This window comes from Chanos chanos, chromosome 8 (assembly GCF_902362185.1).
Source record: "Chanos chanos chromosome 8, fChaCha1.1, whole genome shotgun sequence".
Classification (NCBI taxonomy): Eukaryota; Metazoa; Chordata; class Actinopteri; order Gonorynchiformes; family Chanidae; genus Chanos; species Chanos chanos.
Genome location: NC_044502.1, coordinates 27,449,002 through 27,593,180, shown reverse-complemented (window position 1 = coordinate 27,593,180; position 144,179 = coordinate 27,449,002). Strand labels below are relative to the sequence as shown.

The 144,179-nt window shown below is 39.6% G+C and overlaps 6 protein-coding genes and 2 pseudogenes across 6 annotated transcripts; 2 read left to right on the top strand and 6 right to left on the bottom strand.

Annotated features, from left to right (window-relative positions):
• The first annotated feature begins 16,986 nt into the window (after positions 1–16,986).
• LOC115819534 (globoside alpha-1,3-N-acetylgalactosaminyltransferase 1-like) lies at positions 16,987–19,054 on the top strand. Its single transcript, XM_030783043.1, has 4 exons — positions 16,987–17,039; positions 17,199–17,231; positions 17,697–17,831; positions 18,364–19,054. The coding sequence occupies exons 1-4, from the start codon at positions 16,987–16,989 to the stop codon at positions 19,052–19,054; spliced, it is 912 nt and encodes a 303-aa protein (XP_030638903.1).
• Positions 19,055–27,549: 8,495 nt separating this feature from the next.
• Positions 27,550–29,294, bottom strand: LOC115819533 (histo-blood group ABO system transferase-like; annotated as a pseudogene).
• Positions 29,295–42,684: 13,390 nt separating this feature from the next.
• Positions 42,685–49,940, bottom strand: LOC115819532 (globoside alpha-1,3-N-acetylgalactosaminyltransferase 1-like). The gene is made up of 4 exons (XM_030783041.1): positions 49,905–49,940; positions 48,088–48,120; positions 45,578–45,753; positions 42,685–43,378 (listed from the first exon to the last, which is right to left on the bottom strand). The coding sequence occupies exons 1-4, from the start codon at positions 49,938–49,940 to the stop codon at positions 42,685–42,687; spliced, it is 939 nt and encodes a 312-aa protein (XP_030638901.1).
• Positions 49,941–57,258: 7,318 nt separating this feature from the next.
• On the bottom strand, positions 57,259–58,984 carry LOC115819531 (globoside alpha-1,3-N-acetylgalactosaminyltransferase 1-like; annotated as a pseudogene).
• Positions 58,985–60,591: 1,607 nt separating this feature from the next.
• LOC115819530 (putative nuclease HARBI1) lies at positions 60,592–61,890 on the top strand. The gene is given in 5 exon segments (XM_030783040.1): positions 60,592–60,881; positions 60,883–61,019; positions 61,131–61,243; positions 61,323–61,434; positions 61,511–61,890. Coding segments are annotated over 5 exon segments (1,032 nt in total).
• A 25,738-nt stretch (positions 61,891–87,628) lies between these two features.
• LOC115819529 (globoside alpha-1,3-N-acetylgalactosaminyltransferase 1-like) lies at positions 87,629–102,611 on the bottom strand. Its single transcript, XM_030783039.1, has 5 exons — positions 102,589–102,611; positions 102,142–102,198; positions 102,000–102,032; positions 101,371–101,505; positions 87,629–88,346 (listed from the first exon to the last, which is right to left on the bottom strand). Exons 1-5 carry the CDS (start codon positions 102,609–102,611, stop codon positions 87,629–87,631), a joined length of 966 nt encoding a protein of 321 aa, XP_030638899.1.
• Positions 102,612–111,001: 8,390 nt separating this feature from the next.
• Positions 111,002–113,189, bottom strand: LOC115819146 (globoside alpha-1,3-N-acetylgalactosaminyltransferase 1-like). The gene is made up of 4 exons (XM_030782698.1): positions 113,143–113,189; positions 112,871–112,903; positions 112,461–112,595; positions 111,002–111,692 (listed from the first exon to the last, which is right to left on the bottom strand). The coding sequence occupies exons 1-4, from the start codon at positions 113,157–113,159 to the stop codon at positions 111,002–111,004; spliced, it is 876 nt and encodes a 291-aa protein (XP_030638558.1). The 5' UTR covers positions 113,160–113,189.
• Positions 113,190–124,887: 11,698 nt separating this feature from the next.
• On the bottom strand, positions 124,888–141,433 carry LOC115817995 (cGMP-dependent 3',5'-cyclic phosphodiesterase). The gene is made up of 29 exons (XM_030781194.1): positions 141,266–141,433; positions 138,296–138,385; positions 137,913–138,004; positions 137,602–137,711; positions 136,007–136,056; positions 135,543–135,602; positions 135,233–135,374; positions 135,097–135,149; positions 134,935–135,009; positions 134,657–134,698; positions 134,370–134,438; positions 133,446–133,576; positions 133,145–133,256; positions 132,956–132,995; positions 132,715–132,778; positions 132,463–132,544; positions 132,199–132,373; positions 131,612–131,724; positions 131,088–131,165; positions 130,626–130,748; positions 130,385–130,455; positions 130,008–130,130; positions 129,777–129,864; positions 129,613–129,660; positions 129,444–129,518; positions 127,870–127,969; positions 127,592–127,743; positions 126,533–126,639; positions 124,888–125,465 (listed from the first exon to the last, which is right to left on the bottom strand). Exons 1-29 carry the CDS (start codon positions 141,368–141,370, stop codon positions 125,294–125,296), a joined length of 2,742 nt encoding a protein of 913 aa, XP_030637054.1. The 5' UTR covers positions 141,371–141,433; the 3' UTR covers positions 124,888–125,293.
• Positions 141,434–144,179: the final 2,746 nt, after the last annotated feature.

Genomic DNA, 144,179 nt, shown 5'->3' with positions numbered 1-144,179 from the left:
CTTCTTGCCTTCTATTCTCCTTAGTTCTGTGCTCAGTCTTGAGTTGTCACCTGTGTGCAGTTCCTGGCTGAGCTTTGTTGTAAGCTCTGTTTTCTCTTTTTTTGCTTTCTTGGAAATTTTGCTTTTCTTGAATTACCTGTTGTTGACCTCCTGTTGGCCTGTTTTTGGATCATGACTCTGCCTGCCTTTTTTTTTTTTTTTTTACATGTCTGCTACATCTCTGCCTACTGTTTTTTTAACGTCTTACCTGGATTGTTTTCTGATTTTGCTTACCTACTGTTTTTTGGACTTGTTTGCTTGATATTACTGCCTGCTGTTTTTTTGACCTCTTGCGTGGACTGAACTCTGATTTTGCCTGATTCTTTGGATATTTCTGTCTTGATTGACCAAGTAAAAGAGACACTTAATCTGAACTCTTCCTGCCTCGGTCTCTGCATTTGGGTTTAACACACAGTTTGTGGCACAAGGGTAAGACTCTGGGTTTCCAAACTGGAGCTCTGGGTTCAATTCCCACATCAGCTGTTACAGAGCCTACTTCAGTGGAAAAGACCCACAACGAATCCAGTATTTTCAGGGAGGGATACCACCAACAATTGATTACCGTACTCATTTGATGTGGTGACATGAGTTGCATGTTTAACTGAGTGTCAAATGCAGACCTGGGTAGGGCAGCATAATTAAAAAGGGAAGTTCTGGGGTGAAAGGCTGCCTGAGACACCATCAACTCACCAGTCCACTATGAGCTAATAGTGATTGTGTGCGATGAAAGGATTCACCAAAAGAACTGGTTTACCACAAGAATTCTGTACCACTGACGCACTGTCAGCTCTCCTTGGCTGTGTGGTTGAATGAAGAAAAATATTTGGCTTACTTAACTGATGAGACCAAACAATCATTTCTGTAACAGATATGCCTGGAACCTGTTCAATGAGGAATAAAACAAGTGAAGCGAACATCACTGTTGATGGTAACATTTTTTAACAATTAAAGAAGGAGCAACAGAGAAACCAGCAAAGTTAAGTGTATGATGGGTTACTTCTACCTATTTCTGTTGTCTTCTAAGCAGTGTAAGAGAAAATCTGAAGTCTCCTTTTTAGAATGTGTTAAGTTTCTAAGAACACAGACTTTAGGCATGATCAATCTTTCCAATCTTTATTACATGCCAACAGTACTCGAGTCCGGACTCGGAGACGTTTTTTCTAGAAAAACGGGCATTGGTTCAATTAATTCAAAATCCATCTACAACGGGCATTGACATTGTCAGCCTGGTAATCAGTTGTGTGCCTGCCAAAACACATCTCCACATGCTCTGCATGCGATGCATCAACGCTCATCATTTTCACAGGAGATATATTGTCTCTAGCATCACACAAGTTATAAACAGGGAAGTAAGTGGTCTCGAAGAAAATTCTTTTTTTTTCTGACTCAGTCTTGACTCCGTCCAGTGGTGTAGCCAGAAATTTATTTTCAGGCGGGCTTCGGCCAAAGTGAGCGGGCACGACTTTCACTTATGGTCCATGACTAGCCTACACATTCTTTATAGCCTACTGCTGAACTGAACGACAGGTCAGACACTCTGTATCGCAACTGTAGCGTACTCAATAACCAAGCCAGTCTAATCTTCCGTTCTTTGTTTGCACTGAAACAGAATATGTAGTAAACCACAAAATACACATATTTCCGTTGAAGTTGTCTTAGTTTTGAACCCAAAGCTGTTCACATAAGGTGACTTTACATCCTCTTTTTCCCGGACATGTCCTCTTTTTCAGACCTAAAAAATGCGTCCAGCCGGGATTTCTTCATAGCCAAAAATGTCCGGAACTTGGCTTTTGCTTTCCACAGTCGCCATTCATTGTGTGTGCATTTGCATTGCTCTGAACTTTTTCTTTAAGTCCAGCCCTCTTGCAAGCCACCAATGGACGGTCATGTATACTATCATGCCATAAACATTGGTTAAACTGCATTTCATTCATTACCATTAACACTGCAGCAACAGCCAAGAGACCAAGAGAAAGCTGTCACGCCACCAAAACTGGACTGGAAAGAAATAATTATTAAAGACTAGCCAGCTATGTATTGAGGCAGTTAAGTACAGATGCAGTTTCACATTGCATTGTCAACCATCAGCCTTACATGTGCAACGACAGGAACCAAAAGTGACACACACTTAAATTTCCCCGTCACAAGACTCAGGCTGTTACTTAGCAGACTGCAAAACCCCATCTGAAATCTTACATGGCAAGTAAACGACTCATCTAAAAAAGATGCAGCACTATAAAACCACAAACTGTAAACGGCTCGAATATTTTGCATTTGCACAGGATGAAAATGTACACTGGCGGTGCAATGTATTTTGTTGATTTGTGAAATCGGAATGACCAACACAGATTACTTGATTGTAAAGCACAATTTCTTTGTAATTCCATCTAAAGTTGGCCACTGTAGTGGCTGAGAATATGTTCCTGTTCCGCTGCTGCTTTGAAGGCTCCAGCTCTGCAGCTAGGGTGTCTGTGTTTTGACAGTTTTGATTGCATCAAATTAGAAGTTGCGAGGTTACAATGTTGCGTACGCCATGACACCCCGGTAACGCTACTGCCTTTAGGCTTTCTGTTTCTGTCTCAAACTGCAGGATAATTGAGCATTTAGCTGCCAGAATTAAGAAGATTTGCCCCGGGGGAGGATTCCCCCAGACCCTCAGGTCTGGATTTACCCCGTATATTTGTGCAAACTACAAACTGGGAAACATTTACATTCACACCGAGTTTCATGTATGTATATACTGCTAATCATTACTACGCATTATAATATTCATTTCTAAACACTGTTAACCATGGTAGATATCCGGAAATATTACTTTAAACATACAAACGAACATCTGAGCAACACTGCAAATCTACCGCTAACTGAAAACAACTTCGGAGGGCTATCCCCGCTTTACTCGGCAGTAAATGATAATTAACATGGATAAAAATGATAAAAGCTTACATCACACAGTAATGAAGGACATGGTAAACAAATTCATTTACTTCACAGTCACAAATGCACACAGGGAAAGGAGTTATAATTCACTAATTATACAACTGTAAACTTAATGGCTTCTCACTATCGCCATTTTTAGTGTCCAGTTCTAACTTGTTTTTCTCCCCGTTATCTCGCTGTCGTACACTGAGCTCTGATTGGCTAATTGTGAATAAAATGTGAACCCAGTGAAAGATGGAGAGTTCATCATAAAACACAATGCCATTTAGGTTTCCAATGTGCTTGTACAGACAGGCATGCATTCTTATGTTGCAGACACTCAAGCCTGTGGACTTGGACCTTGTCAGAGTACCACGAACTTCAGGTGTCATCTGACAAAGACTTTGTTGAGACATGTCCCCCCCCCCCAATACATAGAACTATATCTACCTGCCATATCAACGAGACTGCATACTAGAAGCGAGCTAGGTCATCGCTGCAGCGCTAACATAGATATTCTGAGAGCCAAACGTCCCGCTTCCGTTGCCCCAGGTGCAGACTGGTCTTACATTACTCTTAACGATTTTGCACAAACCAGAAAAAAGTGTGGCAATATGCCTGTGAAACTATATATTCACAGTATCATGAATGAGTTGTGGTTTATTTGGTAACATTTCGTAGTGTGACTGATTTTGCTAATTGCATAAGTACTGTACAAAGTTAGAGGTGCGCTATTTGATGGATTCTCCCGCTCCACCTTGGTCGCCTGACCTGAGGTCAACCGAACCCCGCCCCCCTCCCCATCTCGTTCTTCTGAGTGGGAGACCTTCCAAGGGAATAGCCTACCAGATCACAAAGTATGGGGCACCCACTCCGACAGAGTTAATTGACCCAAACGGTGACATGATATCACTGCCGTGACGTGCAAATGAGTGATAGAAAACTGATCATGCAGGTGTCGCCATTCTGATGTATTTTATTTTATGTTATTTTTATTTATTTATTTATTTATTTTTGCGGGGCCCTCCCCGTGCTGCCCGTGTCGCCCATGACTAAATCCGCCCCTGATATCAATCATATAGCTAAGGTGAAGAAGGGCAAGAGCATTAGGGGATTTAACAAGTAACAGAAGAAATTTGAAATCAGTTTTACCTACAGAGATATTTGAGTGTAAGTAAAATGTGAAAAATACCACAGAATACTAAATATTACAGAATGAACAGCATGGGTGTGATTTGTGGAGAGATGGAAGCTAGTCAAACTTATAAAATGTGAACCCAGTGTATTATAGTGTTCACAGGCTGAATAGACATATGTAGTAAATGAAGCATGTAATTCAGCGCCAACCAAACTTCACTGATAGCCTCTTTGAAAATTGTAAGATACGTGGGAGCAAGCCTATCTTCACAGTAAACAGTCTTTAGACTGAATTTGCTGGAATTTGATAATATTGTTGTATTTTTCATATACCAACATGTAAAGGGTGGGGTGAAACGAGTGCATTTATGCTAATCAGTAATAACAGACTGCAAAAGCCCATCTGAAATCTTACTTGGTAAGTAAACAACTCATCTAAAAAGGATAGCAACAACAACAACAACCACAAAGTTTTAAAGACTGAATAACAACCACGAGCCTTGATTTGCTGATTGTTAAAAAGTTATGATGCAAGACATGTACTCAAAGGCAACACCTTGAATATTTTGCATTTTCACAGAATATAAATGTTTAGTGCACTGTAACTGGTGTTTCATGTCTGGCATGTACTTGGTGGAATCTGCCACATGACAGATTACCTTTTCAGTTGGAACTATATATTTGTTCCCTGTGTTTTGAGTGAAACAAGTGAACACAAGTCCGCAGTGACTGAAGAAGAGAATGCAAATGATTACTCCATAATTGGGTAATCTGATCTGTTTCGTTCAGATTTCAGGATATCTTCCTACATTATTATGCTTTAGTTCAAAATATGATAGAGTTCCCTAGAAAACCATGCTATTTCCAAGTTGCAAAACATACTTGAAACAGCTTTAAAGACTACTTTCTGGATGAAGACAGTAAACTGTGTTCCTGACTCTCAAAGCATCTTCCATCACACATAAAATAGGTGTTGTTAAGTGGTGTGCACAAACTCTTCCAGGGGCAGGGGTGAAGAAAAAAAAAAACAGTACCACCTTGAAATAGAGGTCTTTGGTGCAGTGCAAAAAATAAACTACAATAGTAAGTAATACAGCTATTACTAAAACATCAATAGAATGACAATGAAAAAAGGTATCGAGTAAAATGCAAAATTTATTCATTCAGTCCCTTTTTAAAGTTATATGTTTTTGTGCTTCATCTAAAAGTTTGTAACAGAGCTCTGACTACGCTCATACCTAAATCACATCCCTATACTGTGGCCTTTAATTTAGAGAGAATATTGCTGGTGGCAAGTAATACACAATTATAATAATTATTCTGTTTATTTGACAAAGGACACATGCTCTAAATACAGAATTCACACTCTCCACTGGTATGAAGACTGTTGCTGATCCATGTTCAGAGTTAAGGGGTTTACTCAAGTCAGATAATTCAGGGTTAAGCAGAGTAGGGTTAAGCAGAGTATACTCGCTCCAGTCTCCGGTGTGAGTCTGAGGTGCTTGTTATCTATGGCAGTCAAGGGCAAAGGCCTTGTGTAGCATGGGTATCTTTGCACGAGAAATTGTTTTCTCTAGTCTTGGTAACATCGTGTAGAAGAGTGTCTTCTCTCCTCTTCCTGCCTGCCTCAACTGTATCATCTCTGTGCTTCAATAAAGAGGACTAAGACCAAAAACCATCTCTGCGCCTTTTTATTACTTTACCAACAAATGCAAATCCCCAACACTACATTTGTTTTACTTTCCTTTGCCTGCCTGCGAAACTTGTTTTTGTGAGTCCTTGTATTTGTTCTTAGTAAATTATTTATTGTGCGGTGATGCGTTGATCTGTCAAATGTAGCCCAGACAACCAGGATGTGCCACCTGCATCCAGCCAACTCTCTGATTAGTCACAGCTCTGGACACACTCCACCTCACTCTATTATTACTGGTGCCTGTTGTTTATTTACTCTGCCCTGCATAAATGGGGTTCTCTTTCAGTCACCTTTGATTAAGTCAGGTCTGACGCAATACCTCTTTGTGATCTGCCATACCATGCCATTCAAAGCCTTAGTTCCAAGGAAAATTTGCTTGTATCTTCCCTTGTATAAGGGTTCCTGGTGTCTGATTACAGTGACTGCCTTTCCTCAGAATCTGCATTTATCAAGATCCTGCCTGTTTTACCCCACGCCGGTTTTGGGTTATCATTTTGAATTATCTGACTTGAGTAAACCCCTTAACTCTGCACATGGATCAGCAACAGTCTTCATACCAGTGGAGAGTGTGAATTCTGTATTTAGAGCATGTGTCCTTTGTCAAATAAACAGAATAATTATTATAATTGTGTATTACTTGCCGCCAGCAATATTCTCTCTAAATTAAAGGCCACAGTATAGGGATGTGATTTAGGTATTAGGCAGCCGTGGTCTAGAGGTTAGAGAACCCATTCAATTCCCAGGACCAACGTCCACGGCTGTGTGCCCTTGGGCAAGGCACTTAATCCCAATACCCCCTGGGTGCAAGGAATGCTGCCCACTGCTCCTGCATCTAGTGTGTGTGTTCACTACCAGTGTGTTGGATGGGTTAAATGCAGAGGACAAATTCACTGCTTACTGTTCACAGTGTGTGTGTGCAATCACAGAGATTTACATCACATTTACACTTTATTTCCATTTGTGTGATTTATTATTTGGTTCTGTGAATGGGAGGATGTGTAAATATATGGATATGAGCATATGGGGATGTGTATGTGTCATACGTGCATGTAGGCATGCGAACATATGCGTGTGAGGTCTCTTTTGCACGTGTGAGATTTGTGTATGTCTCTTCTAATCTTAATAGGCTATGCCTATTATTACAATTTACTTGACAGCATTTTCGAAATTGCTGTTGGATGAATTAATGAAAACAATAATGTAGTTAACTTAGAACAATTTTCTGATCAGGTGAAAAAAAGGTAGCTTCTAAGGCTTCTAAGGTAGCACAACCTACTTCCGGTAGTATTTTTCAATAGGGTAGCAAAGATTGGTAGATATAACTTATCGGTTTACATAGGACATTTCGATAAAGGAGGAAGAATCATCAGAACAAACGAATAGCCTACCTCAAGTACGAACTTCTGTTCTTGGGAGTTCGGACTTAATAAATTAAGCTCAGGGGCCCACACTTTTTGCGAAATGCATTCTGGGAAACTTGACCATGTTTCTGTGTGTGCTGTGGTTACTGCATCCTTTTAAACATGTAACCGTTATTTTTCCATTGGTCATAATGCGCTGCATTTTAGAATATTGTTGCATTAAAAGTAACAAGAAATAAATCTATATGAGATGAAAATACACTGTAAAAATGTTCGTGAAATTAACAGTGAAGTGCTGTAAAAGTATGACATCAAAAAAATAAAAATAAAAAATAAATAGAAAAATAATGAAGCGTTTAATTTACAGTTTGCTATAGTAAAGTACTGAACATAACTGTTAATTTTAAAGTAAGAATATGTTGACAGAATCACATTTCTCTGTGGAATTTATAGATTACTGTAGTTTAAACACAGAAAAACTCACTCACTCATTATCTAAGCCGCTTATCCTAATTACAGTCGTGGGGGGTGCTGGAGCCTATCCCAGTGCTCATAGGGCAAATGGCGGGGAAACACCCTGGACAGGTCACTGGCTCATCACAGGGCAGACACACAGATAAACACACTCACACACATTCATACCTAGGAGCAATTTAGTGTCTCCAATTTGCCTAACCTGCATGTCTTTGGACTGTGGGAGGAAACTGGAGCCCCCAGAGAAATTCCACGCAGACATGGGGAGAACACCCTGGCAGCCCGGCTGGGAATCGAACCGCTTGCTGTTAGGCAACAGCACTACCCACTGCGCCATCGTGCTGCCCCACAGAAAAACTGCAATACAAGACCAGAACAACACAGTTAAACTTACAACATGACGGTGTTAAAATAATGTTTTTTGTCAGGTAAGATTTTTTTATACAGAAAGAAACCGTATTATATTTTACAAATTTATGTTACAGCTTACAGATAAGAATATATACAAATAGGCCTACAGCAATATCATGTTAATATGAGGGCTTAAAAAAAGCAGGTGATGTGTCTGTCTAGAATTGAGTAGGCCTATATTTCAGTCGGCTAAAGCTATGATAGTAGTAGTGTAACCTGCATTGTGTAGACAAGCACAGTCCTGCACTGGACTCGAATGCACTCCCAGACACCTGAAGAAACGTGCTAGTGACAGAAGCTAGCACCCATGGGTTTTAGCCTCCTTGCTAGCACACAGCCTCCCATGTCCAGGGCTAGAGTCTGGTGCTGGGCTGTGCTCATGACTGACACGCCTGATTCTACTGATCAATTAATCATCAAGCCCTTGATTTATTCAAGTAACTGTGATAATAAAGAGTTAAAACAAAGAGGTGCAGCACAGGGGGTCCTCAAGCCTGAAGTTGAGAACTGGTCTACACAAGGTAGGTTACACCTGCACTTTCCTGTAGGCTGTTGGTTTAAATTGTAATTTTTAGTAAATTACAAGTTTTAAACTGTAAAATGCACAGGTTGTTCTGTAAAGTTGTTTACATTTTTATTGTATTTTTGTACAGAATTAGTCTGGCAATAACAGCTGCCAATTTTTCCATAAAAACAACGGATTTTTTTCTTTCAATGTAGGTGTCTGGACATTAAATGTGGCGAACCACAACCTAAGCGTAACAAAACTTGGGTGTCACAGCATAGAGCAAAGTTGAGTTTTTGCTCAAAAACTACCTGGCTGGCCACTACACAGCAGCTGCTCTCACAGTAGTCCACTATTAATACTGAAGAGTACTTTAACCAGTTGGAGGGAAAAATAACGGTTGTATTTCGAGAGTTTTACTCGGAATTTCGCCTTTGTCCTCGAAATTTCGACTTTAATTTCGAGGTTAATAAATTCACAATCGAATTTCGAGAATAAAATCGAAATGTCGATATTGAAGTCGGCATTTCGAGAACAACAGACGAATTTCGAGTTAAATTTATTTGTTATAGTTCTCTGCAGGCAAGTTCAGGCATGAAATATTAACCGAAACGAAGTTCTGGCAATCCCACGTAATACTTTACTGTTTGGGTAGGATTCACTGGTTGTTATAAGCAATTTGCTTTCTTAATTTTCCAGACCCGAGAAAACAGTTTAAAAAGGGCAAATTGTTTTATTAAGGCTGTATTACGCATTTAATCAGCATAGTTTGAGAGCAAAGGCTAGGTCTTGTTCAAATTTTTATGGTCTTTATAATTGATTTTTAACAGGATGTGAAAGAACAATTATTAAAATTGGGTTTTGATTTTTTTGGTTGCCCACTAAGTCTGTTATTACACAATTTCAGTGTACCAAATATTAGTTTGGTAACGTTTTAACTTGGTCTTTAAGAAAATGAACTCGTTTGTTTGAACACGTTTGGAACAGGTCTAGTGGGTTTTTTTTGGCTAGTGCATTTCTCATTTCTGTTTCCTGTTAAGATTAATTAACATGTATACAATATATATTGTCTAGAACTGGAATTGCACGGAACAAGGTGTGTTGCAATCCTTTTTGCAGAGTAACCAGTATTTCTCAGTAGAATTCAGTTTTCCCATGACGCCACACACTTTTCATAAATTGCCCTTTGCTTTCCCCACTCATCTGACAGTTAGAATCTGAATTTTTTACTGGACACCGATATGAATACCCAGTGGCGGTTCTAGCTTTTATGGCTCCCCTCCTTCAGCGCTCCCCACCCCCACCCCCAGTCAACGACAACTGCGTGTCTATCACCCCCCCCCCCCCAACAGGAAAAATTAAGCACCATCCTGCGCTAACTGTAATTTATTCAGACTGTTGGAGCAACACATGTAATCATAACATTTAACAGTGTATACATTTAAAAATATATACAAAAATAACACTCATATCAAAAAGAAGACAAATATCCATTTGTGTTGATTTGGCACTCGAGCATCAATACATTATCCATCCCCCAACACTGTCAGCTAAGAGTCAAGACTAAACCAATTCACCTTGGTGGTGTCCAGACCAGCGGCGCCGGAACGAGTTTAAAAGTGGGAGAGGGGGGCAAGAACAAGGGGTAAACCCAGAGCTGTAGGAGGGTCTGGGGGCGTCCACCCCAGGGAAAATCTTCTTAATTCTGGCAGCTAAATGTACAGTTTTCCCTCAATTTGAGACAGAAACGGAAAGCCAAAACCAGCAGCGTTACCAGGGTGTCATAGTGTACGCTACATTGCAACCTCGCAACTTCTAATTTGATGCAATCAAAACTGTCAAAACACAGACACCCTAGCTGCAGAGCTGGAGCCTTCAAAGCAGCAGCGGGACAGGAACATATTCTCAGCCACTAGAGTAGCCGACTTTAGATGGAATTACAAAGAAATTATAATCTGTGTTGTTCATTCCGATTTCACAAAGTGTACGCTTCGCCCTTCTTCTTAAACATTATCATGCTACATACCTTGCGAGCTAGACATAGGATTGCCTGGTGGTACGGGGTGCCATCATAACCGGGAGTCAAACATTAATCCTGAGATATTGTGGCTGGCTATGAGCTCCCTCGCTTATTCTCTTCCAGAGTTTATATGGATCAGCTAAAGAAAGTAAGGTGCCCCCCCCCCCTAAAAAAAGGAAACCATAGAAATATATCTACCTGACATATCAGCGAGACTGTATACTAGAAGCGAGCTCGGTTACAGGTGCAGTGCTAACTTCTCTCTCCGTCTTTTGGCATAACATAGACGGTGTTGATTAACAAAGATATTCTGAGAGCCAAACGTCCCGCTTCCGTTGCCCCAGGTGCAGACTGGTCTTATATTACTCTTAACGATTTTGCACAAACCGGAAAAAAGTGTGGCAATATGCCTGTGAAACTATATATTCACAGTATTATGAATGAGTTGTGGTTTATTTGGTAACATTTCGTAGTGTGACTGATTTTGCTAATTGCATTAGTACTGCACAAAGTTAGAGATGCGCTATTTGATAGATTCTCCCGCTCCACCTTGGTCGCCAGTGGGGAGACTTGAGGTCAACCGAACCCCGCCCCCCTCCCCATCTTGTACTTCTGAGTGGGAGACCTTCCAAGGGAATAGCCTACCAGATCACAAAGTATGGGGCACCCACTCCGACAGAGTTAATTGACCCAAACCGTGACATGATATCACTGCCGTGATGTGCAAATGAGTGATAGAAAACTGATCACGCAAGTTATTATAATATAATTATTTATTCTTTCTTTCTTTCTTTCTTTCTTTCTTTCTTTCTTTCTTTATTTTTTTGCGGGTACCCCGTGCCGCCCCTGCCAAGATGCCGCCCTGGGCGGCTGCCTATGTCGCCCATGCTTAAATCCGCCCCGGTGAATACTCCTCATCCAACCTGTAGAACCCTGTCATAGAGTCTGTGTGGTCTCTCATTGGTCCGCTCACCTGTTGCTATGTGAGGAGATGTCTCCTTTGGACGTCACCCCCAGCGTGATGCGTTGTACGACTGGACAGATAGATTTTATGATTACGTTGCTCTTTAGCTGCTACACGCGTAAACACATCCCAAACTGGCAAATCGTTCTGTTAGTGACAAAACGTTCTGCTACATAGTTCTCGGGGAGCAAAAATGCGTGATATACATCTCTTTCTTCTGGTGCTCACTGGAGTTGTTTTGTTTGGGTATGTAGGGCTTTTTATTTGTCAATGCACACAAATGTACAACCTGCTAACTTGGATGATGCATTTGGCTTTTCCATAAGTCTATTAATCACGGTTTTGTAAGTGGTAACGATACTTCTTCGCGTACATTAATATTAAAAATTAAATTAGTGTTATTTTTAATTGTTTTGTAGTTAATTTCAAATGAGATATGTGTTAACAGCCTCATGCCATCAAAGGGGAACCAGCTATTTCATGGAATGATAAAAATATATTTGCATGTTAAATAAAGTAAATAAATATTATGGGAAATATTATTGAGCTTGGCAAAAATTAAATGAATGAACTCGCGGTACTTCTCTGCTGACGGAGGGGACCTTTGTGGAACCTGAAGGATAGAAATATTAAACGGGACTCATATGTGATCTCTAAATGTCTTGTTTGTGAAAGGACCATAAAACAAATAATTTGACAACACACTTTCCATTTTACAATCAAGCATTCTATCACTAATACTTTTAATATTAATCCCTCTAATTACTCATTGTCCTTTTTTTCTCTTTTTCAAAGGATTGTCTACATTGGCATCACTTCTGAAAGATTTAAGTAAGTGTTAGCACTCCCTCTTGTTGTTACACGAGGGAAAATGCTTTTCAAATGGAATTATGCAACTTGATAATTGTGTACAATTGTGTTCAATTATGTGATAACTGTGCGTCCCATTCAAACATACCACAAGACAATCCTACAGACTTACACTGAGATCTGGGGTTTATAAACAATTCTATGCAAGAGCGTTTAAGATTCATCAGTCATTTTATTAGCATTTTATTAGTGGTTATAATATGTATAAAGCCTGCCTCAGAATTTGAGCAGGAACGTTGTTACTTAGGGTTCTAATGATAAAATAATTAGAGTGCAACAGAGTCAAAAGTAGTGAATGAGTAAATGCTTTGAAAATGACTTTGGAAACAAAGTCACGGTATTATGTTCATATACATTTTTTTACTTTTACTTATGTTTTTTTTCCTTAAAATGCAAGGTGAAAATAATACAGGTGTGGGATTTAGGTCGCTGAATATTAAAAGGAAAAACGCCACTCCCCCCCCCACCCCCACCCCCACCCCCCCACCCCCCAAACCATATAGCACCATATAAAGCCATAGCCACATGAATGAATTCATGAATGACTTCATCAGTTACATGCCCTTCAGGTTTGGCAGGAAATGTTAGCTATGTTCTTCCTTCAGCTGCCAAAGTCACTTATAAATAGACTAATGCAGTTTCACAACACTGACCTGAGCTGACATTCTTGTTAAAAAATTAGGGAGGCACCCTAAAAGTGGAAAGCCATAGACAGAGACAGACAGAAAAAAACAACTGATCGCAAATGGCATGATATTATATATTATATACACTGAATATGACTGCTTTCAGCTGGAGTTCTGACAATAAAGAACAATCATTAGCACTGACCCAGTGCCCCCAAAATTTACAACTACATTAAAATATATATATATATATATATATATATTTCATTTAGTTTGTTAAATTTCATAGACAGGCTATCAATGATTACCAGTAGGCTTAAAAGCATTGCATTGGTCAACTGGCCCTGCACATATTACATGTAACGTGGTACACCATCTTGGACAGTGATCCATTGTAATACCAAGAAGGTCAAATTTAATCAAACACATTATTTTAAACTGGCACAACATTCATTTCATTTCAGTTCATTTCATTTTGTTTCATGATTTTTCAATCGTGTTTCAGTCTTTAATTGCTTTATGATTGAAGCTCTCAGTTTATTTCTGGATATCTGCAGGTATCAGAAAATTAAATTAAATGCTTTTTAAGACCTTTTAAATGCCACTTTGATCCACTGGTTACACTATTAAGGCTAGGCAAAAGCTAAATTTAGTAATCAGACCATCTTGCTGGATGAAACCTCCACTGCTTAAGTATTTTACCAATGGAAGAGCCACTATAGCAGTTCAAAGGAATTAAAACACAGTGGTGTGGGAACAAAGCACTAGACAGAATAAAATGACTGACCAGATATGTTCGTTAGCATAAATGTGAGCAAGAAAGCATGGTGTAACGACAGAATGTGAAATACCTGTGGGAGAGCTGAAATCAAAGGCTTTTCATAACTTAATTGTACACAATAGTGTAAGTTATGAAGTTAGTGTTCTATTAGTGGTTATAATATGGTTGAACCACTCCTTAGATTTTGACCAGTGACATTCTAAGGAGTTTTATATGGGAGGCATAGAATGGTAAAACAATTAAAGCATAACAGAGTCAAAAATAATGAATGAAAAAAATGCATTTAAATGACTTGGAATGGAAGTAAAGTCAGAATATTATGAGCATACTCATTTTTTCTTTTATTTGCATTTTCTTTTCCTTTGATACATGGTAAAAAATAAGACATTTGTAGGATTTAGGTGGATGAATATTAAAAGGAAAAGTGCAAAAGCAGAACAAACAACAACAACAACAACAAAAAACAAAAACAGAAACAAACAAAAAATACCCAACAACAACAGCCCCCCCCTCCCCCCAAAAACCAAAACCATATAAAGCTATAGGCACAGAGATGAATATTCTTCAGTTACAGTTAGATGCCCCTCAGGTTTGGCAGGTAATGTCAGCTGTGCTCTTTCTTCAACTGTCACTGTAACTCATGATCTAACTGATCTAATCTGATGCTGTTGTTAAAAATGTGAAACTAGCAGCCAGTAGTATGTGGCAGTAAAAAAGTGGTCACAAATGATCAAAGTAGAAATTTGATCTAAACTGATAACTTTTGTCCTTGACATAAACTGGTAATGTTTTATGGATTCTCTTCTGGCTTGTGAACTGGAAACAGAAGAGGAAGAAAGCTCCCCTTTAAATCTAACATTAGATTCAATTTGTTCCCGTTAATCCGCCTTGGTTAACAATTAAACTAACGATTTGCAGAATAACTGACGCCAATCACGTAAACAGGGTAAATGATTACCAGTGTTACTTCTTGACAGTTTTATTTCTCTTTACTGAACTGTGTTGTAATGTGGATAATTGTACTTTTCGTTCTCTGCCCAATGTCAGGGAATATTCATGTCAAATGCGCTCGTCTGATTTGCAAGATTCTGCCGATTAGCTAAATGCTTTGGAAACACTGTGGTCTTGTCTGAAGCTTATGTGCTATAGCGAAAGCTACGACGTGAAATTGTTTAACAAGGATGGCAATTATTTGAATACCTGTTGGAAAACAAATCCCTCAAAGTGTTTTACATTGTAGCTTTGTTGTGTTACGTAATACGAATTTTTAAAAACGGAAGTTATTTAAATCGATATCAATCTCTGAGAACAAACTTCAGCTAATTTGCAAAAAAACAGTAACTCTATCATTTACTCTGTTTACGCGATTGGTGTTAATTATCCAGCAAATCGATAGTTTCATTGCTAATCAACGCGGATGAACGGGAACAGGTTGAAATAAATGATAGATTTAAAGGGGAGGTTTGCTCCTCCTCTGTTTCCAGTTCACCAGCCGCCACTGATTATATATGTATATATATATATATATATATATATATATGTGTGTGTGTGTGTGTGTGTGTGTATATGTATATTTATCAGTGGCGGCTAATGAGTTGGAAACAAAGGAAGAACAAATTCACTCGAAAGCTCCAAAGCATTTTGCGTAGATTTTTGTTCCCGTTAGAAACAATTGGTTCTAACAAGGAAATTATTGAAGACCTCTTGGAATCGTATTTCGCACTGCCACTGTCATACAGAAGCCGGCAGTGCTGGAAGTACTTATTTTTATCACTCAGTGTGTCTGCTTTTAAATTCATTGACAACATCTGAGAGCAATAAAGTGAAGTGGGGAATTAAGTCCACTTGCTTCCTTGTCTTACTGAAGACGTTTGAATCCCGTGTAAAATAAAATTAATTCAAGTAGAATACACAAAGCGAAACAAAACAAAACAGTAAAAGGGATTAAGGGAAATTACAACGACTGGTTTAAATACAGGAATGAAGAGAATGGTGAAATCATGACGAACGAGCCATATTATCGCTGCTTGGCGACTGCAGCCAGATCACTTTCAATCATTTTCCGTAACTGAGAAAATAAAGAACTTGTGCAATAAACTTGTGAACCTACACAAAATCTATGATGTACCTACGCAAATATTATAAAAACATCGACATGAGAGGCATTTGCAATGAGGTGGAAATGATTTTAATTTATATTTTTTCAGAACATCTCTTGTAACAATTGCACAGTTACTGCACATAATTCTTTCGTGAACATTAATGTAACATTAATGAATATTAATTGTGCGCTCTCCTCCATAGCTTTTTCAGCTTTGACGAGCAGTCCTGCTCCAGGTAAGCACTCAATGCCTGATAATGCCTGATATGTCGGGGTTTAAAAACTGTGTAAAAATGTGGAGTGCAAATGACAGTCACCCTACACAGGGGTTTACATACTGCCGTTCCTGTGACTGGTTTGACGAGTTCACAGTCACATGACCTTAGTCTTGGACGTGTTCACAGTGAGAACAACCGCTGTCTAACTGAGGACTCTATATTAGATACGGTTTTATTCTTCTTTATAATAAAAGCAGATAATTTTCTTTAAAAGCAGACTTTGTGCATCATTATAAGAGACATAACTTCGTGACTGGAAATATCAACTTCGGAAAACTTATTAAAATCCAACAAGAGTGCACTTCAGTCAAAAGTAAAGTCTTTACTCATGTGCCTCTGAATCCTAACACAATATGGATAAAAACATTTAGGGGTAGAGTTTAGCCCCTCCCAAACTGGGTGTGGCCAAACGAAGAATCCAATTGCACTAATAGTCTTAATACTCAAAGCAGTTAGTCAGTTTTGCTTTTGAACCCTAGTGACTATTACTGACAGGGGAGTGAATCAGTTAGATGCACCTTCCTAATGAAACACAAACAAATACATTTCCTTGGACTTCTGGCCAGAGACCCCCAAGGGTAGCTGAGCAGTCATTGCACTTAAGTTCTGTCTCTGTCTCATCAATCCAGCATTTTTGTGCAATGGGAGTGCCAGCATCTGGAATACAGGGAATCATTGTTAACAACATATCTGTTTAGTTCTTTGTTGTGGCTTTTGTACATGCAAGTTTGCTATTGTGGTTATGCTGTCATTTTAAATGGAGCTAAGTTCTGTCTCTCTGTTAATATTCCAAGATTTTTCAGCAATATGAAAACAAACATCCTGGACACCAAAGAGAGGGATATGCTTGTACCAAAAGGGTGTGTACTTCTGGAATAATGCATACAAAATTGAATTTAATCATTTAATTAAATTAATTTAAGTCATTTTTATAACAATCCAAACATGATATGTTTCTTGAGAATAATAATCCATGTTGATTCACTGATGACACAGTATGTTTTTTTTTCTTTGTTAAGCTTTTTGTACAAGCAGCCCAGCACCCTGGGGGGGTAAGAGACACATTCACAGCCACGATTTGTTACTTTCAGACATATTGTCTTTTTGATCAGTTCCATCAACAAAATAAAAATAACTATTTTATTCTAACATATGTCAGACCAAAGTGAAGTTAACAGCTTTGGTTGAAAACAGCCTTATGTATTTTGTTTAAAAAATGCAGTAGAAAATAGCATTGTGAAGAGAGGATGAACATATATGGATAAAGATGCTTGCGCTACTTTTTTTCCCTCTTGTTTAATGAATTTAAACTAAAATGATGCTGTAATGTAAACATTGTTAAACTATTTTGTTTGCATATGTTTGAAATAACTAGCTAGTGTTATTAATATTATGCAACCTTTTTTTTTTCATTTGATCAAAGTATGAATCATTTTTGAGGCCCCTATTCCAATAGGAGGCATCCTTGTTCAGAGACGTCTGCACTGGACCAATACGTGGGTGTTTTTGTTTTACAGTCGAACTGATGTTTCTACGGTCACCCCCTGGCTGGCGCCCATTGTGTGGGAGGGCACCTTCGAGCCTACACTCCTAAACACAATTTATAAACAACAGAACCTCACCATCTCCACGACAGTGTTTGCGGTGGGAAAGTGCGTTTGTACCTTCAAGTCATCATAGAGAAACTCTAAATCCTCATCACCTTATGTTTTCAATATTTGTTTGATAGAATTGTTGGTCAGTGGTTTTTGTCATGCAGTTTGCTCATACATGTTAAAAATTGGAGACAGGTGAGTTGTGCCGTGTCTGGTCCAGACTAGAATAGGTCCAGCATGGATTCTGTACCTCAAATACTTCAGGTGTCGATCAACTTGCGGCAAATCAATGAAAAAAAAAAATCAGAGATTTCTCTCCTTTTACTTAAAATATTGTGTTGGTGCAGAAAAAAAATGTGTTTGCACTCGCTTTTTTGGGAATTGGCTCCATACCATTTATGAGATTATTCCAAGGGCCTGAAATTAAAAAATAGAATATAAAACTATGGCCTTAAAGTATCAATATCTTATTCCATCTTTTTTTTACTTAATTTCTGTGAGTTTCTTCTTCCTTTTGTTCTTTTCTTTTTGTCCCATTTCCTAACCTTCTGACCACTTGTCTCATTTCCGCTCTCTCTTTCTGTCATAGGTATGTGCGTTTTTTAAAGGACTTCCTGGAGAGTGCAGAAAAGCACTACTTTCTGGGGTTCTGTGTGCACTACTACGTCTTCACTGACCAGCCAGAGGCAATTCCTGCTGTAACTTTGGCTCCAAACCGTACCCTGACACCTGTAAAGATTCCGAGATCAAATCGCTGGCAGGAGATCACATTACGTCGCATGGAGAGGTTGCAGGAGATCATTAAGAGCCGCTTAATCTTTGAGGCTGACTACATCTTTAGCCTTGATGTCGACACCAAATTCTATGGTCCCTGGGGCCCAGAGACCTTGGGCCAGCTGGTTGCAGTGCTGCATCCAGGTTACTACACCACAGGCCGTCAGCATTTTCCATATGAACGGCGTCCACAGTCACAGGCTTACATCCCTGCAGGAGAGGGTGACTATTACTATGGTGGAGCTGTGATTGGTGGTCATTTGGAGGATGTATATCGGCTGGCACGTAAATGCAAGGAGCAACTGGACATTGATGCCTCCAAGTCTATAGAGGCAGCATGGCAAGAGGAGAGTCACCTGAACAAATACTTCCTCTACAATAAGCCGACCAAGGTGCTGTCTGCAGAATACCTGTGGCAAGACTTCAAGCCCAAAACTAAAGAAGTCAAAGTCATACGCTTTTCCCAGGTTATCAAAAATTATGCTGAAGTCCGTCCCAATCCCTAACCTTGAGACCTGTAGTGTAAGAAGTCTGATTGGCCTCTGAGTGACAGACCTCAAGAAAACAAATTCCCTCAAATCAATGTTACTTACTTAACTTTGCTTACTATACTTTAATTAAAACTGGATGGTGTGAATTGATTAGGTTGGAGAGGTAGATAATGTTTTGCAGCAAAAATGAATGTTGTATGAATAAAGAACATATATTACATGATGGGGTAATGGGTTTCTACTGGTATTTAATGTCATTTAATCTTTGCGGTTAAATGAATTTGATAAGGCAGTATCAAACGATCCTTTCTAAAATACAAATGGAATGGAAATGTCAATAAAAAAATAAAAGGACAGAGTCCATCCAAAAAATTAGGCATTTAGCCAATTTTCGCCTCCTTCTCTGTCTCTGTTGCTTCAAGGTACAAAGTTGGGTACTGATTAGAGCAAAGGCAAATGGCTTTTTCTCAGGAGATTAAATGACCATGGAAAGGAAAGAAAAGGCTGACCCATGTCAAATCTCAAGGTACATGAGGTTCAAACAGTGAAAACAAAGGGATCTTCCTCTTTTACCCTTGTGCTACCACATTCATGCTCAGTCAATGAAGCTGCAGAGTTGTTACAACATGAATATATGCAGAACATTTTGGTTCAAACAGGTCCAGAATATACAAGCAGAACCTAGAGTTGTCTCTCCCCACAAAACAAAGAATGTAAATCAAAAATGAGGGGATGTCTGATGTAAGTATTCAGAAGCAGCAGAATGGGACGAGTTGCATGAAACAATAGCTATTATTATGCAAATATTTGTTATAATCCAAGTTTGCATGTTTTGGAGGAAATTGGTGCAAGGGATATGTCATAATGGGGACAGTACAGCAAAATGAAACAGCAAAAAAAAAACAACAACAAAGAAAAACAAAAAACAAAAACAAAAATCAAATAATGCTTTGATTTTAGCATATGTACCCTAAAGGATTTTTTCTCCTGAAAAGAAACAAACTGACCTTTCTGGTGAAAAATGAAATTCACTTTTCTTATTTAGCCTAAATCAGAAGTCAGAACCACATTCAGATGGCCATGTTTACATTACAGGACCACTTGAATTACACCTGGATTAGTTTAACAAGGACATACGGTTTTACTACGGGTTTGCCATCAGTCTTCATAAAGACCCACATCTGTTGGTCCGCTATGTGGGTTTGGACAGCATTTTAAAAAGGTAAAACTTTAGGGGGTTCAGGGGGAAAAGTGCACACAGTCACACGTGAACGCTACAGTGCAGGGCATTAACACAGTCACACTAATAACTTCACAGCATTTAAGAATTAGACAAACTCATATATTATAATCTCAGACTTTGCTAATCCTTGTATTGAATAAAAATAGTAGACACTGATGAAAAGTGAAAGCTATTGATGAAAATTGTATTACATGTGATGCAAGCAGCATTTATACCTGAAAACGAATAGTCTCAGCTGGCAGAGGTGGTTAAAGTATTAAGATTATTGCTTAGACATAATCACAACACTGAAAGTGGCCTTGAAAAATGTTAGATGGCCTCAAAAGTTAACATAACATTGGCTACCTTGGCTATATAACATCATACCAGCTTGCTGAAAAAAGATAACCTATGCTTGGCAATGACAAGAAAAGTTACATTCCCCTCATATTTCTAATTAAGTAGCTAGCTAGGTGAGATTCTCATTCTTTGAAGTATAATGTTAGTAAGCCAGCAAGCATTACCTATCTAAATCAGAAAATTAAACCAAGAACTGTGCCTTGAAACAAGTCTTATGGTGAATTCCTAAAAAACGCTCATTAATCTTCCACAATAAACAAAATGATCACAGCTGAAGACAAAGATAAACTTGTCTTTGTTGTGGTCAACAGAGATAACCCAAACGCAGGACACAGACTCAGTGTTAGGATAAATGAGATTAGGTTTATTGTAGGATTTGGAAATGGAGATGAATGGAGGTCGGGATGTCAGCAGGCAAGACGGCGAGCACAAGGGAGTAACGGCTGGCAATACTGACTGAGCAGGTGAGTGAAGACAGAGCTGAATGCTGTAGAGCTGACTGGGTTGATGGGTTGCAGGTGTGCATGCTGAACGGCAATCTGGAGAGTGAGAGGAGTGCCATGCCCACACGCAGACACACACACACACACACACACACACACGCACACACACACACGCACACGCGCGCGCACACACACACGGAAACAACAGGGGGAGCACAGGAGACACAGGGGAGAGACATGGCTGAAACATGGCTGCGACTGTGACAGTCTTCTGATGAAGGTCAGTGAGGTCCTTCTGCAGTAAAATCTGGTGTGGGTTCAGTAGCCTACAGTATGCAGTGATATTGCAGTGCCCTTTCTGACAGCCACCAAGACGCAAAAGATCTGTCTGTGCCAAACAAGACAGAGAAATTTTGACTTCCTAATGTACCAATTAAAGAAGTAATGAGCGTTACAACTTGAAATGTGTTGCAGTAAAATAAACATAATTATATTAGTTTGATGTGAACATTTGGATGTACTCTGAAATCTTAAAAAAATATTGATACAAAGTACAAATACCCAGATATATCACTTAGGCGCAGTGCCTGGTAATCCACAACCTTGGTTGGATGACATACAGTGAGGCTTCACCCAAGTCCGATCCTTCAAGTGTATTGGGACATCCACTGTGCATGTAACTGTCTCATAATATTACGCTGCATTTCTTTTGGAATAGGCCAGTATGGGCCATGCATGGTAAATTTGAAGCATACATGGTAAATTTCCATTCACATTAAAAATATAATTAGCAGAGAAGACAACAAAAAAGTGATTGGACCATTATATTTGCTGGAGAACTTCTTTTGGTGAATGTTACGCCCACAAGGTGAGTGCAACAATAAATGAGGGGGGAGAGAATGCGGATCAGGCTTAACAAACAAAATTTATTTAATCAGTTCAAAAGAAAACGAATGTGAGCCATCAGGGATTCCAAAAGAAGTTCAATAAACGAAACCACGTCAGTCTGACCGGCCACCTCCGAAATTAACGTCCACCCTGGCAACCTAAAACGAACAAAAAGAAAGGAGAGGAGGGGCAGGGAGAGGTGGAGGGGCAGAGCTTTTAAACCCGGGTACAACTGCGCGCCGGTGTACCCAACTGGGCTGATTGCCTCCTGCTACACCACCAGCATGCCTACCAGGGAACACACAAAAAAGATAACCAAAACCACGGCCTGGGGGAAAAGGGGCAAAGCCCAGAGGGCCGTGACAGTGAACCATGTAGATAACACTGAAACCAGGTCATGACATTATGGCTTATGAAAAAAGGGAGACACATGACATTCATGCATGCATTTTCTTGACTTAGAAAAAGAAAATTTGTGTAACTGATTAATCTATAAGTATTCCAAGCTGGGTTATGATTCAGTGTTTTAAGATTTGTCAGTTTTACACCACAGGTAAATGCACAGTATAAATACTTTCTTTTAATGTTTCCAGACCCATAATTTCATAAGAATTTAAATGTTTTCTGTTTATAGTGTTTGAAAAAACTAGCCTCGAGAGAAAAAAAACAATATAAGACACTAACTAATGAATGTTTTTTGTAGGCTATCAAACACAGTAAGGTGGGTACCTCACCATGATAGATAAAAACATCACCCAATTCATTAAATTCTCATTAAACCAGTAGATTTCGTCAGATTATGACTTTCTTCAATGACATCAATAGCTTTTGCACTTACAGTCCATTTTATAGACATTTATAAACATTTTTCATAATTTGATTTCAGACCAGATATTATGGCAAAGAGGTCTGAGGTCCAATTGCTCAGTGAACATGGTCAAAGAAGGTGCTTGTGGGATAAGATGAAAAGGAGTGTCATTGAACAGATTGACACTTTGGGTTCAACATTGTGTTTCCTTATTTCTTTAATTTCTATATCACATCCACATCCAGTCTTGGGATTCTGTAAAAGTCAAAGGCATTCTTTCTCAGGGGTCCTTCTGTTTCACCACAAGTGCCATACACCACTTTTTTTTTGGTACATCGAAGGTGCGGGTTGCCTCCTTTGTCATTTTTGATACTTCTGTGGCTGTAAATCCGAGCTGTGCTCCATCTTTTGGTTCCTTCTACATATAGGCATGAGAAGAAAAAATCAACATAAGTGAGTAATTCTGCCTTTGTGTGTATTATTGTAACATTCTCAATCTGATATGGTATAGGCATGTGCTTGATTTGTTGCGTTATCACTTAGTCCCCCGCTTTTCCATGGTCTGAACTATTGCTATGCCCAGTCTCTTTCAGGAGTACACCCACCCATCTTGGGCGGCCTTGGTGGTGTCCAAGTTGAGATCAGTTTTCTAAAAGCCTCCCTCCTCTGTGGTAGTCAACCAACATGCAGATTAATGACATTAACTGTAGTCATTTGACATTGTTATGCATAAACCTCACAGCACAAAACTGGGGATTTCAGGAATGATTCAACTGAAGCCAGTGATCATGCATGCACACACACGCACACACGCACACACACACACACACACTCACTCACATACAGTCTTTCATTAAACCGGACTGGACCTGACCCTGCCTTGTGTCTTGACTGACACTCCAGTGTGAGCTCCAGCACCTGCACCGACACCAGCCTGCCCACCGTCCCACCTGCTGCATATCAAGCATATCATGTCATTTGAAACTCCAGTCCCTTTTTACACTGACCCAAACTTCCCTAAAGGACATGCAGCAGGACCCCTTTTCCTCATCTCAGCTTTTTTGGGTTAGGCAATTGAGGAAAAAAATAATGAAGGTTCTGCTTCAAGCAGGGAAATGGTTTGCCCCCCATTAAAAACAGCAGTATTGATATCTCAACTGCCTTCTCTTTCCTTTTGTTCAACGATTTGGCTGTGCAATCAGGTTTTGTCTATTGGAAGAGTAAGCAGCAAAACCAACTTTTGACAAAGTGACACAGTCATAGAGTTTAAAAAAAGAGATCGGTTAAAGATACTGTTAATTATGGGAGACCATGGTTACACTCCTCTCTTGGTTGGCATTTGACCAGCCAGCTTACTCACTGATATGTTGATTTACTGAATAAGAGAAATAAAGAATTCATTGATGCAAGGCATATTTATAGAGATAAAAATCATTGCATATAATGCATATAGTGATCCTATTCAGAACACGTGCCACTTTTAAACCAATTGTGTTTCCTCCTTGTGGTGCTGAGAACAAGTACATTTAGTTGAGCATCTCCTAGCATGTACATCTCCTAGCACTCATTATTTGCTGAGCTTTGTGTTTTGCACCCGATGTTTGCGTATATACTTGGACTCACAATGGAACCTTAACAATAAGACTACATGGGAATCTCTGTCTACAACTCCATGCTAAAAGCAAGCACAGAAATTGTAGTGGCTTCAGATACTAAGGTGAAATTAAAGCCAAGTAAGACTTCTGAAGTTAAATAGACTTTCACACGTAGTGTAAACCACTTTATTCAGTCTTACCTGATCAAACTTTAACCCGTGGTACCGGAATGTAATTACATTATTGGTTTGTGTTATACAATATTAAAAAACAAAACAAAAAAACAAAACAAACAAACAAAAAACAACTAGGTGCTGAGCCAATAACGTTATAATCTACTAGCGATGTAATAACTTATTACATTATTGGTAAAAATGTTATTACGTTACTGGCTCACAATTTTATTACATTATTAGCCAGTTAATATATTTTGGCTTTATTACATTACGTTTTATTAGATTTTGGCTGTTATTAGATTATTGGTTGCTGATCATTTTTTGCCTCTGCACCAAGTCAGCAATGCAGTTACCTGGCCACATTGTTGTAAGTTGTAATATTGTTGTTCATCATTTATTTGTTATACACTACACCAAGCTAGTAGTGTAACAACCTGACTATAGTAGTGTAACAACCTGACTATAACATGAGAAGTTGTTACATTATTGGTCATTATTACATTTTGGGCCTTTACAGTGGTTTCATTAACCTGTTCCAAAATCCAAAGAAGACTGCATTTTAGCAAACATTTTCCCAGTGAGATTAGATCTGGTCAAAGAAGTTCTTGGTGGCCGTCTCAAGGATTTGTAGCAGTCCATCCTCAGTCTGAGTTTGAAAAATCAATAGAATTTTTGATACAATAAAAACAGCAAACCATTTTGGACTCCAGTTTGGCTTAAAAGTTTGGACTAGCAGGCGGAATCCAGCATGCACTAATCAGAAACAGGTAAACACTCTGATCTGTACTGTGTACTGTGTACTCCTGTGCTCTTGCACTTGCCTGGCTGCCCTTGTGTGCATGTGAGGAAACACTTGACACATAACTTTTTTAACTTTTGCTCAGTGGCACCAGTGCTTTAATAATGGCCAAAAAGCTAGATGGTTGTTAAGCTTTTTTTAATTACTCAGACAAACTGATCTGTGATCAGTTAATAAGGAGTTGTAAAAGGTACTCACATCTTTGTAGTTCCTGAAGAAGGGACACATTTCAACAATCTTCACAGTCCCTTCCTCCTCTCCAAGTGAACCTGAGTGTGTAAAGGTTCTCCTTAACTAGAACTTGAGATTCAAGAAATGAGACAGGTCATCTTGGTTCGGTCTAGGTTTCTTCCACATCCACTGAAGGGTTTAGTAGTGACTTGCACATTCCTGGACTCATGGTCTGGCACTTATTCACATGAAAGCAAAGACGACTCTCCAACTTACTGGTGCTGTCATCAGTGCCCAGCTCTAGAGTGGTGTCCTCTGGGAGGTCAAGGATCACAGTTGATGCCCTCAAGTCAGCATCATGGTCAGTGTCTTGGTCAGTCAGTTTTGACTCTAGTTGACACACCTTTGGACAAGCAGTCTCTGCCAGTTGGCTGATCAGCTTCTGAAGTAACTTGAGATTCTGCAGTTCTTCATCAGTTGATGGAGGGTTGTTTTCCTGTGTCATGAAATGAACATTGTGACTGTTTTTCATGAGAGAACACTGAAAGACTGTAGAGTAGATACAGTGCTGGATATTGAAGACAACTAGAAGCTAACAATCTGACATCAACTACATTCAGTTTTATTGTATTTGTGAAAAGTAAGTGTCAAAAGATATATCTGATGTAATTGATGCATTTGAACTTTCTCAACATCTCTTCAGGGCACTAGAGGGATGTTTTGAGTCTCACTGTCAGCATAGTCACCCAGTGTTTTGTGCTGGTGTCCTGGAACCTTGTCAACAGCTGCTCAGGGGAGTAGGGGGTGCTTTGAGTCTTAGTAGTCGCTGGTTTTTTTGCATTGTGCAACCTCATCAGGATGGTCAGTGAATCTTTTGAGCCTGAACGAATGATTGCTCTGAGGACTTCAGCGGTTCGGCAGTACATCAGGTCAGAACACATACAGTAGTCACAGGTCACCATAGTCGATGATGTCACTGACCTGGTGTGGTGAGATGGCCAGTGGGAGGTGCTTGGAATTTCTTATCATCTCAGCCATTGGCTAGTTGTCATCATGAGCATACCGCTGACATGGTTTTGTGATGGGCCACTTCATGAACAGACCATGCTGCTAACATCGATTGGAGGGGTAGTTAGCAGTCAATGAGTGTACATGTTTGCAAAGTGGAGTGAACACATCTTTTAGACTAGTTAGACTAATACTAACCGCAATGACTACTGTCATTCATTCATTCATTCATTCATTCATTCATTCATGCTAACCACAAGGCTGAAATCAGATGTTTTAGTCTTTTAGTCTTTAAACACTAGTGTCTGGAATAAGGGAAGACTTGAGGCAGATTTTTTACAGACATTTCCCTGGTATCAAATGAAAATAAATAACCCAAATCAAGATTTTATAATCAAGATTTGCTAGTAAAAGTGGCTAATCAAGACAATGCAAGTGACATTTTCTTAATTAAATCAAAGGGTCTTGCATAGTTCACGTTAGATGACACTTTTATACCAAAAACAAGTACACCTGGAAATATAAGCTTATCACACAGTTCCTTAGATCTACATTGTTGCAATGTGCATTGTAATATTGGGGGAACTAACCAGTTAATCGTGGAATTACAATCATGTTGACTTTAAAAAAAAAAAACAGTTTCATAACCTGAATCATTATAAAATTAAAGTTTCACATTAATTTGCTGTATTATTTTTAAAAAGCTGAATACTGAAAAGGGTGCTTTTTTTATTTAGAACATTATATCAACAAAAACAAGCCACAGTTGTTAAATGAGGCAAGTACTGTCACTTTTGACAAACAAAGTTATAACTGCATTGGCATTATGACTGAGCCCTGAGAAAAAGACACTGTTCATAAATACTTTGCAGAAAGACTCAAGCTTAATTGGGTTTCATCACCCAGTTTTAAGTATTACATTTTAGATTTGAGGAATAAGAATAGCAATTTGAGAGAGTTTATCCCTTGATGTGACCATCACACTGATTCTGTGACTCGAAGGCTGTTCCACTGAGAGTCAGGTATCTTATTCCTTAAATTTAGGGATTAGGATGGACTGCGGCATTGTTTTTGATGACCTGAGTGAAATGGATGATTTTTATCTCTTGAAGTTTGGAATGGACATCTTGCCACAGGTACTCTGGAGACAGCACCTTGGTCGGCTTATTGTAGAGGAAGTATCTGTTCAGGTGACTCTCCTCTTGCCATAGTGTCTCTATAGACTTGGAGGCATCAATGTTCAGTTCCTTAAATGTCTTTGCCAACCGATATACATCCTCCAAATGACCACCAATTACAGCTCAACTATAATAATAGTCGCCTTCTTCTACACGGATGTAAGCCTGTGACTCCGGACAGCGCTCATATGGAAAATACTGACGGTTTGCTTTATAGAAGCCTGGATGCAGTGTGGCAACCAGTTGGCTGAGGGATTCTGCTCCCCAGTGACCATGGAACTTGCTGTCAACGTCAAGGCTAAAGATGTAGTCAGCCTCAAAGATCAAGCGGCCCTGAATGATCTCCTGCAGCCTGTCCATGCGATGGAATATGAACTCATGTCAGCGATTGGAGTGATTGGTTTGGGGTAGGAGTTGCCTCTGGTTGGTCGATGAAGATGTAATAGTGCACATGGAACCCCAGAAAGTAGTGCTTTTCTGCAGTCCTAATTTTCCTTTAGAAAATTAACATACCTACAATAGAAAGAGAGAATTGAGAAGGACATTTAAAGTAATAATTACAAAAAAGATGTTTTTGTTGGACCTCTGAAGCCTGTGAGATTCTACTCTATTTGAGTAGCACTTTGTGATTATCTAATAATATGTAGAATTTTGAGGCTTTTCTAAATGTCAGTTTTTGGCATTTCTCTAGTAAGATTTCACTGATAATAAAGCTAACCTAGGTATTCTTTAGTTGTTCCTTGAACATCTGTGTGTAGTTTTCCATCCAAAAATGAGGTGTGAGACTATTTGTGCAGATGGTTAAGGACAGATGACATTATTACAGTTGGTTGAAGAGACTGGATACATGCGCAGGTTGTTTTCAGTTTATTTAAATCAAACATAGAACAAAAGAGTGCAAGGAACTTACAGGATCGCAGATTCAGGATTGAAAACAAGCAGACAGACAAACCAACGCAGCATAAGACAAAGCAATTCCATACAAAGAACCAAGGCAAAAACTAGGAGTATTTATACAGAACTTAACAAGACTAAACTAAGACACAGGTGGGACTAATCATTAAGCTGAGAGGTGAACTAAGGAACCCAGGAAATAACACAGATCTTAGTCAAAACTAGCCACTAGAGGGGAAAAGAGAGGACCAGGGTGTGATGCACATCCTCTACAAGTTTTTTTTAAAGTTTTTATTTTCATGTTAAATGGATCCAGGCAGTCACACCATCAAAATCTATCTAATGTTTTAGATAAAACTACACCATAGAGTTGGCTGTGGATTTATAGCCTTTCAAGCAGCATTAACAGCAGCTGTTAAAGGACACATTGTTATTTTATTCATGAATGAGGTAATTTATCAGTGGAGCTCTGTGAGGAGGAACTAATTGAGGCACACTGATGAGGATGCCGGAGGAAAAACTGGGCCAGCAAATATCAAGCTAATCTTTTATGTTGGAGCAGTGCATGTGCACTGTACAGTATGATGATCTGTAATTGAAGATAGATTAGCAAATTTGATAGATGGAGCAGCATTGACTGCATTTTGCCCGTCATGTTTGTTTTGGTGTCTCAAGCACAAACTTTCGCCAGTGTCCTGGCAACCATACGTCATCGTCTCTGAAACTCTATGTTTTCCCTGTCCACATTACAACATGAACCCAGTGTTTTCAAATTTATGCACCTCAGAGAGCATTTTGGTAAAGTATAGTTTTGGGTGGTGGAAAATGCTGTTTTAGTGTGGACAGAGGGGGTAAACAGAGAAATAATTATGTGTTTTCAAACTCACCCAGGTTAGTGTGGGCAGGGCAAGCACCTCCAGAAGCATCATGCCAAAGAACACGACGAGCTCAGCCAAACAAAGAAAGGGGACGATTCGAAGAAGCATTAACTTTGTGAGGTGCATTGCAAAGACGTGAGAAACTTCCCTAGTGTGAAAGCAACAAAAATAACAGAAAAGGTCCTCGAATTCAGTTGCTGGTGCACAATTATTTATTATTTTAATAATAAATAACAGTTCAATAAATTTATATATATATACATATATATATATATTTGTTACATTTTGTTTTACAAAGTTAGGAAAGCAATGTTTAAGTCAAGCCTGGTGTTGCCTTACACATAAAAGAATGATCCCAGCGTCTTCCACACAGTGAGGCATATGGCTTATTAATTAAACACCGGTATCGGATCGGTACTCAGTATTGGCTGATACCCAAAGCCCAGGTATTGGTATCGGTATCAGACTGAAAAATTCGGATCGGTTCATCCCTATTTGAAACATGGCTCCTACGTGGTGTAACGATCTCCTGGCGGCACTGCACGTTCAGGATTGTGGGCAGGAAGGCCCGTTCCTGCTCCACTCCACTGAACTGTCAAGGTGGTGTTTGGAGAAGACACAGGGCGGCACATAGTTGTGCAGAATGAACTGACAGAGACACGAACTTGGGCCAGCTTAGCAATGGCTCTTTATTTGGGGCACGGATGGATAGGGAAACTACCGTAGTAATGTCTCCTTCCCACACACACACAACCTGCCTGCTGCAGGGTTCTCATGCTGTTCACTCACATGCACACCACATCATCATGCTCGTTACAGTGGGCTATTAGATATTACTTAGATTAGCTTAATAACCCTCATCATCCTCTATTTGTAAAATAATGCTTTAGGTAACCTAAACTAAAGGGGCGCCAGAAACAACCAAAAAGACTGTTGGTTTTAATGTGCAGATTTTGCATTTTTCAAGCTTAATGTCAAAATTCACTCCCCCTTTTATTAAAAGAAAACAACAACAACAACAAGAAATGTTCTCAGCTTTACTCTTGTCTTAAGTTTTTGGACATGGTACTGTTTAATCATGGTGCTAAACATGTAGATTCTCATGAAATATGTTACATTATTTTTTCTGTATCCTCATACCTGTTAATTCTAGTATATGTATCCTGGTATGTACACCTTTGAATTTTCTCTGCTACCAATGCTGTGAGTTCAAGGCCAAGGTGAAAACACGCCCACTATGCTGGGGGAGGGGTATATAAATTGTTAGAATTGTTTAAAATTAGGACAGAAGCCTCTATATAAACTGTACTCAGAACAGGAGGCATGCTAGGAGAGAGTTATCAGTGAGGAGTAACACCATAGTATGCTGTTGACAGAATTGCATTAGTAAAGCTTTTTCTTTTCAGTGAAAGACATCTGAGCCCCATTCATCTGCACAATCCAACAGTACTCAAACGTAAAAGTGCAACATACCCAGTTAAAACAATTCTGACGACCACCAAAATGAAGAGGTGTATATTACGCATTTTTGATCTAGCAGAAAGTGTTGTGTTTTGGGTTGCAGTAATGAAAGTAGTAGCTGAAGAGTAGTGTTACAGTAGAGCCTACTTCTTATTGCCACAAACTTAAGATACTGGATGCATGTGTTGATGACTCAGCCTTTTTGCATACAGCAGCATGCAAACTCAGCCTTTTTGCATACAGCAATACAAAGGAAACAAAAGAGGCTTAAACTAACAAAAGACTTCTCAGAACTTAGACACAAAAATGAAAAACTCAGACATCAAAATAACGACAATACAGTACCACGCAAGCTAACATAACAAAACCAGATGTATTTATACAAACAGAACAGGACTAGATAAACCAGAACAGACGCAACAAATGAGCAACAGGTAACTGGGTGAACCAAGGAATCTAGGAAATAACTAAAAACCTAACAAAGATGTCCAGCAGAGAGGGAGAGAGAGAACCAGGGTGTGACAGTACCACTGCCTCTACAGCACAGCTCCCGTCATGCGACAGACCACCTTGGACAAAAAAGGAACAAAACAGGCTCTGGAGGTGGAGCAGGTGACAGAACTGGGAGGTCAGAAGGCTCTGGAGGTGAATCAGGAGACTGGACAGGTGATCAAGAGGTTCTGGAGGTGGAGCTTCTAGTGCTGCTGTACACACTGGGGCTGCAACTCAGCACCCGAGGCAGCAGGGACAGGAGCTGAGACCAGCACTGGCACAGGAGCCTCTGAAATGACCAGAAAAGGAGCAAGACCAGGCAGGTACCGCTTCTGTTTCAACAGGAGCTGGGACTAGAGACCCAGTGGCATGCAGAGCCTCTGCGGTCACTGGATCCGGCACAAGCGTGCCAGGAAGTATCTAAAAACATAACATAAAGATGCCCATCAGAGGGTGAGAGAGAATACAAGCACCCGCTTCAGTATAGCTTTTACCCTAATGTTCAATGACATGGGTGTTGCCTCCGAACTGAGGACATAAGTGATCTTATCACACAGCAGTAAAGAGAAACAACCAATCAGAGACTTTAGACGCTCTACATCCATGGTTTTGCTAACCCAGACTCAGGCTGGTTTAAGATTAAACATTCTTGTTTTACAAGAGAAAATCAGCTTTTTATGAGATGAGGGCAGAAGGCAATTGATCAAAGTTATTAAAGTGAACAAGAACAGGGTTATACTCAGGTACACAACATGGGCTAGAGCTGCACTAAATATTTAGGAGATCCAAACTGTGTAAGAGTACATCATAACAATGAACATTACATCTTACATATCTTACATATACAAACATTACAACATTACATATCATTTTTAGGGCCTTGCTAATTTGAATAATTCACATTAAAATTCACTGGTGATTGATTGCATTTGAAATGGGTAAAGTAGAAACAGAGAGAAACATCAAGAATACAAGAAGGCACTCGGAGAGCGCAGAGCTCCGCCAAAGGCCAAATGCCCTATCTTGCAATGTTAACAACAGTGAAAAATAATTTGTGGATCCACCCCGTGACTCATATCCGCTCCCAAATTTAATGAGTTCTTCCTTAGCCCACGCTACACCCCTCTAACATGTTTCATGAAAAGCGGCCTGGTATTTTTTTTCCGTAATCCCATTGACATCCAGACAGACAGACAGACGAGCAAACAAACCATACCGAAAACATAACCTCCGTCCAGGTAGTAAGAGAAAACCCATTGTAGGAATACTAACTGTGTATGACATTCAGTCAAAGTTTGATTTGACTGGAGTGGAACCCAAGGGCCTTACAATTCGACTAACCCAGGAACGGAGTTCGTGAGGATAGCCGGCAAGCTAACTATTTTTCGTGCTGATTGAGGAGAGTGTAATTTGGGTGGTAAGGAACTCATCCGACGAGGGACTACTTCACTACAACAGACAGAAATTGTTTAGCTGTCGCCTCGGAGGTACCCTTTTTTGGTACAGAGTACCCAGTCTTAGGCTGTGTCCGAAATGGCATGCTAGTGTACTGCATACTGCATACTGGCCCAGTATACACTGTGTACTGCACACTATTCCACACGCTAGTAGCATTTATGAGAACTTTTGTAGTGTACTACACGTTTGCTATCGGTTGGGCTATCTGTTGTTAAAGTCGAACAACATATGACTACCACAAATATCTATCAAAAGTAGCACTATAAGAAAGCGTATGAATACTTATTACACCAAAATATGCAACTTATACATTTATATTCGGAACTGCAGCTGGAGTTGAACTTGAAGCCGGTTCTGTTGCTACCCGCCATGCTTTTTTAATTTTTTGATAGTTGGAAATCACTGCGCTGCTTCATGGGATGCAGTACCCAACGAAGTGAGCTCTGGTTGTATACTGCAAATTTTCGCCAGAGTAGTACATCATCCGGGTAACTGTCGTGTACTGCAAAATGTACTGCATACTACTTACTACTTTTCCGTCAAGATCAGTATGCGAGTAGTATGTAGTATGCCATTTCAGACACAGCCCTAGTCTTTTCGCTTTGAGCTCCAACGTAGCAAATTTGTGAATTTGAATTGAATTGAAATCCCAGCAGAATAAAAGTTTTTTCTACTTATTTTTCCCAATCTCTTTTCCTTTTGTTGGAGTTTTTGTTTTGGTTTGGGAATGTAAATATTGTTGAGTTGTCTGGGTGATATATTAAAACATATATATTATAAACAAATGTTTGTGGCTGTTCATGTGAAAACTTACATTTGCCAGTAGTGGTATGTTCTTTTCTATGGTTTGTCGCCTTTAAGCTAATTTTAGCTGTGCCTTATAAATACTGTTTAATTTTTCACAATACACTTTGCATTAGCACAATAGATTTAAATATAATTCAGGACCTGTGGAATAGATTTAACTGTATTCTAAGACTGCACTCAATTGAACATGTCAGATGTCCCTCCCACCTGTAAATTCCCCTATGTCTATAGAATAACGAGCCATTACATCGATGGGAGGGCTACAAATTTGTATCACTAGGGGTAAAATGTGGCTGAGAAACCTAGGACTGCACAAAAAATAATGTTAAATGTAATTGTGTCTCTTCCATACCTCCTAAAAAACCTTGTCCCCCTCACACTAATCATGTGTCATCTCCCTATTCCTGTTCAAGTTTCCTCTTGCAATCTCCGCAGGTGGCGTCCAAAGCATCCTCGCGGACGCAACCTGTCTAACCTCATCCATCCACCACGCTCTGCTAACACTGCTACTGGCATTTCAGGTGGTCTCTGGAACTGCCAATCGGCGGTACAGAAGGCCGACTTCATCTCCGCCCAAACCTCCTTGATGTCCCTGCACTTTCTGGCCCTCACCGAGACGTGGATCACACCGGAGAACACGGCCACTCCCGCTGCCCTCTCCACGGCCTTTTCCTTCTCCCACACTCCCAGACCCTCGGGAAGGGGTGGGGGAACTGGCTTCCTGATCTCCCCCTTGTGGAGATTCCAAGCAACATCTCTCCCTTCTATCTCCCCAACATCGTTTGAATTTAATGCTGTTTCTGTTTATTCCCCTTATAAACTACATATGACTGTTCTCTACTGCCCCCCAGGCCCTCTGCAGTCATTCCTAGATGAACTTGACATCCTCCTCAGCACCTTCCCTGAAGATGGCACTCCCATCCTGCTGCTAGGAGACTTCAACCTACCGAATTCTACTCAATCTGACAGCCTACTCTCCCTCCTTCAGTCCTTTGACTTTACCCTCGTGGAGTCCACTGCAACACACAAAGGCGGTAATCAACTGGACCTGGTCTTCACAAGAGGCTGCCTAGTTCCTGATCTCACGGTCACACCGCTTCAAACCTCAGATCACTTCTTCATGTCCTTCTCTCTCTCGATCTCTCCCTCCCTGAAATCCTCAGCACCCAAGCTACCAGTCGCAGCTAGACGTAACCTTCGTACTCTCTCCTCTAGTGCCTTCTCTTCCATGGTCTGCTCCTCTCTCCCATCTGTAGGAGCCTTCTCACTTCTCCCCGTGGAAGAGAAGTCCTCTACGGTCCTCTCTGCGCTGGCCTCCACCCTGGACACCCTCTGCCCCCCAGTCACCAAACCGGCCCGCCTCTCCGCTCCCAGTCCCTGGTTGACTGATAGTATCCGTGCCGACAGAACCAAACTTCGCGCAGCTGAACGGAGATGGCGGAAATCGAGATCCTCCAATGACCTGTCCCACTACCACTCTCTTCTTTCTTCTTTCTCCTCTACCCTGTCCGCTGCCAAATCTGACTTTTTCCACTCTAGGATGAACTCTGCCTCCTCCAACACCTGCAAACTCTTCTCCACCTTCTCCTCCCTCCTTTCTCCTCCTCCTCCTCCTCCTCCCTCATCCCTATCTGCTGATGACTTTGTCTCCTTCTTCGAGAAGAAGATCAATCAGATCTGCCACTCCTTCACCCCTTCCCCTCCCACCTCGGATCCTGCATCCCCCCCCCCCATCTTCTCCTCCTTCTCCCCTCTATCTGACGCTGAAGCTCTCTTACTTATCAAATCCCATCGTCCTACTACCTGTCCTCTTGATCCCATCCCCTCCCCTCTCTTTCAGGCCATCTCGGACGACATTCTGCCCTTCATCTCGTCCTTGATCAACAGCTCCCTATCTACTGGTACGGTTCCTTCTGCCCTGAAGAGAGCACGGGTCAAGCCACTGCTCAAGAAGCCCAGCCAAGACCCTGCTGATGTCAGTAGCTACTGCCCAGTCTCTCTCCTACCGTTTCTCTCCAAAACCTTGGAACGTGCAGTATATAACCAACTCTCACCATATCTTCTACAGCACAATCTCCTGGATCAAAATCAATCCGGATTCAAAGCCGGCCACTCCACCGAGACGGCCCTCCTTGCTGTCACGGAGGAGCTCCACTTGGCCAGAGCAAAGTCTCTCAGCTCTGTCCTCATACTCCTAGACCTCTCCGCAGCATTCGACACGGTCAACCACTAGATCCTCCTCTCATCCCTTGCTGGGCTGGGCTTCGCGGGTTCTGCACTCGCATGGTTCAAGTCCTATCTGTCTGACCGTTCCTACCAGGTCTCTTGGAGGGAATCGGTCTCCTCCACCCGCACTCTACACACAGGTGTCCCACAAGGGTCAGTACTTGGCCCACTTCTCTTCTCCCTCTACACCAGATCACTTGGCCAGGTTATCTCCACCCATGGCCTCTCTTACCACTGCTACGCTGATGACACACAGCTGTTCTTCTCCTTCCCCCCCTCTGACTCCCAGGTTCAACCTCGCATCCCAGCCTGCCTAGCTGACATTGCCTCCTGGATGTCTGCTAACCATCTCAAACTTAACCCGGAGAAAACGGAGCTCCTGTTTTCTCCTGCTAAGAACTCCCCAGCGATCGACACTACAATCACCATCGAGGGATCTGCGGTGTTTCCCACCTCAGCAGCCAAAAACCTTGGCGTAACCCTTGACAACCAGCTGACATACTCCGGGCACATCGCAGCAGTCACACGATCCTGCAGATTCGCCCTATACAACATCAGGAGAATCTGCCCTTTCCTCACGCAACAGGCAACCCAGCTCCTGGTCCAAGCGCTTGTCATCTCCCGCCTGGACTACTGCAACGTTCTACTGGCTGGCTTGCCGGCCTGCGCCATCAGGCCGCTCCAGCTCGTGCAGAACGCCGCTGCACGCCTGGTATTCAACCTCCCTAAGCACTCTCATGTCACTCCACTGCTTACTGCACTCCACTGGCTTCCGGTAGCAGCCCGCATCCAGTTCAAGACACTGGTGCTGGCCTACCAGGCCACAAGAGGCTCTGCCCCATCATACCTTCAGTCTCTTATAACGCCTTACACCCCAACTAGCACCCTCCGCTCCACGTCCTCCGGACAACTGACGGTCCCCTCACTCCGGGAACCCGGCAGCCGCTCCTCCCGACCACGCCTCTTCTCCGCCATTGCCCCGAGGTGGTGGAACGACCTCCCCTAGGCAGTCAAGACTGCAGAGTCTCTTACCATCTTCCGCAGGAAACTGAAAACCCACCTCTTTAGAACACACCTGTCCCCCAATGCCTAACCTCCCTTCCCTAGAGAAAAAAAAACAAACAAAAAAAAACCTTTGTCTTGTATTTCTGTTTGTAAAAGTATTCCAGGGGCGCAATGCGAAAGGGCAATTTGACGCTCAGTCTTATTATGATCTCTGTTGAAGGTATTAGAAATCCGACTGATGCACCAATTGTAAGTCGCTTTGGTAAAAAGCGTCTGCCAAATAACTAAATTGTAAATTGTAAATTGTAAATTGTAATTCTTGCTGCAACATAACTCACCCCATGAGTAATTGTATACAGGTATTCAATCCTTAATAGAGCACAAACATATTTACAGATTTCAGCTACGTTCAGATCAATTACAAGACAAGTAAAATGTATATGGAAAACTTATCCAAGAAAAGATATCCATGTAACAGCAGTGGGTTTTTGCCAGGGGCGGCACTGCTTTCAGTTACTTTGATCTGGGGATAGTTCTCCCCCAACCACCACATGTCCCAGGCAATGCACATTCACCTGAAATAAAGAACCCAGGATTAAACCAACCCAGTACCAGGTCTAAATGCTGAAGATGGGCCTCAAAACTGGGTGAAAGGACAAATATGTCATTCAGATACATCAGGAGAGTTTCAAAATCCTAGTCCCTAAACCCCAACAGGTTTTAACCAGTCGCTGAAATGAACCCAGACAATGACAAAGACCCACCAGCATCTTTTAAAATTAGAACAGGCCCCTAGAGGTCGTAAATGCAGTCATCTCCTTGTCAGCTGGATGTACAGCAACCTGCCATGAGCTAAATCCAGAGAAGAGAAAAACAGGACTTTTTCAAACAAGAAAGAGATTCCTCAGTATGAAGGAGAGGATAGCTATATTCAATACAAATCCAAACAAAGGCCTTTCCTTTTTTTTAATGAGGGTTACAGGAGCGGCTCAAGAGCTGTGGCTTTCACTGATGATCTCTCTATCCCTGACTTCCTGATATGGTTTAGGTGGATTCCAGCTGTGCCAGCTTCTAACTGGTATGGCATCCCCAGTATATATTACATGTCAAATCTGTATAGACACAGTCCTCCTCATGTCACTAAAAACACCTCTTTATGCTTGAATAACAACCTGCTGAACTTTTCAGGTTGTTCTGTACTAAATTTTCCAGGATCAAGGGGTATGTCTACAGGCCAAGAGACATGAGTCTTGACCTCCTCCTTAATCTCATAGTGACTTTCCTCTGCATCCACTGTGCAATCACCAGTTGGTCTCAATTTCAAGTTCCTTTCTATACCTCTGACAATAGCTGCATATCAAACATTGATGTTTGAATGCTCAACCAAATTCTCCTGAAAATCCATATTCTGATCATTTTGCTCCCCACCCAGTGTCAGAGTCTGTGGATCCTCCATCATGAAAGGAGAGATTAGTGTCACTTCCGTTCCTTACGCTGGAGATTTTTGCTATATTTGTGGAACTGGGTCCCTCTTGTGGTAACTCTGTAGCCTGCTGCCTTTGCTGTGACATCCGATCTGTGCCGAGTGTCCTTGTTTTCAGAACAAAACAACAACTACATGTCCAGCATACACATATAGAAAGTTCATTCTAAATATTTTTGGAGAAAAAATATTAAAATAGAATAAATAACTGTTAAAAGAATTAACATGCAACTTTTTAAAAATAAATGTACAGACTGGTTCCACGCACAATGTATATCCCTTTTAAAGGTATGTTGCTAAGCAGTTGTTAACATTGTTCAGGCACAGGAACAACTGTTCACTGGATCACTTCAAACACTTCCAGTGTGACAGTGTGAGAAGGAACATTCTCAGGATTCACAGTCTCAGGAAGCCATGTTCAGGAACCTTGATGGGTGATATGTCTTGCTTGAGAGCTCAAGGGAATGGAGAAAGTATCATAAGGTCAGTCATCAGGACCAGAAGAGTCAACTGTCACTTTAGAAGGGGTAAAGGAACATAGTTCCACATCCAAAGGGACAACATATTAATGACTCCTTAATGTGACTGCTTAATCTGAATGTTCTGTATTTCGGTTAACATTTGTGAGATTTGCTGTATTGCTGTATTTCTCTTGTGGCTTAAAGTGGTTAATGTGTCTAACTGAGTATGGGCAATTTATTGGGGCAAATATCAAACAAAGTTTGTGATAGGTCAAGCTCATCAGCTAAAGATAAAATGATATTTCTAGACACTGGTGTAACAGGTTGTCAGACCTGCTTCCAGCCAATCCTCTGAGGCACGCCCACGCTCTGAGTCTCCTGAGTTTTAGCACACCTGCAGCAAATTCACTTAATCGCCACTTGGGGGATTTAAGGACTGCAATTACAGGCACCTCTTTGTGAGGTATTGAGCTTGCGCTGCTGACTGTCTCTTTGATGATTGTATCTGTTATTCTGTTCCAGTGTTTTGACGTATTTGCCTGCCTTTTTGACCCTGCTCTTTGTCTTGCGATTTTGGATTGTTTGTACGGATTCCTGTTTGCTCTCCATTTGGTTTTGGCCCTGGCTTGTGTTTATGACCGTTCCTGAGGATTCTGATTTGGATTTGTTGAACTGATTTATTAAAGTACCAAGAGCTCTGCACTTGGGTCCTCTGTCGCCTTCATTACTCAGGTCCTGGAAGGGAGGACTGTTACAGATAGTGAACCTGTTAAAACAGGGGAAAACAGTGAGTGGAAAGAGAGGACGTGACTTGACTTTCTCAGGCGTTCTCCTTCTCTTTATTGAGCGTTAAAATATAGAAAATCATCTCATTCTCACAAACACACACACACACATATGTAAATGTATTATACAGTCTTTAAAGATTAATAAAGAAATTACTAATATCGTACACAGTGACACAGTCTTAACTGATTGGTTTAACGTACCGTGTTAGAACACAATTAAATTACAAGGACACCTTTCCATATTAACCTTCTATTTCAAAACAATACAAACAAAGATTCTTGAACAAAAGCCAACTCTGCTGTTGCTCCATGTTAAATTGCATAGCAATGCTTCTCTCACAAAAATATGCACTAGTCCAGAGCACAGGACCTTCTTCCTGTATTTACTTTCTTGCTCCCGGCCCAGAAACATCGAACCAATAAGTGGAGTGAACGTACTTACGAGGTTTAGTCCACTGTAAGAAATAATGCTGTTTCAACTTAAAAAAATAAGTTACCTTGCTGCCTTATGTTTTTGAGTTAACTTGACAATAAAATTCATTTTGAATGAACTTAACTTTAAGTGGTGTAAACACATATCTCTTTGTCTGGTCAACAAAGTTCAGCAAGTTGTACAACAAAGGTAAGTTAGTTAACTTGACTGAGATATTTGATGTTTCAACATAAGCAAATTCGTTACCTCGATGCCTTAAAATTTTGATTAGTATAACTATAACCATTGTGTTGAGTTAACTTAAAAGATTTCACTGAGCCAGCTTTATTTCTTTCCCATTTTTATTACTTTCCAATAGTGCCACTGCCATGCATGTATTCTGTCAGTCATAAATATCCCCGCTCATTAAACTGTTGTGGATTAAAACGCACCACATGCATGGATGGCCATAGATGTTGTGGCAGAACGAAGTTCAACTTCAATTTGAGGCTTCCTTCCAACACGAGATACACGACCGAACTGAAGTGTATTTTCAACCCTGATCTCGCGATAGGTGGTAATACAGTGCATGTAATGTGTAATGTACTTGTTTCAACATGCAATTTTTAGTTGAAACAACAATTCTGCTTGTTCCTTAAATTTACAACGAAGTTGAGGCAATGAAAACTTCCTTGTTGTCAGGACAATTTCATCGAATTTAGTTATATCAACCAAAAAAAACCAGAGTTGAACTAATTAAATCTCAAAATTATTTTTTGAAGTGTAGTGATGCATTTTGGTTTGCCTGGATTTTTCTCTGTGTGAAAACAAACTGAACCAAGGTGAAAACGGTCCAAGATTACAAACTCATCAACTGATTCGGTCCAGAGCAAATGAACTGTAGGTGTGAAAACGCCCTTAGATGTGTCCTAAGAAACTTTTCAGCACTAAACTGATCAAGAGTTTGCCAGTCTAAGCTGGACAGTTTAAGAAGGAGGGCAAAGAGTTTGTTGCTAGAGGTTTGCTCCAGAAATTGGAAATTTTGCTCCATTGCTCTGATCTGTGAGAAGCTGGAGTTCATATCTGCACTAACATGCTTCTGAAATACATAGGTATGGACAATGCACCTTACAAGAAGCAACAATGAACGAATGTAGCATATGCAGGCTTTGGAGATGTTTCAATCAAAAGAAAAAGGTATAGATGAGTGAGTGTATGTGTGAAACTATTTGCACAGCTGTGCAGGGGAAAACATGTGTGAATCTGTGAGGCTACGTGTTAGCATCTGTCTTCCAAATTGTGTTAGCACGTGTATGAACATGTGGGTTTGTGATTATGTCTTTTCACATGGAATTCATGTGGGGGTCACCGTGTGTTAGGAGAAGAAATGCCAAGCACTCAACTAACACCTATCTAAATGAATCAATGCTTGCAGTCTAGGGAAATACAAGAACTAATAGTTAAGACCAGTCCCCTAACCTACTACCACCTTACGTGTTGCGTATAATATGTAAGTATGATTGTCTATATATGTGTGAGTGTTTACCTAAAGAGATGCTTGAAGGACTACGCAGCCAAACCTGGGAATTGCAGGTGATATCTCCAAACGGCTGTTCCAAGGCGCCATGATGTTTGTCGCAGCAGCAAGCCCATGTGAGCAAGCCCACAGGTGAGCAAAATACTGCAAGAACTTCAACAAAACAAAATCGTTCGCCCAGAGTGAAGGGCAGCAGCCCATCACAAAGCATGATTCTTACAGGGAATAGTGCTGCTACTTTTCTAATACAAAGAAATTGTATGTGGGTATTTCCTATTCACACACAGCACATGGGGCTAATTGCTCTACGGTGACTGCATCATTGTTCATTAATGTGTGATAGTCGTGAGGTAGCCCACACATCAAAAGTTCCACTTTTTTGTGTGTGTCAAATGATATGCAGTGGTATGTAGGTCATCTGATTAATTAGAAATGAAATTTCATTTACCAGAAGTTATCAAATTGTAAAACATCAACATTTGGGCTTGGATTTTCTTGTTGAAACTGAAATTGAGCAAAGTTCTGGTTCTCAGATCTACAAAGTTTATGCAATGCAAGAATTATTTACAGTGCTTAATAAGCTGTTTTTTCTATTTTTATTGAAGGGTCTACAGTACAGTAAAAGAAACAGTTCTTTTCAAGTGGGTTATTTATACACGTTAACTCAAGACTTAAATGATTTCACACTCTACCTGTACATTCTGGCCCTGTTCAAGCAACATTTTTTCCCCATGCTCCAGCAACCTCTTCATCCATTTCTGCAGCTGTACTGACCAAGTTTGAATGTGGCTACCACACTTTGTTTTTCTTTGTGCCTCAGCAAGACAACAGAACAAAACTTAAATGGAACAGGGTTCTCTCCAAACCCCAAGGCGAAAGAAAGTTGAATGTTGAATCAATAGCACTTTTTCAATGTTGAAAAACTCACCAAATATCATGTTGAGTCAGCATTATTTAACATTACATTTTCAAACTAGAAGAGCTAACCAAATATCTATTCTAGTTCAGTGCTGATCCATCAACACTTTTGATCATACTTCAATGGTGGATCAGTTCCCCCTTGCTATCTGGGATCTTACTCTGTGGCATTCAGGATTAGGGATTAGGCCGGACTGCGGCATTGTTTTTGATGACCTGAGTGAAACGGATGATTTTTACCTCTTGAGGTTTGAAAAATTGGACATCTTGCCAGAGGTACTCTGGAGACAGCACCTTGGTCGGCTTATTGTAGAGGAAGTATTTGTTCAGGTGACTCTCCTCTTGCCATGCTGCCTCTATAGACTTGGAGGCATCAATGTCCAGTTGATCCTTACAGGTCTTTGCCAACCGATATACATCCTCCAAATGACCACCAATTACAGCTCCACCATAATAATAGTCACCCTCTCCTGCAGGGATGTAAGCCTGTGACTGTGGACGCCGTTCATATGGAAAATACTGACGGTTTGCTTTATAGAAGCCTGGATGCAGCGCTCCAACCAGCTGGCCAAGGGACTCTGCTCCCCAGTGACCATGGAACTTGCTGTCAACGTCAAGGCTGAAGATGTAGTCAGCCTCAAAGATTAAGCGGTTCTTAATGATCTCCTGCAGCCTCTCCATGCGACGTAATGTGATCTCCTGCCAGCGACTGGAGCCTGGAATCTTTATAGGTGTCAGGGTACGGTTTGGAGCCAAAGTTACAGCAGGAATTGCCTCTGGCTGGTCAGTGAAGATGTAGTAGTGCACACGGAACCCCAGAAAGTAGTGCTTTTCTGCAGTCTGCAGGAAGTCCCTTAGAAAACGCACATACCTACAGTAGAAAAAGGGAGTGGACAAAGTGTGAGAAAGGATGGAGCAAAGATAAGGAGAGAGAAATAGAAGGACAGAAAATGATGGAAGGGGAAAAAGAAAAGGATGGAGAAACACAGGGGACTGTGAAAGGACTGGGTGAAAGAGATCGAGCAAGATTTCTTTATATTAAGTTAGTAGTTCTGAATTTTTTAAATCTCAGACCTTTTGTATGATCTCATGAAAGCTATGGACCTCCTCTGTGGGGCCCCATTTGTAAAAAGTTGCACCTTCTGTTTTCCTGCTCAGTTATTGCACATTTAGCACTGCCAAATGTGAAAAAGGCACTACAATTTCCAACGGTCACTTTTTTAAACATTTAGAGAGAAATGTTAAATGTAAACATAAATGTTAAATGTTAAATCTAAATGTAGGATTTGAAAACTAAATATATAGCAAATTTGCTAATTTTCCACGCCCCCTCAGCTTTTCGCATGGATAAGGGTGGTCTCAGCCATATCGACCAAAGCTGTGAACACGAGAAATAGGCTCAAAATGATAGGGCAGCTGCCACGCCAGAGAACGGATAAATTTGTTTTAACATGAAACGTTTCACATGATAGCAAGATAAATAGTGTATTGTTATAACAAGAAAGGTTTCTTGTTATAACGTGATATGTATGTCATAATGCCGTGAAAATATCTTGTTAGCCTAGAACGTGAAAATATCTTGTTAAAACGTGAAAAACAGCTCATCTCCTTATAACGTGAAGCTTTTCATGTTAAAACGTGATAACTTGTACTGTTATAACATGAAATGTTTCACATTATAAGGAGATAAGCTGGTCACGGGCAGAGGTGGACTCCCCATGATATGTATTCAGAGGGTCGGACTCATTCGTTCTTCTGTACAGCCCCATGCATTTTAAAATCCTTCTTAGTGTAGGCTTACTTATTACAATATCATCCACTGTGCTCAATAACAGCAGAATCTCGCCATGTCTCAACCCAAGCGTGAAGCAGAACTTAATCAAATCGTGTAAATGAGCCATATTCCTGTTTATCCGTTCTCTGCACACCGTTCTCTCAATCAAACACGAGTTTCTCCTTATGGCCTTACAATATAAATTCTCTTATTAAAACGTGAAAAACAAATTGTTGTCGCAATAAACTTGTTACGTTATAACGTGATTCTGATCCATTTCTCTTTTTCTGGCGTGGCAGCTGCCCTACCATTTTGAGGTTGTTTCTTGTGTTCACAGCGATATGGCTGAGACCACTCTTCTCCATTCGAAAAACTGAGAGGGCGCGGTAAATTAACATATTTACTATACATTTTTTTTCAGATCCTACATTTACATTTAACATTTAACATTTACATTTAACATTAACATTTGCATTTGACATTTACATTTATATTTAACATTTACATTTCATTTTTACATTTAACATTTATATTGATACAATATATTACTTTATAATTTTGTTGTAATGCAGATCATTATTCTTGGAAAAGGAATTACAATATGCATTTACATGCATTTCTCTTAAATATTTTAAAAAAAAGTGACAGTTGAAAATTGTAGTGTAGTGCAACCCCTCCCTACAAAAGTGAATGAAAATAAAACATTATCTTCAAAAAAAGACAAGTTTTTAAGTAATAATTACAAAAAAAAAAAAAAATTGTTGGTGGACCCCAGAATTCTTTGAGGCTCCAAACCTCTACTTTACATTCTCTGTTACTAAAGACCTGCAGGAGAAAGAAATCCACAGGCCAGTTGGTCAAAAACAGGCAGCAAACAACCCCACATAGACTTCTTTACACACACTGTCCCAGGGAAGCCCTCCCAGCTCTCCCTCTCAAACATGTCTAATACAACCCCAGACATTTCAAACTAGGCATCCTATCATGAACATTATCTGACAGGACTGCCAAAGTAAAGTCCCATTCACAGTGTTGCACCATAAGCCTGGAGATTTTCAAATTTTGTCTAACAGATGTGGTTTCCCTGTCAAGATTCCCACTAACGTCAGTAATCGTCCCTCCTCCTTAGGGAGAAGAGAAAACAGAGAGGGTTGTATAAGAACGTAAAGATTTTTCATGTCAAAAACCGCTTGTCAAACATTTGTGCAGGTATAGGAAATAACAAGAGAGGGAAATAGACAGAACGAGGGGAGATGGATAACAGTTTCTTTTTGACGAGTTAAGATACTAACTCACTTTCCCACGGCAAACACTGTGGTGGCAATGGTGAGGTTCTGTTGTTTGTATATTGTGTCGATGAGTGTGGGCTCAAAGGTGCCCTCCCACACTATTGGTGCCAACCAGGGAGTCACCGTAGCAACGTCAGTTCGACTGTAAAACACAACCACCCATGTATTATATTGCAAAAGCTTCTGAACAAGCACATCTATTGTTCCCTAAAAACTCATTCATAATTTGAAAATGATAAAAAAAAAGTATATGAGAGCTAAGTTGCAATTCACACAGACATGTGAAAAGATATTTGAGAGTTTCAGATCCATAAAACAAACTATTCTCAGATATAAGACTATTCTCAGTTATAAATTAACATACAAAATAAGTTGTACTCCAAAAGTGCCTAATGTTTACCTCATTTTGGTCTAATATTTTTAGTGTAAAATGCATATATACTGAATTCATCTTCTGCTTTCCCTTTCAATATTAATCTTTTATAATAAATATACAATCTCTTACTGTGTGCTGTTTACAATACTATTTAATTTTATTTAAAAAAACGAAATGTACTCATCATGTTTGAATGTTATTTGGCATAAGCATCTTTTTACTGATCTTGCCCTAAATTTTGACAGCTGCATCATCTCTCAAAACTCTTCAGCTAAAAACTTTGGTGCGATTTTTGACTCTAATCTCTTGCTAGTCACTCATATCAAAAACACAACCAAAACTGCCTTTTATCACCACTGTAATATCGCTAGAATTAGGCCCTTTCTAAGTACGGCTGATGCAGAAACCATTGTTCACGCATTTGTCACGTCTCGTCTCGATTACTTCAATGTTCTGTACTCTGGCCTGCCTTCCTCTATTACCAAAGTCTTCAGCTGGTCCAGAATACTGCTGCCAGAATTCTGTCCAGAACAAGGAAGTTTAATCACATTACACCTGTCCTGGCTTCCCTCCATTGGCTCCCAAATGAACATATAAAATTATACATGGGCTTGCGCCTTCCTACCTGTCTAATTTAATTACACACTATAACCCACCTCGCACTCTGCGCTCTCAAGATTCTGGACTATTAGTCGTTCTAAGAGTTAAAAAGAAGTCCACTGGCAACAGAGCCTTTTCCTACCGCTCTCCCTTCCTCTGGAATGGTTTACCTACAGAAGTTAGGGAGGCAAACTCTCCATACCTTTAAAACCAGATAGAAGACTTCCCTATTTTCTTGAATTTATGGATAATATAATTTTGATTTGACTTTGTTATAAACATGTAAAGCCCTTTGAGACTATAAACAGTGATATTGAGCTCTAAATAAACGTATTATTATTATTATTATTATTATTATTATTATTATTATTATTATTATTATAAGTGACTCCTTCACCCTTTGTTGTGCTTGTTATTCCACAGTCATGAAAACTGTAATCATTTTTCATGACAGAGAAAGGACTCAGGACCAAGAGAAATAACAGCTCAACAGACCATGACAGGAAACATGATTGGTCGAATTTTTATAGATGAGTGTATTGGTTTGGTTCACTTCACCCTCTTTCTACTCAAATGATGTCACTGGTGGTCAGAACCACATGATTGCTTAGAGGGTGAAGACCACTGTGTGTTTCGTAAGCATCATTTGGCCACATCCTGTTTAATGTCTATCTATAATTTTCTATAGTTTTTGCTCACACTCTGAAAATATTTTTAGGAAAACAAACACCACTCCATGAATAACAATTCCTCTTTTGATTAAATGACAGTTTGGGGAATATTTGATCCATTTTTTATGGGAAAATATCAATATTTTGCATGGTCGCAATTCAGTTCTTTGTCCACTTGAGTCTTTTATTTGTCCTCTCATAGGTTGTCTTCACTTTCATCATGATCTTACAGATAGAAATTTCATTAAAAAAATGTTACAGACAAGGTCATGTGACAAACATACTACAGTTAAGGTAATGCTTCAGGTTTATCTTGTAACATGACTATTTGAGTAGAATTTTTGGTTATCAAATAATATGTAGAATTCTGAGGTTTTTCTAAGTGTAATTATTTGACATTTCTTTCTGAAGATTTTGTTGATAATAAAGATGAACTAGTTATTCATCAGTGGTTCTTTGAACCTCTGTGTGTATATTTCTATCCAAAAATGAGGTGCGAGACACTGTTTCTATTAGAAATTATTTCTATTAGCTATTTCCATTAGAAATGGTCAGGGCCAGATGACATGTCCTCTGCAACCAAAAGATCATTCTATAGGGGGGTTTCAACACCAAAATGATGGAGTTATTACAAGAACTTATATTTGCATGGAAGGTTCTTTTTTTCTTTTTATGTAAGTCACAATGTCACAATGTTAAAATCTGTCTAATGCACTAGACAATGCTTCACGATACAGTTGTGGATTTATGGCCTTTCTAACAGCATTAAGAGCAGCAGTGAAGAGACACTTTGTGAACATATTCAAGACTGAAGCTCTTGACCCCCTCCTTACTCATATCAGAGAATGTGAAGTACCATTGAGTACTTACCTGAGACAGGGCACTCCTGTGAATGTGATCCAGCTGCAAAAGAGATCAAACCATGAACTGCACTCCAGGACACTGGCTTTTCAGCAATAGTTACAGCGGTTGTGATGGAGCATTTTGATATTAACGTTATATCTCAAATGTGATATAGTTAGAGATGTGGAGTCCACTTAGCAAATGACTCTCAAATCAGTGTACTTGTGATTATATTTGTGCAGGTGCAGCTTAAACTGTGTAGATGCATTAGTACATAGCAGTAATGTATAATCTTGATGCAGAAAAATCTTAGTGATTTGATTACAGCTGTTGTAAAATATACATGGATAATCTGCCTTGCTCCTTTATATTGTAGTTTTGTCAGTTGTAGCGACTTTCCTCATTTTCTTTGATTTTTAAATATTCTCTTGCATTTAGATGCATATGTAGCATTCATTTAAAATATGAATTAAGGCAAAGATGCATTTTAAACTGAATTTAATTTGGTAAAGTGTCATTGTTGTAGAGAGATGTTTATAGTCAGTATTTTAATTACAAATTTAGTAAACTGAAAATGTTTATCATAAATCAAACACCAAAAAACACACACACACACACACACACACAAGAACCCCCTCAAATTGCAGCAGAAAAGCCATTTTCATTTTGGCATGTTCCACGGACAAAAACGAACTAACAAGAATTCAAAGTTCCATCTTTTTTTTTTAAAACCCTTTCCGCACAAAATGAAAAGATGACCAGTTTTAACCATGACAAAATTTATTCCATACCACAAAAGACCACAAAAATCTTTTTGAAACATGGCTCCTTCAGAGGCTATTAGATATTGCTTAGATTAGCTTAATAAACCTCACTGACTTACTTATTATCTAAGCCGCTTATTCTAATTAGGATCGGAGGTGCTGGAGCCTATTCCATCATTCAAGCGAAAGGCGGGGAAACACCCTGGACAGGTCACCAGTCCATCACAGGGCAGACATCAATCTCTATTCGTAAAATAATGCTTTAGGTAACCTGCTTTCAACTAATGGGCTGCCAGAAACAACCAAAGAAAGAGTTGGTTTGGTGCAAATTTTGCATCATAAAGTGTACTCAGGACAAAAGACACACTGGGAGAAGTAATTTCGGAGAGAAAAAGGTAATGTGCCTGGTTTGTCTTTGACCCTGACTTGTTTACAGAAACACGTAATGGCTGCTTTTGCATGTCCACATCTGGTCAAGTACAGGGTGAGGGATACATCTCGCCGTTAACAAAAAATTTGGATAGCACATCTAAAGGATCAGCCCATGAGGAACCATGTCATCGAAGTATACTTCACAGTTTGACGTGTTTGCAAGAACTGAGTTCAATGATCCCTGAAATGTTGCCGGAGCACACTGAGGGCTGAACAGTAGAATCATGTACTGTAAGAAATTATCAGCAGTCATGAATCTGTATTCATGCTTCAGCGCAGAAGTAAGCTGTTCCATCAGGGCTTGGCACTAACATACAGAGAGAGCTCCAAAGGCCTAAACTTGGGATTGTAAAAGCATTATCCACTAGGTACTAACCCTTTTTCTGCATCATATCTTATTTGCAGGATTAACTTGCAAGTGAGGTAATGGTAAGCCAGTTGTTTAGTAGCAGGGTGACCACCAAAATCTATGTCATGATGCATAACCATGGTTAGAGTGAGAATGTCAAAAAAGATTTCATCAGGTCAAATACAGACAAACGGGACAGGAATACATCTACATTCTTTAGAAGTTTGCAATTTTGCAGGCAGTCACAGGATAAGGGAGTAGAATGCAACAAAATGTGATAAAAAATTGTTCACGTTTACCTGTAACAAATGTCTGAATTTGTCTGAAAATGTCATTGTGTATCTCCATAGTTGGGTTATACAATGTATATATCTGAAAACCTCTCGCTTTCTGTTAGACATTTTATGTGTCACCTGCTAGCATCTTTTAGATTTCATTAGATAGTTGAATAATTATTCTAAAATGTCATTCAACTGACTCAGGGAAAAGACTTTTTAAAAGAATGACTTTTAGAACAATGAAAGGGAAGCCAAGCACTGAGAGTAGGCAACAGTGAAGCATGAAACGGTTCAGATCTTGTGCAGATCTTTCGACTGATGGAGTCTGTGACGGATCAACTCTCCGTCACGTATGGACTGTTTGCAGGCACGAACTGTTCATATCCATTCACCGCACAAACATACATATTCACCACACAACATGGACTGAGTTAAAGTTAAATATTTATTGATTGTTGTTATTGTGATTTTGTCGTGTGTGTGATGTCCAATGTCTTTGTTGATTGATCTGTAAATAAGAGAGAAAGAGACTAACGTTAGCGTTCTATATCATTCCATATCATTTCCGATTAAGTTGGCCAACAAATCCATTCGCATATTCCATTATCCTCCGTTTACCATTAAAAGTGCTACGTTAGGTTATGTTGTCTATGTGTAAATGTTGATTGATTGTTAAGTGTAAGAGGTTCACTTACCTGTGCGATGTTTCCTGGAGGTGAGGTTGCGGCAGTGACGTCAAAGAAACCGGCACGTCACAGCCTCAGCTATTTTAAAACAAAAGTCCCGCGAACTCCACAGGAGGTCCGCGGGCGTCACATCCTGTTTTTTAACTATAAAAGCCCTCCATTTTGTTTTAGACGGGGTGGGATGTTGTTGGTTGGTTGTTTGTTGTGGTTATTGGAGTGTGATAGAGAAAAATTATTGAAGAATTTATGTCTTGTTTGTTTTCTACTGTGAATAGTGTAAATAGTGTAAATACGTTTTGGTTTGTTTTTTTTTCTTTCATTTTTTTTCACATTTATTATTGGCACAAAAATAAATTCACTGGGTGTTCGTCACAAAATCACAATCTTGACTCCTGCTGCCTCCTTGCCTAAGACGGCTCCGTCACAGAGTCTTATATAGGGTATCCTGGAAAGCTAATCAATAAAGCTACCATTTCTCTGTTTTCTCCAGAAGGCAACTGAATATTTTTATTTCTATTTATTTTTCTTTTCTTTTTTTTTTTTTTATAAAAATGATTTATTTTTTGTTTGATCTTTATTTATGTCTGCCAAACTGTCTCATGATAGGTTTCACTGGGATTTTGCATATCGACTTCAATGTCCAGTGAAAACACCTTACACCTCCCTCATTGTAATAAGTGGAAATGCTGACATAAACTTAGCGCCTAAAACTTTAGGACATGAAGTTGAAGTAGGCAAACAGTCAGTCTGCACATCTGACTTTAGGGTACAGACAAGCAGACAGCATTTCTATTAGACTATAATACTAAGAATATATTGCTAATATAATCAGCAAATTGATATGATTATTAAATATATAAACCAGAGTATATATTTCCAGATTTTCCCATTGATTTGGATAGTTGTACTAAAATTAAGATGGTCTTTCTAATGGACAAATTTAGCATTGGTAATATAATGAAGTAGCTAACATAACCTTGCCTAACTTTATTATGTATCCTACTGTTTGTCTTGCTAGCTTTGTACTGTTTACAAGAATGTGTTTCCAAACTGAGAAGGGAAAAGTACACTATATAGTAACACTGATGACATGAAGTCCAACTACTATTTGTGAAATTTATGCCCAGGGCTCCTACAGCTAAAAAACAAAAAACAAAAAAAGACTGGTCCAGGATATATCTGTTAAAAAGCATGGTGTAGTCTGCAAGTGTGAATGGTGTTTGTGTGTCTCTTTCTTTCTTACTGCAGAATGCTTGATTTTATTATATTTTTAATGAATGGCATTGAAAGGAGAGTGAGCTACGTCATCACTACACATTTTCAGTGTGAACTAATCCATTATTTAATGTAAGGAAACAGTAGCCTACAATTAATGGGAGTAAACCTGTGCTGTAAGTAATTAACAGAGGTGAACACAGTGGGATGAAAAAATATAACATTGTTTTACCATTGGAACCAATGCCAGTTAAGCACAAATCATGCGATGTGTCACTGGATTATAATGTGATGGCCACACATCTCGTAGTTGGTAATTTGGAACAGACTATTAGCTATACTAAGGAAGCCTTGTAAGGTATAAATACCAACTTGAACATAGAATTAAAATCAACCCCAACATGTAATTCTGGCTTTACACATTAAACGGTTGCTATGACAGTTAATCATTTACAGAACACAGATGTAAAAAGGTTGAGGCATAGTTTTTATATGGACTCCTTCGACCTTAACAAAAAAATGATTAAAAACACTTATTCGATTCAATACCCACACGAAAGTTTGTGGTTAACAGATCAACTAATAACAGAATGTGTGTGATCACTGTCAGCAATTATTTACTTGTACATCAAACAAATAAAAAGTGCTCCATACCTGATTAAAACAATTCCTGTGACCACCAGGATGAAGAGCTGTATTTTGCGCATTTTTGTGAAGCAGAGCCCTTTAGTGAAAGTAATGAAAGTAATAGCTGAAAAGCAGTGTCGCAATAGAACTTATTTCTCACTTCAGTGTAGCTTTTTCCGCAATATTCAGTGACATGGGTGTTGCCTCCCACCTGAGGACAGAAGCCACCTTATGACACAGTAAAGTGAACCACCCAATCAGAGACCTTAGATACTTTACATCCGTAGTTCTGCAAACACACAGACTGGGGCTGGTTTAAGATTAAACACTCTTGTTTTCAGGGTTCATTATGAAATGAGGGCACAAAGCAAGAGGATGATCAAAATAATTCAAGTGAACAAGAGCTGGGCCATACTCAGGAACATGATATGGACCAGAGCTGGACTAAATATACAGGTGAGCTATACACAGCCATAGCAATTAATCTTAAATCATACGTGGCACCTTGGCGCGCGTGTGTGTGTGTGTTGCCAGTTTTTTTCATTTTACATTTGTTTTAATTAGCAGACATAAAACAATGGTGCAAACATCCTTTCCATCGATCTCTGTACCTTCACTGACTGAGTTTAAATGTGGTTGCAGTACTTTCTGTTTTCTCTGTGTCTCAGAAAGATAACAGGTAAAACTTGAAACTAAGCAAGTTGTTTTCCAATCCATTTCGGTTTTTCCATCAAACCCTTCACCCCAATCAGTGCCTAATTTTCACACCCATTACCCCAGCACAGAGATGGAGAAACTGATAATAATGTCCTCATACGTTGTTGCTGATGTGTACTATGTAGTTAGGCCTACGATGGTTGTGTCTGTACTGAACATATACAGACTTTTTTTCTTGTCATTATTCTTTAAACAATACAGTATAACAACTATTTACATAGCATTTACATTGTATTAGGTATTATAAGTAATCTAGAGATGATTTAAAGTATATGGGAGGATGCGTGTCAGTTATATGCAAATACTACGCTATTTTATATAAGGGGCTTGAGCATCCATGGATTTTGGTAGCCTATCCGTGGGGGGTCCTGGAACCAATCCCCCACGGATACCGAGGGATGACTGTACTAGTAAGTAGTTGAATTCAGGAAAATGACCTCATGTCTGTGTCAGGATGACATGCACATTTTATGTTTCAAAGGATGAAAAAAACATGATTGCTGTAAGGGGTTTTTGGTAACTTTTTTTTTTTTTTTTGGTGTGACACTGTTTCATGTGTAGTCTTATCTATCCATCTCTATGTTTGTAATAGAAGGACTGGCTTAATCCTGTAGCTAGATCAGAAATGTTACTCAAACTTCTCAGTTTCTGAATGGGGTTTTATTCAGCACAAACTCAGCACCAATAATCCGTGAGCAGTAAGAATTTCACTAATGTATTTTTTGTTTAAATCAGCTCTAAATATATACTTTTCAAATCCTATTTTCAGAGGTGCTGTGATATTAAAAGAACACATTATAAACCTTTCTGGCCAAGGCTTTTGAGCTTTGAACCTTGTAAACATAGGTGTTGGCTACACATAGGTGATTAAAGCATTCAGAAATTTCATGTGGTTTGACTACTAAAGTGTTATAACTTTGGAGTGATACTAGCACGACACAGTATTACGCCACAGGAGCCTGAAATAGTGATGACGCATAAAATAATTTGTCAGTGAGAGGGCTACTCTGAACATCAGTGCATTACAGATAACAGAAGGGAGCGAAGACTGGTACAAGAAGGTACATTGGTTAGAATGAAAAACTTAAATTACATTGTCGAACTTTAGCTTACGGGTATTTAGTATGTTGACTTTGCTGGCTGCAATATGTTTGACATGATACGTTTTTACAATCTGTTGCGCCGACGGAGAAGTTATAGCCAAGCTGCGCTTTATGACAGAAGTTTTAGCTGTAGAAAGCGATATGATGTGCTCTGCCTGTGCAGAGTTGATGGAGGTACACCAATTCACTCAACTCTGAACATGTGTGTACCGTGAAACACTTTAGGCCGTGTTCACAAGTAACGTCTTTTTTTGATGAAAAACACTGGCTAGAGTATTTTCAGGTTTATTGTTTATTGTTTATAGGATCCCTGTTAGCCAGGCTGTACAGCCTCGCTATTCTTCCTGGGGTCCAAAAAGTAAAAAAAAAAAAAAAAAGACGCTGGCAGTGTTTGTTCCAAAAACAAGTTGAGAGCTGAAATCACCACCATTAAGACGCTTCCTGCACTGTACATCACTCTGAGACTTCTGTGGAACTCCTGAAACTGATGTTTCTACAGTAGACACTGAATTTAGACAGTCAGGTTTAGAGGCCTAAGAACAGTAAGTGAGCAGGTCAGTGACTACAGATAACAGCACTGCATATTCTTCTTTCTTTTGTTTCCTTATTGAGATCAGAGGGAAAAACAGGTTTACAAACATTACAAATAAGCTGTTTTCACATACGAACTACAGGCTACGTCCGCAGAATCAGGTTCGGACATTGTCCGTAGTTGCCCTTTCACACATGTAGGACGCAACAGGAGACTCTCCGTGTTGGACGCATTCTCATCTACTTGAAATGTTCTGTTTGGTTTAGGCGATGGAAAGTGTTGCCAGATGGGTAATGTTTAAGCAACATGCCAGAGGCTTAAAATGATCGTATTTTGAGGTAAATTACCCTACACGAGTCGTAACCAATAGAACAAATAGACGTAAATGTATTATTTCAGAAATCACGTATTTATTGAGATGCATGACTTTTTGACACCGCCTACAAATCTAGCCACATTGTTCAAAAATAAACTTCGCCTCTCCCCCGTCCTCATCTTCCTGCTCAGCCCTCATTTTCTTTACTTTTATCCACATGATGACAGAAAGAGCAAGAGCACAGTTCTCAAACACCGAGAGAAACATGGTTTGCTTCACTTAGTAAAGTGTAATACACAAGTGCACTCTTGTTAAGCTCTTAAACAGCCTTTTGGACCAAAGCCTACTGACTTATTCAGTTGAATTGATTGATTGCCTCAATTCAAAAGTCAAAGTCACAATGTTTACTGTCATATGCACAGTTAAAACAAGTTTCCCCGTACAATGAAATTCTTACTTTGCCTTCCACTCTGAAATAAACAACAGGTATAAAAAAGGAGAGATAAAGGAAAACAATAAAAATAAATAAAAATATCCAAAGAGCACTATGTACAATATGTTCAATTGCCTGTGTGAGAGTGCTGCGCTTATCAATAAAGAATATCCTTCTATTCATTCAATGATAGTGATTCACTTTAACCAGGTAGGTCATTGAGGACCCGTAGTGTATAAACTCGTTCCAACGGAAAGGCAAATTAAACATCCATTCAGTATGTTCATTACACACAGCTACCTAGCTAGCTACAGAAATGTTCTGGTTGACCAACTAACATTAGCAAGCCCTCCTCACCAGTGATAATAGCATTGGTCGTGTTACTGCTGTAACCATGTGAATAATGAATGAAAGACTCAGACTCGAAGACCCGTAGTTATGAGTCGTGAACGAATCACTCATTCCTACACTGAGCCTTCGCAGTGGCCATGTGACAAGTGAACGAGAGACTCAGGACCCAAAAGACCCATTCGTGAATGAAGGTGAGCCTGAGTGGCGGACATGCGCAGCCTAGGGCAAAAATGAACAAATTACTCACTTAGACAGCTTGTTACAAAAGAAGTCATACAAAAGATTAGCTCAAAATGAACGAATCATTCACGCACGACACATCACTAATATTATAACGATAACTACATTGCAGTGAGTAAATGTAGTACTGGCCCATAAGTTACTGCATTCAATATAAAACACCTAAAATTTCTGATTTGTAAAGAGGATTTGATTAATGATTAACCACATTCATGCTTGTGAGTTCATCATCACAACAAGCATGATTGGCTGGAAAGGGTTTGAGAAGAGATGCGTACAAAGACATAGGATGAATATTTTACTATCCTGATGGTGTCAGGAAATGAATTAAAATGAGATTGCCTATCCCAAGACTGATTTACAGCTACCAGTACTACTAATACGCCCGCCTTGTTCGCTGTGCATTCTCCGGACAATAATCATCTCTATTCACACATGGACTCAATCGAACAAACAGCAGGCTTTGTACTAGGGAGCTGGTAAAGTAAAGTCCATTAAATGTCTGATGGGACTGATTCGGACATTTGCGTTCTCACATACAGCTCCTCCGGGTAGAGTCTAGATACATTTTTGGTTGCAGTGAAAGGGGCTATACAGATATGTGTGTGGTTAATGCCTCAGTTGTTTGAACATACAGGTTTATCCCATAACCATTCTATAGGTCATCTGGATGAGGGAGCTGGTCTAGCTCTGCCTGAGTGAGTTGTTAGTAGACAGTCAGCTGTCTGGCATCTCAGCTTCAGTGTTACAACAATGATTAACCAACCATGTGTAACAGTTCCTGTTCTTCAAGGGGAAATTTGCAATGTTTGGCAGCTATTGTCAAATACCACAAAAGCACGGATACCGGCCAAACAGCACCCCAAGAAGCACAACAGCACATTGGAGAGATATTGCAATATCTACATGTAGACAAATTCATTTGGATATTTCCATTCCATTTTCACCTAATATGTTAGCAAGTCTTTGTTTTCATCATGACTGGAGGGATGCATGCAGCTCATTTCTTCAGAGAAAGGCCCCATCCACCTCGATCTGTTGAAACCATTCAGTTTTAAGAGAAAGATAAAAACATTGATTTGAGAGAGTTTCTCTCTTGAGGTCACCTTTATTGAGTCTGTCACTCACAGGCTACTTACTCTGTGGTTCTTGAGGTTAGGGATTAGGCTGGACTTTGGTGGAGTTTTTGATGATCTGGGAGAAGCATATGACTTTGACTTCTTTAGTTTTGGGCTTGAAGTCTTGCCACAGGTATTCTGCAGATAGCACCTTAGTTGGCTTATTGTAGAGGAAGTATTTGTTCAAGTGACTCTCCTCTTGCCATGCTGCCTCTGTAGACTTGGAGGCATCAATGTCCATTTGCTCCTTACATGTCTCTGCCAACCGATATACATCCTCCAAATGACCACCAATTACAGCTCCACCATAGTAATAGTCACCCTCTCCTGCAGGGATGTAAGCCTGTGACTGTGGACGCCGTTCATATGGAAAATACTGACAGTTTGCTTTATAGAAGCCTGGATGCAGCGCTCCAACCAGCTGGCCAAGAGACTCTGCTCCCCAGTGACCATGGAACTTGCTGTCAACGTCAAGGCTAAAGATGTAGTCAGCCTCAAAGATTAAGTGGCTCTTAATGATCTCCTGCAGCCTCTCCATGCGATGCAGTTGTGATCTCCTGTCAGCGTTTGATGTAGTAGTGCACACGGAACACCAGAAAGTAGGTTTTGTTTCTATTTTCACCATGATCATACAGTTGAAGTTTCCTTAAAAATGTAACAAACAAGGTTGTATGAAAAACTACTACAGTTAAGGATATGGCTTGGGTTTTGGGATAATAACTTTGTCTCTTACAACATGACTATTTGAGTAGAACTTTGTGATTAAGTAATATATAGAGTTTTGAGGTTTTTCTAAACGTGAATATTTGGCACTTTAATAAGATTTGGTTGATAATAAAGTTGAACCAGGTATTCTTCAGTTGTTCTTTAAACCTCTGTGTGTAGTTTTCCATCCAAAAATGAGGTCTGAGTGAGGTGTGAGGTTTTTATTTTAACGTTAAATGGATCAAGGCAGTCACAGCATCTAATGTTTTAGATAAGGCTACACCATAGAGTTGGCTGTGGATTTATAGCCTTTCAAGCAGCATTAACAGCAGCTGTTAAAGGACACATTGTCAACATATTCATGAATGAGGTAATTTATCAGTTTAAAAAAATAAATTTAGCAAGACAGCTAGGGAAATTTTACACTGTTTTTGACCTCTTACTCATATCAGAGAATGTGAAGTACCATTGAGTACTTACCTGAGACAGGGCACACCTGTGAATGTGATCCAGCTGCAAAAGAGATCAAATCATGAACTGCACTCCAGGACACTGGCTATTCAGCAATAGTTACAGCGGTTGCGATGGAGCATTTTGATACTAATGTCATATCTCAAATGTGATACAGTTAGAGATGTGGAGTCTACTTGATAGCAAATCACTCTGTATCAGTGTACTTTGTGCTGTAATTATATTTGTGCAGGTGCAGCTTAAACGGTGTAGATGCATTAGTACATAGTAGTCATTTATTATCTAGTATGGCGTTATTTTGCTGTCTTTATTATGAGAGCACACACAGAATATAAATGAGCACAGGGACGGGAATCGAGCGTGTGAAAAAACAGAAACTGAGGGGTGAAAAATAGTGTTGTAGCAAATGAAGCTGGTATCATGAGCGTACACAAGTTGTGACTGAGCACAGACATGAGGGTTGCATCGACGTCTCCATTTGCTCGCTCTCACTTTAATTTGAGTGCTCGCTCGAGCTCTCAACTGTTCACTCTCTCTTTCAAATTCTCCTCGCTCTCAATGTATTTTTCCAACCAGAAATAGGTCATGCATTAAGGTTTGACTACACGATCGCCCAGAGTGTATCGTGTGTATATCATTTCTTAAGATCGCCCTGTGCGTCTTAAGAAATGACATGTCAGAAGTGCAACCTCACCAGGAGCAGCTTTTTATTTTTATATGGTTATTTATTTTTTATTTTACTGAACACACATCAATAATAATAATAATAATAATAATAATAAAAATAATAACTTTATACAGCACTTCTCCAAACAAAGTTACATACTGTCACAGCCTGCACATTGTTTTGGACTTTTGTTTTGAAATGTCTTGTGCTCCTGTACGGAACAGGAGCCCCCGCCCCTCACCTGATTCTGTTTATTCTATTTATTAACCTCATTTTACCCGTTAAGTTCCACCAATCATGTTTCCCCAGTTTGGTTCTCCTTTTGTATTTAAGCCCTTCTGTTTGACTTGTCCTTTGTATATTGTTGTTTGTGTTCATTTGAAGACACTGTTTGGCTGTACCGTTTGTATCCAGTTTTGGTTCCTGTTTGCACCTGTTTATTTGTTTACTTTTTGTAAGTAAAGTCCTCCTTTTTTGTTATCACACCCAATGTGTCTTGAGTTTGGGTCCTGCTCCACTGCACACCTGCCACATATGATGTGCCTTACAAGGATTAAAACATTTCAAGATTTGAGGCAAATTAAGATAATAAATTCCAATCAGGCAATTATAATAATAACAACAAAAAGGAATAAAAAAAATAAAAAATGACAACAGCAGTACTAAAAAAGGTAAGACATGTAGAAAATAAATAATAAATAAATAATAGCTTAGTGAAATAAAATAGAAAAAAAAATGACAACAGTACTAATAAAACAGGTAAGATATGTTGGAAATAAAACGCTGTATTAGAATTAATAAAAGGCTTTCTTAAAAAGATACCTTTTAAGAAGGGATTTTAAAAATGACACCAATCCTGCAAGCCTCAGATTCTCGAGCAGGCAGTTCCATAGCTGCGAGGCCCTGACCGTAAAAGCCCAGTCACCTCTAGTCTTGATCTGGGACTTAGGAACAGCCAGCAGAGCCCTGCCTGAGGACCTGAGGCTAAGCACTGGCTCGTAAGGGAGCAGTAATTCAGAAACTGGGAGCTAGACCATCAAGTACTTTAAAAGTGATCAGTAAAATCTTAAAATCAGTTCTTAAACTTACTGGTAACCAGTGAAGGGAGGCTAAAACAGGGCTGATGTAATCTTGTCTTCTAGTGTTTGTGAGAAGTCTAGCAGCTGCGTATTGTACCAGCTGAGGACGTGAGGTAGTCTTTTGGCTTAAACCTGAGTACAAACTATTGCAGTAATCTAACCGAGATGAGATAAAAGCATGGATGACCTTCTCCAGATCAGGCCGAGAGAGAAAAGACCTGGGGGGTATTTCAGGAAGTGGGTTACTGAAAACTCTGAGTTTGTTAACCCTGAGATGAAGGAAACTCTGGGTTTTCCGTTCCTGAAAGCGGGGTAACTCAAACTCTGGCTCAGTTACCGTAGTAACTGACTCTGTGAACCTAACCTGCTCACTGGCAGGTTTTCTTCAACAAACCCTGAGTTTCTCCCTAGCTCCTCCCTCCGACTGAACCTGAAGCAGCTGAGAAAAATGGCGTGTCCTTTCATCGCAAACCCTATCGACGTTGAAGCCCAAATTATTCGCCTTGCCTTACATCGGGAGAGGATTTTGAGACCCCGGTTAGATGTACTTTCTTTTCCTGAGGAGTACCTCATCGAGCGTTACCGTTTTTCGTTACAGTCTATAATTTATTTGAACAGTATTCTCCGGCCTTACATATGTAATATTACACACCGTGGACATGCTCTCACATCAGAACAAATTCTTTGTGTTGCTCTTTGTTTTTTTGCAAACGGGAGTTTTCTTTATAACATTAATAACAGAGCATATTAGCAAAGCAACAGTTTGTAGAGCCGTGAGAAAAGTGTCCCTCGCACTTAAACAACTACTACACATTTTTGTTGTGTTTCCTGGGCACAAACCTGTAAGGACTATCAAAGAGTTCCACAGGATTGCAGGTGACTGATGTAGAAATCATTCAGTTTATGAGAATATTTTAAATGATATTTTATTCATGATATTCTGCTGCGAGCTCAGCCTGGGATCAGTAGTTAGTTTTTATGTTGTAGGGTTTCCAAATGTCATCGGCTGCATCGATGGCACACACATCCCCATCACTGCTCCTTCAGTTAATGAGGGAGACTATGTGAATAGGAAGTCAATCCACAGCATTAATGTGCAGGTACACTGACTACTGTCTTACAAAGACTATACATCACAATATACTGCAACTAATATCCCTCATTCTCTGCACTGTCAAGATCATATGTGATGCGGCACACTTCATCACCAATGTTGAAGCCAAGTGGCCCGGCTCTGTCCATGACTCACGAATGTATCGTGAGTGTACACTGAGCAACAGATTTGCTAATGGTAAGTAAAGCTTCCTACAAATATCATTCCATTTCTTCCTATTTTAACACCCTCAATGTATCCACTATAATTACAGGAGAGTTTGATGGCCACCTACTTGGTGACAGAGGGTACCCCTGCCAGCCCTCTCTGTTGACCCCTTACCCTGACCCTGAGCTGGGCCCTCAACAATGTTTCAATGTGGCCCACTGCAGAACTAGAGCCCGGGTAGAGATGACAATAGGCATGCTCAAAGCCCGGTTCCAGTGTCTGCGTAAACTCAGGGTAAACCCAGAGAGGGCGTGTGACATTATTGTGGCATGTGTTGTTCTCCATAATATTGCCACAATTAGAGGAGAGCAACACCCTGCCGTACAAATAGATGACCCTGAGGAAGACCACCCTATCCTCCCTCCCGATGTCCCGGATGGAAGAGCCATCAAAGACGTAATTTACCACAATCGTTTTGCAGATTAAAAGACCACCACCCCCAGCAACTAAATAAAAAAAAAAAAAAGACACATTTCATTTGGTCTTCTTTATTTCCTACAAATGTAAAAGCAACACTTACTATATTAAGATGTATACCTCTGAAGGCCTCTCTGAATCCCTCTCTGTGGCAGCAGACAATGTGTTCATCATCATCATCATCATCATCCTGTGACAAATAGCATTCTGTCTAAGAATACTTCAAAGTGCTATATTTGGTAAAATCTCTGGAGTATTGAGTACGCACCACTGCAGGGAGTTCTCTAGTGGCAGGAGGCTCAACAAGACTGATGACACCATCAGTGACTGTTGGGAGAAAGGGAAAACCCCAAAAAGCAATATATGTATGTAAACATACACCGATTATATATATATATATATATATATATATATATATATATATATATATATATACACACACACACATATATATATATACACACACACACACATATATATATATACACACACACACACACACACACACACACACATATATATATATATATATATATATATATATATATATATATATATACACACACACACACACACACACACACACACACACACTAACATCTTATGTAGGCACTTATGTCCTGGGGGGTAACTGGCTCAGATGAACTCCCTCCAGGGATGCCTTAAGCCACTGGTCGCCCAGTGTTATGACTCAGGGCCAGCTCCTCTGCCTCTGTCAGAGGTCGTGTTGGTGGCCCTCCACCTGTTTTGCGGGCCTCTGCCTTCTTTCTGTTAGCTGAATAGAACACATTAATCTGCTAACCAGGATATTAAGCGACAAAGCATTTAGGTGTCTTAAAACAGCATACTGTTGGGGGTTAAAGCCATTCAAAGTTGAAATAACCACCGAATAACATTTACTTTGTTTCATATGTGAAATATGATTTAAACCAAGATGAGGTACAATCATGAGCCTATAGGCCTAAGCAAAATATGTCTTACCTGTTTGAAGTATGTTTTTATATTTCATTTTCAACTGCTGCCAAGTCCGTTTTGTGCCCATGGGATTGCACCTAAATGAAAATAGAACTTTATTCAATAACATTCCACCACTTTCACCTGTAATATTAAAGGAAAGTGTAGTTAAATGTTAAATGAATAGACTACCGCCTTCAAACTTACACATTGAGTCATGCAGCAATTGTCTCCCAAGCTAGTTGTCGCTCCCTTGCCGCCGTGTTGGTTTTTTTCTGAAAATGTGCTCATATTCAGTATAAGTGCGCATCACAATTTCGAGCTCCATTGGGGTGAAGTACGATGATCTTTTTTTCTCACCAGTTGCCATAGTGAATCACAGTATTGGAGCTCCATTGATGACGGCTTTTTATAGTCGTCATGCACGCGCTTAACTCGGGGTGAACATACTTAGAGTTGATTAAACTAACTCAGATCAGCCGTTCTGGAACCGAAAACTCGGAGTTCCCCATCTCAGGGTTCATCAATTCAGAGTTCAGGATTAAACTCAGAGTTTGTTAAACCCGCTTCCTGAAATACCCCCCTGATCTTTGAGATGTAACTGATAAAAACATACAAAAACTCAGAGACTATATACATAATACAATGTAAGCATTATCAACATAAATAAAAAAATATGGGGGATAAACAGTCATTCTTACATCACTAGGCATAGATAAGAACAAACCAGAAAAACAAAACAAAACAAAAAAAAAAGAGGACCAAAGACTTCAAAAATAAGGGGCATAACTCAGAACAACATGGAACAAGATATATCCCCACAAATCTTTCTTGCTATTTTACTAGAGTACATTTTTTAGTGATGAGAAAAATAATTTTCTCATCTCTGTAATAACCAAAGGAGGGTTTGCTATTTCTCCACTTACTACAATGAATATGATATTTACCTATTATAATGATCATAGTAATAGCTGCAGCTTCACCATAGAGTTAGCAGAAAATGTGACTTTTCAGTATTTCAAATAGTGTATGTTCAGGGATACACACAGTGAATGTGACACATGCATTTTGTTTTCAAGTTTACTGCCTCATTAAAAGGGCTAAAACTGCAATTTTAAAGAGGCATTGAAGAGTATTTGCCTAAAACTACCAAGCCAGGTAACTAGCTAACAGCCAGCAGACATGCAAACCAGCAACAGCAGCAGTTTTCCAGCTAGTTTATGAACTGACGTATTTCACTACTGTATATATACATACGTATATACATACATATTTATACACACACACACACACATATATATATATATATATGTATTAATGAATGTAGGCTAGCATACTACCATATTATGTCACTAATATTTCTTGGTGAGGTTGCACTTCTGACATTTCTTAAGACGCCATTTCTTAAGACGCAGTGCATGTCGATACACACACTGGGCGATCGTGTAGTCAAGCCTTAATGCATGACCTATTTCCGGTTGGAAAAATACATCGAGGGCGAGGAGAATTTGAAAGCTCGGGCGAGCGCTCAAATTAAAGTGAGAGCAAGCCAACGTAGACGTCTATGCAACCCTCATGTCTGTGCTTAATCACAACTTGTCTACGCTTGTGAAACCGGCTTTATTCGCCACAACATTATTTTTCAGCCCTCAGTTTCTGTTTTTACACGCTCGATTCCTGTCACTGCAGTCGTTTATATTCTGTGTGCGCTCTCATAATAAAGACAGCAAAATAATGCCATAATCTTGAAGCATAAAAGTATTAGTGATTTGATTACAGTTGTCATAAAATATACATGGGTAACCTGCCTTGGTCTTTTTTTATTGTAGTTTTATCAGTTGTAGTGACTTTCTCCATTTCCTCACGTTATGCACTCACCTAAACTCAAATTGCAATTGAAAAGCCATCCTCATTTTGACGTTCCAAAATCAACTAACAAGAATTCAACTAAAATGAACTATGTTTCAATGTGCAAATTTTGCATTATTCAAGCTTAATGTCAAAATTCAATCTATTAAAAAGAACGACGACAACAAAATGACAACAAAAATGTTCTCAGCTTTATTGTCTTAAGTTTTTGTATGGGGTACTATTTAAACATGGTACTTACATGTAGATTGTCAAGAAATATGTTGCATTGTTTTTTCTGTATCCCTATACCTGTTAATTCTTTTATATGCATTCTGACATGTACACTTATGAATTTTCTCTTACTTTCTGCTACCAATGCTGTGTGTTCAAGGCCATGGTGAAAACACACCCACTATGCTGAGAGTGGGGTATGTAAATTGTTAGAATTGTTTAAAATTAGGACAGAAGCCTTTGTATAAAGTGTACTCAGAACTGGAGGCACGCTAGGAGACAGTTAATATCAGTGAGAAGTAACATCAGATAGATCAAGTTAACGTCTGAGAGGAGAAACATTATACCATGGTATGCTGTTGACAGGATTGAATTGGTAAAGATTTTTCTTTTCAGTGAAAGATGTCTCAGCCCCATTCATTGACACAATCCATCATTACTTAAACGCAAAAGTGCTACATACTAGGGCTGTCATGATATCAGATTTTCACTACACGATTATCGTAGCCTAAAGAATTCACCATAACGATATTATTGTGACATCTATAGAAAATTTGAACAAAGTAATTATAATGATACTATCAGTCAAATTCATCCTTAAATTTGTTTATTGTGTGTTTGTCTCTTTTTGGCAAATGAATTACACTCAAAATACAAGTGTAGTGAGGTGGAGAGTCTGTAACCATAACTGCGCAAAAGCGTACGAAAAGAACAATTACACTACTTATTGGACAGTGAAAAGGCAACCAGATGAACTGATAATCAAAATAAACAAAAGATCCCCAAGGCCTAACACCTGACATCAATACAATGTCAACTGAAACAAAGCAGCGACCCGAGGTGATGTAATGTACTGTTAAACCAATGTAATGGAACTGTCTTAATGTGTTTCACTTTTAACAATACTATTTGTTTTTTAGTTATTAATGTGATTGCTGAATGTGCATAGCCTGATGACTGTCAGCAAAGCTCCTGATCTGCTGGGTAAACAACCTCACGGAACCAGCGCGTCACTGTCTGTGGCTGAGAATCACTGGTTCTTTGCAAAAGGTACAGAGCTTTTAATAGGAATATTTGCTCGCGTTTTAAGTATGATGATTGTTGAATGCTGTTTGTTTGATCGCTCCACTCATTTTTGTTTATTCCTGTATTTAAATGCTTATTTTCCCATTGAAATTGAATGGGGAAAGTTTTAGGTCTCTAGCACTATGAGGGATTGCACACAGCAGTAGTCAATAGCTGGATTCAGTGGTCTTTTGCTCCATGACTACACTTCAGCTGGAGACAGTTAAGATTCGATGATGCTGCAGCGCTATCACATTCATATCTCTAGTTTATGATGTTATCATATGTGTATTAATAACACAATATCAATATTTCATTTTTTAAATATCACCATTATCGTCAATACTGGTATATCGTGGCACCCCTTCTACATACCCAGTTAAAACAATTCTGACGACCACCAAAATGAAGAGGTGTATATTATGCATTTTTGATCTAGCAGAAAGTGTTGTGTTTTGGGTTGCAGTAATGAAAGTAGTAGCTGAAGAGTAGTGTTACAGTAGAGCCTACTTCTCACTGCCACAAACTTGAGATACTGGATGCATGTGTTGATAACTCAGCCTTTTTGCACACAGCAGTTTGCAAACTCAGCCTTTTTGCATACAGCAATACAAAGGAAACAAAAGAGGCTTAAACTAACAAAGGACTTCTCAGAACTTAGACACAAAAATGAAAAACTCAGACATCAAAATAACGACAACACAATACCACACAAGCTAACATAATAAAACCAGATGTAATTAGCCTGTTAGCCTGTGTCTCCTCCTGGGAGGTACAGACCTCTTAACTACAACAGGGTATTAGGGCCACATTGAGGGGAAAAACAACTCTGAGATTTTGAGAATAAGGTCGTAATATTATGTGGATAAAGTCATAATTTTACGAGAACACATAATATTACGAGCATAAAGTCGCAATTTTAGGCTACGTGTTATTTTAGAGGGGAAATATCAGAAGAGCAGACTGCTGCCTGCGTTAAAATGAGGAACGTGGAGGATCTTGTAAGTTATATTTTAATATAGTTTTTACAAATAACAAAATACTTAGTCTTTTGGCACATCAGCACCACATTTATAATAAGTATCAGGACTTTGTGTGTGGCACGGCATGACATCTGAGACAAACAGCAGTTGCTAGAAGGCTCAGGCTGCCTTTGTCTGACCTCTCACCCGTTTTGTTGGTTGCTGATAATTTATTTTCCTAAAAATTATGGTTTTTTTCCCTTGAAATTTTACAGTTTTATTCTCGTAATATTATGATTTTTATTCCTCGTAAAATTGCATCTTCATTTTCATAATTTTACGACTTTATTCTTGAAATATTATGACTTTATTCTTATTAAATTACTACTTTATTTTCATAATATTATGACTTTTCTCATAACGACTTCATTCTGGTAATATTACAACCTTATTCTGCAATTTTTTTTCCTCAATCTGGCTCCACTCCATCATATGTAACACCACATTGGTTTTTTTAGTGCTGCTGTACACTGGGACTGGCACCTCAGCAGCAGCTGGAACAAGGGCCTCCGAAGCAGCAGGGACAGGAGCTGGAACCCGGCACTGGCACAGGAGCCTCCAACACGACAGGAACAGGAGCAGGATCAGGATGCCCAGAGCTGGGTACAGCTTCTGTTTCAACAGGAGCTGGAACTAGAGACCCAGTGGCATGCAAAGCCTCTGCGGTCACTGGATCCGGCACAAGCATCCCAGGAAGTATCTAAAAGCATAACATAAAGATGCCCATCAGAGAGTGAAAGAGAAAGCCAAGGCATAACACTCAGTTCAGTGTAGCCTTTACCCTAATGTTCAATGACATGGGTGTTGCCTCATGACTGAGGACAGGAATGATCTTATCACACAGCAGTAAAGTGAACCAACCTTAGAAGTGGTTCTGCTAACCCAGACTCAGGCTGGTTTAAAATTAAACATTCTTGTTTTACAAGAGAAAATCAGCTTTTTATGAGATGAGGGCAGAAGGCAATAGGATGATCAAAGTCATTAAAGTGAACAAGAACAGGGTTATACTCAGGTACACAATATGGGCTAGAGCTGCACTAAATATTTAGGAGATCCAAACTGTGTAAGGGGCAATACCAATTCATGTCCAATCATATTTCAGTGAGGTACCTTAGGCATTCACAGAGACAAATGTTTAAAAAAGTCTACCAAATTAAGAACACAAAGGAAAATAAAAACAGAATTAGGCCTGCACGATAAGAGGAAAATCTGTGATGTGTGATAACATTGTACAATATTGCTATGACGATATGACTGGCAACAAATAAACAAATATTAAAGTGTGCATATTAGTTATACAGTTCCTATGTCTTTGTGTTTTAACAGGTACGCTGCTAACATAGACCCCAAACACTGAATAACCTATGCCCGCTGAATAAAGAAATTAAATAAATTATATCATATGACGGAGTATTAGGGCCACATTGATGAAAAAAAATTCAGAGATTTCAAAGTAATATAACGAGAAAAATGTCATAATATTAAGAGAATAAAGTAGTAATTTTAGGCTAGGGTAGAGCGGTGTTATTTTAGAGCGGAAATATCAGAAGAGCAGCCTGTCGCCTGCGTCAAAATGAGGAACGTGGGGCACGTGAAATTATACTTTAGTATAGGTTTCACAAATAACAAAATACTTAGTCTTTTGGCACATCAGCACCACATTATCATAAGTATCAGAACTTTGAAAAGATTGTGCAAGTAACTGTGATTATGCAACAGTGCAAGAAACAAACAGCAGTTGCTGTCCTCTGACTGTCCTCTCACCCATTTTGTTGGTTGCTGGTAATATGTTTTCCTAAAAATTATGCTTTTTTATCATGTTATACAGCAATTTCAACAATCCCTAAAAACAGTGAGGGTTTGCTTGAAATAGTTGTAATGCAGTTGTATAAACACACACAGACAGCCAATCAGGAGCACCGGGACATTTCCCGGCGGCCTGAGGGTCTTTTTGGCCTGCCGTGAACAGTCAACTTGACCAGTGATAATATAGCAAGCAGGACTGAGTTGACGGACCTCTCAGAATCCATGCATCAGGTACGACTCTCACTCCCGCCACAGTGTCAAAAACGTCTCTCACCAACGCACATAGCAACCATCTACCTGGTAAAATGGACAGTCGTCATGGTCAGAAGAAAAGGGAAGGTGGAGCAGAGAGGGAGAGAATAAAAAAGAGAAAATCCCCTGCCACAGAAGCAGCTGAATGCTGCAAACTAAGCAACATGCTTGCCAGTAAGGGACCAGGTCAGTCAAAAACACTAGCTGAAACACACACACACGACATACCCAGCAGGGTTAGCTAAGTAGCTAATAACAGTGTGACACAACGGCCCGCAGGCTACAGAGTATGCACGCCGTATGTGTTTGTGGAGGAATTATATCATAGCAAGGAGTGCAACATAACGATCACTTAAGCAATATCACACAAGAGGGAGTGCTGATATACTGAATACTACGGCTGTGGTTCTCATTTAGTTAAGTTGAATTCACATGAATCAAGTTCGTGTTGGTGCAATCAACAATTGCATTGGAACATCTGTGAAGAGAAGTGAAACATAATAATAAAACATACCAGTGCTGTTATACTCGATATCAGCACTCATGGAATGCCTCTTGTCCAGTCAAATTACTTGGTCTGAACTGTTGTATAAACAGTTGTATATGACATCGACGGCAATATGTTTCAACTAGTAAAAAATATTATACCTAGACTATGGACTTGCCAGCACTCTGTCATGCTACATAAGTTAAGGAAAGTACACACGTTGTACAGCGAAACAGGCTACAGTAATGTAACTAAAATACATCCTTGAATGTAACACTGTAGCCTGTGTGACACAGGCAATGACAAAGATCATTAGCGCCATCTGCAGGTACACTGTAACACCACAAGTTATTACAATAATATATTAGCGTGGACTTCTGATACACTAATGATAGTTAGTATGATAGTCATTTCACCTATTTTCTGATCTTTAAATTTGGCTTATGTTGCTTTTTCTTGTCTCATCCATACTGTGTTATTTTAAATTGTTGTCTTTTTTATTGTTGTTTTTGTGTGGACCCAGGAAGACTAGCAACCACTTTGTGGAAGCGAATGGGGATCCAAATTAAGAATAAAGAATACGAATGATTGAAGTTTTAAGCAAGCACGTTGCACAATATTAGACAAAACACAATCATTTACCTGTAAAATACTGTCGTTTCTCAGAGACGGTACATTTTTCTAGTGCCAGAAATTCAGATTTTCAGATTTATGGACAGTATTCAATGTTGGGTGTTAGTGTAGCCTAAGCTACAATATTATTGTTATTGTCTGTTGTCTCTAGAATATAAAAAATAGCCACTGGTCAAATATAATCAGTAAGCAAAACTGGAAAATATGGGTTGCTCTTGGGTTTTTCTTTGCAAAGGTGAAGAAGGAAGCATAGCTGTGTTCAGGCCTAGGCTGTGGACGCTAGTCTGTTGGGAATGACAGTGTTGAAGGCAGAACTGAAGTTCAAGAAGAGCATCCTGTCTGGTCTCTCAAGGTGATCCAGGGCGGTATAGAGGGCAAGGCTGATCGCATCTTCTGTTGATCTATTTGCTGGTGCTGGTCTAAGGTGGCTGGGTTAGTGCGTTTGTTGTTGGCCAAGATGAGCCTCTCGAAGCATTTGGGTGTCAGGGGGGTAAGTGTGATCGGGTGATAGTCGTTCAGGCAGCTCACATTTTTTGCTTGGGAATAGGCACGATAGTTGTTGATTTGAGGCATGTCAGGACAACAGCGTAGGCCAAGGAGAGGTTAACATTAGAAGCGCTGCGCCGGTTTGACCTAATTATACCTAGAAGCGCCGAGTGCCGGCCATTTGACCGCTGTGACTACCTACTAGGAGGTCCGTGCTGATTGGGTCAAAAGCCCGCCGAGTCATTAGACAAGGACACTGTTACTGACACATAATTATCGCTAGATGGCGCTTCTTGCACGAAGCAAATAGTTTGCTTACAAGATCAACTCGCGTTCGGCCTGTGTATCATTCATTTCAGTGTTAATAGTCGCTTATTATTTCATTAGAACGTTTGTTGGCCAGCCCTTCCATCATTCAACATAATGTTTTGATTACTTATTTGTGGCAACCGTGTTTCCAAAGGGATAAATTTCAGAAGACGTCTTGATCAAATTCGACAATAAAACCACCTGAACAAGACTAGTTTTTCATAGTATTTGTTTTTTAATATTTTATCTTCTACCTTGGAGAATTAGTTTATTTTAAGGGATGTCACACACGTTGCCAGTTAGACTGCGGTTGGTCTGTAAATGCGTAGCATCGACTGACAATGATCACGTCGTTGTCCCTAGTGATTAATTTATTGTAAGGGCACGGTCCATGTAGTGCAAAAATTAGACAATTGTGATTGTAAATTAACTATTGTAAGGAGCGATTACAGATCTGGACATTCGTATTGTTGGGCGACATGTCGGGTGACGGAGTAAGCTATAAACTGGACTTTATGCTTACGCAGTAGAACAACCTATGGGAATGACAAGACAGGCATTAATTGGTTGAGAATAACAATGCGTGTAAATCAAAACTTGTGGAAGTTTAGAGTGTGAGACTGTTTTGGGTGGCGTGTATAGAGTATACGCAAGATACTCTATACAATGAAAAATGTGCCAAGTAAAATACATAAACAGTCTGACAGACGTCATAAGTTTTGTTCCCTGAACGTCTGCCGATTTAACAGCGAGGAAATGTCTCGGCCAGTTTCTTTGCGCCACTGTCAATCGCAAATGTCTGATGCATTGTGCTCATAATGACCGCATCATGAATCGTTTGTTTTGCTCACCAACTCAAGTTAAGTTCCCTTCAAACTGTGCTCGGGACGTGCACATCGCTTTATCAACATTCCGAGCACAGCTTTGGTGCTTTCTTAGGACATTTGCAACAGACAAGCCGTTTAGTTGTCTGACAGACGTCATAAGTTTTGTTCCCTGAACGTCTGCCGACTTGAAACAGTGAGGAAATAGTCTCGGCCAGTTTCTTTGCGCCACTGTCAATCGCAAATGTCTGATGCATTGTGCTCATAATGACCGCATCATGAATCGTTTGTTTTGCTCACCAACTCAAGTTAAGTTCCCTTCAAACTGTGCTCCGGACGTGTACATCGCTTTATCAACATTCCAAGCACAGTTTTGGTGCGTTTGCCACAGACAAGTCGCTGACATGTTTTGTTCCTTGAACATCTGCCGATTTGGCACTGTTTCCTTTTCGCAGGCGGAGAAGGAGTTTCAGGCAAAAGTCGCTTGCGTACTGTCGCCCCTGTTGCCTTTGCCATTTTCTGGTGCGCACATAGCTCTTTTACCAGCTCGAGAATAAATTTCCTTCTGCTTATGGTGACGTTCATGCACTGTTTGTACAGAACATGTGAATTAATCGCAGCCAGGTCAAGGAGGTTGTAAAACACAGCCACAGGCCAACGGCCTCCCTTTACCGAATACAGCAGTGTCACATCAACGCCAACTTTAGTGCTGTTGTAGTAGGAAATTGTTTCAGGCAGTTTCTTTGCGCCATTATCAGTTGAAACTGTCTGATGCATTGTGCTCAGGATGCAAACGTTTTCTTTGGTTTTGCCTGATAAATGGTGAGTGTAGCTTTTCCAGCCCTCAGCACCTTGGTGGGAAATCTTTCAGACTGTGCCTGTGTACAAAGGGGCATCAATGGTGGTTTTGTTCGCCAAAAGATTATTTGCCAGTGCCAACGAGGTAAAGAAACTGTCTGTCGTGACATTTCTTCCTTTCCCCAGGAAAGACTCCATGAGACGCATCACAATACTGTCCGATAGCCGCTGACCAGCCGGCCTGCTGTCATCTTTCCCTAGATAGGGAATTGCGTTCAGCATGTATTTTGTTTCGACATCCGCGGCCATCCAGAATTTGATACCAAATTTGTCTGGTTTATTGGCCATGTACTGAGTGAAACGACAGGTCGGGAACACTTGTTCATCTACAGTTATGCTCTCACCGGGTGTATAAGAAACAATACTGTTTTTCACGAACTTATCGAAAATCTCCGATATCGCAAATTTATCTGTCACAAGGCGGGCAGCCCTTGTGTTCTTGTCATCAAAGCGCAGATAGCGCATGATCTCTCGGAATTTCTGTCGAGACATTGTCTCTTTGAAAATGGGATTTCCCAAGTCAGCAGACCAGTACTCATCCAGGTCCATGCTTTTACCGCCTGTAAGACCTCTGAAATAGAGGAGACCCACGAATGATTTTAGTTCGTCAGCTGTCAGTTTGAATTTATCAGCATTGTTTCGTTCAGCTTCCGTTTGAGTGTATGTTTGAATCTTTTCCCACATTTCTGTGTCAATCAAACACAGTAAACTGCTCAGTGGACTTGTAATATTGTCCTTGACATAACATGTGGGCCCTGGGGTTTCTCTCATTATATTGCACTCTCGCGCTCTACCCCGAGGGCTGCCAGCAGTTTGTTCAGCCCATACTGTGCCATCTCTAGCCTCTTGAAATGAGTCCCTAGCACACTCAATTTCAGAGTCTGATTCTGAACCTGAATCAGATTCAAGGTTCAGATTGAATTCTCTTCCGCACTCGCTCTCATCATCTCCATCCGACACCTCACATTGTTCGCCCTCCGATTCCATCTCGTTAATATTACACAGCAGCTCCAGCGCTTGCTGTGGGGTATGTCGCACACTCCGAATCATTGTAATGATAATGCACCGCGCAACCTGCAACAGCCCAAACTGTGTAGCCGCCCCACTACACAGTGAGCTGTAGACATACCTGTGGACTAATTTATAGCTCTAGATGTCTCAGAAATGCTACTGCAAATATGACGATCATAACAGCCCCGCCCACGCGGTCGTCTCTTTTTATCACCTGCCAATTGCCCTCAAAGGGTTTTATTATGTTTAATGAATTTCCATTTGCAAAATTCCTGCAAACTATCTATGTCATATAACAAGTAGTTAAGACCATGTACATGAAACAAAAATCCGTTTATCCGCTTTGTAAAACATTTACATTTCAACATTGTAAATTACTGTTGCAGCACTAAAATGAAGTAATGTCATTGCATGAGAATTGAGCTTACCATAGTCTACACACACACTATCAGGGTCATGTAATGACTTCTTGCGCACATGGACGTAAAACAAAAATGCGTATATTAATTATCCACTTTTCAAAACACGCTTGTATTGAACCTTCGTAAATTGTTGTTTGTTGCTGTAAAATAATGGCATGTCATTACAACTGAGCTTGACATCTTAGTCGTATGGTGATTAGTTAGTCCAAGCAGTCCACAGTCCAAGCAGTGTCAAAATTATAGGCAACAGTTACGCCAGTACCTACACGAAACGATAATGCGCTTCATGGGTCTATTAAATTATTAAATTATTTTTGTCGTCATTTTGCACATTATGGTATATATATATATATAGGCCTATAATCTCGATGTCTCAGAAACGCTATTGTTGGGCGACGGAGTAAGCTATAAACTAAATTAATAAACTAAATAATAAATAAATTAATTATCTACCACAGCTAACAGATCATTCTGTGCCATGAAAGAAGCAAACACTACGACTTTTCAAGGCATTCAGTGGGCTATGAGTAGCCTAACACCTAGCCTGCCAAGTAACCTACGAGTAACACCTCCCAACCCCCTCCCAAGAAGCAATACTTTATCGAAAATCTAATATCGAAAGTTTATCCGTCACAAGGTGGGCAGCCCTTGTATTCTCTACAGGAGACCCGCAGTTTGAATTTATCAGCATCATTTCGATCAGTTTCTGCTTCAGAGTATTTCTGAATCTTTCACCACATTTCTGTGTCAATCAAACACAGTAAAGTGCTCAATGTACTTGTAATATTGTCCTTGGCAGAACATGTTTGTTCAACCCATACTGTGCGGTCTGTTGGGTAGGGTGTTATTATATTGAATGAATTAGCATTCGCAAAATTCCTGCCAACTATCTAAGTCACAGAATAATTAGTTACACCCCTGTACGTGAAACAAAACTGCGTTTATTATACGTTTATGCGCTTTAAAAAACATTTGTATTTTAATATTGTAAATTATTGTTGCAGCTGTAAAATAATGTAATGTCGTGACATGAGAATAAAGCTTACCATAGTCTACACACGAACTATCAGTCATATGTAGGCCTACATGAAACAAAAATGCGCTTCATAGTTATTAAATTATTGTCGTCATTTTTGCACATTATGTAATATCAATTTATAACTGTTATAACTCTCGATATATCTATCTATCTATCTATCTATCTATATATATATATGTGTGTGTGTGTATATCTATATCTATCTATCTATCTATCTGTATATATATATATATATATATATATATATACACATACACACACACACACACCATCAGGCCCAGCTGCTTTTCTTGCATTGACGCTGTGCAGTGCCCTTCTGATGGTGATCTGGTGGTGATCCATTTCCCTGCTATTGTTGTCTCTGTTGAAGCGGGCAAAGAACATGTTAAAGATCCTCTGCCAGTGAAGGGTTGCTGCTTATAGTCGGGCTGTCCTTCGTTTTATAGCCTGTAAAGGCCTTGCCACATGTGTCGGGGATCATTGTTGTTGAGGATGTCCTCGATCCTGAGTTTGTAATTGTTTTTTGCTGCTTCGATGTCCTGTTTGAGATAAGCTCGTGTTAGATTATAGGCTGCAGCGTCATTAGCTTTGTAAGCAGCATCTCTGAGCCTTAGCAGATCCTTAACCTTTTTGTTCATCCAGGGTTTCTGATTAGGGAACACCCAGATTTCCTTAGCAGTGCTGACATTTTCCGTGCAAAAGTTGATATAGGACAGTACTGATGAGGTGTACTGTTCTACATCTGTAACAGAGTTGTTTTCAGCAAAAAGAATCCAGTTGGTCAACAGTCCTGTAGTTGTGATACTGCTGCCTTAGGCCAAACTCTAACCACTCTGCTAGTTGGTTTGACTCTGCTGATGAGTGGTGTATAGGCTGGCATCATTAACAAAGAAAGGCAGTCACATTGTCTTAGGTGGGGGCATGGCACAGCCTTATATGCATTGTCTACACTGGTATAGACATGGTCCAATGTGTTTTTCCCTCTGGTTAGGCATCTGACATTCTCATAAAATCTGAGGAGAAGTGACCTAGGGTTTGTCTGATTGAAATCCCTTGCTGCAATGAAGACTCCTTCAGGATGGGAGTTCTGTTGTTTGCTAATAGCTGAGTGTAGCAGCTGTGGTACTAACCCAGCATAAGGTTGCAGTGGAATGAAAACCGTAATCACAAAACAATGGAGAATTCCCTGGGTGTATGGAAGGGCCTGCACTTCACCATGATATATTCCAAAACGGGTAAGTCTGTCCGTAACAGCAGCATTGAGAATGTTTCGATTCATCCATGTCTCAGTAAGGATCAGGATGCAACAGTTTTTTGTGGCTCGTTGCGACGTTACCCTCAGTCTTAGCTCGTCCATCTCGCTGGGAAGGGAGCGTACATTTGCAAGAAGGATGGTTGGGAATGGTAGTCTGTGCGGTGTGGCCTTAAATTTGGCTCGCAGCCCCGCTCGCTTTCAAAGAATCTTTGCAAAATAAGCTATATCTCAAATAGCATTATCAGAAGTATAGGCTAATACTCTGTCTCTCGATGAAGACTGTGTGATTTTTGTGTCGTTAAATGTTTACGCATGAGCAGTACAGATCTGGTATTGCCGGGAGATGTCATATAGTGCCTGCATGGTTCGGATTTTCCCGAGTTTGGCCGCTTCCCGATATACTGCGCATGCGTGTTGCAGACCGGACTTCCGCTACAAATCAGAAAGCACCCAAAATGGGCAGCAACAAACATGCTGAGTTAATATGGTAACACGTCAACTAAACTAGCACAGCTAAACTTGCCAAACAAACAGACAGACAGACAGACAGATAGATACTTTATTAATCCCAAAGGAAATTTAGGTATCCAGTAGCTTCATATGAAAAATAGATACACACAATAAAAATCTGGCAATACACACATAAATGGTTCAAAACAGAGAGAAAATACATCAAATGACAAAAATAAAGAAAGCTATATTATAGGTTATATCATTTCAACATCAGGAAAAATTTTTAACCCAGTTTGTCAACTGACCTTTACAGTCAGTCTGACATGAAGTCTCTGTCATTTTAGTCTGCTTGGTCTGTTCCCCATTGGTCCTACCACCTACAAAACAAATAAAAAGCCCCAACAGTCGCAGCAGCCTAGCAATATACACCACTGGACATGGCTTCATCCAGGTGAAGTGTCTGGTCAACCCTGTAACCTCAACTGTCATTATCACAGATGAATTTATTTCCATAAAATAGGAATTCAAATTAGAAAATCAAATAATTAGCATAAGCTAATTAGTACTAACTAATCGGAAGTGGCACATGGGGATTTTGATAGAGGAAGCCCAGCAATATCTGCCATGGTAATGACATGCACCGATCAGTAGTGTGGTGTAAATATTAGGCTACAATAATACGTTTCACAGTGAATGTCGCGCTAGCAGTTAACCATGCAGTCTTAGCATAGTGTTTGGGTAGAAAAAGTTCTTACTTTATTGCTGTTAATAAAATAAGAACTTGGCCTCCCTTTCTCTTTAATGTGAAGTTGTTGCTCAAATGGCAACTTAACAAAATCATTTTGCAACAAAAATTCCAAGTGTAGCGACGCCTAGAAGTTGGGACTTTTAATACATTTTTGTGGACCTTGTTAAGAATGTCGTGAACTCCCTTTAAGAGTTGTGGCTGTAACTGTCCGATTTTCCTCGGAATTACGAAATCCAGAAGTCCGGTCTGCAACACACACGCGCAGTTTATTTTGAGAGCTTCCGGAATTACGAAAGTCCGGAAATCCATACTGTAATACGCATGTGCAGTATCCGAAGCGTGTGCATGCTACCCGCTCTGCGTTGTGTATACCACTGGACTTGAACCGGCGACCCTCGGGCTGGGAGGCGGGCATGCTAGCAATGAGGCTAAAACCCATGGGCACTAGCGTCCGTCGCTAGTACACCTCTTAAGGTGTCGGGGGAGTGAGGTATACTCACTGCGCAGCACTCTACTCGCTGGCTATCGTTACATGCACACTATATGATGTGATCCCGCAGTGCCAGATCTCGACTGCTCATGCATAAACATTTTACGGCACAAAGAACATGTATTTGTTTCATTGAGAGATGGAGTGTTAGCATATACTGATAATGTAACTGAAGTACGGTTTTTTTCCCCCCAAAGATTCTCTGAAGGCTTCGCATATTAGCATAGCATAGTTTAGTTTAGCATAGTTTATTGTCCCCAGGCTTAGCATATTAGCATAGCATAGCATAAACAGTAGCACAGTCACAAAATATGACCTAGTAAAATATTGTAAAATGCAGAAATATGATGTAATGTTGTGAAACATCATGGAAATTGGGTAGTGCAGTAAACTATTATTGCGTGTTGCAAACCGGACGTCTGGATTTCGTACTTCCGGGAACAATCTAGGAGCAAGGAAAAGCGGACAGTTACAGTGGCTAATAGACATCTACAGGATATGGCCTTGGTTAGCCAATCAGTGTCTGCTGAGGGTCTGATGCTGGCCAATGGAGAGTGGAGAGAAAGATGATGAGCGGAGAAGATGATGACGACAAAAAAAGAGAAAGATGGTGGCGAGCTGGAGAAAACCTTGGTAGACAGCTCTCTGTGGAGAGAAGACCCCTGTGCATCTAATTAGACCTTTGCTTAAATCAAGAAGTGTTTATTTTGTTTTGCAGAAAAGTGTTTATTTTGTTTTGTGGAAAAGTGCGGGTGAGTGTGACCGTTGAGAGGAATCTGCCATTGATGTCAACCTCCAAGACTACGCGTCAGCCCCGTCAGTGAAAAGTGTTGCGTCGTGAGATGAGGTGAAAATTCCCTCATAGTTAGTTAATTGATATAGTGAGTTTAGCTTTATTAAGTTTCAGTCGTTTTCGTGAGAAGTCAACGTGGAAGACGCCAGGCTGCTCACAGAGAAAGCAACTGTTGCTGACATGACTACGGATGGCTGTTTTTGACGTTCCCACGCTCTCTCTCTCCCCCTCTCCCTCCTCTTCCAACATTTTACTGCACTGGACTCTGTGAGTATTTCCCTGCAACACAAGGCTCTCCACCATTAGCACTGGTCACAGAAAGGAGCTCCTGGATGAGAAGCATTAGAGGGTGCTGGGGATTATCTCGCAAATTTCTTACCGCACTCTCTGTGCCAAGTGACACGGACACTCTTCAGACTCGTTCCTCAGGATAAATACGGTGAATATTGTAAAACCGGTGTTGTTGACTGTGGACTGGACTATTCTTTTTCTTGATGTTATTGTAACGGAATGTGTGCTAAAACATTGTTTCTGGGAGTTGCATTAACATTAATACTTGAATATTATCAGTGAGTTCATGATGGAGGCTTACAGTCCTCCATGTTATTGCCAGGGGTTACATGTCAGTGAACACATGCATGTGGAGAAATAGGGTTTTTTTGTATACAGGCTGTTGAGTAAGAAAGGTGTTTAATTTCTTTTCAGTTAATAGGCTTATGTAGGAGTGCTGGGTATGAGTTCAGTGTGGAATTTCATAATACTGCGAGTGGTTCAAAATTGCTAAAAGTGTTTACCATTGACACGGTTTGCAAGTTGTCCGAATAAATGTAGCCTGATTTCACACACGTTACTGAAGTGGAAGAGTTCATAATCCATCATTTCAGTATGCAGGCTAGTCCTGCCTGCTACACAAGTCTACATCCATGTCTTACAACTACAACGATCACAAGGGTTGGGCATGATGGCGTATTGAGCAGTAACTCGCATCAGAAGCTGCTGTAAACCTGTCCCAAACTTTTATTTTGCACTTGACTACAGAATACTCTAAACACTCAAAATGGAAAACCAAAGTGTGGTCATACCTGCCAGACTGACACTAAAAGACGGAAACAACACAAAGACCCAAGCAGCTACAAGCACAAAGGAGTTCAATGACGCAGAAGGGACTGACAACCATGACTACTGCATGGAAGTCAGCGTTGCTAACCAAAGAAGAAAAGATTCTGCTCCCACAACCCCAAGCAAGATTCCAATCAGCAAGAAAAGTAAAGCTGTAACAAAATAGGTCTCAAACCTGACCATACTGGGAGACATTCAAAGCATGGAAAAGAAATTTCACAAACAGCTACCGCAACTCAAGAACAAGTTAAACAAAGTAGCTGCATGATCACCAGCTTGACCAAAGCAGTGCACTTTAATGCTGAAGAAATGAAGGACTGCAAGAAAAAAAAAAATCAACAAGTTGGAAAAACAAAACGAGCACCTAAGTAAAGAAAATAAGGATCTCAATGGGAGAATCAGGGAACAGGAAAGATACAAGATGCAACGTTTGAAACTTAAAGGTTTGACGGAGAAAAGTGACAAAAACCACAGAGCAGACATCATACAACTCTTTAGCAAGATTGCCCCCGACATGGAAGCACGCCAGCTTGAAGAAGCCATTGACATTATGCACAGGATTGGCCGAAAGGACAATAAGAACAGACATATAGTCATCTTGTTTGTGAAGGAGGAGATATGACAGTGAAGCAAGGATTCCCTGGTGTGCAGGGAGGGAGGCATCCATTTCGGCAAGATTTTGCAGCGGGAGGATAGGGAGGCAAGTAAAAATCTATGGCCGCAAATCAAACAGGCTTGTCTGGCTGGGAAACGAGCCCACTACCGTGGACCACATGGTTACATAGAAGGTCGGTGGATTGGCTAAACAGGAGGAAGGTTTGATTGACATACAGTCAGTGTGAAAAGAGTGTAATGTAAGAACATGGGACTCTTTCTGTTACAGCGTACAACAGACTTTGCACTGTAAGTTCTGTTGTTGGAGTTTCGTTTGGATTCCAATTTCCAACACCAATGTTCAACTGCACAATTTCATTTGCTTCAATAAATGTGAGGAGTTGTAAATGTTTTCATTCAAGGAATGTTAATCAAAAACAATAGCAGAGACTTTTTCAAGATGTGTTCTTATCTTAATGGAAAACCAAACTTTCTAACAGAGGTCATGAGGAACTCAAGTGCAGCTGATGCTTTGTTGTTGTTGGCTGTCCCATCAATCCCTGCACAGGTAACAAAACCATATCTTAGAAGAAAAAGATTTCAGGAAAGGTATCACCTGAAATGTACATCGTGAGTAAAAATGCCTAAGCATGTCAATTTTTGATTTTTAACAGGTACTTCCAAGCATTTTATATTTTTCATTACAGGTAGAAACATTTAGGGGTTTTTTTTTGCGCTCCTAAATAACACATTTTCCAGATCTATCATAATGTTGTAACTCTACAGAGACAGGAAAAAGATGTGTTTTTCAAGTTTCTTCGCTTTGAGTTTTCATGTTTTTATTGTCATATTTTAGGCCCAAAAACTTTAATGCAATGCAATAAAATGTCAGAAATAGACAATCAAGATATCAGAAAGAATAGAACTTTCTAAAAACACAGCTATGGTTTTAGAATTAAGATATCACTGCTCGTTTTTACTTATGTGGAAGAATCACACAACACACTCACTCTCGCTCGTTACTGACTTCTCAAGACATGATTTTCATAAAGTGGCAACCCCAAACACTGAGTAGACATCACCATTTGTTTTTGCATGTTTTGATGGTCCACTAATTAACAATTTCATTTTTCATAAAATTGATTTGTGTAATTGAAAGGGGACATTAGACTTTATCTTGGAGAGACTTGCCTACACCTTATAGTCAAGGGATATGATCAAAGCAGGTGCCATGCTTTTAAAAAGAGTAACCACAGAATTAGGATTCCAGTTTAATTTTGTCGTGTGCAACTGATGGCTGACTATACCAAATATTTGTTAGGAAAGATTATGCATCAGGGCATCAGTACTTACGGGAGACTGGAACATTTCAAGGACCTGACCAAGTAATTATAATACATTCTCTTAGAAAATGGCCTTCTGGCAAACACTTTTGGAAGGCCTCTGGCTAAGCTGCTTAAAGTTAATAATAAAATAAATGGACAAACACGTAATTTACACAGTTAATTTATTTTACGTATGTTTGTGTCCCAGGGACACACACTCAGTCGCACACTGAGACAGTGAGTGCAGTGCAGGTCGTTTAGGCAGTGCACTGCTCCCTCTGCCATGGTTATGCTCTTTTCTGGCTCTCCTGCGGGGGTCTTCCTGTGATGAGTGCCCATCTGCCTCCAAGAGGTGCCTTGAGGTGTCAAGCCACAGCTGTTGGCTGAAAACCAATTGTTGTGTTTGTCTGCAGGCATTTCCTAGCCCGCACCTTTAACAGTTTGGCTGTAGTGCGGAAATGAGACTGCTATCGGTGGTACACTTTTCATATGAGGAGACAAAAGCTTTAATGGGTGCCTGGAATGTTTCATCCCATCTCAGTTTCTCCAGCAGCCCCGCAAACGTGCATTTGAGGTGATCGTCAAGAGGCTTTGTTTTACTGGCTAAGCCTTCTACAGGTGATGATCCTTCTCTAGGTGGTGCGCATTTTCTGGATGGTGGGTGAACTTCCACACTTTCACACTTTTCTTGGTTGCCTAATTGGCAAGGACTACAGAATGTTAATCTTAGATTGAATTCGTGTGTTACATGAATCATTGCATATTACTCATAAACACTGCACAATACTCACTTGCAATGGGTGGACTTTCCCCCCTCTCAAACTCCAAACCCTTAGACCAATTGTCTGGTACGTTGTGCTTTCCTTTTTTTGGACAGACAAAGTGAGAGGTACACAGAAGTCATAAAGCAATGCTTTCAAAAGTTTTTTGGTGTAAGACATCAGGCACTAATGAGACTGTGGTCTCATACCAAAATGTTTAACACATACCACTGTAGTACCAATTCCCTTGCAAGTTTAAAGCCAGTTGCACCCAATGTTTTCATATCATTTCTTGGCAAACTTGCAAGCCAACCAACAGTTAACACTTCAAGATATGGGGGGGAAGAGGGAGAGGCAGACAGAGAGAGAGAGAGAGAGAATGAAGGAAGAGAGAGACCTGGCTGGTCACATCCATTACTCTGCTCCATCAGCTATGGATGCTGAGAGAGAAGGATTGAAGAAGAAACAGAGAGAGAGGCAAGCAGGGGAAATATACAAAGACAATGCTGGTGACATTTTGGGACAAGTAATTTAAGTACTATACCTGTTGCAATCTCATAAAACAACTTTCTTTTAGTTGGTGAGGTGACTGCTGGTAAGTTGTTTCCTTTCAGCTTGAAGGCCTGCATCACCTGCATGCTGATGCTTGCAGGGAGCACCAGTGCTGCCATCTGGACAGGTGCATGTGCCCAAAGACATGTTGACCAGGTATGTGGCATCTGTTGATGCACTGGGCACTGAATAGTTTGACTCATCCATCTACAATATCAAAAAGAGAAGAATATTGAAGTTGATATTGCAAACATTGTTTATTGTGAACTATATAAGCTGATGTGCATTGAGAACACAAACCTTGACAATTCGATCAGCACTTAAAATGCATTTGGGCTCCTGCTTTGCAGTCCTTTTGTTTGCCACATCCTTTAATCTGTGCACATAGTACACTTCCAGCCTGGTTGTGATGAAGTCGACGAGCTGTGTTATGTTGTAGGCCTTTAGCCCATAAAAGATTTTATCTCTTACCACCCTCAGAGCACTTTCCACAAAATAGTTGGTGTGGTTCCCTTGTGTGGGAAGATCGGACCGTAGGCAGATAGCCCAAAGCTCACGCCTCTGAAACACTGAAGCCAGGTGGTCTTGGTACTTCAGGTATTTGATCATGGTTGGGTCTTGGAGTGCCTGATGGTATGGGGCCTCCAGATGGTATGGCGGCTTTGCCTAGACGAGACGCTTGAAAATTTCACGAAGATGCTGCCGGTGATTTTTTGACACCCCACTGTGACTGTCCCACAGCCATCCTCACATGGCTTGGAGTATGTGGAAGACAGAGGATGGGGTGGGTTTGAGGGTACACATCTTTCACTGCCTGCCGCAGAGCTTTGCAGTCGTCGGTTGTTATGACCTGTGGGCCAAGCTTTCCTTTTCCAAGAAATGCTGCCTCTTGAAGCATGGTCTTCAGCAGCTTGAGTTCTGCACTAATGGTATTGTGTGACTCCAAGGTTGTGATTACCACTCCCAGTGGCAGCCCACCCACACCTGAATGTGTCAGGAAGAGGACAATCCTGCTGTTCATTTGGTCTCAGTTTCCTGACGAGTCAACAAACATCATCTCTCCGCTGTGCTTTTGTTAGTGTAGTAAACCACCCACAACTATTTTTGGATTAAGTTACTGTGTGTTGTTTTCTTTTCTTTTGCTCTTTGTGAGTGAAACGGCCATTTGTTTTGGGCCACACTGATCTTTAGCACTGCTTCAGGCCTGCAAGGTTTAGTTTTGTTCATTTGCCGGCATAGGAGTAGGTTGTGTGAGTGTGTGTGTGAGTGAGTGTGCCCACAGATGTGTTAAATGCGAATGTGTTAAACGCAAATGTGTTAATGCAAAGGTGTTAATGGTACCTCTGTGGAGTTCTTTATACCACGTGTTATTTGAGGTGAAGTAAGATATGAGAATTCACTTAAATTTTTGTTGGTAAGGTATTGGCAAGTGTGCTGTTTTATGCTGAAAGGATTTTGTTTAATATTTCTGTAATACTGAAACGTGACAGTTTTGATGTTTGATACTTCTTGATTGGTTTAACCCATACAATCTTTAATAAGTAAATCATTTTGCATTTAAATTTGAACTATAGTGTTTCTGAGTTTATTGTTATTAAGACATAAGTTCGTAACCAGAGTTTGTGTTGAAAGATTACCATTTATTATTGACATCTCATATGTTTAAAGTAATTGATATTTACATATTTACAAATTGAGATTTGGTATAGTGTAGTTTTGTAATATACATATAGACAACAAACAGTGAGATATAAATTATTTTATTGGGTTAGTAAAAGAACCCAGGACGCCCTTTTAGTACCGGGTATATGGTTTAGGGGCGCTACATTGGTTAAACAGTATGCAATCTCAAAATGATTGCTATTGAATTATGATATTACTATTACTTTGTTTCATAGCTAACCTGGGGGGGGGGGGGTATTCCAGAAAGCGGGATCAGAGAAAACTCAGAGTTCATGAACGCAGAGTAAACTTCCTAATAGAAGAGCCCCGTGGCTTCATTCTATTAGCAAAACAAAGCCATGGGACTCTTCTATTAGGAGGTTTACTACTTGCTCTTAGTTAACTAACTCAGCGTTTTCACTAAACCTACTTTCTGGAATACCCCCTTGGACTTTCTGTTTTGACTGAAACACTCTTTTTTCAGCACATTGTAGAGCATAGCTGGACAGAATGTGTTCTTTTTTGTAGATAATGGATATTGTGTGTTGTGCTGGCATCACAAGTCCACCTTAGAATATAGAAATGCTTCATTAAATTTGTGACTATTTAAACAATCAGAAAACAGAGTGCTCCCTTATCATAAATACTCTTACTCTGTACTTGTTGTGGCCAGCAGAATCCTCAGTAGGGGAATACACAGTAGCTTTGCTTAAGGGTCCAATCATTGTGGTATGTGTATGCCATTGTCTTATTGTGGTATGTGTGTAAGGAGTATAGGTGCTTTTCCACTGCATGGTACCAGCTTAACTAAACTCAACTCTACTCACTTTTTGGTACCTGGTTCCTCGTTGGTTTTCCACTGCGCTTAGTAACCCATCGATGTAGCTGGTTACGCCACAAGAAACTGTTGTGGCATCATCATACTACATGACTGTCTGCAACGAGGACCTGCGACTTCGGGATTTTATACTACACATTTGAAAGAGAAGCTGAATAACTTTGTTTGGCTTCCAAGCCATGTTAGATACTTGTTCAGCTCATGTTTATTTACATGTCCCCTCTGGTTTAACAATTCCCAACGCATCGGCTGTAACTACAGATGTGCGAGTCGCAGATATATTTCCCATTACTTCATTTAGGCAGAATAAGTTAAATGCTATAGTTAAACGTTCATTAACGTTAGCGGTTTCCACTGATAAACAAGACTTTAGCTAGCTTTGTGGGTAACCCAATTTAACAATGGACAGCGTTGTAAGCTGCTGTAAGCAACGTTGCCAGAGAAAAGACTTTGTAGAAGTGATGAGGGAGAAATGATAGGACCATTGTTTGTTTAGGCTGTGTTCACACGTAAATTCTTTTTCTGATGAAAGCCGCTGGTCAAAGCGTTTTTTCATATTAAAAAAAAACACTGCTCCAGAAAGCAGTTGAGAGCATCCTTTGTCACCATAACTTATACTAACCTGGAGTTAACGGTAGCTAGCAGGCTGGATTTGCTAGTGACTGAAATAAACACAAACACCAAGTAGAAATTCTAGGACCCTCTGACCAATTAGTCTGCAGTGTTTCACGTCACGTTTTGGTACCTACTCAGCTCACTTAGAATCACAACGGAGGTGATATCAGTTACAAGGTACTAGATTTGCCTAATGGAAAAGCAGCTAGTTTCATACTGTGGTGATTCATGCACTTCATAGATACTATCTTCCAAACACCATGTATCAGCTCAGGTCTTTGCCAAGAACCTATTTGGGGAAATGTGGCAAACACAACAAAGGTTCACAAAGAATAAATACTTTCACTGGATCTGAACTTTGAGGAACTAAAGAGACTATGAATTCATCAGCCCTGGGCTGCATAATGATGGTTTGTGCACACTCTTTGAAGTATTTCACACAAAACTGTTACACCCAGATGACCGCACACATTTTTGTACAGTCTGGCCCTGTTCAAGCAACATTTTTCATTCCCTTGCCCCAGCAGCCCAATCATCCAGTTCTGCAGCTTTATTGACTGAGTTCGAATGTGGCTACAGCACTTTGTTTTCTCTATGTCTCAGCAAGACAACAGAGCAAAACCGAAATGGTACGAGGTTCTCCCCAAACCTCAAGGCAAAAAAAAAAATTTGCCTTGTTGTCAGTTTGTCCATGTCCCTGGACACTTGAGCTGGGTTTGCCTTTTGTTCTTTTCATGTTTCCAACCAAAAAAATCCTTCACCTTTTCACCTGTTCACCTTTTCACCAGTTTAGTATTGTATTTGTTTATATATCCATCTCCAGTTTATATTTTATATTATTTACAGCAATTATTATTCTTATTATTCTTGTACATTATATTGTATTATATATTATACATTCTTTATTATTCTTGTATTCTTATATTACTCTTGCACCATTAATCACCTTGCATTTGCATTACCTCCACTGGTCCACTGGCACATAATCTATCATAGTGATAGCTCTCTGTAATGGTTCTGGTGTCTAGACTATCACTTCACTGCGGTGTTTTTCTTATTCGTCTGTGTATTGGTGTTCTGTATGTGTCGTATAAGCTACTGGTTGCCTAAATTTCCCTCGGGATTAATAAAGTATCTATCATAGAGCACTTTTCCAGTGTTGAAAAACTCACCATGTATCAGTGTTGAGTCAATATTATTTAACATTACATTTTCAATGTAAAAGCTAGCCAAACGGCCAGTCTGGTCCAATGCTGATAAATCAACACTTTTGATCATATTTCAATGGTGGATCAATACCCCTTTGCTATCTGGGATTTTATGGGATTAGGCCGTACTGCGGCATTGTTTTTGATGACCTGAGTGAAACGAATGATTTTCACCTCTTCAGGTTTGGAATGGACATTTTGCCAGAGGTACTCTGGAGACAGCACCTTGGTCGGCTTATTGTAGAGGAAGTATTTGTTCAGGTGACTCTCCTCTTGCCATGCTGCCTCTATAGACTTGGAGGCATCAATGTCCAGTTGCTCCTTACAGGTCTTTGCCAACCGATATACATCCTCCAAATAACCACCAATCACAGCTCCACCATAATAATAGTCACCCTCTCCTGCAGGGATGTAAGCCTGTGACTGTGGACGCCGTTCATATGGAAAACGCTGACGGTTTGCTTTAAAATAACCTGGATGCAGCGCTCCAACCAGCTGGCCAAGGGACTCTGCTCCCCAGGGACCATGGAACTTGCTGTCAACGTCAAGGCTAAAGATGTAGTCAGCCTCAAAGATTAAGTGACTCTGAATGATCTCCTGCAACCTCTCCATGCGACGCAATGTGATCTCCTGCCAGCGATTGGAACCTGGAATCTTTATAGGTGTCAGGGTACGGTTTGGAGCCAAAGTTACAGCAGGAATTGCCTCTGGCTGGTCAGTGAAGATGTAGTAATGCACACGGAACCCCAGAAAGTAGTGCTTTTCTGCAGTCTCCAGGAAGTCCTTTAGAAAACGCACATACCTATGACAGAAAGAGAGAGTGGCAAAAGAGTGAGTAAGAGAAAGGGGGAAAAGAGAGAGAGGGACAGAAGGGCAGAAAATGGAGCAAATGACGAGACGCAATGAAAGACAAAAACAGAGGACAATAAAATGGAAGAGCAGTGGGTCTTAACTATTTTGCATCCAACCACCCCACATGGAGAACCCGACAAAACTTTTGGACCTCCTTACTACTGAATGCAAATCCAGCCTATTTTTCCACAAGGACAATTTTTTTAAGTACTAGGATGGGACAAATATTTTTTGTTCATGAGGACTGTAAGGTTCAGGACCCATACTTTACATTGTCTTTTGTTGTAGACATGCGGTGGACCAGAGCCACATTTAAGAACCAATGGTGTGTCCAAAGGAATCTACAGGCCAGTTGGTAAGAAATAGGCTGAAACCAACCTCACCAAGAGTTCCTTGCACACAGTCTAAAACATGTCTAATATAACCCCAAATATTTCAGAAAAGATGTCCTGTCATTATCATGTGTCAGGCAACAATTGAAGAGAGGCTTTTTACATTGCAATATGTGGGCTAATAAATGTTTTGTTGATTCTGAAGTCAAACATTGCACAGTCTCTCCCCCATGTCCCCCTGTTTCTTGCTCTCTCTCTCTCTGTCTCATACCCTCTTCTCCTGCCTCTCTGTCTCTTTGATCCTTTTTATGGCCCAACCCCTACCTGCGTTCAGCGCCCGTGCACACCAAAGCAAAAACTGCTTGCCATAATCCCTAACAGACATCAGGCTCGACTTTTTAGTGCAGCAACCCCTGTGCCATTTGGTCACAAGTTGATAACAATTAATCCCAGTGAAAACCAGATCACCTCAGAGGTTAGTTTCCTGCTAGAGTGGAATTCAAATCATTCCTCCTCTCACTACTATATGGAACAAAAGAAAAACTAACCTGTAAAAGACCACGGGACAATCATGCGCATCGACCCTGTAGTGAATGATATAGATGTAAACGTGCTTTAGGGCTTTTAGATAACCCCTGGCGTATTAACCAACATGTGATTCTCAAGCTGTCCGTGAACCTAAGCCGTTTGCAATGTTAGAGCAATCATGTTTGATATCGCTCAAAAGCATGAAATGGTGCAGATATGAGTAATATAATACATATAATATATATAATAATATAATATAATTTCACTGTTCCTTAACTGGAAAAAGTTGTGTAAAATTATTTAAACTGAGCTTAAATGAACATGTCCCAAATTCCAAGGAGTGTCTCCTCCCTCTAGGCAGAGACACCCCAGAAAGGATAGCAGCACCCTCCATTTCCAGATCAGATAAAATGCAAGACCCCTGCTATCCTGCAGTTCAGCTCTGGGTTCTGTCCAAGTTGAGCTTTGGTTGTGTCAGCCATAATGCAAGTCCGTCGATCCCGCCCTGCTTGTCTCCATGAAGAATAGGCCCAGTGTCACCACTTTGCAAGATCCGCATTGTTAAAAGACTCTCCCAGCACCGACACGGAGTTTCACTCACAGTCTCCTACAGTCAACCTCAGTAACTCTGATCTCTCACACCTGAATGTGGCTGGGCCTGCTCTTCTTCTTCTTCTTCTCTTCCTCCTCCTCTTCCCCCCTTCCTTCACTAGCATTAGTGTAAGTAACTCCACTAGAACATCACTCGATTTTTTTTGGGTAAGCCTGCCCCTTCATGAGTAATAATTCGTATACATATTAAGTGTGACATTCAGGTATACTTAAGGTAGCAAGGATATTATTGTAACTGTGTATCTCTAGTTTGTTAGTCCTCCATGTATAGTTTAGTGTTAGGGCCGGTGAGGCCTGGTTGACTGAGGACCCAAAAGCAGACTCAGAGCGCAGAGTATATTTTAGTTGGTGTTTAATGAATTTTATACTTCCAAGAAATCCAAAAGGACTGAATCACGGTGATGGCATCAGTGGGCAAAGACAGAGGCAGAGGTCAAAAACAGGCAGAGAAGGTCAGGCACAAGAGACAGAAAAAAACCAGGCAGAAGTTCCAGAAACGCAAGGCAAAAAACAATGTCCAAAAAACAGGCAAAAGTCAAAAAGGCAACAGGCAAAAACACTTATCCAAAAAACAGGCAATGGTCAAAAGGGGAACAAGAATGAAGCATACAAACCAACACAGGAAACATGAAAGATGGCTAGATAATCCAGCAAACTAGTGGGGAAACAGACAGGGCTTAAATGCAGTGGCTGATGAGGAAAATGGTAGCAGGTGAGTGGAAATCAGGCAGGAAACAGTGTAAAATATGGACTGGAGCAACCTGGAACAGACATACAAGACATACATGACAGGACACAAGAAAAACATGGACAAGGATCTGGAAGAGCAGGGCTGGACCGTGACAGTTTAGATGTTGTTGTGTGTGTGTGTATAGCAAGTGTGCCTTAGTCCCACCTAAATCCCAATTTATTCAACATTGGATTCATCCTGTAACGTTTGAATTTGGTTGTTACAATAAACGTTTAACATTCACGTCCCCACTCTTTGAGTAAGTGATGAATCATTTTCTAGTTCACTGAATATGGTGATCCAGGAACTTAGTTGGCTAGAGGTATTCAATTTGAAGCACATTATTGTATTTGCTGTATAATTGCTATCATTTAATATATGTTAAGGCTAATGAGGAGTTACTCTGAATAATTTCTAGGTTCAGTGTTGAGGGTGCTGAGCTATAAATACAGTTTTTCAGTATAATTGTAATTTTTTTTTTAAACTTTTTCTTTATTGGTTATCCAAAACACACAGGAAGAAAAAAAACAGATGCAACTGAAATTACATATAATAGAAGAAAATGTAATAAAACAAAAAAGAGAAAATGGAACAATGTAAGAAAATGTAAACAGAACCTGTAAAAGGGGAGAACTTCAGTATTCTGTGTAGTTTTCTATTTATGTCTATTTGTTTTGTTTGGTGGCCATTTCCCCCAGTCTCCTTCTTTCGTTTTTAACCTATGTGTAAGCCTTTCTAGCCCTTGGATCTCTTCAATAATAGGCAGCCATTGCTTACAGTCTGGTGTATCTGTTTTAGGCCAATTCTTAGTGATAGTCTTTTTAATAGCTGCAAGAAGTGCAGCTATTAACATGTTTGTGGGATTCCGTAACCCAAAACCTAATATAAAACTGAATGTACACTTTCCTAGTAAGGCTGTAGCTTCTTACAGCTCCAAAAGATATGTGTATGATATGGCGTTATGTCTCTACAGTCTCCAGCATGACTGTTGACTTCACAGTTGCCTACTTTTGATTAGGGGTGTGATGAACTATTGGATCTGGTTCTTCCAAGCAAACTCTCTCCACCTCTGTGATTGTCTGGTGGTTTGGTGAAATGTTCACATATCATACCACATCTCATCTGGGATCTCCTCACCTAGTTCTTCCTCCCATTTGGCCTTTACATATAGTGTTGTATATTGTCTAGATTCCATCAGACAAGAACACAAGATTGAGATTGCTCTGGGCACATCTCTGTTATAAGATCTCACAAGAAGCTTGATGATGTAGTGTGCCTCACCATCCTTATTTTTTATGTCTTTTATATAATAGTCCCTCATCTGTAAATATCTGAACAGATCTTGATTTCTTAAGCCAAACATATCCTTTAAGTCTTGAAAGCTTCTCATTTCACCCTCCTGAATAACTGTACATATTGCTGTTATACCCATTTCAATCCACTGTTTGAATCTCATGACATACTTTCCCAGAATAAGTTCTCCATCCAAAGCAATCCATTTTAAAAATCCGAGCTCCTCGTCCAACTTAAGCTGTCTAACAACAGAGTGCCATATATCTAGGGTGAACGATGTTATTGGGTCTATTTGATTTTTGATCTGGGCAGGAATTTCCCTTTCTCCAATGTCTGTTTGAATCGGAAAGCTATAGGTATTTATTTCCATATCTTTCCATCGGGCTACATAGCCAGCATTACACCAACACAAAAGTAGAAGTATCTGTGCTGCATAAAAGTATTCCTTTAGACTCAAAGTGTGATACCCCCTTTATCTTTAGCTGTTTGGAGAGTGGTAAAACGTACTCTAGGTCTTTTACCCTCCCATATAAATCTTGATACAAGTTTATCCCATTTAATAAACTGGGTTTGTGGTACCGCCACTGGAAGAGATTAGAATAAATACAGCAATCTGGGTAAGATATTCATTTTCACTTTATTTATTCTATTGCTGAGGTCCATTGGGTAAGTGGACTGTCTATCAATGTCGTGCCGTATATTATTGTCCATATTTTCGTAATTGTTGTGATGTAATTTTGATAGGTTTTTGTTTATGTCTACCCCCACGTATTTAAGAGATTTTGCTTCCCAGTTCAGTTTGTATTCTTCAAGTTTCTGTGTTGGTGTACTGTAAAATATGAGTTTGCGTTTCTGATATATTCAGTTTATATCCAAAATAGTGATTGAATTGTTCCAGAGTTTGCATTAGTTTAACAAAAGAATTCACTGGATTGTGCGAGTAGATCATCATTTTATCTTCAAACAGGCTCATTATATGTTTTTGGTCATTAATTTCTATTCCAGTTAATGAAGGATCTTGTCTGATCATTTGAGCCAAGGGTTCAATATATATGGCAAATAGGAGGGGACTTAATCGACACTGTCTGGGCAGCATCTCTGTCTGGTTCCTCTCTCTTATGTGAATCTCTCTGATAAAGAGCCAGTAACATTTATACTAGCTGTAGGTTTGTTGTAAATAGATTTAATATACTGTACTGTTTCCTCTGTAAAGTCAAATTTCTCCAATGTTAGATACAAATAATCCCAGTCGACCCTATCAAATGCTTTTTCTGCATAAAGACTAATCACTGCTGCTGGTAGGTTTTTTTTTTTGTATCCTGCTTGTAATATGTAATGTTCTTTTCATATTGACTTCAGTCAGGCGGCCTGACCGGTCCTCATCTATAAGGTCTGATACTATTGTTTGTAGACTATGGGATAAAATAATATGTTTCTTATCCTTTTGTGCTTTGGGGATTATTGTGATTGTTGCTTCTTTCCATGATGGGGGAATAATACTTTCTTTCAAAATCCAATTGAAGGTAGTGTGAAGAAGTGGGAACAGTTCTTTTTCAAATTCCTTATACCACTCAGATGGAAATCCATCATGACCAGGTGCCTTCTTTGTTTTCAATTTCCCAATTGCTTTTTGGATTTCTTCTGTAGTTATCACTGTTGTTATACGTTCATTTTGCATTGTACCAGTAGAGGGTAAATCCAGTGAGTGTAGAAATGTTTTGGTGTCCTCTTTGTTTATAACAGATGTTTGGGTGTAGAGCTCTTTATAGTAATTCCTGAAAATATTTTCAATTTCTTTTGGTTCATATGTAAGCTGACTTGATTTTGGGTCATGTAGATTATGGACAGTTCTTTCCACTTGTTGCTTTCGCAATTTTCATGCCAGTAATTTAGCTGCTTTTGGATCCGATTCGTAATAAGATTGTTTTAGACATCTTGCTTTTTTCTCCACTTCATGCTGTAGTAATACTGTACATTTATTTTATTTCTACCTTCTTCTAACTGTTGCATTTTTGATCCATCTTTTTTATGCTTTTGTTCCATTATCCTTAATTCAGAGAGAAGAGTCTGATACTGTGCTGTTTTAGCTTTTTTTAAGGTTACTTGTGATAGCTATTAATTTCCCTCGTATGACAGCCTTTGAAGCATCCCACCGTATGGCTGGATCAGTTTCACCATCATCATTTTCCTCTAGATACAGTTAAGCCCAAAATTATTCATACCCATGCCAAATTTGGATTTATAGTGAATTTTATTTGACCAATAGGTTTCATTTGGCTGGAAATGACATAAACAAGTGACAAAAGACGGTACGACACTCCACTTCTCCAAGACAGGCACACAAAGGCTCACCTAGCCTTGGCAAAAGCTCACCTGGACAAAGAAGAGAGCTTTTGGTCATCGAACCACAGAATTAATGACCAAAAGCTTTCTTCTTTTCTGTTTTGGAGAAGTGGAGTCCTCCTTAGTTGGAGTCCATGGAGACCAGCCTTGTGCAGTGTCCACTGGAATGTCTGCCTTGAGATCTTGGTACCAGGATTGCTTAGATTCATCAGGATGGCCTTGGTGGTGATCCAGCGCAGGGGTCACTTTTGGCTTCTTATCCCCACCCTTTGAGATTTTTTCACAGTGTTGAACTCCTTGTACTTTTAGATTATGCTTTGCACTGTGGCCACTGGCACTTGAAAACACTTTAATATGGCTTCATAGCCTTTCCCGGTCTTGTGAGCGGTCACAATGTGCAACCGCAGGTCCTCACTAAGCTCTTTGGTTTTAGCCATGGCTTGCAATTGACTAGTAACTAGAGAACTACTGCATGAGCTGTTCTCAACTTATAGTTGATTAGAATGCTTTAGAACATGGTAGAGATTACCAGGACCATTTGGAATGGTATAGGAGTTTGCATTCTCAAAAATTTGTGACAATTTGAAAGGGTATGAATAATTTTAGACATGGTGTTTTTAGTAAAAATGTAAAAAAAAAAACCAACAACAACAACAGATGTTTCAAATTTATCATTAATATCTCTGGCACAATGTCTTACTTTTGGGCTTAACTGTAGCTCTGAATCTTTTAATTTGTTCAAGTATGGACTCATAATTTAATATTCCCACATTCATTCTCTACAGTGAGTCCCTCTTTCTGCCTTTTAGATAAACAGTTAGGTATATAGCACTGTGGTCAGACACATCAGCCACACTCATTTGACAACTTTGAATTCTATCACTGAACCCTTTCTGCACACACAAAAAAAAATCTATTTATAAGTAGACAGAAGATCCCTCCAAATATCAGAAAAGCCTACCCCCTCCCATGCATTGTTCAACAATTTTGTCATACATTTCTTATTATTTCTAGTTGTATCGAGATCATAGTCCAGTATCACATTGAGATTTCTACCACATATGCATATGCCCTCAGTTTCTAAGGCAATAATATCAAACAGGGATTTGAAGTAGTGTTCATCACTATCAGGAGGTGCATAAACATTCACCAATCTAACCATATTCTGGTCAATTGTCCCTTTTACCATAATATATCAACCCTCTTTATCTTTTATTTCACTCAGATTTAGCTGAATTAGATATTAGAATTGCGACTCCCCTTTGGCGCGTATTAGAATGTGAGCTGTAATATGTATTTCTGAATCCAATCATTTAAATTTCTCATGGTCATTTTGTGATAGGTGAGTTCCTTGAAAAAAATGTATTGCGCACTCTCCTTTTTCACTTTGGTCATTACCTTAGCTCTCTTGTCTGGGTTTCCTGAACCTTTAACGTTTAAAGACATAATCTTTCTCTCTTCACGTTTCATTTTCATTGGCATCGCTAACACTAATTTTGACTTCACTTCCACTCAGGCTAACAGTAGAACATAAATGAACAGTTAACAAACGCATATTAAACAAGCAAAAAGTTATGTTGGTGGCCAAAGAAATTAAAGTCAACCTCCAAAAAGAGACGTCAACATCCCTCATTAAACACTGACACCCTTTTTGTTTTGAGGGGGAAGGCCTTCCTCAGTTAAAGGGCCCCCACCTAGTGATGAGATTTAACCCACAAGGGTTATTTTGGTCATACTAAACCTGTATGATACGCAGCAGTGTCCCTTTCAGGCAAACAGTCCAACTAATAGCTTAGTAAACCCAGAAGCATTTTCATATTCCTAGGCTATAAGCAGTGCCTACTAAAACTAGCAAATCTGAACAACAATGACAAACCGTTGCATAAATGTTACGGACTAAAGATATAACCATGTTCAGTCCTTTTTCCCATTACGACTCTCCCCTTGAGTAGCGCTGAAATTCCTGTAGCCTTTCTCTAGCTAATCTGCTTGTCTCTGAGGTTCCACCTCTTTCCACACGATGCCAAGTTGTGATCTTTGATGACTGGAGTCTTTTGACGAGGGAAGAGCACCACTTTCACTCTCTGAGGTTTCCACTTCAAATCCTCTTCTACGCAGATTGTTGGTCGCCTCATCTGCGTTATTGTAGGATTGACTCCACTAGCCCAATGAACGCGTATCTTAGTAAAAGGTGTCTGAAAACGGATACCTTCTTCTTCCGGAATCTTCTTAACATTTGCATACTCTTTGTGTTGTTGCAAGACCCTCACACTATAGTCGTGATCAAAATTAACCCAGCTGTCACCGAGTCTAATTGTTTTCTTTTCCCATGCTTTTTTCAAAACTGACTCTTTCACATTGTATTGAAGAAAATTGATGACAAGTTGACCAGCTTTGGAGCAAGTGCTCTGTGGGCTCATTGAATCTGGACATTTGTGTCATTTGACAGTTCAGTCTGGAGCCACTCTTCCACAAATAGCACTACCGGGCCTTTCTCTGTGTCCTCCGGGATGCCATATATCCACAAATTATTCTGTCTAGACCTCAATTCCTAATCATCTAACTTGTCCTTCATCCTATTCTGTACTTTATTATTTCCTGCAATACATAATTCGTCTTGGAGCTCCACGACTCTACTTCTTCAGGGCGTGCCAGAGTGGTGTCAATCTTTGCATTTTGTTCTTGTATGTCTTCGGTGGTTGTCCAGTTTTTGGTCAATATCCTCCTTGAATTCTGATCGTTCATTTCTCATTTGAGTTGTTATTTCATCTTTGAATGTCTTCAGGTGTGCTTTTAGTTCACTTTGTAAGGTCTGAACTTGTTTGCTTCCAAAATAGATCAAAGTGAGGTGATTGCATCCTGGTTGCTATTTTTAGATGCTAACATTTTTGTATCAGACTTCACTTGGTTTGAGTCTTTGCATAGTTTGTCCGGGTTTCATTTGGGTTTTGTTTTTGAAGATCTGCTCATTGTCTAAAATATAAGGTTGTTCTGTGTTCTGGGTTGTTAGGTGGAATTTAAAATGTTGGCTTAAGGGAGTTCACCAGTTACACTGTCATGTTCACAGAGGCCATTTCCAGAAGCCTCAGAATAATTGTAATTTTACTGGGTTCAGGTTCCGAAATAAAGTTATGGTCGCAGCTATGTGATATTAGTATTAAGTCTAATATTCACAGTGAACCATTAACCAGAATTTCTCTTTACCATTGGTGTGACACATGGCAGGACTGGCAAAGTAAAGAGCAACTCACAATGGTACACTGGAAAAAATAAATCTGAGCAGATGTACAGAAAAAGAAAAAACACTTTACTTTATTTCAACTCAGTGACCTAATCAGACAGTTCCCCTACAAGTGGATTGACAAAGCTGACAGCCCGCAGCCTGTCCCGCTGAATGTTGCCACCTGAAAGAGCGTAGGTGGAAAGGCTCATGAAAATTGATGCTTATTGCATCTGCTCCTTCTTATCATTGGTTTCAAAGTGCCGGAGAGTGAACCAGCATGGTGTCTTCTAATGGGTCTTAAAGACATTGCTGAACTAGTGGTTTCTCCATTTCACACAGATGACTCAATTAGATACCTTGACAAAGGCATAGACACATGCAGGTTTTCCCAGAGGCAAAATTTCTGCCGAAGCACCATTTCCATGAGCATTATCCACAACTAATCAGTGCTTTTGGACCACTTGCATCTCTATGGACAATGCACTTTGAAGGGAAAAAGCTTTTTTAAGAGAGTCATTCGATATACCAGCTGTTTTTGCAACATTTTAATTTTTCTTGCTGTTAAGCATCAATTCATGCTGGCTTACCATCTGCATGACACAGACATACTCAGACCTGCCCTCTGTGTCACAAATCTGTCCACAGGACCTGTGGATGTCCTCAAAGAAAACATACAGGAGACAATGCAAAGAAAGTATCCTGAAGAGACACATATCCAGGTGGCCAATACAGTGACCTGCTATGGCACCAGTTACTCAGGGGGAATGATCTTGCCCTATGGATCCACTGGAGGGCTTCTGGAATTTGTTGAACTAAGTCTTATGCTCATTTTGCACGGACAGCCTGTATTTGCTGTCTACATTCATGGTACAGTGAGCGCCTTAGGGCTTTTGAATTGGAATCCACAAGATAAGTGGCAGTCCTCAAGAAACAGGAATTAACACACTCCTACCCTCTTGCATCATACACTGTTGAGCAAAAGCAATTTGTCACCTTGCAATTTGTCACATTCCCATGCAAGATTAGGTAGTTAAATACAGTATATATTGATATATTGTTCCTGACTCCTCAATTCACTGTCATTAAGAAACAATCTCATGCAAACAGTGTGTACACATACACAATCGGGGTCATTTTAATGAGAGGGACAATACAGAAAATCGTCCAAGTCTCATTAAGACTAGTATTGTTATTGAACTCTTGCTCCCTCTGGTGGTGGAGCCATGTGCATTGAAATGAATTATATTTGAATACTTAGCTATCTCTTTGTAATAGGATGTAATTTGATTGTTAGCATGCCTAAATTAAACATAACCAATGTCTTTTTTTTCCTACCACAGAATCATCAACATGTCTGCCAGACTTCGAGTCATAACAAAAGAGGAAATACGCAAGCTTTCATTGCCTTCAGGAATCCCTCGGACTGTGGAGGAATTGAAGCATATTGTACAAGAGACATTTGCAATTGAACAAGATTTTAGATGCTACATGGTCATGGATGCAATTTAACCCAGGAAAATCTAGGAGCATATGTGTCCTGAAAAGACAGCTAACAAAAAACACTTTCAGTATCCAAGGGACTGAGATTCCAGCGATTCAAGAACAAGGAATCCAATGCCTTGGAAAGTATTATGACAGCACCCTGAAGGACAGCAGCAACCTCAAAGACACCATGGCACAACTAAAAGTCTGGCTCAAGGCAACTGACAACAACCAGCTGCTTGGAAGGCTGAAGGTGTAGTGCTTCCGGTATGGCATAATACCGAGAATGCAATGGCCATTCCTGCTATATGACCTTCCCATGACTGAAGTGGAAGCAATGCAAAAACTGTGCAGCAAATTCTTGCAAAGATGGCTGAGTGTTCCCCCAACTTTCAGCTCGGTCAACCTGTACAACAAGACCTCCAAGCTCCGCTTACCAGTTTCATCAGTGGTGGAAGAATTCAAAGCCACCAAAGCAAGAGCACTGCTACTGTCTGAGGATGGGAAAGTCAGACACGCTAACTAGACCATCAAGTGTGGCAGGAAGTGAAGGCTCAGGAAGCAGTGACAGAAGCCGAAGCATTCTGGAAACACCAGGAGATCGTTGGGGTGGTCTATCAAGGACAGCTAGGACTTGAAAACTACAGTGCCAAGAGATGGAGCAAAGCCAACACCAGAGGCAAGAAAGGACTCGTGGTGCAGAGGGTCCGAGAGACAGTAGAAGACCATGTAAAAGCAGTAGGGCTCGTCTGCCAGGGATCACTGTCCTGGAAGGAACTCTGGGGTACCGACCACGGTAAGTTAACCTTCCTCCTGCCTGCCATGGCTGACCTCTTGCCAACTCCTAACAACCTAAAGATCTGGGGCAAAGAAGAGGACCCATCCTGCAAGCAGTATGGAGCAACTCTTTGCACCCTGAATCACATCTTGACCGGATGTCCCAAAGCACTGGGAGAAGGCCGATACAGGTGGAGGCACGACAAGGTCCTTACGGAAATTGCCAAATGGACGCATCTGAGGGTCAAAGCCAACAAACACCAGGCAACACCACCCCAAGCCATCAAATTTTGTAAGGGAAGAGGTTAAGGCTCCTTCAGCAAGAACAAGTGCCAAGAACCCACCCTCCATTTTGCTTCGAGCCTCTGGCTGGGAGATGCAAGTGGACTTGAAGAGGAGACTTGTCTTTCTAGAGGAGGTGGCAGTAACCTCACACCGACCAGACATGGTTCTTCTGTCCAGGAGCACAAAGACCATCTTAGTAGCTGAGCTCACAGTGCCCTGGGAGGACACGCTAGCCATCTCTCACCAACAAAAGAGAGTCAAGAGCCAGGATCTGATTGCTGAGGCTCTTGTCAAAGGATGGCATGCAACCCTATTTCCCATTGAGGTCAGCTGCCGTGGTTTCCAACCAACATCAGTGCGCTATTTCTTACAGAAGACGGGCTTGGAACCTAAACAACTTGGAGATAGCCATGGCAGCTGAGACCAGCTCAAAATTGGAACCCGTTTACAGGTGAAAGTTAATTTGCTCTTCACTGCCCCACTCAGGTGAAGCGTACAGGCTAAGGGGCGGAACACTTGTGACCCTGAGATACCTGCTGAAGATGCAGAAGGGTTCCAAGCAATGCGAGTGCTCTGACCACTCCACCACCAAAGAATACCATCAAAAGGAGTAGGCTGCAACACCATATCTTAAGTAACTCCAGCAGTTTCTGCTTGTAGCAAAGCATTTCCGATGTTTACCTCACTAGTATGCAGTTCCAGGGCCAAGATTTTGATGGTCAGTTCTTTGCTCTTCTTGAAACAACAAACAAACAAAATAAAGGACAAAGACACCATCAAGGTGGTTCTTGCTGAGCCAGTGATCACGTAAACATTTGAGGATTCTTTGACTGCTAAAAGACTCCAAGACAGTTTTTGTAGCAGTTGTGATGAGTTATCGGAAGAAGCTGGTTCCAGTCCCACTGCCTCCAGTGAGACCATAATTCTGTCTTCTCCAGGGAGGACCTCCTCCCTTCGCTCTGTGTCTTGGCCAGCTCAATTAGGGATACCCGCCTTCTCCCTTGCTACTGAGCTCATTCTACAAGCTGCAAATGAAGCTTTTAGAAAGGATGGAACCCTACTCAGCAGTCCTGCAGTAAAATCCAAAATTCTGGACAAACTAGCAGAAAGCATCTTTGTCTACACTGCCTATCCTTCACAAGCACAAATGGAGCACCCATGTTTGAGGGACCTAGTATCATTTAATGGGTTATATGGTTGTGTCTGTGGTTTTCAGCTTGTATTTGCCGTTGCTCAAAAATAGCCATGGAAAAAAACACTGGCAAATATCTGTAGAAATATTGTAAAAAAAAAAAAAAAATTAAAGAGAAAGACAAAGAGGAGAGGGTGGGTGAGAGTTGCTTTTTGATCATTGAGGGTACAAACTCACTTTCCCACAGCGAACACTGTGGTGGCGATGGTGAGGTTCTGTTGTTTGTAAATTGCGTCGATGAGTGTAGGCTCAAAGGTGCCTTCCCACACTATTGGTGCCAGCCAGGGAGTCACCGTAGCAACATCAGTTCGACTGTGAAACACAAGCACCTATGTATTAGTCTACTATATGAGCCTCTGGACAAGCTCTTCTCCTATTGGAAAAGTGTCCTTGAAAATTATTCATACTTTGAAAAAATGAATGAAAAGGCTGCATGAAATTATAAAGCAAAGTGACATGAGAGCTGACTTGCAAACTTAAAAAGACATGGAGAAAATTGTCTAAGAGTGTTTCCAATTCATAAAAAAGAAACGCTTTCTCAGTTTCATATTAATTTAAAATATCCACATCTATGTTGCAAGTATTTTGTCCACCTTTCCCTCACAATGATAGTTAGTCATTTTCTGTTTAAGTTATGAAATAAAAGTAAAACATGTTATTTCCAACAAAAGCACTTATCATTTACTTCATGTTGGTCTAATGTATTTTAGAAAAAAAATACAGTTTATTTTATTGATGGAACCAGTCGAAGACCGAGGACATGTATGAAAATTGCAAACATGGATATGAATATGTCTCTTACTCACCCCACCAGAACCAAGGGCTGCTTGTACAAAAGGCTGAGAAAAAGACCCAGATTTCTTATTGATAATGCAAAATATAATGTATAATACATTGATATTTCAACATACATACACTCACAGATAGATTGATTTCAGAAATACTTACCCTTTTGGAACCAGCAAATCCCTCTTCCCTTTATCCCTAATGTTCTCTTTCACATTCCTGAAAAATGTTGCAATAATGAGACCAAGATAATGACAGGTCAGTCACAATTGGAGTCCATAACAGGAAATGCAATTGGTGGTATTTCTTTAGATGAATGAGTTGGTTTGGTTCACTTCACCCTCTTTCTACTCAAATGATGTCACTGGTAGTCAAAACTACATGACTAATTAAAGTGTGAAGACCACTACTGGTTTTGTAACCTTCGTTTGATCACATCCTGTTTAAGAAGTGCTGATGTCTACTTCTAAATGTTTTAAATGAGATAGTTAGGAAAACACAGGCTTTAATACTGAAGTTCCAAAAGCCACAATCCCACCTTACTAAATGATAGGTTTATTAAAATGTAAGTTTTCTTTTGATAATATTTTCAGTTATTGCAAAACTGACATTGAGAACTGATCTATGGACATATGTGAATGACTATTTGAAACATTTTTATGGGGAAATGTCAATATTGCACATGATTGCAATTCCATCCTCTGTCCATTGGAGGCTGTTATTTGTCCACTTTTATGTTACATTTCCACTTCCACTGATGCGCAGGTGTGATTTTAATTTTTTTTTTTTTTTTAAATGCTACAAAAAAAGTTGTACGAAAAAGTTGCTTGAGTCAAAGTTCTGGTTTGGATTAGGGATGATAACCTTGTATCTTGTAACATGACTGTTCGAGGGGTGTTTTTAAATGATCAAATAACATGTAGAACATCAAAGTTTTTCTAAATGTCCCCTGCAACCAAAGGAGCATTCTGCCAGGGAATTTCAACACCAAAATGAGGTACAATAATTCAGTTTGGATCAGAATATTGGGCAAACATGGAAACATAAGAGGTGATATAAATGGAACGTAAGGCAGTTCACAGAGTATAATGACACTATCACAAATATACAAGAATCACAAATATATAAGAAAAACACATACATTTATTCATTCTGTGGACGCTTTCATCCAAAGTACAAAACCAAGCAAAAAGCCATTGAGGAGCTGATTGCCAGCGCTAAGTTCATTATTAGGCTAGATGCACATGCAAGTATGTTTAAAGGAAAATAATAAAGTAGGCTTCAAGTGAGTCAGAAAGCCCCTATGATATGAAATATTGCATACCAAGTATCACAACTCAGTGCAAGATAAATCCACATCATAAAAAGAGATGGTGGCCATAGGTCAGTATGGGCATAAGGTAATGGTTAAATAAAAGAAGTGCTGTGTAGTTCACATTGTGGAGTGAGACGTAGTGCATTAGGAGATTGTCGTCAGGGCAGTAAGTAGGGGTGGAGTATAGCAGGGCTATAGAAGGGTGGATTTGTTGTTGACTTGTGGAGGTAAGGGTAATATACAAAAGATAATAAAGAAAAAAATGCTAAACTTTGCCCAGATGCAAAATACTGAGACCAAAACAGATTTCTCAGTCATCTAATTATTGTGGTCTGCTGGACACTGATGACCACCTGAGCCTTGAGGCCCTTGCTGACATCAGATGGACCTCTTTGGCAAGAAAATCCTCAACCTCTATCACATTATACAGGTGGTAGAGGTTGAGGTCCTCACTTGACACAAAAGACTATCTAAGGTAAGCTTTTATTAAGGGCAACAACGTGACTAGCAGATGATCAGTTTTGGGATGGATTCTTTGTGTGATGCCAAATGTTTTAGCTGTCATATGGCGCTGATTCAGTCCAAAACATTGTTCATAAAAACAAATTTAGCAAATTAGTTGGATCATTTTTACACTGGCTAGGCCGCCTTAACCATGTCAGAGATTAGGTGCGTTTACATGGGGCGTAATATTCCGTTTACAATCGGATTCAAACTCAATTGGAATGAAAATGCTTCATGTAAACACTTAGATCGGAATGAAACACCCTATTCCGATGGAGAATTCAATCGGATTGAAAGAGGCGGTGAAGATTTCTGATAATCCGTTCGACAGGAAAATATTAACCATGTAAACACTCAATCAGATTGTCTTCTGCACTTGGAACTTTTCGCGCATGTTCAATATGCGAAGTAATGACGTATTGACGTTTCACTATGCATGACAGAGTTTAAAAAACATAGCGGACAGTGCGATAAACGTAACACGTGTCAAACATTCTCAAAGAATTATGAATAGTCGAGCGTCTAGATGGGCACAAATCTCGCAACAACGAGCTGTTTAGTCAATTTTGGGAGAATATTCCATGCAGAGATGATGTAATTGTTATTATAATGATAAAGTTACAATTGTCTTCAGTAATTAACTGATCAAATCACTGACCTGAAGTAAAGCTATCGCTGCCCTGGCTCTGAAAGTAAGCGTTCTTTTGACCACTCTACCATTATTTATTTCCGTGTGACCGGCTTAGAGATTTTTATATAGCCATCGACCACATCGTACAGGTCGGCGCAAGGTAATTTCTTCGCATTTGCAATGAATTCCTACTGTATGCTTGTGACATGTAAATGCGCACAAACTACCCGATCACTGTCATGTAAACAGTACATTCGGAATAAGCATCGGAATGATTTCAGTCTGAATGGTAAAAACGTGTGCATGTGACCGTAGCTATTGTTAGGTATAAGTAAGTACTTACCAAGAGGAGGGCGCCCCCTTAAATGTGAACCAGCTGCAAAAGAGATCATACTATGAAGATTCACTTACAAAGCAAGTCGGCACTCCAGGACACTGGCTACTAAGCAAAAGTTAAAGTGACTGTGAAGAAGAACACTGAAAAATATTTTGACTATAATATTGTATATAGTATATGTACAACTGTGGATTCTCCTTCATAGTAAATAACTGTAATATTAGTGTATTTACAATAATATTTGCATACATGCAGCATAAATTCTGTATTGGTGCATGAGAACACGGTAGTAATGAGAATCACAAATAATCCCGGTGCAGAAATGACAACTGATTTGGCTGCAGGTGTAATACCACACACAGGGATTACGTAACTTGGGTTGGGCTTTGTCATGATTTCTCTTTCATTGTGATCATATTAGTTATAGTGACTATCCTTATTTCCATTTATTTTATTGAGCTACTTACATTTTGATGCTTGTACAGGGGTGCCAGAAGTATTTATTAAAACAAGTTTGCATGTTGAACTGAATTTTAGTTGTTAAATTTTATTGTTCATGGTTGTTGTGGACACGTATACTTTTATTTTATTTTATTTTTCATTTAATTTTTCATAAACTGAGTTCTTCGGTCATAAATTTAAGATGGAACACAAGCTAAAATTGCATTTGAAAAGCCAGCAGGTTGGCATAATCCATGAAACAAAATGAACTGACTAGAACTCAAAGTGCCAGCTTTTCTTAACCCTTCCTGTGCAAAATAAAACAAGCACCAGGTGTAACCTGGCTCCTACACTGGTTATTAGACATATTAGTACTAGTATATGTAGTGTTAAAATGATTTAGACTAGTGGGTTCAACTTACATTAACCAAGACAAACATTCAATTGAAAACAATCACGTAAACTAGCTTATCAAACGACATGAGCTTCTACAAATACAATAATACCTGCAAGAGTATGATGTCCAAAGTGCCAGACAACCAAAAAAAATTTATACCACACTCGATATGAGTCAAATTTGCCAAAATTCACCCCACATTGTAGCCAAAAAATGAGTGACAAAATACTCAGCGTGACAAAATACTCAGATTTTAATAAATGTGTTACTTCTTTTTACATTCAATAAAAAGAAAAAACACATTTATTAAAATCTGAGGGGGGTTCACATACATATAAATTCTTTAAAGAAAAAAAAAGAAGAAAGAGGTATGATAAAACATGAGAAACTGCTCACACCTGCACTGTATGTAAAACAAACAAACAAACATAGAAACCCTACTGTTTTGTATTAGAAATGAAAAAGTTATCTGAAAAAGAAAAAATAAAAAAAGAATACAAATTCATAAAAAAAAACACGCATACCTTTAAAATGCAGATTTTTTTTCCAGAGATTTATTAAAAGGTAAAACATGTCACACAACTGTATAAAAAGTTGGACAAAACTCACACCTTACATGTTAAAACCTTTCCACATAAATTTGAAAAAAAAAAAAAAACCTGAAAACGGGCACATCATCTCATTCTTAACTCAGGATGAATTTTGGTACGTATACTAAATATCGAAAATTTGCCTTTAAAATTTACTCTGGTTTTCTAATAATAACAACAGGAAACACAGACACTTACCCAAAACTTTGGAGAACGGGGCTGAAATAGGCAAGCCTTGGCAAAGCAGAAAGCAAAATGAAATAATTAATAGACTTATTATTCTTAGGCCTAATTGTTAATAAAGAGTATGTGGCTGGCTAAATTGCTGCAAGTACATTACTGTACACAACATTATGAAATCTAACATTAATGTTTAACAGCTTTCCAGTTCAACAGGCTGAGAATGGATCCACAGCGAAATTAGTGCCAGGAAAGTTTCTGTGGCTCTTCCTGATACTAACAAGAAGACTAGAGTGGCCATGTAGTTTAAAGTCCAATGCAGATGTTTATCTACAAAAGGTAGAGGTGTACAGAGATGTCATATCATCTGTATTCAGATAGTAGAGCAGAAGCGGGCGTGGTTTATATAGGAAGTCACATTAAATGGATAAATGATGTATTTTCTAACCTAATATTCGTTGGCAATGCAATTTTTGTGCCTTCAAACCATCAGATTGACTTAATATTGGCATAAAATTAATTATGAAATATATTTCCATATCCTTATACTGTACTTCTCTCTCCTTATACTCTCTCTCTCTCTCTCTCTCTCTCTCTCGCTCTCTCTCTCTCTCTCTTTCTTTATTTTTATTTTGAACTAAACTAAGTTTCATGGACTGTCTGAACCCCACCGCCACCACTCCTTTAACTGGGAGACATTGCACAATCAGAAACTGAAAAAAATGGTTTAAAAATCGAAAGATTTTGTTTTGTAATGGAAATAGAGACGGTTTACAGCAAAGACATATAGAAAAATATCTCTCAGTTCAAAGGAATAACCTTAAATTCCAGTGATGCTGCGTTCGCGACTCTTGCTGTGTTAACGTTACTGCAGTTCACTAGGCACACGTGGAATTACTGTTTTACAAAAGTAATTTGCGCTGTGACTGCATACTATGGCGATCACTTTTCAGTAATGTGTAGTGAATGAAACGACTTTCGACTGGGTTTTTTTGTTTTGTTTTGTTTTGTTTTGTTTTAAATATAAGAAATTAAAACATACAGCTAAAAACTACAGGTTCTAAGATTCATTTTGATATATGTTGCGGGGGTGATCAAGCGGCCACTTTTGTCTCGCTAGCTCCTGCACCTAACTCGGTGGGAGCGACTACAGAATATAGCGATCACTTTTCAGTAATGTATTGTAAATTAAATGACTAGTTAGTGAAATCAAAGTCCTATGTTGCAAACAGAATGGGCATTTTCATCTTGTGGCCATCCACAATTATATGAATCGATTTGAAGAAATATAGTGGCTGACGCACAGACATGACAATAATGTTTTTTTCCCCGAATAATAAGGAACAACTTCGGGTGGAAAAAATCTCTGTTTCCATCGCATTATTCGTGCCTTCCCGAATAACGTATTCGGATTCAGGCACATCCCTACAAGAAGGCTCATGTATTTACTAGTCAAATAAACAGAAAAGGACTAAGTTTAGAGTTTGTTCATTTGACATTTATCTACTTTTCTGCTTGATAGTAGTAAGTACTATTTTTTATAAAAAAAAATACTACTTACTACTATCAACATATTTTACATATGCATATTCTTATATATTTTACATATACATATTTTTAACCCGTTCGTTTTGTTTTCCCATTACTATTATGAGGCTGTGATGATATAGGTGGGACATGCACTCATTTAAAGTTAATTAAAAAATAAAAATGATCATCCAGTTAAAAAATTAATTTAAGTTTTAAATGTATCCTACAAAATCCTTTGTGCATGTTACACCAATCAAAATATACGAATGTAGATAATCACTGATGGCAGATTATATACGTATGCATTAAAGAAGTAAAAAGGTCTTCATACCCAGTTAAAACTACTCCAATGACCACCAGGATAAAGAATTGTATATTGCGCATTTTTGGTAAGCAGGACCCTTTGGGTTGTAGTAATGAAAGTAATAGCTGAAAAGTAGTGTCACACTAGAATGTAGTCCTCACTTCAGTATAGCTTTTGCTCTAATGTTCAATAACATGGGTGTTGCCTCCTGACTGAGGACAGAAGTGATCTTATGACATAGTAGTAAAGTGAACCGACCAATCAGAGACCTTAGATACTCTACACCCATTAGCCTTATTATGAGATGAGGGCAGAAAACAATAGGATGATCAAAGTAATTCAAGTGAGGAGGAGCAGGGCTATACTCAGGTACACAACATGTACCTGATGAGCTATAACCAGCGATAGTGTCACGCTGGTGGTGTGGTGCAGGACCCAAGTGCAGAGACACGATGATGAAGGTGACCAAACGGAAGACTTTACTGACAAAAGAAGATCAAAATACAAGTGCAAACTAATAACAAAAGCCAATAACAAAAAGGTGCAGCATGACAGTGTGCACAAAACACAAACAACAATAGACAAAGACAAGGCAAAACACTAGGGCATAAATAGAGGTGGAAACTAAACAGGGCAAAACAGGATTGGATAAAATTAACAAGGTAATAATTAGACAAACAGGTACAGGTGAGGGGCGGAGACAGACACAGAACGGGAGCACAAAGACATATCAAACTAAAAGTCTAAGACGGAGGTGCAGGCTGTGAAAGATAGTGATTAATCTTGAGGCATACGTCCAGGTAGCACCTTGGCTTTTTATGTGAGTGTGCCTGTGTGTGTGCAAAATGGACATGTAATAGTTTAGAGACATGAGAGAGCCTGGAGTAGAGTGGCTTAGAGAGATTAGCTTGAACATACCAGTAAATATTAATACTGTCATGTAGACATAAGTTTTGGAATAACTGTATATTTTAGGAATTTTTACAGTGTCACATATCATGTATTTATATGCTAGCAAAGTAAGTTACTTGCTGTGCTAAGTTACCTTACTGATTTGGGCCATTACTGAGTGGTGATGAGATTAAAGTTTCTGTAATGGATTAGATTGTCCTGTTTTTCTATTTTGCAGGCTTTAGTCCTAGCCCTCTTTTCCTATCATCATGAAATTACAGGTCTTCACAATCTTTCTGTTTATCTTTTGTTTGTCGTGGCTGTTGAACTGTTTCTCTGTCTATTGTGTACTAAGATATGTTGATTAGTCTATTTGTCAATTATTCAATCATTGCTCTCTGATGTTTTCTGTTCATTACCTCCTTTCATATATGTGCATATTTAATACAGTTTTTTCATTTTACATTTGTTTCAATTAGCAGACATAAAACAATGGTGCAAACATCCTTTTCATTGATCTCTGTACCTTCACTGACTGAGTCAGAATGTGGTCGCAGTATTTTCTGTTCACTCTGTGTCTCCAAGCGAGTTGTTTTCCAATGCATTTCAGTTTCTCCATCAAAAATCAATAACCCTTCTCCCCAGTCAGTACCTAATTTTAACACCCCTTACCCCAGCATGGAGACAGTGAAAGCTCATAATAAAGTCTTCATTTCTTGTTTTCTTTTGTATCAAACATGCACTCTCCTGCACTTTTCCCCCTTTTTCTTACAGTGTATAAGGTTTAATGCACCTTTTCCATTTGTATTTTATAAAGGATTTTGCATCTATCATCAAATTCATCACACAGTGAGGATAATATGGACCACTTAGACCAGGTTCACTCATTACCTTATTTAAATTAGTACATGTTCTTTATTCAGGCAAAACACGTATTAACTTGTGCTGATATAAGATATTGACTTAAAAATACGACACCCATCGAAACTAAATGATCTTTATGTTTCTAATACAAGGATTGGCTTAATCCTTAAGCTAAATCAGACAACTTTCTCAAACTTCTCAGTTTCTGGGTAGGCTGTTAGTACATTTAAGCTGAAATCACCACCATTTAGACACTTCCTCCACTTTATCTCATTCTGAGACTTCTGTGGAAATCCTGAAACTGATTTTTCTACAGTAAACACTGAATGTGGACAGTCAGGTTTAGGGGCCTAAGAACAGGAGGTGAGCAGCTAACTAACTACAAACAACAGCACTGCATATTTTTCTTTCTTTTCTCTTTTAGATCTTGAGATCAGAGGTAAAAACAGGTTCACAGTCATTACAAAAACAGACATGTGTGTGGTTAATACCTCAGCTGTTTGAACATATAGGTTTATCCCATAACCATTCTATAGGTCATCTGGATGAGGGAGCTGGTCTAGCTCTGCTTGAGTGAGTTGTTAGTAGACAGTCAGCTGTCTGGCACCTCAGCTTCAGTGTTACAACAATGATTAACCAACCATATGTAACAGGTCCTGTTCTTCAAAAGGAAAATTGGCAATGCTTGGCAGCTATTGTCAAATGCTAAAACAGCACTGCTACCAACCAAATTCCACATCAAGAAGCACAGCACATTGGCAAGATATTGTAGACAAATTCATTTGGATATTTTCACTCCATTTTCACGAAATACATTAGCAAGTCTGTATTTTCATCATGACTGGAAAGATACATGCAGCTCATAAGCTCTTCAAAGAAAGGCCCCATCCACCTTGATCTGTTGACACCACCCACTTTTCAGAGAAAGATAAAAACATTGATTTGAGAGAGTTCCTTTCCTGAGGTCACCTTTACTGAGTCTGTCAATCAAAGGCTATTTCACTGGGACCCAGACGTCTTACTCTGTGGTTCTCAAGGTTAGGGATTAGGACGGACTTCGGCATAGTTTTTGATAATCTGGGAGAAACGTATGACTTTGACTTCTTTAGTTTTGGGCTTGAAGTCTTGCCACAGGTATTCTGGAGACAGCACCTTGGTCGGCTTATTGTAGAGGAAGTATTTGTTCAGGTGACTCTCCTCTTGCCATGCTGCCTCTATAGACTTGGAGGCATCAATGTCCAGTTGCTCCTTACAGGTCTTTGCCAACCGATATACATCCTCCAAATGACCACCAATCACAGCTCCACCATAATAATAGTCGCCCTCTCCTGCAGGGATGTAAGCCTGTGACTGTGGACGCCGTTCATATGGAAAACGCTGACGGCCTGTGGTGTAGTAACCTGGATGCAGCACTGCAACAAGTCGGCCCAAGGTCTCTGCACCCCAAGGACCATAGAATTTGGTGTCGACATCAAGGCTAAAGATGTAGTCAGCTTCAGACATTAAACGGCTCTTAATGATCTCCTGCAGCCTCTCCATGCGACGTAATGTGATCTCCTGCCAGCGATTTGAACTCGGAATCTTTACAGGTGTCAGGGTACGGTTTGGAGCCAAAGTTACAGCAGGAATTGCCTCTGGCTGGTCAGTGAAGATGTAGTAGTGCACACAGAACCCCAGAAAGTAGTGCTTTTCTGCAGTCTGCAGGAAGTCCTTTAAAAAACGCACATACCTACAGCAGGGATAAATAGTGAGTCAGTCTCCATACTCTAAGGCAGAGGTTCTTAACCTTTTTTGGATGGTAAACCCCCTAAAAAAATTAGACAAAACCTTTGAACCTTCTACCCATTAAGTAAGTACTAATACAATCTATATCTATCTACATAACAGAAAGGAAATAATAGACAAAAACATCCTTTTTGACAGATGCCTGAAGTAAGTAAGGTTTGGAATCCTGACTTTATGTCTTCCTTTATTAAAGACTTACAGTGTCAGGCTGATTGGTGAAAGACTGGTAGCAACCATCTCCACAAAAAGATCCTTATACACAATGTCTACATTAAGCTCTCTCAGCTTTTCCTCATAAACACCTCAAAATAAAGCCCCAAACATTTCCTACCAGGCCCACTAAAACGAACATTAATTGACATGACTACCAAAGTAAAGTTCACCTCTCAGTGGTGTTTATATTATATTTTTCCAGGTTTTTCGAACTGATGTAGTTTCCTTCTGAAGAGAAAAAGCTGAAGGCAGTATAAGAGCCTGAAAGGATACACCCAGCCCAATACACTCTGGACCTGAATACCTGTAACATCACAACGGATCTGTCTCCGCGAGGTGACTTGCTAAAGAATGTATGACATAAATCTATGGCATAAAACACTGTCCAAAGGTTGTCAAAGAGCTGTACAAATATTGAAGAGACAGACAGACAGAGTGAGACAAATAGAGGAGGAATGGATAAGAGTTGCTTTCTGATGACTCGAAGGTACAAACTCACTTTCCCACAGCAAACACAGTGGTGGCAATGGTGAGGTTCTGTTGTTTGTAAATTGTGTCAATGAGTGTAGGCTCAAAGGTGCCCTCCCAAACTATTGGTGCCAACCAGGGAGTCACCGTAGCAACATCAGTTTGGCTGTAAAACACACACACAGATATTAGTGTTGCACACAAGCGTCTGGGCAAGAATACCCCCTGTTAGAATACTGGCCTCCAGAATTGTTCATACGTCAATAAATATCATTTTGTGCTGCACGTATGAAAATGTTAGGTTCTTCTCATAAGCTAAGATTTACTCCATTTTGACCTTTTTAGAGAATAAAATACAGTTTATTTTAGTGAAGGAACCAATCAAAGACAGAAGACTTCTGAAAGAAGAAAACATTGATGGTGAATGGATCTCTTACTCACCCCCCAAGAATGTTGGGCTGCTTGTACAAAAGGCTTAACAAACAAAAAATACAAACTATGAGCACTGAATCAATGGAGACCATTAATCTTAACTTTGAGTTGTTTACAAATGTGTTTCATTAATAAAAATGCATACATAACAAAAAAATGTATCAAAATGTCTGAATTATAATAATAAAAAACCCACCTTAAATCCAGTAAGTAAATAGATTGCTGTTTCTATGGTAGGCCTAATTCATGAATTTTGCAAACAGTATTCCAGAAATACATACCCTTTAGGTGAGAGCATGTCCTTAATCCTTGCAGCCTGGATGTTTACTGCCCCATTGCTGAAAAATGTTGGAATAATGAACAAGAGACAGAAATGATCAAGAAGGACAGCTTACCCTCACACGAAGACTAAATAAAGAGAATGTAATTGGCTGTTTCTCTGGGTTGATGTGTCAGTCCACCATTTCTCTTCTCAACAATAGCTGACTACTTTGTGAAAACTATTTCTGGCTTTGTGCCCTTCATTTCACCACATCCAGTTTGGGGGGAAAAAACTAATGTTTGCTTTTAAATGATTTTGTGTCATATTGTGTCAAGATTCTTCAGGAAAACAACAGCTTTAAAAATGAAAGTCCATCTCTATCTAATCATCTTGTCAAAGTTCACCTCTGGTAAGGATTTGTTGTCAATGATAATGATACAACAGATTTCATTTTAAAGCTAAAAACTGGTGTTACAAGACAAATACCACTTCTTGTACAGGATGTCTTAAATAACAAACAAATAAATAAACAAATTTAACAACATTAAGATGTTTTACATTGTTTTTAACTTCTGATCATGTACGAAACTATCAGATATTAAGCACTTACCTAAAGCAGGGTACCCCTTCAAAGGTGAACCAGCTGCAGTAGAGAGCACAAAATAAATATTCACTGGCACACCAGTATAGGACACTGGTTACTAAGCATTAGTTTCAACAGTTGTTGTGAAGAAACATTTGGATGTTAAAATCACATTTAAGATGTGATAGGTATGACATGGATTCTACTTCATACTATGTGCTTACAATATGAAAGTACTTAAATAATATTTGTGTAGGTACAGCCTAAACTCCATGTTGGTAAATAAGGGCATTATAGTAGTTAGTGTCCCGATCAATTTAGATGTAGAATATTATCAGTCATTTGGTTACAGATGTGCAACAGGCAGGGATTACCTGACTTTTTCAAAATCTCTATCATGAGTTCACAGTTTCCTATTACATTGAAGTTTTACTCATCATACTGACTTTCCTTATTTCCTTTCATTTTCATGTGCCATTTACATATAGGCAACTTTAAGCAAAATGAAAACATCACCAACAATCAAACACTAAAATGTAATTGAAATACCATTGCACAAAATAAACTAACAAAAATTCATAGATCCATCTTTTTAAAAAACCCTTTCTGTACAAAAAAATAAAAAGCAACTGGCAAGTGTCACTATTTACAATCATGACAGACTCTACGCCATAAAACCAAAAATAACACGTATCTTCTCTAAACACTGCCCTTACACTTGTCATTAGGCATACTAGCACCAGTGCAAAACACATAAGAAATTTAGGCTGATGGGTCTAAGATGTAGTCACTAAAACACACTTACAGCTTAAATTGATCACCTAGATGAGCTTAACAGACCTCGTCAACGTATGTACGTTGTGTTAATTAGTCTGTTTTCATCTAGAACAGGGGTGTCAAAATCCGGTCCTGGAGGGCCGGGGTCCTGCTGATTTTTGTTTTCACCTCTTAGTTACCTGTTGATTTTCACCTTTAAAACAGGTGTGGACACTCTTCAGCCAATCAGAGATTCTATTTAGTTGGTCTACAAGAAAAACAGCAGGACCATGGCCCTCCAGGACTGGATTTTGACACCTGTGATCTTGAACATGCTAAACATGACCATATTTATTAATAATAATAACAATAATAATAATAATCATCATCATCAACATCATCATCAGTATAGTTATAATAGTGAATAATCATAAGAGATAGTAGTGACAATACTAGTAACAAAAATATCAATCATCATAATAATCATAAATTATTTATTATTATCATTATTATTATATTATAATAAATGATATTATATATGGATACAGTATATATATATATACTGTGTGTATGTATGTGTGTGTGTGTGTGTGTGTATATATATATATATATATGTATATATACTGTTTTCTCACTGTATCACTTAACAACTAACAGAACATAATTGAATTGGCTCCTGACATCATGCTCCCGCCCTGACTGACTAACCCAAGGCAGGACAGTGCTAGTCATGAAAGACGCCAACAAGAGACCAGCACGATCAAACTACGTACCAATAACATGGAAGCTCCTGTCAGTCATCATAGCCACCAAGTTTATTGAACATGTGTGTAAGTACATGAACACTGCCAAGGAGAGGATTTGGAAACAGCACCAGAGGAACAAAGCACCACATGCGTGTAGATAGAGCCATTCACCAAGACTGCAAGACCATGCAGAACAACTTAAGCACTGCCTAGATCAATTACAAGAGAGTATTCAACTCAATTCAGATAAATGAATACTTGAATGCTTAGCACTACACATGGTCAGAGAGACACTAAGAACCTTCATCAAGAACTCTATGGGGTCACTAGATGACATCACTAGAGGCCAAATTCAAAGACAATTTTCCAGATGACCATCAAGCGGGGTGTACATTGAAGCGATACACTATCCCCATCACTGTCCTGCCAAATCACCATTACAAATGGCTACAGATACAGACTAAAAAATTCAGCAACTATCAGCCACCTCCTGTACATGGGTGATACCAAACTGCACAACAAGACTAAAAGAGACATAGGGCGCTTTCGCACTGGAGGAACTTTTCCATAGTTCTTAGAACTGTTGGAGAAAGTACCCCCTTTTTCGCGTGTTCGAACCGCAGGAACTGAGAACGATTATAGTTCTTAGAACGCCGTTTTGAGGGGCCTTTTTGGCTCCTACTTCAGGGTAGGTACTTTCGCAGCGCAATGGGAACCTTGTGACGTAGGTGTACAGCCATTGGTCCAGACGCAGGCATAGATGATTGCAACCGCCATTTTTAAAGATCCGTGCAAAATATAAAGTCTTAGAACGTATTTTATATCCCCCAACAATGACCATTTTTGCAACGTCCAATGTATATTTGTACATTGAAGAGGTAGCATACACTCCGCTTCGGTAGGTGCTTGTGTGTCCGCTTGTGTGGCTGTCAGCCGGCTTACGTCACTTCAGCGTTCCTACTGGCGGTGCGAATGCAAACAGAAAAAAGCCCTAGAACGTATGTAGTTCTAGGGGAAGCTCCCCAGGGGGTAGTTCCTATCAAATTAGATCCTAGAACTGTTCGGTCCGAAAGCGCCTATAATCTCACTGATCCACTTGACCACGATCTGCTGCAATGACACTGGGAAGTCATTTGGACTGGTGAAGTGCGGTTGCATCACAGTAAAAAGAAGGAAAATGATCAAGATTGAGAAAGCTGAACTACCACAAGATCACAAAACAGACATACAGGACAGCTGCAAGTACCTGAGGATTCTCCAATAACACGGGAACCATAAGGTGGAAACTAGAAAGACAATATCCAAGTACCTCAGTAAAACAGGTCTTGAGGAGCCAGCTTGAATGTGAAGGACAAGAATAAAGCCATCAACACATATGACTAGCCAGTGATGAGATAAGTAACCACCGTAGTAAGCTGGCTCAGAGAGGAAATGGAGAGGAAATGGTAACTGTGCAGTCCAGAGCACTGAGCACTCCATCCAAAATCCAACATCCAGTGACTGTACACTAGCTGGGGGGAAGGGGGTGTCAAGACCCCTGCCCTTAATGAGACCTGAAACATCCATGAGTATATCTGAGAAATGGCCTCCAAGGATAAGCTGCTAAAAGAATGCTTCAAACACATATGGGATGTGGATAATGTAGAAGCAGAGGTGTTTCAGCAGGATAAGCTCCTTCATGTAATACACCACTGACAGATAGCAGAAGTGGCTGACATGGTGAAATCCTACCATTGGCTGGAGAAGGCAGGTCTGAACAGCACAGAGACACAAACCACAGCAGCACAAGAAAAAACACTGAGCATTAGATCAATGGAAACATGGGTGTACCATATCAGCGAAGACTAAAGGTACAGATTCTGCATAGAAGCCCCTAAGAAGACCCAACACCTAGCGGTGGGCTGTGAGACGCAGGCAGGAATGCCATACACTGAGATGTACAACCAAGTGGCAGAGATCATATACAGGAACATCTGTAAGGAATATTGGTTGGTCACTTCCAAGTTCAAATGGGAGACACCACATATGGTGGTGGAAAGAACAGAGCTAGGCCACTGTGGGACCAGTGATCCAAGTAACCAATGACTAACAAACCAGATACAGTGATAATAGATAAGGAGCAGAAAACAGCAGTGGTGATTGATGTGGCCATCCCAAGTGGCAGTAACATCAAAAAGAAGGAATATGAAAAGTTGGAGAAGTACCAGTGATTGAAGATTGAAGACAGAACTAGAGAGAATGTGGAATTTGAAAACTAAGTTGAGAACTAAGCGGCTCAAACCACAATTCCAGGGATGACAATACTGCATATATATCTACTTATCTACTATATGCTATACACACATATACACACACACACACACACACACACACACACACACACACATATATATATCATACCATTACCAGTATTCTTTTCGTTCAATATACTTTTCGTTCCTTTTTTTTTCATATAGACTATGGCATTCAGAAAATGCCAGGGTTATGGGGACATATTTGTCGGGCATTTAAAAATCAATAAAATACAGCTGCATATGATGCAAGATTTGAATTTCAGCCTGTTCGAATATAATGTCGGGCAACCATATGGATTTGTCGGAATTATGAGACTGGCGGCACACACGTAGCCTATTTTTGTTTAAATCAAGCTTTTAGAGCCTTTTTTGTCAATTTCACTTTAAACATTAAAAACAACCTGTGGCCGAAATTAACAAACACATGAAACAGTTTAAAATAAATTCATGGCGTTGCCTGCGATGAAACAATAAGTTCGTTTTCAACAGGATAGGCTTATTTTATTTCTCTTTCAACATAATGCGTAAATCGTATGTGTAAACGCAATTTAAGACTTGAGATATTTAAGATAAAAAAAAATGTTTGTCTTCAGTCTCTTTGTTGATGGCCGCCTATGCAACTTTCAAGTGGTTTGCCGTATTCGATATTATTAAATGATAAGCGAATTCATGCATACAGAATGTGCATTTAACTTTGTTAGGGCTGTCCTTCAAAAGTTCGAAATGCCGCCATACCTGAGACTTCTTCTGATACATGGTCATAGCCAGCTTAGTTTGCCAACCACTCCACCTCAGGTTTCAGCTTCTATAATCAGTTAACCACCGGGAAATGTTGTCACGTTGTCATATAGCCCATTATTTAACAAAGTGTTGCACCATATAGTCCAAGGTGGACATCATTTCGTCTCTGCTGTGTGCTGTACTGTATATGGCCCAGATGACAATGAAGTTCTACTTGACCTGCCTTGACTTGAATGAAAAATAGCTATCGGGGGAATACATGTGCAAAGCTGATTCTGCCCCAGAGTAACCAGACGTTGAACCCTATCTGATTTGAAAGTGGTAGCAGTAGGTGCGATGGCATCAGGCAAATGCTAGATTTTATCAGCCGGCGGGACGCTGCCCTGCTGTGATTGGTCAGGGTTAGGGTCGGGATAGGGGTAGATTTAGGTTATAACCAATCACAGTTTAGTGTGTTCCTCCCTCCCATACATCCGGCTGATCCAATCTAGCACCAACCGTGGCATCAGCGAGGGTAGTTCCCTCCTGTTGCACCACTCCCATTTGTTTGCAAGCGTTGTCTTTATTGTGTGCTCTCTATGACGCAAAAGTAAGTAAAAACTAAGTTCCTGCAATGAGGTGGCGTAATTGGCTAGTTGCTGCTTTATGTTGATTATTAATGTACCTTCAAATGGTTCTTGTCTCTCCGCTGATGACGTCATTTACAAATACCGCAAATTGTATGTGGATGCTGACACATACATGAGAAGTTACATTCCCAGGACCAGTGTTGTGCATGAACTTGCTCATTTTTTCAGAGAACGGTTAACGTGAACGTATCCATTTGCAACTAAAGAACGTGAACTTGAGTTCAGGTTCATGCGACATTCGGAATCTTCAGGTACAGTAAAACACAGTGCTTGCTGTGTGTGCTGTGTTTTTTTTTTCTTTTTTGTAAAATGGCCAGTGCAAGTGGCGATTAAGACAGCGCAGCTAGCGGTACTGCTGAGGCCAGTTCATATGATTATTTGAAGGAGTTTTATGAACTAGTCAGTACAAAAAAATCGCACATTTTAATGCACATTGTCTGAAAAAACAAGTCCGAACGTCAGCCACATCGTCATCAAATTTTTAAATTCCTGCAAGGTGGGCAGGATATGTGTAGTCTAATTGTTGCTTTTGTTTGAAGGGTATTATGCATGATTTTTGGTAGGTGAGTAGTGAGCACTGAGTACATTGATGTACATATGCAAGCACATGAGAAAACAAAGGAATTTACTTTGTTTATTTGCTTTTCCACTTCCACTAATAAAATACATAACTTGTGAATGTACAAGTATACACAACCAGTGGGAAGTGGCAATGGTTGTGGGCTGGGGATGGATGGATAGGAGGAAGTTCTACTGAAATAGATCAGCTCAGAGCAGCTCATTAAAAAAAAACTCAAAACTGGGACTATGAACTTCTTCCAAATTCGAAACTGTGACTTATGAAAGTGAATTTGTTCATTTTAATCTGTGTGAACCGAACTTTGAGTTAGCTCTTGTAAAGTGTGAACTTGCACAACACTGCCCAGGACCAGAAGATATTTAGTAGTACGTTGAAATAGTTATTATACTGCATTACTGTAATGTAATGAGATATGCGAAGCCCTGGAAAGTGTAGTCCTTGTGAACGCTTTTCGATGTTAACTTGTGTCTGTGATTAAACCGCGTTCCATTGCACTGCTGTATGTCCTGTAGTTTGTAATGATATGCCTGTATTGTTATTATTCCTGTATCCTGTGCGGTTTATTGTGTAGCGTATTTAAGATATACAGTCCTTTTTGTTTTAGACCACACACAACCATTACGATATCAGTCAAACTGTTAAAGACTATGAGAAGGTGCCTTGTTTGTACTGACTACACCGATAACCTTACGCACACACGCCTTTTTTTAATCTGTTAGACATCAGTTTATTAACTGTTATCAATTCATTTCTTCAAGCCGAAATCTTCTGCACATTGTAGAATCCAATGTAAGCTTGACTCTGAGTTTGACGACATGCCGTTGTCACAAAAGAAAGAAAGAAAGAAAGAAAGAAAACAGTAAAATCACTGGTTTCGGATAAATCTCTTTTTTCTACCGCGAAAATGTAATGATTTTACTGTAACATCTTGTGGTCATTTTATAATGAATAAAGAGTGATGAAAATGTTAGAGCTGAAACAATTTATAATTTACTTTGGTTGTTCTCATTCTCATTTATTTTATTTTAATCTATTTTAGCATTCTGAGCCCTCCATACTGGGCTCTTTTCAATTTTAATGGCCAAATCTGGAGACACATTTCATTCATTTTATAACCACCCTGCTAATAAATGATATGTTCCCAGTACTATAGCATATAAATCCTCATAATTGCCAGATATTCATTTATATCTGTGAAGCTCAGTCACCGCACACTTCACTGGGACTTTACACAGAATTGTAAGCCCCTTTGTAATTCGCTCCACAAAATGTCCTCCCCTGCAAGACCAAGTGATGACTCTTACCTGAATCCCTGGGCAGAGTAGCCTAAGTATGCAAACCTTAGCAAAAGAAAAAAAAATACTCATAATTAAAAAAAACAGGCATGTAATGATCCTTTTAATATTTATATTCATCATTCATCAGGTTATTCAGGCAGACAAAGATCCTCTCTGACTTGTCTTAGCTGGCAGTGAGAAAAAGACTAGAGCAGAAACAAAATTATACCAATGATATTTATTCAAATGTGGGATCATGAATTCAACAGTCAAATCATACCCTCATGGTGAAGGCAGGTCAATAGAAAAGGCGTGTGTTTGGAGTTTATTAATTTGATAATTATGTCATTTTAACCCAGATTGACAGTAATCAAATGTGAATCCACTTAACATTTGTTTGCCTTATTGAAAGGAGCCAATACATTGTAATATCCCATTGGTTTTATTGTTTTCACTCTCCAATCATAACATTGTTATTGCACAGCTTCACGTGGACTTAATAGACTTCATAGATGTGAACTTAATAGATATTAACCAACAAATACAAGCAATAATTCAATCAAAAACATAAGCTAAATGAAGGCTAATTGTAAAGCAGTAAAAATGAACACATATTGATGGGTAAAGTTTATGCTTGACCAATTGAAATACCAAAATGTGTGTCATAACTGCTATCAGGGATAAGATATACATGAAACAAATAAAAATTCTACATACCCAGTCAAAACAATTCCTACGAACACTAGAATAAAAGGGTTTATATTACGCATTTTCGCTCTCCAACATGTAGGTCCACTGGGATGTTGTAGTGGCTGTGGCAGCTGTTGAGTGGTGTGACAGCAGGACCTAACTTACCATTTACAGAATTTCCCCTCACGTACAATGCAGCACTTTCTAACGTGGGTGTGGCCTCCACACAAATAAAGGAGAAACTTTGCTGAATTACACTCTAAGAAATTGTCCTGTAAAATTACAGTGAAGTAATGGTGGCTGTGGTTGCCAGTGTTGTCCTGTATTTTTACAGTGTCACTACTGTAATTTATTTCAACAGTGAAGTACTGTTTTATTTATTACAGTATTGTGTTGTAGTGTGAGGTTTACAGTGAAACTCCACTGAGTACTTCACTGAGTTTTTGCAGTGTCAGTACTGTGATTTATTTCCACAGTTCATTACTCCTTTTCATTTTCTAAGCAACTTGTCCTAATTAGGTTTGCGTGGGGTGCTGGAGCCTATCCCAGCGCTCATTTGGTGAAAGGCAGGGAAGCACCCTTGACAGGTCACCAGTCCATTGCAGGGCAGACACACAGACAAACTCATTCACACCTAGGGACAATTTAGTATCTTCAATTTGCCTGACTTACATATCTTCGGAGTGTGGGAGGAAACTGGAGCTCCCAGAGTAATTGAACCCGGGACTGTCTTGTCAGGCGACAGCACTACCCACTGCACCACAACTTACTCCCAGAACTCTGCTCTAGTGGTGAGCAGTTAAATTCATTTTAGTGAACTGATTCTCTCAAACAGTTTGAGAAACTAAACCAGATTTTTGGGGGGTTTCGAGTTTTTATTCTTTTGCACTTCCGTACATTTCTCACTCATTTCCTCAGCTTACGGCACTCACTGAAGCTTTACGTTGAATGCGAAAGGCCATGTACAAATCCAGTGTTCATAAAATAATTACTCAAACTTTGCATAATTTCAATAAAGCTCTTTATCTCTTCTTTGCTAATGTTCCCCTTATATTTAAATTAATGTAAATTTACATACTCACATATATTTATTCAAAACATCAATTTAACGTACATGTCCTTAAAACTCTTAAAAAGAAAATACTGCATCGTACTGTCAAATTTTTCGGTAGCCTGCTGTCAGCAGTCAGTCTTGTTTTTGGCTCCAAGAAAGCGTCAGACTTTACAGTCTTTCACTGTATTTTGGAAAAACAGTACATCACTGTTAGAATTTGGCTGTATTTTTAGTGTATAAAAATTGCCCAAAGTCCTAACAAGATGTTAGGAGTGACAATATAATCTTGAAGGTAAACTGAAAAAATTTCAGTGTTTACCTCATGTCAGAAAATAGCAGTTTAAAACCAGTTTCATGCGTCCAGTGAAAGGGCTACACTCAGATCCACAGTGTGGGCACTTGCTAGTCTGAACAGACAGGTGGGTAAACCATTAACAGCAGTAGTGATTTGCAGGGGTGTACCTGAGGTACTCAAACAATCAAATGTTTATTCAGAACATACTACCCAACCTAATGTATCAATAAAGAAGTATTAGTAATGTGTATGGTGCATAAGGACACTATTGTGCCACTCCTGCAAAATCCACATCTATAAATACTTGAAGCTATACTTTAGAAACAATGACTTTATGAAAAAGTTATATGAATGTATAGATATGTAAATAACATACATGAAGGATCTGTATTTTTCATCTTCTCAAAATGAGAACAAATATTAATACTGCACATGAAGCTGCAATTAATCTTATTTTAAAGTGTACCAATCAATCTAAGGCATATGCCAGACTGCTATTTATTGATGGTGAACCAAGGGCTCAACTCAAAGACTGGTTATCGCCTAGCACATAAGAGAATGAACATGACCCCAAAGTAAACAAAAAGGTACATGACTCATGAGTAATGAAGTCAACACATCGTTAAATGTTGGTGGCAGCTGTCCCTCTGCACTTGCCTTGGCATTCTCTTCTGCTAGAATGGGTGCTATTATGTTAAAGTCCTCTTTGTAGCATTCAGCTGTAAAGGCATCTAAATCTGGTCATTTACTAGATTGCACTGATAAAATAAAACACCCTAACCTAAAATAAGAAGCCCAACTTTCCCGATATTTGTAATTTCTCCTGATATTTAGTTACATGCGCACTTGACACAAACTTGTACAAATTCTCATAAAGGCTTTTTAAAACCCTGTTAATATCCACATTATTAGTAAAAACTTCTCCTCTATCATCTTTAATTGCTGGAACTAAGAACCCTGCACCTCTTTGTTTCAGCCATCTTGCCAGCGTCTTTCCAGATTTTTTTCCACTTTTGTATAAGCTTGTTCTCAACCTAAGGAGAGCGTGCTCTGCCTTCTTGTACATCTCATTTAATTGATATTCAAGTTCACAAATTGGCTTTAGTGAATTGCCACTGTAATTTTATTATGTCTCAATTTCCTTATTTTTAACCTGAGATTCAATATCTTTAATTCCTTTTGTATTCATTTCTTTTGAAGCCACCCCATCCCCCACTTTCCTGCACTGCAAGTATTAAGGTCAGTTTCAAGTGACATATTAAATGCAGGATCCTGAAACAAAGATGTATTTAGTCTTTGCTTACTCTGCTTACTCTGTTTACTATAGCTCCACTTGACTTGATCAGCAAATTTAGTTCCACTGGAGCATGGTCACATTTCAGTTGGCCACTGACTCAACTATGTCCTTAGATTCAAGAAAATAGTCTAAAGTATGACTTATGGCCATCCAAAAAGAAGGTATACTCTTTTCTTAGCAATAGAGTAGCTTCGCTATATATCTACCAGACTAGGCTCTTTCACCATCAACTGTAGAACTAATCTATCCCTAGGCGTGACTTTATGTTACGTTTTTTGTGTTCAAGAGGACGTCCTGTACCTCTTTAAAATCCCCTGCAATCTTCAACTGGCTTTCTACAATTTCTTCAGTTGTTTTATTTACCATGTGAAAAAAATGACTATCATTTTTGTTTAGAGCATAAATATTGCATATGTTAACTTCTATGCCATCAACGGTGGCTTCAAAAACATCTGCCCTCGTCATGCTTTCTTTGCTTCGATGGTATGATGAATGAAAAAATGCATACACTTCAGTAAGCATATATACAGGATGATTGTTTGGAGTTTTCAAACCATGAATTTATAAAAACAGGTACACTTAATCTGAGATTAAGTGAATTATTAATATATTTACAATGTAAAGTGAAATACACTTAATCTGAGAGCCAACTGAGCGCTGGCCAGATGTCTGCCAACTGTAAAAGAGAAGATAATGAGAAGACGCATAGGATGACTTATGTAGTCTTATGTATCTTCTCACATGCGACACAATGCAACGCAATGAGACACATGGATTGTAGAGTGAAGTATATTTTATGTATGCAGTGTTTGGGCAGTTTTTAAAACAACCCAAGTGAGCGTGAGGCAAACCGTTCTTCCATGTGCAGAATAAAAATCTAGTGTAATTGTCTATTGTATAGACACATTTAAACAGTGCTCCGATAAGGTATAGATGGCTGTCTTGCTACAGTATAAGGCATGCATGATCCATTGATTTTAGTTTGTGTATTTATCGTCAAATTAGCAGAGCTTTGAAACATCACTCAAACGTCTCACACAGGTTGCTTGTCTCAGAGTGTCATTATGCTTTGACTGTCCCGCTGTTACTTTTGTTGTTAAAAAAATTACTCTCACCCATCCCTTACAACTATACCAAACACCCCAACCATATTCTGAGCCATAACACAAATGTTTACCCAAAACTCTGTTTCCCTGAGTTGAAGCACAGTCTTTGGTTTTTGCATGCCCTATTGACTCTCCCCTTCAAAGGGATCACACTCCTCATCCAATAGGTCTAGGCAGTCTTTGCTAGGCAAGCCCAGCCCCCTGTACTTATGGGAAATGTGAGTCCATTTCTCATGGTTGGAGATAATGCTTTTGTGGAGCTCTGCAGAAGCAGGAAAAAGATCCTGGAGGGTCCTACAAAACCAGAATAGAAATAAAATGTAAGTACAAAATGAACAGCATTTTCAATGCAAGTGCAGCAGGCTGTGTGTGAGCACCACTATTCTTATTATGATTGCAATAAATTATAATCAATGTTCCAAATGCAAACCCCCCCCCCCCCCCCCCCATAAGTTCCAGTCAACACGCAGACTGGATCCATGCCATATGCAGTTACTAGGCATGTTAAGGTTAACACATGTTATAAATATACATCACGCTGTTGCTAAAATAAAAAATACCATTAATAATCCATCTTGTTTGACCAAATTTTTTCCTTTGATTAATCAGGATTAATCGCTTAAAGTTACACAGGTGACACTTTTTTCCCCTTTTAACCATTTGAGATTCCTAGTGACTATGTATCTTAATGTGATTAGACATGATTTATCATAGAGTTTTCTGGATCAGAGTGCAAGGGCTATTGATTCGTTGGATATGACACCTCCTTTTTGAACAGAATTAACATTCACAGTGCAGTGGTGCTGCACTGTGTGTTTTACTTTATGTATTTTATTTTGGTATCTATGATTTTGACCACACTGCAACCAAACTGAGCCATTGGCAATATCCTCAGCTTTTCTTAATCAGTGTCAAACTGTGGGGGTCCACTGTTCAGCATCATGGTGAGAGCTCAGAGTGCATCCAGTATTAGGGTGAGAGCTCAGAGTGCATCCAGTATTAGGGTGAGAGGTAAGGGTGTGTTCAGTATTAGGGTGAGAGGTCAGGGTGTGTTCAGTATTAGGGTGAGAGGTCAGGGTGCGTTCAGTATTAGGGTGAGAGGTCAGGGTGTGTTCAGTATTAGGGTGAGAGGTCAGGGTGCATTCAGTATTAGGGTGAGAGGTCAGGGTGTGTTCAGTATTAGGGTGAGAGGTCAGGGTGCGTTCAGTATTAGGGTGAGAGGTCAGGGTGTGTTCAGTATTAGGGTGAGAGGTCAGGGTGCATTCAGTATTAGGGTGAGAGGTCAGGGTGCGTTCAGTATTAGGGTGAGAGGTCAGGGTGTGTTCAGTATTAGGGTGAGAGGTCAGGGTGTGGTTTCTCACTTGAAAACTGGAATGACAATGTGTTCCATGAAGCTAGTCTGCAGCTCAGGGATGTAAGCTTTCTCTCTGTCCATCATCGGAATGGGGCTGTTACCCATCTCCTTTTCCTAAATACGCAAACACACACACCCACACACGCACACATATATACACATACACACACATACACGCGTGCGCGCGCACACACACACACACACACACACACACACACACACACACACACACACACACAACACACAAACACACACACAACACACAAACACACACAACACAGAGAACTGAACTTTCATTTCTGGCCAAACAGAGCTCTGTTTGCCAACTCATTACCTGCCTATTCGATCAGCCCCTTTTCTGATTATCATGCACATCCACTTGTCATTTGTTCATATACACATCAGTACTCTGTTAATACATATTCCTGGATGTCATTTACGAAGTGTCTCCCTTACATAAGTGCACTGAGCCGTGCTGTTCCTGGTTTGCTTAGTGTCTTTCCTGGCTTGATTTATTGTTTAGTCCACAGTTACCAGATGTTTAACCTGTTGTGAAAAAAAGCGTGCCCAGCAAATGCATCTGGTCCATCCTGTATGCTGTGACAAATTTTTAGGGATTTAAGCTCTATAAATTCTTCTCTGTGGTTGAGTCAACTGATTTTACTTTTGAAGGTTTTGAATAATTAAATGCGCCATTGCAACACTACCTTTGATCGGTCCCCTTCTGTCAATGTATTCTGAGTAAAATATTTGTATGGAAATGCCAGTCCTTGACACTGGTGCATTGTGTTTTGTTATGGTGTTGACTGTAGATGGGTCACATAAGAAGCCGTTTGGCGCTTTGTGAGTAACAGAACTGTCAGAGCTAAACAGCAAAATTACATGAACTTTTGGTCACTTGTTCAAACACAGAAGCTATGTTTGCGATAAATGATTTGTCATGTTACATACTGCATCTCAGTGCAGAGGTGCCCTTAAAATGCCAGTTTTCATAATGGTTATGATTATAACAAAGTCATAACACATGAATTATAACACTTTACAACAATATAACACACACACATACCCGGTCTCCTTGAGAGAAGAACTCTTTGTAGATAAGCTTTGCAACCTTGCGTGTTGTCCTCCACTCTTTGGTTTGGTCAGACAGGTCACATGAGGTCATCAAGAGACATAACAATAAATTGTGGTGCTGGAGATTTGTATTGTCATACCCCTCTAAAGAAAAGAGAAAGGGAATTAGAGAGGAAGAAACATGTGCTTGTGTGTATGTGTGTGTGTGTGTGTGTGTGTGTGTGAATGTGTTTGTGTGCGCGCATGGTTTGGGTAAGGGGAAGGACTCACCTTCAGCCATTTTCCTCAGATCACCAAGGATACGCAGATGATGGGCAAGATCTGTGGCCAGAATGATGTCCCTCATAAGATCAAGCATTCTCTGGTAGCCCTGGCAACCAGAAGGGAGAAAAAGGACAGGGTGAGACTGTTAGCCTAGACATTAGGCTCAGGGGTTAGTTATAAGAAAGGTACATATGTGTGTGTGTGTGTGTGTGTGTGTGTATACAGTTAAGCCCAAAATTATTCATACCCTTGCCAAATAGTGAATTTTTATTTGACCAATAGGTTTCATCTGTCTAGAAGTAACATAAACAAGTGACAAAAGACGGTAAGACATTGTGTCAGAGATGTTAATGATAAATTCTGTCTATTTCTATGTGTTTTTTACATTTTTAATAAAAATTCCATGTCCAAAATTATTCATACCCTTTCAAATTGTCGCATATTTTTGTGAAAATGCAAGCTTCTATACCATTCCAAATGTGCAGTGTCCACTGGAGTGTCTGCCTTGAGATCTTGGTACCAGGATTGCTCATATTCATCAGGACGACCTTGATGGTGATCCTTGGATTCTTCTTGGCCTCTCACACTGCCATTCTTGCCAGCGCAGGGCTCACTTTTGGCTTCCTACCCCAGCCATTTGAGATTTTTTCACAGTGTGGAACTCCTTGTACTTTTAGATTATGCTTTGCACTGTAGCCACTGGCACTTGAAAACACTTGGATATGGCTTTATAGTCTTTCCCCATCTTGTGAGCAGCCACAATGTGCAACCAGAAGTCCTCAATAAGCTCTTTGGTTTTAGCCATGACTTGCAATTGACTAGTAACTAGAGAACTACTGCATGAGCTGTTCTCAACTTATAGTTGATTAGAATGCTCTAGAACACAGTAGAAATTACCAAGACCATTTGGAATGGTATAGGAGCTTGCATTTTTTCAGAAATATGCGACAATTTGAAGGGGTATGAAGCATTTTGGACATGGCATTTTTGGTAATAATGTACAAAAAACCCATAGAAATAGTTCAAATTTATCATTAACATCTTTGACACAATGTCCTACCATGTTTTGTCACTTGCTTATGTCATTTCCAGCCAGCTGAAACCTATTGGTCAAATAAAAATCCACTATATCTTTTAAAACAGTTTATATTTTATCTTTGTAAATATTACACCACCAGTTGTTTATTTGGAATGTTTAGAAATCATCATTTGACCCGCTAATGCTACTAACTCTATTTATTTCTTTTTATGTCCAAACACTATGAGTTTCCATAAAGAACATCATGATCTGACAGGCAGGCAGTGCATCATGTTTCTTTTTCCTCTCGTAACATGTGGAAGAGACATTTATGCTGTTTGATAAAAATCTACTCTGTGAGTTCTTTACTACAGTGGTTTGCATTCATACTGTTACAATAATGCAGTGATGCAAGTTTATATCATTCTCTATTAGTTTCACTCTTTCTGACAGTTAGTCCACTCTGAATGAATATCTCTGCAGTGTGTTGTTTGGAAGGTGTTTTTAGTCTGTTATGTTTTGGACAGTGTTATAGGGACAGAAGAGAAACTGTTGATCCCACCTTCCTGGAGAACTGGTCAAAGATGTTACAGCCCTGTGTGTTTAGAATGGAAATGGCCTGAGCAAAGTGGTGTCTCTGTAGGGAAGAGTCAGAGTCAGTTAGGTGGGGTCAGGATATAAGGCTTTGTCGTGTGTAAAGAGTGATAAAGGGAAACGGCACATTTGCCTACCTCCAGCACAGACCCCTGAGAACTGTACAAACCAGCCAACACAGACTTCTGATCAAAACAAAGAGAGCGAGAATAAAAGAGTTAGGTCTTGTGTGTGTGCGTGTGTGTGTAAATGTGTGTATATACCTCTGTGTGTAAATGTGCATGTAGGTGTGCCAACTCACCGACTTGATCTGGAAGGAGTTGTTTGTTCCCCGGTGATCAAGGTCATGACACAAACAGGAAACAAAGAGGGCAAGGACCTCAAAGTCCCTGACACAAGACAACAATACAGCAAAAGTCAGAGGTCTAACTGTGAGTTTCTGTGTGTGTGTGTGTGTGTGTGTGTGTGTGTGTGTGTGTGTGTGTGTGAGAGAGAGAGAGATAGATAGAGAGAGAGAGAGAATGACCCTTACTCCAGATGGTTGCGCATGTCCAGGTTTTTACTGAGTAAGTAGCAGAAATGAGCCACTGAGAAGCCATGCATCCAGTTATGATACGGGGGGTCCCTGTAGCCCTTCTTCACCATCAGACAGAACCTATAACAAAAAACACTCTCAGCCCACTGTATGTGTGTGTGTGTGTGTGTGTCTGTGTGTCTGTGTGTGAGCGTGTTCAAGAGAAAAAAGGGCGAGGGCAGCAGAAGGTAAGTGTGCTTCTCTCTTTGTGTGTCTTCTTTGTGCTATCCGGTTTTAGGTGAACAGTTGTGAAACAGGACATCATTATCTGAGAAGTAGGACTGTTTGCTCTGGGCACAGCTCTTTAAACAAAAACAAAGAGCATGTGGAATTACCTGGCCAAGGTGTTTTTGTTTATCTTGTAAGTATTTATGAATCCCATGTCTTCAAACATGCTAATAACTGCCTGGAATGAGTGTGTATGTATGTGTGTGTGTGTGTGTGTGTGTGTGTGTGAGAGAGAGAGAGAGAGAGAGAGAGGGGGAGATGGATGATTAGACTGATGGTACAGATGTGAGTAATAAAAGATACTTTCATTTACTCAAATTTTCAGACTGAGAGAACACACACACACACCTTGGCAGTGTCGTCATCTGTCAGGGACCGGGGGATGTAGCTGAACTCTGTGAAACTTGGGTGGATCTCACAGACTGCTTTAATTCCATTGTTCAGCAGAGCTGTCACCTCCTCATCTGAAACCTGGTAGGGAAAGACATCCCAACCCTGAAAACACCAGCCAGACTCTGGCACAGACCCTGTTTAACAGGCCGAAATATACTTAGATAGTCGACGGATACATTTTAGGACAACAGCAGCCACAGAACTATAATAAACGGTTTGTTTAAAGTACCTACCATGAAATAAAATTTCATGCTAGAATTATTTGAAACATTAATTCTTCACAAGGAGAGTAATTGCACTGTACGTGATCTGACATCTCTTTGTGAACCAGCTGTGCATGACTTTAGTTGTTGATCTATCCGGTACCTGTAGATTAAATATTGGTCGAAGGCATGTAATGTGAGAACTGGGTGTTACCTTCATATGGTATCTCATCATTTCATTGGCTAAGGTGCTTCTGTACTGAGCTTCCCGCACCTTCTTGTACAGAAGGGACTGATGGAGAGAGATATGACTCATCACTCATGGGAACACGGAATTCAATACTTGTCATCAAACAATCACAGATATGCATGACTAAACCAACACTTAGAAACGGAATCAAATATAAAGACAGTGACTTACACATCAGATTAAAAAGAAATGTTGAGCCAAGTACAGAGGCAGTATTTCAAATGTAATGCAAGTCAAATCGAAACATTGCCAAGACAGAGGACTGATCAATTGCGGAGCTGCATTGTCATTGAAATACATGAAAAACACAATTTAGACGGGCATCACTAATCAAACAGACCCAAAAAACAGAGAGACATGGGAAATCAAAACCCACTCAACACTAAGACAGCACTACGTGATAATCATAGATAGAGAATGGACATGTAAAACACAAGGGATTTGTGTAGAAGTGTATGATGGAGTGCGGTGATGTTTTCTTCACTGACATGTGCTATGCTGATGCCACAGTAGATGGAGAAGGCAATGGCTAACTCCTCATCAAATCGGTTAAACCCAGGAGCGTTAATTTTGTTAACAAGCTCAGCAACTCCAATGACCACTGATCACACAAAGAGGACAGAGAACAGAGAACACACACCGTTATGGCCTGATCATTAAAATAGAGATTGTACAGGTTTATGGAAGGACTGATGCACTGGAATGTTTAATAGCAAACCTGCTTTTGTGTGTGTGTGTGTGTGTGTGTGTGTCTGTCTGTCTGTGTCTGTGTCTGTGTGTGCTTGTTTTTGTTAGCTTGGACTATGAAAGATGTTATTGGTAAAACTAACTTGGGAAACTGGGGTTTATGGTCAAGTTGTAATTCTTTATTGTAGAGACAGTTAATGGATCCAAGAGATGTGTATGTGTGTCCGTGCCTTTGTGTCCATGCTCGTGATTTCATTTGTACACTTGTAAGTGAAGGGTAAATAATTTCAGTTTGCATTGCAAAAGGAGCCGTGAAAATGTGTAACTTGACTAGCTATTCAAATAGTCCAGGATGTGCAAGTCACATAGTTGTGTGTTTGCATGTCACCTCCATCCACGTCTTTGATAGGGAAGCAGAGGATGCTGCGTGTGCGGAAGCCAGTAAACTCATCGACAGCACGATAGAACAGAGGATGGGAGTACGCATCTGTAATGTTCAGGATGTCTCCAGTGGTAGCAACATGACCAGCAATGCCTTGATTCACTGGGATACGCAACTCTGCCTGAAGACGAAATAAATGTCAAAGCTCTGCTTGTGTCTTAGTGTGTATGTGCGTATGTGTGTGTGTCTGGGTGTGTATGACTGACTGACCTCTTTTTCTGTTACCACACCCCCATCAAATACTTTAGCAACCAACTCCTGGTTTTGTTTATCCAATAAGAACACAGAGCAACTGTGTGTGTGAGAGAGAGAGGGATGGAGGGAGAGAGAGAGAGAGAGAGAGAGAGAGAGAGAGAGAAACAGACAGAGAGACAGAGGAAGAGAGATTTGAATATACTGCATTTGCAGATTTGCAGTTTTTTGTAACATGCACACACACACACACATAACGCACACACTCACCTCTCTGCATTGCTGAGACATCGAGCTTCTGCAATGATCTCAGTCAGCAGCACAGACACATCGTCTACACACATATACACACAAATACACATGCAAATATAAACATACACAGATCACACTGATTGTGTGTGTGTGTGTGTGTGTGTGTGTGTGTGTGTGTGTGTGTGTTTGTGCACCCACGCGTGTGTGCATGTGTGTGCCTGCATGTTTTACTTTTACATAAGAAAATTGGTAGGCTTACCCAGATGAGTGAAGAGGTTTTTGGCTACCTGTAGCAGTTTCTGTAACACAAATACACAAACATGCTAGAGTATGACAGCATGACAACATTCCACCTGACAGATTTATTTAAATGAGACCAAGTCTTATTTTATTTTAATATGTTTGTACTGTCATATCACATTTTTGGGGATTAACGGCTCATCCTCACCTGACATGCTGTCTTTAGTTGTTGCTCCCTCTGAAAGGCGAGCGTACTGTTTAACACTGCAGACGTATGCAACAAACACTGAGACACTACCTTTTCATCTTCCTCTGAAAACCTGGGAACACACACACACAGTCTTAGGATGCACACACCTGCACAAATGCGCTCACAAAAGTAGACAAATGCACACACTCTCAGTCACCGTAGGTCAAAGTTAACATGAATACACACTTGTTTGCGTTCCTCTTGTTGAAAATGCACACACTCTCAGTCACCGTAAGTCAATGTTAACATGAATACACACTTGTTTGCGTTCCTCTTGTTGAAAATGCAGGTGAGTGCAAACGCTTGATCTGTAGCTCTGCAGATGGCAGGCACGCACAACACAGACTTTGCCTCATATCCCAGAATTCCTTTCACCTGCTGCTGTTCTTCCTGTCACAGTGTGAGTGAAGACAAAAAACTTAGTTTCACACACACTCACTACAAAAAAAAAATCCAAATATTCTGTCTGAGAGTCTGTGTCTGCACTGAGCCTGTGTGTTGTCCTAGTTTTAGTGTGAAATAGGCAAACCCTCAGCCTAATAATTACAGTTTTCATATTTACAGCTGAATGTACTACAGATCCAGTTAGCCAATATTTATCTAGATTTGTCTCACACATTTTCATGCCATTAAAGCCACATCTCCAGGTCATTACGTCTCTAACTGTGGTTGTTTTGCAGGGGAAACTATGAGACTTATTAGGTCACAAGCACTGTGAGGTATTCTGGTCAGTTAAAACACCCATATGCATTGGCTGGTCTGAACTCTTTATATCTCAATCTAACTCTTAATTATTTCAGCTTATGTTTACTTAAGTTTGAAAATGAGCCAGCTGGTGTAAAACACATGATTAAATTCATCATTTAATTCAAAGAAGAAAATACCAATACGTTTCTGTGTTTATTGTGTACATATTCAGAACAGTGTGGTAAATTAGCTTTTTTATGGAGAGATCACTAAACTGTTCACTTAATCAGCATTAAAAAAGTATGTACATTAAAAGTGAATGGGGAAAAAATTCAAACTGTGTTGTAAACCATTTGCATTGTCAATCCATGCAAGGAATTGTATTGTAAGTTCTTGTCAATGTCTACTTGACTTCCTCAGTGGAAGTTTGACACACTTCTTTATATCAGTTTTATATGAGTTTAGACCAAAGGCAGTGACATGGTGTGTTTCTCACTCCACTCAGGTTGTGCAGGGAAATGGACCTCCTCGTCTCCATTGCCTTCCCAAACTGGCCCACAGCCATCTGCACAAGAGCAGTGTTGACAGATTAATAAAACACTCTTTATACAGGAGGAGTTTATCTGATATGAATCACATATATGGGAGGGGTTGATTTGATATGATGTCACGTATATGGGAGACGTTAACATTATGTCACATATATGGGAGGGGTTGATTTGATATTATGGTGTATTTTTGGAGGTGTCGATGTAGAGGAAGAGAGCAGTCATTAGCTCTTACAGGAAAACATATCTCCTCTTCCAGGACTTTATCTCCAACAACCTAACAGGACACATTAAACACAAACACACACACACACACACACACACACACACATGTTTGCCATTAAATATTCCACTGCATCAACCCTTCTGTAAACCTGTAATTTCTTTATATTAACAGTCAGACTATAATGTTGTGTGTCCTTTTGTCCTCAAAATAAACTCTCAAAAGTACTTTTTGCCATTGGAACAAAGTGCATGATTGCATGAGTGTGTTTTTACAAAAAGAGTGTTTACCTTGCAGAAGAATTGTTTGTTGTCTTCTGACAACAAAAGAAAACAGCAGCATTGTGACTGAGTCTCTTCCTGCAACTGTGAAAACAGGCAAAAACAATCCTTCAGTTATGTCATCCATCCATCCATGCTATCTTATCTGTAGGCTGGGTATTTTGAACTCACGTATTTATTCAGTTTCAGTTGGAGGGAGGCAGCACTTGTGTCATAGAGATCACCTTAAGAAAGATGACAAACAGTTTTATGAAAACATATGTAAAGAACAAGAATTTGCAAACACCTGCACACAAGCCTTTCTCACCACACAGCTGCAGTAGTCTCAGATTTGGCTGGCTGTGTACAGGGACAGGAGTCTGGCTCACACTAGGTGACCTTTCAACCTCCAGATCCACCGCTGGCCTTTGGTTCTTTAGTAGTTGGACTCTCTTGCAGGCTATAGTGATCTGTTGGGTACAAATACAGCACGGTCACCAAAATACTAATGAAGAGCACTTCCCCTTTGTTTAAATTCAATTCACTGTCAGACATCATTGCAATATATGATCATTGATTTGTGTCTTGTACTGTGTAACTGTCTTAACTAAGGACTATAATGGAATTACAGTTCATACATGCTGCTCTAGCAGGTCCAGCTCTTGTTCCTGCTTCTGACTGGGTCTATTACAGCTAATCTGGAGATGAAAAATACACAAGTTCAGCCAAATAACAGGAGCCTCAGAAGGCCACATGGAATAAAGTCATATATAAAAAGCCAAAAACCACTGACCAAGATCACAGACTACACACACACGCACACACACATGCACAAAAAAAAGAAAAAAAGAAAACAGGCAACAACAATTACAATTCGATATGCAATTCCACATGTTCAGTTCAATGTTCACAATAAGAAAGTTATTAAATGGGCATCTATATGTTCCATTTCCTTGTTGGAATGGACGATCAAAATAGTCGAGGAGTTTGTAAAAAGAGAGAGAGGCCATGCTCAATGAATACAGATGACTATCTAACTAGATTTATAGGGTGGTAGATTAAATAGCAGCTCCAGTCTAGCAGAATTACTGAGTTTGCTCACCAAAAGGGCACCAATAACCACACCCTTATCCAGGAGAGGACCAATCAGTGCTGAGGAAAGGAGAGGTAAAGTCAGGTGAAGTAAGCAAAAGGAGGACAAAGAACACATTCAAATTCATATTCTGCAATACTGTACAGTGCCACTCAATGGATATACCTAGAGAGTTTCAAGTATTTCCAAAAAAAAAACAAAAAAAAAAACATAGCATTAATAAATATCAGCAAAAAGGCTGTAATAGACAATATATTGTAACTTAGTTATTTGGAAACACCTTGGCTGTCATCTAATAATTAAACCATCTACTTAAAAAAGGCCCATTGGTAACCCATAACTTCAACAATATGAAATTTGACTGTGATACGAAATGATATTTATTACAACAATCTTTTCAGATTCTTGGAACATCCTTTTCAGTGCAAGTTATATCACTTCACCAGATGGACAATCCACACATATAACTACAAATAAATCTACAGTTTAACAGCTATTTAAGGTCAAACAGGGCTATCAAAGGGGAAAATGATATGCTGATCCTATGGGATCCTATATTTCTATACAATACTGCTTAAATTCTTAGGCAATACACACCTAAACCTAAACAATTACATCCCAAACCAGAACTCTGTAAGAGAGTTGATTTGACTGTTAGGTAGCAAAGTGTTTTTTTAATTATTTTACCTGAAGTGTATTAATTATTGTCACCTTTTTTTTTTACCAGAAGCAATTACCGACTAGCTCATTATTCTTACCACACATTTTGTTAGTTTTGTTAAAATTGGATAGTTAGACATCTTAATCTAATGAAAAATGATCAAAACTGGGCAGGAACGTGTTATGTATGTGTGTATGGATATATGTGTGTGTGTGTGTGTATGTATGTATGTATGCATGTATATATGTATGTATGTATGTATGAATGTAAACAGTTATGTAAGTATGCATTTAATTAATTGTTTGTTTACTTATTTATTGAGATTAATTTTGCATTGCAGACAGCACTGTCTGGTAACATATCCACGGTGTGTTTTTACATGTCATTTCTCATCTGAAGCAAAATGTAACAGTATTAATTATTACCAGTTTTAAACTTGAAAAATGGAACTGGGGCATTGCTAAGTGTTGAGATGATGGCTGTGTGTATATGTCATTTTAACTTCCATAAACGTTATCCTGAGTCAATGGTCTTGCAAGGTATTCAATCCTGCAAGCCACAAACTTGTGGCCACCAGTTTTGGAAAGTGTAAGACATAGCTGACTCTTATTTGGCTGCAGTAGAGTGTTTTGGAAAGCATGGCCACTAATCAGTATTGTGGCCATGACATGGTAATACAATGATGTTTATGTTGTTTAAAGAAATGGAAACTGCAGGAGAATGGCGGCCCCCAGTGGATGAAGAACAGTTTAGCAGCCAGATCAAATACTGACATTTCCCTACAAAAGTATGCCAAACGCTGTGTTTTTCTACATTACCCATGTCAATATTTGGTTTCAATATGCACAATCAGCCTCTCTATTTCTCTCTCTCTCTCTCTCTCTCTCTCTCTCTCTCTCTCTCTCTCTCTCTCTCCCTCTCTCTGTCTCTCTCTCACACATACCTTTTCTGTCTCCCTGTAGGGGCTGTGCGAGAGTTTCTTTCTGCTCCTCTTGCAGCTCTGATGGAGGAAGTCCATCACATACAACTCGCTTTCCTTGTTGTACGTCAGCTCTGACAGAGAGAGAGAGAAAGAGAGAGAGAGGGAGGGAGAGAGAGAGAGAGAGAGAGAGAGAGAGAAGGAGACTGCTATAATTTCCACCATCTAGATCACGTCATGGTTATGATTAGCAGTTGGTCTGTTATGATACACAGTTGGTCTGCTATGATTAGCAGATGGTCTGTTATGATTAGCAGTTGGTCCTTCCGTCTTACCTAAGTTTTCCCTCAGTAATGAGCTCATGAAATGGAGCCTCACAGGCCATGCAACCTGTCTCTACATCCAACTGATAGAGATAAGCACTGACCTATCAGAAGGAAGAGAGAGAGAGAGAGAGAGAGAGAGAGAAAGAGAGAGAGAGAGAGAGAGAGAGAGAGAGAGAGAGAGAAATAAATTGTTTAAAACAAACCAAAGCAGAACTACCATTCTTGTTCTTATTATTGTTGTCATTTGATTTTGACTAGTATGAGTGGTGTCTATCATTTCTATCATTTGCAAGTCTGTATATGAATCTGTATATGAGCCCTATCTTTACGGAAATAGTTATATTATTGAAGTTCTCAGTGTAGGTCATATGTTTTGTGGTTAAACTTCTCACCACATCAGTCAGCACAGTTCTGACAGCGGACTGGATGGCATCCTGGAGAGAGGCGGAGTCTGTCACTGAGGCTAAACACAGCAAAGCATCCTGGGTGAGTGAAGTAAAAGTAAATGATGAAGTAAAAGATTTCTATCAAGAGTAAAAACAGTTTAGTTATATGACATTTTACTTTCTGGTTAGGGCTCATCTTCATCAGGGCACTGGGCTATGAAAAGCCTTCTGCTTATTTTGATCACAACTGAGTAAAATAAGAATGTTCATATTCTCTTTCCTATATTATTGATTTTATTAGTGCTCCTGGTCAAATTGAAGTCAGGTAACAAGACCTTGCTCTACCAATTTATGAACTTTGAACTTTAAACCACACATCAGACACTGATAACAGGCTTAGTTACTGAGCATTCCCAAGTGCAGTGACACTGCAGGTAGATATCATGGAACAAGCTATTCTAAAAATCCAGTGTATAATTCTGGTCTTTCTGACAGAGCCTGCCTCCCTCTCTCTCCCTCTCTCTCTCTCTCTCTCCCTCTCTCTCTCTCTCTCTCTCTCTCTCTCAGGCAGGTCCTAACCATATGTGGTAATGTGCTACAGGTTCACGGTGCAGAGAAGTTCCAAAAATGGTACAGTCCAGTGATGTCATAACTGTTTCATTAACTCGCCCTCTCAAAAAATATGGACTCTCTCAGTGATTTCAGAAAGCTATTTGACATGAGAGGAATTTGGCATGTGCTAAAGGTAGGCTTCTTTTTCTTTTCTTTTTTCTTTTTCTTTTTAAAGTAATTAACAAAGTGCTATGGTTAAAATTCCAAAGCTCCAAACACACCTCACCACAACAAAATATTTTTGAAAAAAATGGTTTCAAAACAGTTCTGCATGGTCCAAAAACAATGACTGAAAGGTGATGATATCATTTACTCTTTTAAATGTTCATTGAATCCCTCTGTTACAGTACTCTGCTGGCTAATAGGCACTATTTACATAATTCCTCAATCACTCTTATATTTGTACTTTTATATCAACTAAACATGTGGCTATCAACTGTCTATCGTTTAGATGGGTTAGTATGATGATGGCTACAGCTCACCCTGGTAAATTCTGTACTCCTATGATGGTTATGCTGACAGACTTTTACATACAGGTGATTAAAAGTTGCTCTGAATGAGAGGGATAAGCTTATGTGATATACATAATAAAATGATAAAAGTGAAGACATGTGCCCATTCAGGTGGTGATGGAGTAAAGAAAACATGAGGACAGGAGCAGTTAGTTACGCCAGATTTACTGACAGTAAATACACAATGCTGCGGAGAGCCTGATGAAAGACGATGAGCCAAAGGGATTTGCTCTGGCAGCAGCACGGGCCTTAGTCCTGACATGTCTGTGTGTGTGTGTGTAATTTGAGTGGTGAGTCCACAGTTTATAAGTTGCTATGTGACTAAACCTCTGCAGAAGAATGAAACATAGGTGTACAACACTACATATAATCACAGGACTTCAAATAGAGTTGAATAAACACATCAGCACTTGAAGACAGAAAGACATGCTTCTCTCTCTCTCTCTCTCTCTCTCTCAGTCTTTCTTCCATGTCTGCTCTCTGCCTAGACAATATGGATATATGAGTTTGTGTGTGTGTTTGTGTGTTTATATGTTTCTTTAAGGAGGAATTCTTTTAGACTTGCAGTTGTTAAAAACAAATAGACGAAAAGGTTTTATAAAGATATATAAAGTGCGCACACACACACACACACACACACACACACACACACACACACATACACACATGCACACACAATCTATCTATCTCTCTCTCTCTCTCTCTGTACCATTGTAGACAGGGCTGTTGAGATGTCCTGCTGTGTGAACTGATGTTTGATGAAGGTCATTGCAAGCTGGCGTAAGGAGAATTTGAGATCTATAAAAACCCATCCAAAACAGCAACATCACTCTGCCTCTGGCCCTCCCTATCCTTACATGACTTTTCAGTCATAAACCAAATTTTCTTATAACACGCTCCTCTATAATGCCCATAAATGTCACTTTAAACAAAACTGAGGGAGCATTTTTGACTCTAAGGCAACCAAATATTTGACGTTGTTTCTAAGGAAACCAGAGACATAGCTTGAATGAATATACTTCAGACAAACTGTTTATGTCCTAGTTTGCTCTTTTTTTTTCTGAAGTAAACATCTTGCAGTGACACAACACACCCATTGAGAGTTCATGATACGCAATAGCTGAGTTTGACACCAATTTCGTTTGAAACATTCAAACAGTCTTGGCCCTGTTCTCGCCGATTAGACTGTGCTGAGTGCTTACACTCGTACAGAGACGTTTAGACTTCGCCCTGTAAACAGCAGCAGGAGACACTTGTGTTTAAGGATATATAGTGACGCCAGTAGCTTTGAATTTCAAAACAAGAACATTGACAGGCCTCCTATTGCCATTCACCGCTGGTGTGTGTAAGGAGTATGTTACACGGTTTATGTGTGTTTGTGTGTGTGTGTGTGTGTGTGTGTACACTTGTGTGTGTGAGAATAGTAAAATATGGCCAATAGCCAACTCTTTATGCTTCTCTTATCTATAATACTGAAGAATTGCACTGCTATTCCAAAAATTAATCAAAGATTTGATTTGAATATAAATAAATGACTCCCTCACATTTATCTGACCACAAAACTGATCCTAAATATACACTCACATATGACCTGGTAGGGTGTAGGAGAAACCCCGTTCTATTTTTACATGGCACAGATATCCGTGACACACATGCACACATGCTGGAACACACACACACAGAGCTGACCAATCAGGTATGACAAGCTTCACGATGTTTGACTCTGAGTGTTAGTCAGTCAGCCAGTCAGATTCAACGACAATGCATTCTCTGGCTTCAAATGTCATGAAACAATGTGTGTATGAGAGGGAGAGAGAGAGAGAGAGAGAGAGAGAGAGAGCATGGATCTTACCTGCAGGGAGCTAGGTGTGGCTTTTCTGTTCTGTAACTGACGATAAAGCAGTTGTCCTCCTCTAAGGAAATGAAAGACTTCAAAAAGAATCTGCACCAGCACCATTCTGCCTTTCTTTTTCTCTCTCTCTCTTTCTCTCTCTCTCTCTCTCTGTCCCACTCTCTGTCCCTCTCTCTCTCCTTCTCTATTTCCGTCCTCTCTAGTTGTGCTCCTCCTGTGCAAGCCTCTGTGTGTGTTTCTTTCACTCTCTGTCTGTTTCCCCTGCTTTCTCTCTCTCTCTCTCTCTGTGTCTAGCTCTCTCTCTCGCAGACACACACAGTCTTGTGATTGTCAGGAGTAAATATGCAAACAAGCCAACACATATCTTAACCCTTTTGCCTTTCAAACACGTAGTCGTAACCTCCTCCTCTTCTTCCCTCCCTCCCTCTCTGTGTCTCTCAAACACACTCTCTCTCTCTCTCTCTCTCTCTCTCTCACTCTAATCCTGCTGTCTGCTTTGACACTGTACAGTTATAGCTATACGAGTGTCTGTGTGTCTGGGTTTGTTCAGGGAATTCTTTTCAACTCGCTGCCGTAGAGGAATAACAAGGAATATGGATGTGTATGCACACATCGAAACATACACTATCACACTCTCTCACACACACACACAAACACACACACACACACACACACATTGAAACACACTATCACTCTCTCTCTCTCTCTATCTCGCTCGCTCCCTCTCTCACACACACACACATAAACACACACTCACACACACACACGCACGCACTGAAAGGTTATTGATCTCTGAGTGTTCCAAAGGCTCCAGTTTCATTCTCAGTCTGCATTAGCCACTAAAACTGCTGCGAGGGTGTGTGTGTGTGTGTGTGTGTGCGTGCGCACACATGGTGTTTTCCTTCCTATGATGTAATCATTTGACATATCAGTGTCTAAATAATCAAATAATAATGAGCAAATTCAGTGACTGAAAATTCTTATAGGTCTTTGATGTTGTAAGTCTTACGTGATAAAAGGGACAACTAGATATTTAATCAAATATATTCAAAATCAAACATTACTAAATGTGTGTAAATATTTTTATTTAAAAGAAATGTTATTATAGAAAATGCTGAGTGATGGTAAGAGCTATGATCATTGTAAAATTTATTATAAAACAAATTTATTGTAAGCTTACAACACCTTTTAAAAACTTGGTAAATATTTGACAACAAACTAGGGTGGGATTTCAGAGTGCTTTCTTTTATGAGTTTATTGGAAAGGTATATTATCACTGGAGTGAATCTATTGTATATTATTTCAAGGTATGCAGATTAGTGTTGTACACTTACCTTCAGAGGTTTCCATTTTCCTTTTAATTGCAGTATGTTCAGAATTGTGCTGATAAACAAATGAATAAATAAATAATCTTTAAGTGTTATTTATCCGAAAATGAAAGCAAATGTAACTAACAGCATGTAGAAGTCAGTGTAGCTGTTCACGTGTAGGGTGGGCTGAAATCAGATGACTCAGACATGGTTAATCGGTTTAGTTTTATGAGGGAGAGGAAGAGAACAGGACGCTGAGGGAGAGTGAATGAAAAAAGAAAAACAAAACAAAACAAAACAAAACATTAAGTGGCCAGATTATGTTACAACTGATTCCGGTTGGATATTGTTTTGAGGACAGCGCTAAGTGCTCTCTCTCTCTCTCTCTCTCTCTCTCTCTCTCTCAAGGCAGCTACTTCTGTCTTTTCTCAACAGCTCGGAGCAGAAGATCCAATCTGCTATAAAATGATCACATTTTTTTGTTGCGTTTGATGTGTCTTAAGCACAGTAAGAGCACATCTTTCAATAGATTGCTCTGCTCTCTTGTAAAATTTTACAGAAATGCTCAGAAGTGAAAGTAGAGAAGCTTATCTCCATTACGTATGTTTTTATTGGCTGTTAGCAGAGCATAGCTGAGCTTCCACGGGCCATCTCGTACAGTTTTTTGGAAGATTTCTACTTTGTCTGGACATCAGCATTTTGTTCATCCTTGCGAAGCTGCCCACCTAGCTGCTGTCTTCTTCATACACTTGACTAAGGCCTGGCTTGAAGCTGTAGTACCCCTAATGTCAGTGTGCACGCCCCCTCAGAACGGACAGAGAAACAGATCCACCATGTCTCATGAAACTTGGTCATTTGTAAGTCTGTCTAATGAGAACTGAAATCTCACTACCCAACGGCAGTAAAGCTATTGATCTGTCTTTTCTCAATGACCTAAAACACAAAGTTTCAACTCTGGACAAAGGACAAAGGGCTGAAGAGTAACAGACATTTTCACTGATTACAAATTTTACTTGCTGCTTTGCAGTCTCCTAGCAAACACACAAACAAGTTTTTATAACGTAATATAATGATCATGAATTAATAACAATGAGTAATAATGATTGTGACAGCCATATGTTTAGATGTCTAGATGTTTTTTGTTGAACCCCTCCCTCCCAAAGAATCCAAAGTGCCAAAGTAGCACAATATGGCATAATAGGTGGTGTCTGAATAAAGAAATCTGACCTAAATTTACAGTCTGTTTCTAGAACACGCCGTTCTTGAGTTATCAGCCAAAAGTCTGTGACATTTCTGTGCTTTGTGAAAAGCTGACTGATCAAGCATTAAGATTCACAGCTATACAGTTTACAGTTTTTACTTACTCTACAGGTGCTTCTACATGACAAAAAAAGTAAAAGTAATGAAGAAAAAGAAAAAAAAGGACATCTGAGAGTTTTCTTGTTCTTTTTGTGCTCTAGCAATCAGCAAAGGGGTCTGACACCTTTTTGCTCGGATCAAGAAAAAAACTGTTAACAGAGCCACACAACAACCAAGAGCTGAAGGCATAAGATCCCTTAAACACATTCAAACACACACGCACACACACACACACACACACACAC

Bases quoted from the DNA above. Each gene is read 5' to 3' on its own strand.
- LOC115819534 (XM_030783043.1), top strand. From the start codon at position 16,987: ATGAAAACAAACATCCTGGACACCAAAGAGAGGGATATGCTTGTACCA. The intron at 17,040-17,198 runs GTGTGTACTTCT...TTCTTTGTTAAG, and splicing joins GATATGCTTGTACCAAAAGG to CTTTTTGTACAAGCAGCCCA. The intron at 17,232-17,696 runs GTAAGAGACACA...TTTGTTTTACAG, and splicing joins CAGCCCAGCACCCTGGGGGG to TCGAACTGATGTTTCTACGG.
- LOC115819532 (XM_030783041.1), bottom strand. From the start codon at position 49,940: ATGACATTTTCAGACAAATTCAGACATTTGTTACAG. The intron at 48,121-49,904 runs GTAAACGTGAAC...TCTCTTTTGCAG, and splicing joins AATTCAGACATTTGTTACAG to CTGGATCACATTCACAGGAG. The intron at 45,754-48,087 runs GTAAGTACTCAA...GTGCTTGTTCAG, and splicing joins ACAGGAGTGCCCTGTCTCAG to AAGCTTTTGCAATATAATAC.
- LOC115819529 (XM_030783039.1), bottom strand. From the start codon at position 102,611: ATGTCCATAGATCAGTTCTCAAT. The intron at 102,033-102,141 runs GTAAGTATTTCT...TCTTTTTCTCAG, and splicing joins GATTTGCTGGTTCCAAAAGG to CCTTTTGTACAAGCAGCCCT. The intron at 101,506-101,999 runs GTGAGTAAGAGA...TGTGTTTCACAG, and splicing joins CAGCCCTTGGTTCTGGTGGG to TCGAACTGATGTTGCTACGG.
- LOC115819146 (XM_030782698.1), bottom strand. The intron at 112,596-112,870 runs GTGAGTAAGAGA...TGTGTTTTACAG, and splicing joins CAGCCCAACATTCTTGGGGG to CCAAACTGATGTTGCTACGG. The intron at 111,693-112,460 runs GTGAGTTTGTAC...TCCCTGCTGTAG, and splicing joins ACTGTGTTTGCTGTGGGAAA to GTATGTGCGTTTTTTAAAGG.
- LOC115817995 (XM_030781194.1), bottom strand. From the start codon at position 141,370: ATGGTGCTGGTGCAGATTCTTTTTGAAGTCTTTCATTTCCTTAGAGGA. The intron at 137,712-137,912 runs GTAAGACGGAAG...TCTCTCTGTCAG, and splicing joins ATTACTGAGGGAAAACTTAG to AGCTGACGTACAACAAGGAA. The intron at 135,603-136,006 runs GTGAGCAAACTC...TTTCATCTCCAG, and splicing joins TGGTTATTGGTGCCCTTTTG to ATTAGCTGTAATAGACCCAG.